The 144179-nt window shown below is 33.2% G+C and overlaps 3 protein-coding genes across 3 annotated transcripts; all 3 read left to right on the plus strand.

The window, feature by feature from the left end:
- Positions 1-27337: 27337 nt before the first annotated feature.
- Positions 27338-28869, plus strand: LOC110656492 (F-box/LRR-repeat protein 25-like). The gene is made up of 3 exons (XM_058134886.1): positions 27338-28270; positions 28452-28627; positions 28830-28869. The coding sequence occupies exons 1-2, from the start codon at positions 27362-27364 to the stop codon at positions 28623-28625; spliced, it is 1083 nt and encodes a 360-aa protein (XP_057990869.1). The 5' UTR covers positions 27338-27361; the 3' UTR covers positions 28626-28627; positions 28830-28869.
- A 28079-nt stretch (positions 28870-56948) lies between these two features.
- LOC110634690 (glycoprotein 3-alpha-L-fucosyltransferase A) lies at positions 56949-79602 on the plus strand. Its single transcript, XM_058135433.1, has 7 exons — positions 56949-57736; positions 59044-59204; positions 60910-61151; positions 77065-77169; positions 77433-77589; positions 77774-78001; positions 79070-79602. The coding sequence occupies exons 1-7, from the start codon at positions 57311-57313 to the stop codon at positions 79323-79325; spliced, it is 1575 nt and encodes a 524-aa protein (XP_057991416.1). The 5' UTR covers positions 56949-57310; the 3' UTR covers positions 79326-79602.
- Positions 79603-101206: 21604 nt separating this feature from the next.
- LOC110639356 (ferredoxin--nitrite reductase, chloroplastic) lies at positions 101207-104409 on the plus strand. The gene is made up of 4 exons (XM_058135434.1): positions 101207-101720; positions 102493-102847; positions 103095-103383; positions 103504-104409. Exons 1-4 carry the CDS (start codon positions 101342-101344, stop codon positions 104242-104244), a joined length of 1764 nt encoding a protein of 587 aa, XP_057991417.1. The 5' UTR covers positions 101207-101341; the 3' UTR covers positions 104245-104409.
- The last annotated feature ends 39770 nt before the right edge of the window (positions 104410-144179 follow it).

Genomic DNA, 144179 nt, shown 5'->3' on the forward strand with positions numbered 1-144179 from the left:
GTATTGTACATTCGAGTCATTTTCTGACTATATACTGCCATGTGAATGAAGGTTTTTTCCCTTTGAGTTTCCAACTGATTGAGGGTGAATCTAAGGTCCTTTTCATTGGTGACAACTTCTGGATTTCCCACCCTTTTTGTCAGAGTGTGGAATTTCACTGGGATAACTATTTTGGCTTTGTAAGTTAAGAAGAAAGGCGTCTCACCCATTCCTGATCTTAGTGTAGTTCGATAAGCCAATAGGATATTAAGGAGTTCATCTGGCCATTTGCTTTGCTTTATCTAATCATTTCTTCAATCCTTGTAAAATGGTTTTGTTAGTTACTTCAGTTATTCTATTGGACTGTAGATGGTAGACTGATGTGAAATAGAGATTGATTTGAAACTCCAAGCAGAAACCTTAAAATTTTTTGGACTCAAACTGGGTGCCGTTATCAGTGATTATCACATTTGGTACACTAAATCTAGCCAGGATATTAGTTTTTACAAAAGTGATGGCCTTTTTTATAGTAATCTTTGGTGTCACCTCAACTTCTGCGCACTTTGTGAAGTGGGTAATTACTACTATCACAAACTTGTGTTGTCCTGAGGCTTTTAGGAAAGGGCTAATAAAATTAATCCCCATTTGGTAAAATGGCCATGGGCTGCCAATGGTAGCTAATCTCTCTACAGTTTGGTACGGGATATGATAAAATTCCTAGCATTTTAAACATGCTTAGACTAGCTACTTGGCATCTTCGACCGTGGTTGGCCAATATAGTCCTTGTCAAAAAGCCTTTATGGTGATTGTTCTCGCATCTTCGTGGCTGCTGTAGATTCCTTCATGAATTTCCCTTAGAGTTTGAATTCACTCTTCAATGGAGATGCATTTGAGCCAAGGTTGTAAATAGGACCTCAATAAAGTTAACCATTAATAATGTCCTATCCCAATGCTTTTTTTACTATTTTACCTACTTCCATGGGATCTTGAGGGAGGATTCTCTTGGTCAGGTAATAAAAGTGTTATGGAAAGTCAATCACTATATTATTTCTCTGTATATTCTGTATTCTGTATTCTTATTTAGGATTTCTTATTTAGGATTTCTTCATAATTAGTAGAACACAATTATAGGAATCAATAGTATATATATACCCATGTACATATTAATTGAGATCAAGGAGAATCATCTCTTTCTATATGGTATCAGAGCAGGTCATCTATCTAGGGTGACTATTTGTTCTCACCACCCAGCTCAGGAGAGACCTTGGCCGCCGACCTGCCGTCCTCTCTGATCCGGTTGTCGGAATCCAAACGCGTGAGGCTCACACGCCCAACTCAGGTTCTCATCGTTTCTTCACTCATCGGTGCATGGAGGTATGTTCACTGACCGTTTCGACTTTGATCAGCATCGTTGACGTCACCTCAACCCCCTCATTCCACCACTGTATGCTGTTGCCTGATCCAGTACACCATTAAAGGAATTCTGAGGTTTGGCTCTCAGATCTTATTTCGGTATTTGCTTGATTTGTGATTTTGGGTTATTTTGCGGCTGTAAGCACTTTGGATTAGCGTTTCGGTTAGTTTTCTTTGTCTCAACAAATGGCAGACAATAAGAATGTTATTTCTGATGTGATTCTGGTGATGACTAAGATCACAGAATACAAACTTAATGGTTCGAATTACCTAGAGTGGAGTAAGACTGTTATGGTCTATTTGCGTAGCATTGATAAGGATGATCACCTTACTAAAGACCCACCTACTGATGATACACGGCAAACTTGGCTAAGGGAGGATGCTCGATTGTTTTTGCAGCTTCAGAACTCGATTCACAGTGAGGTAATTAGTTTAATTAATCACTGTGAATTTGTTAAGGAATTGATGGATTACTTAGATTTTCTATATTCTAGTAAAGGAAATATCTCCCGTATTTATGATGTTTGTAAGGCATTCTACCATGCTGAGAAAGAGAATAAGTCTCTCACGGCTTATTTTATGGATTTTAAATGGGTATATAAGGAACTTAATGTATTGTTGCCTTTGAGTTCTGATGTGAAAGTTCAGCAGGCCCAACGGGAGCAACTGGCTGTTATGAGTTTTCTTGCAGGTCTTCCTTCAGAGTATGAGACTGCTAAATCTCTTATTCTCTCTAGTTCTGAGATTTCCTCTTTATATGAAACGTTCACCCAGCTCCTTCGTATAGAAAGTACTCAATCTTCACAGCCTGCCAGTAGTGTGTTAGTAATATACCCTATAGCATATCATTTAGTATGTATCTTGTACATATTTTATTAATAAAAGGCATTTCCACTTTTCCGTTTACATAATATATTTATGTGTAATAGAAAAGGTCCATTGATATTTTATTAGAAATATTATTCTTAAGTTGTTAAGAATATGAGTGACAATATTTTTAGCACAAAGTATCATAAATAGGTTCACAATCGAGAATACTTTATAATAAGGACATGACTTATCTAGAAAGATTATATTCATATTTATTCCCAAGTTATTTATATGAGATATAAATAAGATGGAATGGTGAGTCTCATGCCATATAACAAACATGATAGGCACTTATAAATGATAAGTAGGCCGAACCAGTGACGCTTATGACAAGCACATGGAGTTTACTCTTGTCAATGTTTTGTCATAAATCATATCAGTGCATATAATCTTTAGACCTGAGATAGCACAGTTATCTTGTATATAGGTAGTTTGAGTTTGATACTGCTTTCATACTTGTACTGTGTATGGGTATATGGGCATCTGTTGGCTCCTACTAGTTACATATGGAGGTAGGTGTTGATCAAGATGGAATCTGTTCCTCTAAGTAAATAGAGATAAAATCCTATGTTCATTTAATTATTCTTGATGTTTCAAGTTCCTGGCCAGGACAGATAGATTTATTCAGAAAAGAGATTCTGATGAGAAAATCTTTTTAATCAAGAACTGGAATTAAAAGAGAACATAATATTCATAGCAAATGGAGTTTGACATAAACCATGACTCCAGCTTGAGTTGGGATTTTGTAACAGAGAGATTCTAGTGCATGGTAACATATGATTATATGTTCATTTAAGGTAAACCTTATTACTAATTGGGTGGCCATGGCATGCTATGCTAGGTGTTAAGCATGGTCAATGAGGTGCATAAAATGATTTAGAGAAATCATTTATGGTAAGAAAGAGTTCTGATGATATTAAGAGTTGATATCATGTCTCATTGCCAATTAGTGATAAGCCTAGTAAGTCACACACATACACAAGTTATCACCTATTTAAATATGATTTAATTAATTAATTAAAGAGTTTAATTGATTAATTAAATAGGTTTGGTTTGCAATTAAATTGCAAAGTCCCTAGCATGACTTGAAACAAAATCTAGATTATTGGATGTGTAGTATAAATTAAATTTATATTTAAAGTGTTTAAATATGAATTTAATTAATGAGAAATTAATTAATAGAGATTAATTAATTAATTTATATTTGATATAAATTAATTAGAAGAAGAAAAATAATTATTTTGGGTTGAGAACTCAAAATTAAGACACAGGGGCATTTTGGTCATTTCACAGTGTGACACGTGGCACCATGAGATGGTGACACATGGGATTACACATAAGCTTGCCAAATGTTTTTTAATCATGTAAGATGATTAAAATCAAGATTAAATATAGGTTTGACACTTGGCACAATGTGATTGGGTCACTTAAACCTAGAGCTAATCAAATGGTGACATGTGGCAAGGGTTTAATGTGTTAACCTAGTTATTTAAGTGTGGTTATGAAAAAAAATAAATAACCAGCAGCCACTTCTCTCCTTTGTCACGCCACTTTGAGGGTTTTCATCTATTCTTCTTCATCTCTCATCAATTCAAAGAGATTAGCCATCAATCTCTTGAATTAAGAACGCTAGAAATTGTTTCTAGTGTCCTGTTTACATCTCTAATCTCTTAAAAGGCAGAACTTTAATTTCTAATTAATAGAAAAAGCTTTAGAAGCTGTTCAAGGGCTGCCATAGGTGTTCTTGGTGTGGACAAGCTAGAGGGACAACATCTGGTGTCCTGAAGACGAATCTCAAAGGCGCAGACACGCTGCAGTGCATCAAGAGGTTAGTGTAATCGTTCTTGATTTAATCTAGGGTTCTAAAATTAATCTGATTAATTTTAAAATCTTAAATGGCAAATACAAATCCAAAAACATATTAAAAGAGTTTTAATATGTTGTTTATCATTGAAATTAAATAGATAAAAATAAATCTTGCATGATGCATGTGACCCTAGGTGAAAATTTTTGAATTCAATGGTATAAACTTGTGTTTTTCATGCTTCCGTTCCTTCATAGTGCTCTTATTAGCCATAATCCGAATGGACAACAGGGTAATAGAAGAGGAAGTAAAGGAGCAATTACAGGCAACAGAAGTAATCAGCGTAATGGGGAGGCTAGTTCTAATCAGGACTCAAGAGGAGTCATTTATTATTATTGCCATGAGTCTGGCCATATAAAATATAATTGTCCGCAACTTCAAAGGAAAAATCAGCGATCACAGATGGCAAATATGACAGCAGAGGATTCCACAGTATCTTCCTCTGAGAAAACCGTTTTGGTATCTGTAGAGGATTTTGCTCAGTTTTTCCAGTATCAGGCATCTCTAAATCCTACCAGTTCTCCTGTCACTGCGATCACTGAGTCAGGTAAATCTACTATATACCTTGTGTCTTCCTCATCCAAATGGGTTATTGATTCTGATGCGACAGATCACATGATAGGTAATTCTAGTCTTCTATCTACTTTTCAGTCTAATCTCACCTCCTCTACTGTTACTTTAGCCAATGGTTATACTTCTTGTGTCATGGGTTCTGGAACTACGAACCCGACTTCGTCAATTTCTTTGTCATCTGTTTTGTGTCTACCAAAATTCTCTTTTAATCTACTTTCTGTTAGTAAACTTACTCGTACCTTAAATTGTTATGTTTTCTCTTTTCCCGACCAGTGTTTGTTTCAGGATCTTACGATGAAGCAGATTATTTGTAGAGGACGTGAGTCAGATGGTCTCTACATTCTAGAAAATCATGTACCGTGGTCTATAATATCCTCACTTTACGTAGTCTGTATGTTCCACTGCTCCGACGGCTAATGTCTACCCCAGAAAGTCAGAATATCTGGAATTACACTTAATTGACAGTGAGGAAGCATAAAATAATGAAATATGTGATGAGAAAAAGTAAGAAAAAATAAAAGAGATGAAATGTGATTAAGTTAAGCTAGCCGAAACCCTAGTGATGGGTGACCGCACTGGAAAGTTACAGCGGGGACCGTTGATGACCCCAGGACCATGGAAAATCCTCAGAATTAAATTTCGAGACATAAATAAAGGCCTATTGAGGTATAATTAACATTAAAAATGTCAAAGAAAAATTAATAAATTAGTATAAAGAAAAACAAAAAATTAAGAAACCGACAAAAATTTGTGTTACCAAAAAATCTGAAATACAACCCGCAGAGGAGCATTTTGGTCATTTGATACCTAGAGTTGCCTTTTGACCTCAATGTCCATTAAAAATAAGTAGTATTACAGTTTGAAAATGTCATGAAAAATAAAAATGTGGTACATTGTATGAATAGTGAAAGAAATGGGGCATAAATGTAAATTATGGAACTTTAAGTAATTTAATCATTTAATCTAAGTTAATGCTCCACTAACCTCAACTTATGGGACCTATATAAACTATTTTGGACAGAACCTTGAGTCATCTTCAACCTTTAAACACTCTAGCCAATTGAATCTCCATTGAAACTCCATAGCCAAAGCTTGAACAAACCTCTATGCACCTTAATTCAAGCCATGTTTCTTCAAACTCCCTTCATTAAAAGTGGTCTTCACATCATGGGCAGTAAGTAGGCAGCAAAGAGGAGAGAAAATATCAAGGTTTAGCAAGCTTCAAAATAAGGTTAGTGCTAGTTTTCCTTACCCCTCTTAATTAAAGTTTGTATTAAGGTTGAGATGAGTTGAATTATTAAAAAATTGGAAGAATTGGATGAGTATTTAATGGAACTTGAATTTGGCAGCCGTGAAACCTAAAGAGGTTTGAATTATCTTTACATGTATTTGATGGGAAATGATATTGATTAAAGTAATTAGAGGTCCTAGCAAATTAACTTCATGTGTATGTTGAGATTGAGTAATTGAATTAGGGTTTGAAAGAATTTTTGAAGACTTGGAAAATTGAGCTTGAAATTGGCAACCTTAAAGTCCTTAGGAGAATGGAAGTTCTAAGAATTTCAATGTTGATTTATGGGTTGATGGATTAGTAAAAGTGTATAGTAAATTGTTAGTAGAAATTTTATGTAGTAGTTAATTGATTTCATGTATATGTATTGTTGATTTTGACCTTGTGAATTAGGGTTGTGTATTGAATAATAAGGACTTGTGTGACTGTTGGAAAATGACCAATTGAGATTTATTTGATGACAATTAGAAGTGCTATGTATGCAATTGTAGTTTGGGAGAAAGACGAATGACAATTAGGAGTGTAAATTTTCTGTGCAGGTTGAGTTTAATGAAAACAGCGTGTAAATTAGGCCATAACTGACTTTATGTGACCCTAATTGGTATGACGCCAATTGGAGGTAAAACTAGACTTATAATGGACCAAATTTCATGTAGAGGTCATGCCAAAATTCTGCCTAGAAAGTGACCTAAAAAGTGACCAAATCCGGATTGCCATTAGTGAACCCAGAATTTTGACTATATGAATAGTAGTTAATCAAATGACCATAACCCACTGTAGACAGGTCCAAATGACCTGAAATTTATACCGATGGAAAGCTTAGACATAGGGCTATAACTTTGGTAAAGATCACAGAACTCAGAAATGTCATTTACTAAGTCAAACTGCTTGCATAAGTTGAGGTATCAAAACTGTGTAGAACCATTGCAACCCAGAATTTGACCATATGAACAATAGTAACTCATTTGACCATAACTCACTCAAAACATGTCCAAATGACCTGAAATTTATATCAATGGAAAGATTAGGCATAGAGCTATAACTCTTATGAAGACACCAAAGCCCAGAAATGACTAGAACTAAGTCAAATTGCTTGCCCAAGTTAGGGTACTAAATCTACTAGAATTGAGTTTGACCTAAAAATGACCTAACTTTGCATTAAAAATGCAAACTGTCCAGCTTTAGTAAATTGACCATATCTTGGTCTATACAACTCAGAATGACCTGAAATCAGTGTCAAAAGTTCAATAAGACATAGAGTTACAAATTTACTTCTTTGAGCAGAATCTAAAACCAAGGAAAAACGGACATTTAGCTAGATCAATCTAGCATACCAAAACTGAAAAATTAACAATACTCTACAATAAAGCCTAGAAATAAATTGGCAATAAATGCCAACTTGTGAGAAATGTACAATGTACTATATTGGCATTATATTAAAATGCAAATTGTGTCATGTTGATACTAGAATTAACTTATCCATGATATATAAAAAGGTCAACATGTTCGTTGACCAGTGAAAGGCATAAAGATGTATAAACCCTAAGAATAAAGAATTAAATATGTAACCTTGTAATATGCCCTAGTTTGCCTAGTTGACTTTTTGGATAAGTTGGCATGCCAATAGGGTTCTGACAGCTGTATTGTAAATGGCTTCACACCACACTATATTTTATGGCCTATTATGCCACACAATAATTTTAATAGCCTATGACTCTACAGATTATGTTATGATACTCGGCTTATTGCCTTACTGACTGATTATATGGCTTCTTAGCCCTATTGTTTGCACACCGGGAGATACTTTGTGACCGATGGTGTGACAGCCCGAGGTACTAGGTACCCAGTGCTAGTTTATCCACTGTTTGCATACCGGGAGATACTTTGTGACCGATGGTGTGACGGCCCGAGGTACTAGGTACCCAGAGCTAGTATATCCGTTTATCCAGTCTAGTCAGTGTATAGGCTACACGGGCAGTCAATTAAAACATTATTCAATTCAGGCAGTTAAGTATAATGAAATTTCAGTACAATTAAATTAAGTATTGAATGAAATGAGTAAAAGAGATTAACAATAGAAACATAACAAAAATACAATTTGCAAAACCGTAGAGACTTAAAATACAATATAGTTAGAATAATTTGTATACTGAGTATATTTACTGAAAGGTTATAAACTAAGTACTTCCAAAGAGAAAAAAACTAGTATATAAGATAGTTGATACTAGGAATACCATACCAAATTAAATTGATCCCTGAATATCCGAATTATGATTTATTTCTTTCTTTATTTGTATATATTATTTCTTGTTATACTATTGCACCACTAAGCAAAAATGCTTAGCACGATAGAATTGTTTTCCTCGCGCAGGTACTTCGACTAAGATTTTGGAGTCCAGATATGCAGAAGTGTCAAAAGAGTTCAAGGTTGTCACCTCCTCAGCAATGCATGTAGATAGGGCTCACATTAAGCATATAATATATTTGTATATTTTAATTATTTCTTATGTTGTAACTCAAATTAAGAAATTGTATTGAATAAGTCTGTGATTTTATGCAATTAGTCACAAATTATGTACATTGATGAAATTGAAAATTTTGAAATAAGAGCTGAGTGTGATTATGAATGAGACTGTGATTATGATTATTGAAACCATATGGTATTTACCATATTAGTCAGACTTAATAAACAACGTTAATGCCTAAACCATTTTTGAACAAATAAAGTTTTGAAATTAACAGTGAATAGGACAGCATAAGATAGGGTGCTCTGGCACCGAATGTGCATTCTTTACTCGGCTATACTGTAGACGGGTGAGGGGTGTTACACGGTCGCTTGTTTGCTCCAGTACCTTAACACCTCTTGAAGCTCATTGTAGATTGGGCCATCCTTTTTTGTCTACCATGAAGAAGCTGTGTCCTCAGTTTCAGTCTTTATCAGTACTAGAATGTGAGTCGTGTCAGTTTGCAAAACATCATCGTTTGCCTTCTGTGTCTAGAGTCAATAAACGGGCTTCATCACCTTTTGAGTTAGTTCATTCTGATGTTTGGGGTCCTTGTTCTATTACTTCTAAAATTGGATTTTGTTATTTTGTTACTTTTGTTGATGATTACTCTCATGTTATATTTAATGAAGAATCATTCTGAGTTGTTTTCTATCTTTTCTGCCTTTTGTAATGAAATCAAAACTCAATTTAATATTTTCGTACGCATATTAAGAAGTGACAATGCCAAAGAATATTTTTCAACACAATTTCAGTCTTATATGACACAAAATGGCATTCTTCATCAGTCTTCCTGTGTTGATACCCCATCCCAAAATGGCATGACTGAAAGAAAAAATAGACATCTTCTTGAGGTAACCTGTGCTCTTCTTTTTCATATGAAAGTTCTTAAACACTTTTGAGCGGATGCAGTTTCTACGGCATATTTTTTTATCAATCGTATGCCGTCTTCTATCCTTAATGGGGATATTCCTTATACTGCTTTGTTTCCTACAAAATCTTTGTTTCCTGTTGAACCCCGTATTTTTTGTTGTACCTATTTTGTGCATGATGTTCTTCCATAGGTTACTAAATTGGATCTGAAGTCTCTCAAATGTGTCTTCCTTAGGTACTCCCTGCTCCAAAAAGGGTACCGCTATTTCTCTCCTACTCTTAATCGTTATCTTGTTTCTACAGATGTCACATTTTTTTAGTCCACTCCATTCTTTCCTTAATCATCTGTGTACGACAGTCAGGGGGAGGAGAATGATTTCTTAATATATACTATCCAACCAATGTCTAGTCCTCTCCCACAACCTGTTCCTTCTGTCTCTAGACCTACTCGACCTCCCGTTGTTTATGTTTATTCCAGGAGATTGGAGATTCCTTACTCAGATCCTCCACTAGCTACTTCGTTGGGAGATCCTGTACCTCATACTGATCATGATTCTGACCTAGACTTACCCATTGCTCTTCGTAAAGGTAAGCGTTCATGCACTTACCCTATCTCTTCTTTTGTTTCTTATAATCAATTGTCTTCTTGTTCTCGGTGTTTTGTTACTTCTTTAGACTCTATTCCTATCCCTAATACAATTGCTGAGGCACTGTCTCATCCTGGCTGGTGTGCTGCTATGAAAGAGGAAATGGAGGCTTTAAATGCTAATGGTACATGGGAACTGTTGCCTTTGCCTTCTGGTAAGAAAGCTATTGGTTGCAAATGGGTATTTACAGTAAAGGTAAATCCTGATGGTTCTGTGGCTAGGTTAAAAACACGCCTTATGGTAAAAGGATTTGCTCAGACATATGGGGTTGATTACTCTGACACTTTTTCTCCTGTAGCTAAACTTATTTCTATTTGCTTGTTTATCTCTTTAGCAGCTACATATGATTGGCCCCTGCACCAATTGGATATTAAGAATGCTTTCCTTCATGGTGATCTTCAGGAGGAGGTGTATATGGAGTAACCACCTGGGTTTGTTACTCAGGGGGAGTTAGGTAAAGTTTGTAGGCTTTATAAGTCTCTTTATGGCTTGAAACAAAGTCCTAGGGCCTGGTTTGGGAGATTCAGTGAAGCAGTACAGGAATTTGGTATGCAAAAGAATAAGTGTGATCACTCTGTATTTTATAGGCAATCTGAGGCTGGTCTAATTCTCCTGGTAGTCTATGTGGATGACATTGTCATCACTGGGAGTGACTCTGTAGGTATTTCATCTCCTAAAACCTTCCTCCAAACCCAGTTTCAGACTAAGGACTTGGGATTGTTAAAGTATTTCTTGGGTATTGAAGTTATGAGAAGTAAGAAGGGTATTTTCTTATCTCAAAGAAAATATGTCCTCGATCTATTGACAGAGACAGGAAAATTAGGTGCTAAGCCTTGCAGTGCACCAATGACTCCAAATTTACAACTGTTAGTAGGAGATAGTGAGTTGTTTGAAGATCCATAGAGATACAAGAGATTGGTAGGAAAATTGAACTACCTTACAGTCACTTGTCCTGACATTGCTTATGTCGTTAGTGTGGTAAGTTAGTTTATGTCTTCCCTAACTATTGCTCATTGGGAAGCCTTGGAACAAATCTTGTGTTATCTAAAGGGCACTCCAGGAAGAGGTTCGTTATATGGTAATCATGGGCATTTGAATGTTGAATGTTTTTCAGATGCCGACTGGGCTAGATCTAAGGTTGACAAGAGGTCAACTATTGAATATTGCATTTTTATTGAAGGAAATTTGGTGTCTTAAATAAGCAAAAAGCAGAGTGTAGTTTCTCGATCTAGTGCTGAATTGGAATACAGAGCCATGGCATAATCAGTATGTGAGGTAATGTGGATACTTCAATTACTATATGAGATAGGCTTTAAGACCTCCCTGCCTGCGAAATTGTGGTGTGATAATCAAGCTGGTCTCCATATTGCTTCTAATCTGGTGTTTCATGAGCAGACCAAATATATTAAGATTGATTGTCACTTTGTACGTGAAAAGATTCAATAACAAATCATCTCAACAGGACACATCAAAACTGAAGAGCAGTTAGGAGATATTTTCACAAAAGCTCTTAATGGAGCTAGGATTGACTACATTTGTAACAAGTTGGGCATGATTAACATCTATGCTCCAACTTGAGGGGGAGTGTTATGGAAAGTCAATCACTATATTATTTCTCTGTATATTATGTATTCTGTATTCCTATTTAGGATTTCTTATTTAGGATTTCCTCCTAATTAGAAGAACACAATTATAGGAATCAATTGTATATATATACCCATGTACAAATTAATTGAGATCAAGGAGAATCATCTCTTTCTACAAAAAGAAAGGGCTCATCCATATTTCACTAATGACAATGGGGAAGGCTTCATCATGGTGGACTGTTGGGTCTTCTATCTCTTCAAAAGGGATTGGGCAAGTTAAGTGTTGCTCGCCTGCTGCTGCAAGTTTGGCTAGGTTGTCTGCCTCACTATTATCCTCCTTAAGGACTTGAACAATCTTGATTTTCCCTCCTTTGGCTCGTGTATCAACTAATAACTGAAGCACTCGTACCTCATACTTGGCTAAATTTTGGTCTTTCACTTGGAAATTGTCTTGGCATTGATTGACCACAAGTTGTAAGTCAGAATGTATGGTTATCTGCGATGCCCTTATTTCCTTCAGAATCTGTAGTGACATTAGTAGTGCCTCATTTAGTAGTGCCTCATACTCAGCCACGTTATTGGTGGCCTTGAATGTTAGCTTGGTTGCATATTGGAGTTCTACTTTATAAGGCCTTTCAAGTATTACACCGATACCTACTCCCTCCAAACTAGCTGCACTCTACCCAAATTTTCCATTCTTGCTTCAGATTTTGTTTTGGGTAGGGAACTAGGGTGAGCTCTACTATAAAATCAGCTAGAGCTTGTGCCTTGAGCGCTGGTTTGGGGCCATAACAAACATCATATGCCCTTATATAATTTTCCCATTTTGTTACTTGCCTACTGGCTTCTAGTCGGTGCAGGATTTTTCTAAGTGAGTAATAACTTCGAACCTCTACTGTATGAGCTTCAAAGTATGGTCTGAGTTTTTTGGTAGCTGTAACTACTGCAAAAGCTAATTTCTCCAAAGCTGAGTAATTACATTCTCCCCTTTTTAGTACTTGGCTCATATAATAGATGGGATATTGCTCGCCCTATTTTTTCCTAACTAGCATTGAACTAACAGTTTCATTAGTTACAGATAAGTACAAAAACAAGGTTTCACCTGGTTTGGGGGTGTCTAGCAGGGGAGGCTAAGTGAGGAATTCCTTCAGTTCTTGGAATGTTGTTTGGCAATCTTCTCCTCTTTTGAATTATTTTTTAGCTTTGAGGGCTCTGTAAAAGGGAAGCCATCTTTTGGCCGAGCATGACATGAATCGCCCAAGTGTGGTTACTCACCCGTTTAGTCTCTATACATCCTTTATGGTTTTTAGAAGTTGCATCTCCTTGATGGCCTTGATTTTTTTTGGATTTGCTTCATTTCTCCTTTCTGACATCAGGTATCTAAGAAATTTCCTCGCTTTTATCCTGAAAGTACATTTTTTCAGGTCGAGCTTCATGCCAACTCTGTCTAAGATATTAAAGGCTTCTGTGATGTTGGTTGCATAACCTTCCAACTTCTTACTTTTGATTATCTTGTCATTAATATACACTTCAACTATTTTCCTGATCAAGTCTTTGAACATTTCAGTAACCAACCTTTGGTAGGTTACCCCTGCATTTTTTAGCCTGAAAGGCATTACTTTGTAATAGAATACACCCTCATCTGCTATGAAAGCTATTTTTTTCGAATCACTTGGCTCTATTAGTATCTGGTGGTAACAAGAAATGGCATCTATTAAGGAGCATACTACATGGCCTGCTGTTGCATCCACTAGGTGATCAATTGTTAGGAAGGGATAATGATCTTTTGGACAAGCTTTATTTAGATTGATGAAATTAACACACATCCTCCACTTGTCGTTTGCCTTTTTTTTTTAGGACAACATTTGCTACCAAGGTTGGGTATTAGACTTCTTTAATAAGCCTTACCTTTTTTAACTTGGCCACTTTATCGGTTATCACTTTCTATCTATTAAGAGTGAAACGCATTCTCTTTTATTGAATGGGTTTGATTGTTAAGTCAAGATTAAGCTTATGTGTCATGACACTTGGATCTATTCCCTTCATGTCTTCTAGTTTCTAAGCAAAAGTTGATATCTTATACTGGAGTGTCTGGATTACTGGGTCCCTACTTAGACTGGTGAGTGCTGATCCGAGCTTCACCTTCTTTCCTTTTTCCAACTCGACTTCACTAACATCATCTGCTGGCCCTACAATTATTTTCTCCTTTAGTTTTTCTAATAACTCGAATTGGAATGAGAGTTGGGATATGGTTTTGGCAGACTGTCTATAACACTCCTAAGTGGACTTTTGACTTCCTCAAACAACCACAATTCCCCCTACTCAGGGAGTTTTAGATACAATATCTCCATGTTAATAATTATGCTATGGTTATTCAAAACTAGTCTTCCCAAAATTGCATTGTAAGAGAAAGGAATATCAACCATGACAAACTCAGCATACATCTCCCTTTTGAATTATTCATTTTTTATGACCATAGTTATGTAATGTTTGTGATACCCAACATAGGCACAGATTTGTCACTTATGCCCATTAAAGGATGAGGGACTTTTGATAAGTCTTTTCTTTAAAGACTAAGTTTCTCATATGCATCTAAAATAATGAGGTTCACTGAGCTTTCGGTGTTAACTATAACACATTTCACCTTATACTGCTCATTCAAAAGGTGATAACCAAAGGGTTAGAGTATGGGTGAGCTACTTTATCATCCTCCTTACCGAAGGTTATGGGGGACTGACATAGTTCCTCCACTGCAAGTGCCATGTCCAAGCTATTTTTTGACTTTCTCTTTTTATCTTGCTTAGCAGGATTGGAACCTCCTGCTATTAAATTAATAGTGCCAATGGGTTCTTCATTATCACCCTATCTCGGTCTATGCTTCAATCTTTCCCTCCTATCTCTATCAAAATCGGATTGAGTATGGCAAGTGAAATGCCTTAGTGCGCCATCCCTGACCAACCTTTGAATCTCATCTTTTAACTGTCTACATTAATTAGTGTTGTGGCCAAAATCATTATAAAATCTACAGAATTTATTCTAGTCTCACTTGTTTAAGGTTGTAGGATTCAACTTTCTTGGGTATTTGATTGACTCCCTATTCTTCTGTATCCACATTAATAATCTAGACTAAGACTCATTCAGGGAAGTGTAATTTCTGTATTTGTCATGCCTTTTATCCCTATCATCAGTAGAATTGCTTTGTTATTTTGATATGTTATCTGAGTTGCTTTTCTTCTCCTCAGTTCTAATTTCCTTATCTAGCTTTAACAAAAGCTTTTCATCATCCAGGCGAATATACTTACGGGCCCACTCCATGAGCTGATAATAATTATGAGCTGGATTTTTAATGAGGGAATCTACGAATTTGACATTGGTGGACCCCTTTTTGATGGCTTTACAAGCAGTTTTATGATTTAGTTGCTCAACCTGGATGGCTTCTACATTAAAATGATCAATGTAACTTCTTAGTGACTTGCCCAAATTTTGCCTAACCTTCTGTAAGTCAAACAACAATTTCTTTGGTACGATGCAAGTGATGAATCTTTACTTAAATTTTGAGGCTAGATGCTGGAAGGTCGGGATTGAGTTAGGGCAGAGGTGTTGATACCACTTCTGAGCAAGTCCTATCAGGTTGATGGGAAGACCTTGCATAAGATGAAATCGTTAACATTTTATAATTGCATTATAGTTTTGAAATTTGCCAGGTGACTCCTTCGTTTAGATCTGCCATCATATTTGTCCAAGGTGGGCAATTTGAATTTTGGGGGAAAGGGTTTAGCCAAGATATCATCCATTAAAGGAGAATAGTCTCCCACACTAAAATCTTCATCAAGATCAAAATTGTTTTAAACTTTGAGTAGGGTTTTAATTTTGCCCCAGTCGATGCCTCTTTTTGTGAAATTTGCTTCAAAATCACCGACTTTTTCTTTGCCCTTTAACTATTGCAGCTATTATGGATTTGGGATGGCACTGTTTTCAGGGGCTCTTGAATTTTCTAATTGGGCATTTTAGTTTTTTAGGCCAGCGTTTTCTGCTTCTAGTTCCTTAATGCGTTGCATCAACTAGTATTCTCAGCAATAGTGGCACCGTTGATGGTACCATTACCAGTATGAGGGTCAATAGGAATTAGTGGTGGTTCCATGGGTAAAGAGTTTGAGGTTATGATGGTAACAATGAGAAAGAAGAAACAACAATCATGGAATTTATTTTTTATGAGAAAGGATTACTGAAGTAATCTTTCCCACAGACAGCGCCAATGATACTGTTTCCCTTTCTGGCAGGTTATGTATGCTGTGTCGACAAATTGGATCTGTAATGAAAACTAGATAATAGAATTAATGGGTAGAATTGAGTGATGTACATACTTGATGGCCCTTATATAGGCCTTTGATGTGGATTTCTGTTAGGATTGGGAGTCTATAATTGAGTAGAACTAAGAGTCTACTCCTCTGGTTGAGTCCACGTATGTATGGGATTTTGGGTGAGTAACTTTTTTATCCGAGTGTCTAGATATTGTCTTGCTCGAACTGTCCATTGCCTGTTCACTCGATATTCGTTACTTATCTTTTAGTATTATTTTACTTGTTGTGATATCACTTTTGTAAACTCTAAAGTACTTAAAAATTCTTTTTAAGCCCCATTTATATTAATGCTCATGCTTTAAAATGCAACCTAAAACTTTATTTTTGTCAAAATTTGTAAATTTTTCATCTGGTCCATACATTCTAACTAGATTAATCAAAACTCAATATTAATTGGTATATATTTTATTTTATCACAAATTTATAATATTATAAAACTTAAATAATGGTAAAATAAGTATAACAATATTATAAAATAAAAGTGAGAGAGAGAGAATGTTATCAGAAAAGGAAAGCTAGAAAGGCTAGAGAAATAGACAGCTTTAGCAATTTAACAGATCCAATTGTTCATCACATCTTCTCATTTCTCGACACTAAACAAACAATCCATTGTTATCAAACTTAGATGAGAGAAAAAGGAAAACTAGAAAGACCAAAGAAATAGACAAGTTGTGCAATTTATCAGACCTAATTGTTCATCACATCTTCTTATTTCTCAATACTAAACAAGTAATCCAAATTTGTGTGTTGTGAAAAAAAATGGAGAGATTTCTTTGAGTTTCTCTTCCTCATCTCAATTTTTACTATCGATTCTTTAATACAAAAGCAAATTTTCAAAATTTTCTTTCAAAGTGTTGTCCAGCCGCGGTGACAACCCCAGTTTAGGTGGCAAGTTTCACTTCTGTTATGGGCAGCATTGGACACAGAATGAAACATTAATTAAAAAGGTCATAAAGTGCATTTTGTCCTGTCGATTTCTGCATCTCCACATGGAGGCAAACACCAGCTTCCCAGAAGCATTTCTCAGTAGTAAATCAATTCAAACAGTTGATTTGAAAGTGGTTAAGCTTTACCATAATCACTTAATTTTAAAACAATTTACTAAAATAATGTTTGTTTATAAAAATGTCAACTAAAAATATGAAGATGTAAAGGTCTAGGCTTTCTCTTGAAAACCCCATTTCAAGTAGTATTTTTAAGTATCATTTAATGTGCATATAATGAGTATGTACTTTTGCTCTTGAAAGTAATTTGTCGCTTTTTGAAAATGTTAGTCAACTGGCATTTTTAAGAGCAAATAAAGTGCATAGGCTAACGTCATTCAGTCACTGGAAATTGAAGAAATATTCTCTACAACCTAACGAGAATTTAAAGAGAGGAGAGGCATGTGAAAAAAATTATTGCCCTCATTTCTTTGGTTACCCATATTCTTTCCTTCTCTCTTTGCTTAAATTAAGTTGTAATTTTTATAGTTGAATGCTTAAAAGATTTTTTTTTAATTCAATGTATTTTTTTTAACTTATTTAATTTATCTCAACGTAATTTATAGTGTTTTTTTTCTTAATTTTCCATAAATTATCAAAAAGTTATAGTTTATAATATTTTTAAATTATGAAATAAAAAAATTATATTAATCTGTTAAATAAAATTTTTTTTATTTTCTAATTTTATTGTTTAATAACTATGATAAAGTTAAATTTATGACACTAAAATTATAAAATATAATGTAGATTAATAAAATTATAAAAATAAAATGTCAACATAATAAATCATAACTATCATAATAAATATTTACATTATAAATAAATAAGTTGAAACGAATTATTTTATAATTTCATCTTCTCCTTATATTAAAGTTTAAATAGACTTTAAGTGCTTTTAGATATCTACATATAATATTTTAAAGAAAAAGATTTGTTAAGCATTCAAATGTAGAGATTGCAACCCAATTAAGCACAGAAAAAAAAAGGAGAAAATATAGACAATCGAGTAAATGAGAACAACAATTTTTCACATGCCTTTCCTTCAATTGTTCACATGCCTTTACTTCTTTTAAATTCGCATTCAGCTATTTTATGAGCAGAGTATATTTCTCTAATTTCTAAGAATTGGACAGCATCAACATGTGCTCTTGAAAATGCCAGTTCAAAAATACATTCTCGTTGTATGCATATGCACACATAGAAAAATGATAATTGAAAATGCTACTTACGATGGCATTTTTCAAAGCAAATCTAGACTGTTAAATCTTCATTTTTAATTGATATTTTTATAAATAAATATTATTTTGATAAATTATTTCAATTTCACGTTATTTTTCTAAATAATTTTTTATTTTACATTATTTAAATAATTAATCCAATAACTTTTCCATCACTTTTATTTTCCTTCCTTATCTTCTCTCCTTCATTTTCTTTCCTCTCTAACAAAGTTTCCAAACGTAGGCTTAATCTTTGAACGCGGGAGAGTGAGATAAGGAGAGAGAGTGTGTTGCATAGAGTAAAACAAAATGTGTTCCGATGATGTGAGAAAGAAGAAATCTAGAAAGAGCATAGACAGGTTGAGTAATTTACTGGATTCGCTTCTTCATCACATCTTCTCTTTTCTCGACACTATACAAGCAGTCAAAACTTGTGTGCTGTCAAAGAGATGGAGGGATTTTTGGGTTGCTCTTCCTCACCTCAATTTTGACTATCGATCCTTTAAAAGAGAAAAGGATTTTCAAAAATTCGTTCGCAAAGTCATGTCTAGCGGCCATGAAAACCCCAATTTTGGTGGCAAGTTTCGCTTCCGTAAGCCGTATTGGACCGTGGATGAAACCTTAATTAAAAAGGTCATAAGCTGCATTGTGTCCTATCAGTTTCAGCATCTTCACATGAAGGCATACATAAACTTCCCAGACGCACTTCTCAGTAGTAAATCAATTGAAATGCTTGATTTGAACTTGTTTAAAAGTTTACCTCGTTCATTTGCTTCTTTTGAAATGCTGAATTCATTGCATCTGAAAAAATTCATTTTGCCGCCATTGATCAAACTGATGAGTTGCTTGATCCTTTTGTTAATTGTCCCAATTTGAAGAACTTAAGCATAACCAATTGCAGCTTTGTTGGCCTAAAGTCTTTTAGAATATCTGGGATGCAACTACTTAGCCTTTCACTTGAGGATGGATGGAGCCGGAAATTTTGCTTGGATTTAAAGATTGAAATTTTTGCTCCAAGCGTCACTTCCTTTTGATATAAATGTAATTGCTTGGAGCCTATGGTTTTCGGTGAGGTCAATCTTCCTTCTCTTAAATATGTGGATGTTCCTGTTTCCTCTATATTTTGAAGTAACTTATAAACCTTTTACAACAATCAAAGTCTTAAAAGTATCTTTACTCTGTTTGCTTTGTATCTCTTTAAGTTTGTCTATTATCTCATTTGGATTTTGGTGGTTCATGTGCCTAGTCCTTTACTTTGGTTCCCGGTTTACTAAAAAAACAACCTTCTCCCTTAACAATTTGAAGTCCGTGAAATTGCACTTCCCCTGCAATACTAAATCATCGTCATCATCAAGAATGATCTTGTAATCATCAAATCTTGAAAGTACTCATACATCTACCTTTTTTGTTTTTTTTTTTTTTTGGAAAAGTGTATTCTATATCATGCTTCAGTTACTTCTTTGTGATTTTGTTTCTTCTACTGCATCATGATGCTATTTTTAAAGCCAAAAGCTATCCCATGGTTTTCCCTTTTACCTTATTTCATAAAGACAAAGCCAGCAATTTTTCAATTTATTTACTTGTTTATTTATTCTCTCAAGGGCATCAATAATCTAGTCTAGATTATTTGCATTCTGCAGCCTCCAAAACAAGTTATAAGAGTACAATAGCCTTTCAAGAGCAAGGTTAATTGCAGAACCTTGGCTTCTTTATTTTTTTAACCCCTATTTTGGAGATTTTGAAAACATGTATGATTGTGGAGTTAAGATAAGTACATCATTTTTTGCTTTCAATGCGCATGAACATTTGTGATTTTAGGCTGATAATTTTAAGTGAATTGTGATACAAGTGAATTTTGTTCCCAGTTGTGTTGACCATATTGTCTTATTTATGACAAAGGAAATATTTTGACATTGTTGCTGCTTGCTTTTCCTTTCCTTGTGTCTTCATCTTAACTATGATTGCTCTATGGTTGAATTATTCCACTAGAACATTTGACTCTGCTTTATGGATTATGGTTTACTCATTCACCTCACGAATAACCTAGTCTGCCTACACCATTTGCACTGCACAAAACACTGCTAGTTATAAGAGTACAATACAAAGAGTCCTTCGCTTCTTTTTCTTCCTTTACCCCTATTTTGGGCATTCTGAAAACGTACATGCTTTTAAGATTTGAAAAAAGTCCACCTTTTTTATCTTTTCAAGAAAAGTTTATGCATTATAAAGTTGGCAATCATTGCCAACATTTACTAATAACAACACAGTAAAATTACAATTACTACTAACAACACAGTAAAATTTTCTTGTTCACCGTCCTACTAGCTATTCTTTTATTGGTTATTTCTTTATATATATATTGAAGATCGGGAGGGGGAGCATTTGAATGAACAAAAAATCATTTTAAATATAATATTTACGAAAAATGGCTGAATATTTGAATAAAGGAAAAAAGTATGAGTTAATATTACAATAGGGGCTGAATATTTGAATAGATCAGAAAGCACAAATGAAATTTGTAATCTTGACCAAAAAAAAAGGGACTGCTTAATGTCCTTAACAAATAGGATAACCTTAAACCTTGCAATCTTAATTCTAAAGAAAACATACGTACACAACACTCCTTAATTTTATATGCTCTGACCATTAATAGTTATCTAAATGCATATGACCATTCCACTGAAGCTATTCCTCCGGCATATGGCCTTAATCTGTCATATGTGATTGTGTGCTTGCATTTCTTGAAAATTCTTCTAAAGTCTACCTTGGTAACTACAAGTGGAGTTCATTTAAGACTGAGAAGAGATACTACCGGCTAAGATATTGCAAATTTGATGGAATAGCCCATTGGTTGATTAGTGTCCTTCCAGCCATAAGTTGGTATTCCTTTGGCTTTGGTACGTCGGCTTTCTTGACTAGTATTTGACAGTTTTGTGTTCATAAGCTAATGCTGATTTGATATTAAATTTTACCATATTGAAATTATCTTCATGTATTAGCTTTTCTGGTTTTTAAGTAAGCTTTTTGCATATTTCTTTGGTAGTAAAGCTTGAATTTCTGTTCAATTTGTGTAAATCATAGCAAGTTGTTTCCTTAATTGGATTCAATTAGTTATGCTGGGCTGTGGTTTTTTCTAGTGTGATGTGTTTGTTGATTTGAAAATTTGTTCTTCATTCTATTTTACCATGTGCCGAAAAGGATACCTTCATTTTCCCTAGGGAAAAGAATAAGTAGAATTTTGTATCGTGGGCATCTTGCCTTCACATTTTATTAAAGAATAACTTAGTTTCTAGATGACCTTAGATCAATGAGTCTTAGCTAATATTATTCTTCTCTGTTAATGATATTATATTCTGTAGCCTATATAATTATTTTGAAGCTTATTTTGGACTGCTGTGAAAAATGTTGATTTCTTTCTGTAAAGGCTAATTTGTGATTGAATTTGGAGAAGGATTTCTTGCATGAAGATGCCTATATGTGAAAAATATTTATTTTGAACTGCTGTGATAAATATTGAATTTTCTTTTCCACTGAATCCTGGATGTGATGTGAAGCTGCTTACAAATAAAGTTCTACAACAGTTGAAGACTTGAAGCTGTCTAATGGTTACCTTTAGCCTTTTCATACAAAATGTTTAAACTGTTTTAAACGAAGTTCTATAATTGTCATTAGCCTCATCCAACTGATCTGCTACAGTAAACATTAACTGAGCAGGATGATGGTAATAGTAATGGTTATGGTTGTTCTACAAAACTCCACATATATGGTCTAGAAAACCAATGGTTGTTATTTCGTATGAAGGGGGGTTCTGTTTTAGTCTTTGAGTAGCCATTATCTGGTATGGTTTGTGGCTCTCTCCCCTTTTTGAAAATTCATATGATGACATCAACATCTTCTAATGATAGTCCCTTCCACTTTTTATATATTATAAATTTACATGTATATATATATATACACTAAATTGCAATTTATTATGTGGTGTAGTATTTTATTCACAAGTAGTTTCTTAATTATTTAGTATTTAATTAATAAAAAAAGAGTCCATTAAATATGGAAATTCCTAAGTTTATAGAATTTTAAGAGTCTTAAGCCCGGATAAAGGAGGAGAGTTGCGATAGGTGATAACCAGCGTAAAAATTTCGTCACACCTTATGATATGGATTCAAATGATATAAATTTTGGGGCGTCCTCTACTAATGAGGCGCTACATCGAAGCTCAGGTGTAGTGAGAAATATGCAAGGGTGTAGGGCATTCACCGAAAGCGACGCACCATGCCGGCGCCCGGGTGTGGTGTTAAGTGAGCAAGGGTTCCCACATCATGGACGGGTGTGGGTAAAAAAGTTAGCCCATAGGATAGATAGTAGAACAGATAGTGGAACAGAACACAAGATAGACATAGAAAACAATAGAAGATATCATAGAAGGAGACCAATTAGGAAGGAGCAGGATAGGAGGAGGATCGGGGTTGGTATTTGGAATGTTGGATTACTTACAGGAAAATTAATGGAGCTTGTGGATACCTTGGAAAGGAGAAGGGTGAATATTGCTTGCATTCAGAAGACTAAATGGGTAGGAGAGAAAAGTAAGGAAGTGGGTAATTCAGGGTACAAACTGTGGTTTACCGGAAAGGAGAGAAACAAGAATGGAGTGGGCATAATCATAGACAAGACATTGAAAGACGCAGTAATAGCTGTGAAAAGAGTAGGAGATAGAATTATATTAGTAAAGCTAGTACTAGAAGGAGAAACAATAAATATAATTAGTGCTTATGCCCCACAAATAGGACTAGACAGTGAGAGTAAACAAAAGTTTTGGGAAGATATGGATGATTTAATGCAAAGCATACCGAATGAAGAGAATGTTTTCATTGGTAAAGATTTGAATGGACATGTAGGAAGTGATAGACAAGGTTATGAGAATGTTCATGGAGGTTTTAGTTTTGGCAGTCGAAATGAAGAGGGAAAAAGCATCCTTAATTTTGCTATGACATACGACCTAATACTAGCAAATACCTACTTTATAAAAAGAGAGTCACACTTAGTGACTTTCAAAAGTGGACAACATAGAAGCCAAATCGACTTCCTCGTAACCAGGAAGACAAATAGAGCTCTATGCAAGGATTGCAAGGTCATTCCAAGAGAGGTTTTAACAAGTCAACATCGGTTGGTGGTCTTAGATGTCAAGTTTAGGAACAATTCAAGTAAAGTCATAAGAAATAGTGTAGCTCGAACAAAGTGGTGGGAGTTCAAAGGAGTAAAGCAAGTGAAGTTCAAAAATGAGCTTCTCAAGTCCGAAGTATGGAAGCTGGGTATGGAGGCCAATGATATGTGGATACAGATGGCATCAAATATTAGAGAAGTAGCTAGAAAAGTACTTGGAGAGTCCAAAGGACATGGACCACCCTCAAAAGATAGATGGTGGTGGAATGAGGAAGTACAAAAGGCAGTGAAGAGAAAAAGGGAATGGTATAAGAAATTACCTAAATGTGATAATAATGAGGCATATGAACAGTACAAGATAGTAAAGAAAGAGGCAAAAGAGGCAGTTAGTCAAGCAAGAGCACAGGCCTTTGAAAAGTTATATGAGAAACTTGGAACTAAAGAAGGGGAGAAAGATATTTATAAATTAGCAAGGAGGAGAGAAAAGAAATATCAAGATCTTAATCAAGTTAGGTGCATTAAGGATAAAGAAGGAAAAGTGTTGGTAAAAGATGAGGACATTAAAGAAAGATTGAGAAATTATTTTAATGATCTCTTTAATAATAGTCAAAATGGTAATAGCGTGAATATAGACTATAGAATAATAGAAAAGAATTTGAATTATACTAGAAGGATTAGATCTTTAAAAGTAAAGGAAGCACTTAAGAGATGAAAGTAGGTAAAAGCCTGTGGACCCGATGAAATACCAATTGAAGTGTAGAAGTGTTTGGGAGATATGGGAGTGGCATGGTTAACTAAATTATTTAATAAGATTCTAAACTCAAAGAAAATGCCTGATGAATGGAGGATGAGTATTTTAGTACCTATTTTTAAAAATAAGGGAGACATACAAAGTTGCTCAAACTATAGGGGAATTAAACTCATGAGTCATACTATGAAGTTATGGGAGAGAGTTGTGGAGCATCGACTACGTCATGATACTTCTATCTCTCCTAATCAATTTGGTTTCATGCCCGGTCGTTCAACTATGAAAGCGATCTTTCTCATTAAAAGCTTGATAGAGAAATATAGAGATGTAAAGAAAGATCTACACATGGTTTTTATTGATTTGGAGAAGGCTTATGATAGTGTTCCAAAAGATGTCTTATGGAATGTGTTAGAACAAAGGAGGGTATCTATTAGGTACATACAAGTATTAAAAGATATGTATGAAGGAGCAACTACTATTGTGCGCACAGTGGGAGGGGACACAAGAGATTTTCCGATCTCAATTGGATTACACCAAGGATCAGCCGTAAGCCCTTACCTTTTTACATTAGTTTTAGATGAATTGACGAAACATATGCAAGAGAGTATTCCTTGGTGCATGATGTTTGCGGATGATATTGTTCTGATAGATGAGACACGAGAAGGAGTCAATAGAAAGCTAGAGCTTTGGAGAAGTACTCTAGAGTCAAAGGGTTTTAAGTTAAGTAGAACGAAGATAGAATACATGCATTGCAAGTTCAGTGAAGGCCAAACTGGTGATAGGGAAGGAGTTAGTTTGAATGGAGTGGTACTGTCCCAAAGTAATCACTTTAAATATCTAGGCTCAGTCTTTCAAGTAGATGGGGGATGTGAGGAGGATGTTAGTCATAGGATTAAAGCCGGATGGTTGAAGTGGACGTGCCACGGGAGTTTTATGTGATCATAAGATTCCCAATAAGTTGAAAGGAAAATTTTACCATACAGCCATACGACCGGCTATGTTATATGGTAGTGAGTGTTGGGCACTGAAAGAGTCGTATGCGTCTAAGATAAGAGTTGCAGAGATGAGAATGTTAAGGTGGATGAGTGGTCATACTAGACTAGATAAAGTCCGTAATGAGAGTATTAGAGAAAAGGTAGAAGTGGTGCCAATTGAAGATAAGTTGATGGAAGGGAGATTGAGGTGGTTTGTTCATGTGAAGCTTAAACATACGGAGGCTCCAGTTAGACAAGTAGAGCACATTAGGTTAGAGGATAGAAAGAAAAAAAGAGGTAGACCTAAATTGATTTGGAGGAGAGTAGTACAATATGACCCAGAAGCATTACACGTTTCTAAGGATTTAATCCAAAATCGTTTAGAGTGGAAAAAGCGAATCCATATAGCCGATTCCAAATTTTTGGGATAAAGGCTTAGTTAAGTTGAGTATAGAATTTTAAGATATTAAACTTTATAAGATAATTTTTTGCCAAAAAAATTCTAAATTTATCTAATAAGAATAAGAATAATTATTATACAATTTGTGAAAAAAAAAATACCACAAATTAATAGATGATGGTCAAAAACATTTTATATACAGTATACTAATTATAATAGACTTTTAACTATTTTATTTCTAAAAGTTTTCTTCTAAAATAAATAAACGTAATTTTTTTGATAATTAATGTGAATTAGTTTTTAAATTTTTATGTTAATTTTTAACATAAAAAATATAAATCAATTTTAATTAGTTTATGATTTTTTATTTTTTTTAATTTTAAGATATTTCTATTTTATTTAAAATATAATATTTTTTAATATTAATTAAAATTTTGTCTTTTATTATTATAATATCAAATTACCATTATTATTCTTATTCTATCTCATTATTCATCCCTTTCCACTTTTATACCATAATAATAATAATAATAATAATAATAATAAACTACTGTCAATTATATGCATTTTCATTTTCATTTGTAATAATATCAGTTTAAAATATATTTAATTTGAAATTTTATTAAAAATTATAAATTTAAATATTATAATTAATATATAAATTTATCATAAAATATATTTATGAAAAATTAAATAGTAAAAAACTAATTAAAAATAACAGTACATTAAACACTTTTTTATACTATATTCATGTAATTTTGTATCAAATTATTTTGATGTAAAATTTATTTTTAAGTATCATAAAAAAAAACAAATTTATTTTTAAGTATCATAAAAAAAACTATTTTAAAGTATATCCTTTTTTTATGAGAAATTATTATTTAGTCCTTGTATTTAATAAAATTAACTACTTAGATCTTGTATTTTGAAAAATATATAATTTAGTATATGTATTTTATTTTTGTTAAATTATTTAGTTTTTCTGTCAAATTTTTCTTTATTCATGCTATTTAAATTATTATTTAGTCCTGCTATTTTAGGAAAATTAATTATTTGATCTTTATATTTCGAAAAATACTATTATTTAGTCTATTTATTTTAGTGAAACTAATTAGTTGATTCATGTATTTTGAAAAATATGTTATTAGATAAAAATAGAAATTTTATCATGTAGAGACTAAATCTAATTTTACATTTCTTTTTATATTTTCAATTGTTTAGACATCATTTTTTTATTTTTCTACTAGAAATAATTTTTTTTATTACTTATAAATTTAAGGAAATTGATTAAATTTTTTGTGTAGATAGCTTGTACTATTTTTATCAATAGATGAACACAAATAGCGAATAAAGGGGAGAAGGGTGCGCATGTAAAGGAAAAGAAATATAGAGAAAGAAAAATAAGGGGAGATAAGAGAGAAATAAGGGTGATAGGATTAGGGTAGTTTAGGTATAAAAATAATTATAGGACTAAATAATTAACGGAGTCAAATTATAAAAATTAATTAACATGTTTTTTCAAAATATAAAGATTAATTAATTAGTTTTACTAAAATATAATAATTAAATAGTAGTTTAATTATTATTAACTAACGAAAAAATTAATTGAGATAAAATAAATTAATGGAAATAAAATATATAAGTTAAATAATATATTTTTAAAATACAAGGATGAAATATTTAGTTTTATTAAAATAAAAAAAAAGTAACAGTAATTTACTTTTTTTTGTAATGATAGGAACTTCTATAGTAACCGAGCCTAAAACACTCAATTCATGAAAAGGGCTGAGCCCTTAAAATTTCTAAAAATCATTGCCCAGATGAGTTGGGCTTCGCCCAATTATAGCAGCAGCAGCAGAAGAGTCAAAAGCTGAAGAGTGATAGTAGGAGACAGACAAAATTGCAGAGTGAAAGCAGAATGTGTTCCTCCGATGTGAGAAAGAAGAAAGCTAGAAAGGGCAGAGACAGGTTGAGCAATTTACCGGACTCAATTCTTCATCACATCTTCTCTTTTGTCGACACTAAACAAGCGATCCGAACTTGTGTGCTGTCAAAGAGATGGAGACATTTTTGGGTTTCTCTTCCTCATCTCAATTTTGACTATGAATCCTTTTCTCCAAAATGGCATTTTCAAAAGTTCGTTCTCCAAGTCTTGCCTATCCGGCGTGACAACCCCAATTTTGGTGGCAAGTTTCACTTTCGTTATGGGCTTTGGTTGAGGGCTAAAACCTTAATGAAAAAGGTTATAAGCTGCGTTGTGTCCCGTAGGTTTCAGCATCTTCACTTGGAGGCAAACACAAGCTTCCCATACGCACTTCTCAATTGTAAATCTATTGAAACGCTGGATTTGAACTCATTTAGTACTTTACCACTGTCATTTGCTTCTTTTACAATGCTGAATTCATTGCATCTGGAAAATTGTTCTTTTGCCGTTTCTGATCAAACTGATGAGTTGCTTGATCCTTTTGTTAATTGTCCCAATTTGAAGAACTTAAGCCTAATCTGTTGCAACTTTGGAAGCGCAAAGTCTCTTAGAATATCTGGGTTGCAATTACTTAGCCTCTCACTTCAGAATGGACTTCAGAATGCATATTGCCCGCAGTTAAAGATTGAAATTTTTGCTCCAAAACTCAACTTCTTTATATATCATTGGATAGGGCCTATGGTTTTTGGTGAGGTCAATTTTCCTTCTCTTAATGTTGTGGATATTGCAGTTTATCGAGTTTATCCATCGTTCGACGGGGAAAATGCCAATATGAATTTGATCAATTTGTTCCGAGGATTCCATAATGTGCAATTTGTCAAACTGCATTATAATACAATTGAGGTATAGACATCTTCATAAACTACACTATTTTTATGATTTATATATATATATATAAATTGTTTACTCTGCATTTTGTGTGTAACTACAATCAAAGGCTTACAAGTATCTTTAATCTGTTTGCACTGCAACTCCTGAAGTTTGCCTATTCTCTCACCTGGATTTTGGTGTCTCATGTGCCTAGGTCCTTACTTTCGTTCCTGGTTTACTGGAAAAACAACTTTGCCCCTTTACTAATTTGAAGTCCTTAAAATTGTGCTTGCCCAACTATACTAAATCATCAAAGATGCCTTTTCATGTTATGCGCTACTTGCATGGTGACTCATCTGGTGCTGATCTTATAATCGTCAAATCTTGAAGGTACTCATATATCTACTTCTTTTATTGTATTCGATATTATGCTTCACTTACTTGTGATTTTATTTCTTCTTATTGATAATGATGCTATTTTTTAAGCCAAAAATTATCCCCTAATTTGCCCCTTCACCTCATGTCACAAAGATAAAGCTAATCATTTTTCTTTTTCTTTGTTTCTCTCATGGGCCTCAATAATCAAGCCTAGACCATTTGCATTCTGCAGCCTCCAACACTTAAAATTTTAACTTGTGATCCTCACCGTTTCATTAATCTTTAACTTTTTAAATTACTTTATGACAAAATTATTTAAAAAATATATTTTTTAATTCTTTTTATACATAAATTAATAATAATTTATGTAATTACTTTATTTAAAATATAGTACCATTATTTTATTTATAAAAACAATTTAAAACTTAATAATACATCGTTCAAATAAATTTGGTGACATTAAATTCTTGCCTAATATAATAAGATTACAAATTTGAACTATTTTAACATTTGATTCATTAATCAAATTATTATACGCATTCTATTTTTTAATTTGGCTTTAGTTAATATTTTCAATTATTGTTACTTGTAATCAAATTTTCGATGCAATTTTATTTTTATGTATATTTGACTTTTTTAGGCTGAAAAAAATATAGTTATTTCATTAAAATAGGAAAATAATCTAATGTAAAAAGGTAAATGAAAAGAAAATGAAAAAAAAAAAAATGCTAACTCCTTATAGTGAAGAGTTGAAAAATAACTCTCAATTTTTTAGGAAAAAATTATATTAACTATATAAAAAAGTGTAGATTGTGTATTTGAGTGACTTTATGTAAAGAATTTAGGTTGACTTTATATTAATTGACTATAATATAATATTAATTTTTATTTGATTATTTTAATTTAATTCATAATTTGTTTCCATTCAACTCTTTTTTTACAGAAAAAATTAATTTATTTGAATTTTATTGTGCTTAATGGGTGAAAAAAGTAAAATAAGAATTAAAAATAATAATATTTATAAATCGAGACTAATAACTCTTAAAAGAAACAATAAAAATAAAAGAGCAAATTAAAAGAGGATTTAAAGGCAATTAGATGAGAATGCTTGGTGAGAAGAAAATATTTAGTGTGTGTCAAATGGCAGAATGTATCAACTATTTATAGGTAAAAAGATAGAGAAAATTCATATCAGATTTAATTAAGATATTAAATTATGTTAATTAAAAAATTTATTCTTTAATTAAAAGAATTTTAACATTTGTTATTTAAAATATCAACGCTAAAAAACATTAGCTATAAATTTTAGCCAAATAAGTTGATAGCTGCTCTCAAACTAATAACTCTAATTTCCATAATTTTTTTTAATAGCAATAAGTTATTCTTTGTTTTTTTATAATAATAATAATAATGTAATCATTAATAATATTAAATATAATTACAATTAATGTATTTAAAAATATTATATTTTTATGAAAATAAACATGACCATTAAATATTATATTTCATAACAATATTTAATAAGAAAATATTCATTATTTATAAAAAAATATTCATTAAGATTTTTTTTTATTTGTCGACTTTTTTTTTCTTAGCTTTAACTTTGGCCCAATATAAGTTTCCTTATAAAGTAAAATTGTGCTTAAATTACAAAATATATTATTAAATACTTTGTTAAAGTGTTCACGTAATAAAATAGATTGTTAATTAAAAGAAAACACTAATTATTTACTTAAAACTCATTAAAAGGACTCCATAACTCAAAAGAAAATAATAATTAATATAATTATATATCTCAATTAAAATTATTAATTATTTAATAAATAATAATTCTCCAAATTAATTATTTAATAAATAAAGGTATTTTAATCCATTGATAAGTTTGCCCGCATTCATATATATATATATATATATATATATATATATATATATATATATATATATATATATTTTTTTTTTTTTTTTTTTTTTTTTTTTTTTTTTTTTGAGGATGCTTTAAAAAATTTTTAAGGAAATTTTGAGGTGAAAATTTAGTGTTTGGTTGATGAGAAAAAAAAAATTGAAAATTTGAATTCCTTTTTGTGTTTGGTTGAAGTAAAGGATTTTTTTTATATGCTTGTTAATAAATTTTAATTTAAATATTTATAAATTTTTTAATAATATTTTATTTATTTTATAGATTTTATAAAAATATTTTATTTATTTAATAACAATGTAAATTAAAATAATTTATCTATAAACATAATTATTAAAATTTAATTTTTAAAAATAAATTTATTTATTCAATGAGCTTAAATGGCCATTGGGTTACTGGTTAAGGGCTTAAATGTCCTTTTCTTTTTAACTCTTTAGTGGAGATTTAAGGGTGATAAGGTTTTGGAATTTTTTGAGATATTTTAAAAGTTTAATGGTTTAAGTAGCTATTTTAAAAGGTTTAAGAGCTTAATTGGCCCATTTGATTTGATCATAACTTAAATGACTATTTGCTAATTTCTCAAGGTTTAAAATGGACTTTTGCCTAGTGTTTCTCTATAGGTTTTGCTTAGTGATTCTCTATAGGTTGTTGAGAGATGGATTTGAAGATGAAGAGTTGGATTTGTATTGGGCTGGGATTTTAGTTTTCTTTTTTCTCTTTTATTTTAGTAAATAATAAATATTATTAGTGTTTAAAATATAAAATTAATATTTTATTACTAAAATATTATTATTTTAATTTTTTCCTTAAAAAAAAGAATTTGTTAAAAGGTTTTGGATTGATTTAGCTCAAATATAGAAATTTTTTTCATAAGATAAAACACAAAGAGAGAAGATTAGGTTAGCATAAGAGCCGACATAAAGTACACTTGAAGTGAGGAATTAAATGTAACACCCTTAATTTTTAAATAATTATTTTATATGTAATATTATTATTTTATTATATTAAATATTATGAAAATTTATTTAGAATTTTTCTGAATTTTAAAAATTAGGTTTAATTTTCTTAAAAAAACAAATTCATTAATTAAAAAATAATAATTTAAAGACCATGTGGCAAATTAAAAATCATATTTGGATTTCACAAATTTTTGTAAGTTTTCTAGAATTTTTTTGAAATTTTTGAGCCTTGTTTTTTATCTCAGAGCAGAGTAAAAATTCAATTTTGAGTATTCTGAATCGAATTGGCTAAATCGAACCGAGCTGAATCGAATTGGCTAAATCGAACCGAGCTGAATCGGACCGATCGAATATAATCGGCCCAACCACTTTTTCTTTCTTTCTCCCTACGCGCCTGACACCCTTTCTCTCCTTCACATTTTCTCTCTCCTCTCTCCTCCCCTCGCCGGCCAGCAACCTCTCCACCCTCCCCCACTCATCGGTGACCAGCCTGAGCCCTCCCTCGCCGCCGGCCACCTCCTAAAACACTGAAAACACATGCTAGAAGTCCCTTACATGTGCGTTCGATCGTCCAGCTTCCCGGTCAAAATCCGACCACCAATTGGACTGGGTCTTATCCCAAACCTCATCTATACTTTGAAAGCTTTTTATAAACACCAAGATCACAAATTTTTATCGAGCGATTTGTCCAATTTTAACCCTGGAAGTTTTAGCCCATTTTAATCTCTAGGCTATATTTTTCTCAAACTGGGGACACCACGGAGATTCCGAGAGTACCGGCGTGCTCCATACGACAAGAGTTTAGCGACAATATAAATTTCAAAATTTTTCGACACAAAAAATTTGATAGGTCCCACACAGTGTTTTTTCAAGCTTCAAATGAGCTTATTTAATTTTGTAATAATTTTATTCTAACCCCTGGTATTGTGGGCTTCGCGTAGGTACTTTCATTTTGTGGAAATTCAACCGTTACCCGAATATACAATTTCGGGCTGAGCAAATAGGCTGTCGAAGCTGCTTCAGAATCGGATCAAATTTATAATCTGCCCCATCTTTTTCAGATGCCCCAGACGCGTTCCAAACTTCAGAATTGGCATAGATAAACCCGAACTCTAAGTTTCTTCAATTTCATAGTATTGGGTTTAGAATAAAAATCTATAAAATATCCGTGGGTAGTTAGAAAATTATAATTCCTTTTGCATTAGCTTTATAATATTGCTTAGAAAATTATAATTCCTTTTGCATTAGCTTTTTAATATTGCTAAGGACCGCAGGGTAAAATTTTAGAATTTTTAAAGCTCGTTTGAATGATTGTTGAAGAATGTTAGTTTCAAGGACTAAAACGTAATTTTCTAAGTTTGTGAGTATTGACTGTTTTGGAGGGCTCAAGAGGAGCCATATAATATTGATGGGATGTGAATATGGGAGATGTGTTTTAGAAGTGTTATTTAGATCATTTTGCAGGTTAGGTAGGTCCTAGGTATAGGGGGAACTCTGTTGGATTTTTTACAAAACTTAAGATGTCCTTTAATTCTTCAAAGTTTTGTTTTAAGTAAATATTGATTAGTTTATAATGTAATTCTTTAGGTGAGCCGAGTCAGCCTTCTTTCTCCACCCAGTCGCCACAGTAATTTGTGAAGTACTATGAATAGATATTGATTTTACTTATAATTTTAATATTATTATGTATTCAAGGCATGTTCATGCATCACTTATAGATATATGTAAATAGTTATTTACTAGGCACGCCTTGTATTGCATTTATATTTGATGATGTTGTTGTGATTGTTGCTTTATGGCGATCTGGAGCTGTGTGTGTGAGTTGGTATGTATGAGTTGTGTATATGCATATGGATAGGACAGGTAAACGCAACTGGAGCTTAACTCGCTGGGACCCGATCCTTATTACGGAAAAGTTGGGGTAGGCATGGCTTTGAGTTGATCTCACTGGCCTCCACATTTGGATATTAAGAGAAAGTTCAGTTTTGAGTTGATCTCGCTGACAGAAATTGGAATTAAGAGAACTGTATAGGGGATTTGCTTCCATATATATATGTGTGTGAGTATGAATTGACACACAGATGTGTGAGTGTTTCAGATTGCCTTTGATGTGAGTATGGCTTGACCTGTCTGAACTGTGTGAAGGTGTTGCATTCATTCTTAGGGATGCACTAGACTTAGGTTGTTATAGAAATTATTTGTAAAAATCAATATATTACTCTATGAGTTGAACGCTCACTCTTGTTCACCCATTTTTCCAGGCTACAGGAGGACTCTTACTTATATTTAACCTGCTTCCTACCTCACAGGTCTCTTAGTTGTTCTATCTATGTTTGTGTTGTAAATTTTGAAAGTTCTAAAACTCCGCATGTGTTAGAAGATATTTTATTTGACTTGGGACTGTAATAGATTATTGTTTAAAATCTGTAACTTATTGATTTTGTATATGTGGATTTGTGGATTGAATGGGTTATGTGGATGAGGGAGCTGAGCTCCCAGTGATCATATTGAGTTGTTAATGATTGTAAAGGTGAGTTGAGCTCCCTAAATGATTTTATTTTGTGATAATAGGTCGGGTGAGCAAAAAATTCCCTGTTGGGTAGTCCAGTTTATGGTCGAATTTTGTCCGATTGATTTCTTGAAAATGGACTTGAATATGGGCTTTGAGGTTGAGCTAGAGAATAGTTAGGCTTACTAAGGGCTTTGAGGGCCTTATATCGACCCTAGTCCTTGTGTCAGTCCGGCTTAGAATTTGGATCATAACAAAGTTGATATCAGAGCCTAGGCTCTAGATTTATGGGAAATATATGTCTAAGGCCTTAAGAAGAGTCTAGCTAGGAGTCACATACGGAGTATAGGATCCATGTTCGCCCTTACACTGTCATCCTTACATCTAGTTTCTACTTCATATACCTATGTGTGATTATGAGTTTGTAGAGATGTTTAGCATGTTATTTTGGATTTTGTGGGCTAATACTACTGAATTTCATGAAAATGCGTAAAAGTAGAAAGGCTGCCACAACGCCAGAATGGGAAGTGCTGGATAAAGTATCGGCATAAGATGAAGCGCCTGCCCCAAGGAAATGGGGCAGGAGACCTAGAGCTGCTCAAGTAAAAGAGTAGCAGCCACCAGTTCAGGAATAGTCTTTTATGGCCCAGGGTCCTATGGATTCAATGGCAGCTACTTTAGCTAGTCTACAGAGGACCATTGATATGATGGCACAGTATATGGTCCACCCTCCAAAACAGTAGCAGCCCACAGTACAAAGAGTGGAACCGTATAACCAAATTGTAAATTTTAAGAAATTGGTGGCGGGTACTTATAACACTATGGATGATGTCTACCGGTTTTTGGACTCCTACAGACAGGCAATGATGGAGCTGCAATTAATTGATAGGAGATTAATAAAATGTGGGCAGCATGTATTGAGGCTCGTGCAGTGGATGTTAGATTATGTGCTTCCTCGCATTGAGGGGCTATCATGGACATAGTTTGTTAAGCTATTCATCAACATATTTGTACCAGAGAGTTTAAAGATCAAAAGCAATGGGCCTTTGAGGCCTTAAGATAGAATGGTAGATCTATAGATGAGTATGCTTCTGAATTCCTAGAGCTGAGCAAGTATGCCCTAACAGCAGTGGCTACAGAAAGTATGAAAGTGAAGAGGTTTCTGAAGGGGCTGGATAGAAAGTATGCAAATCTGGCTATGTTGTCAGATCAACCCTTTGATGTAGTAGTGGATAGGGCCAGGCAAATTGAAATTAGCTACATAGGAGATGATGGGAACAGAGCAAAGAAAAATAGGGTTGAAGGGTCATCCAGTTTCCTACAATGCACACCATGGGTGGCAGCCAAAGCCACCATAGCGAAAAGATTAAAGGGAATAAGAAAGCAAGCCACAAATATAGAACCAGAGGATTAAGTCCAGGTTATGGTTCAAGCAGTGGTCAAAGTTCTGAATCTGGTTCAGGGTCCTCCTTGGCACCATGCACACTGTTAGAATTATGACTCAAAATCCTAGTGGGATTTGGAGAGACCTTTTCCTAATTTGAGTGGGAGAAATATTCCTTAATAGGATAAAAGAATATTTTCTTTATAAAGTAGAACTCTTATTTTAGTGTTATTCCTAAATTGAGTGGGACTCCTAATCAAATTAGGATTGAGAGAATTAACACTATAAATAGGAGAATGGTGGAAAGGGTTATTCGACTTTCAGCTCATGGAGTGAGGCTGTTACCCATTGTAGAGAGGGGCCTTTTCAATTGCTGAGGATTTGGCTCTGCCCATTGATAAGGGACACTTGCCCATTGATAAGGGACACTTGCCCATTGCAGTGGAGAAAGGCTTCGGCCTAAGGTGGAGTAAGGACATAGAATTCAAGAGGAAGGGATTCTTGTCCATTGGTGAGAGGGCTCTTGCTCATATAATTAAAGAAACCCTTTGAGATGTAGTGTTGTAATAGTAAATATATTGAGTTATATCTAGAGGAGACTGAGAGGGACTAACTAATATATTTACTATAAGCGGTTATGTAGTATGGGTTCTCTTGGGTGTAATTGGGTTTATGGGTAGTATAGTTTTGAGCTTGTAATTAATGATTTATTATTGTTGATAGTGGAATATGGCATGCCCGTGGATGTAGCCCTATGTGAAGAGGGTGAACCACGTAAATATTGGTATTTTATGTATTTGTTTTATTTCTTTACAGTTTACACACTTTCGCAGTGCATAACACACACAATGTGGCAGATCACACCCGGGGCCTTATTTGATGGGCTCTGGTAGATGCTTCAAATGTGGCTAACAAGGCCACTTTGCCAGGGAATATCCCATGTTCAGTGAGCACTTGATGGGGTTACAAGGTTCTGTTGGTAATATGCCCTATAAGATACATCCTGGCACATCCAGCATGGTAGGCAGTCAGTACAATGGCCAACAGGGCCGTGGATAGGGAGGACGTGGATTTAGAGGTAGATTTGGAGGTAGGAGTCAACTTCAAGGTTTCGCAGCTCAAGGTAGGGGTCAAGCTCAGGTTTTCACCTTGAACCACCGGGATGCTCAGGCTTTAAATGCAGTTGTGGCAGGTATTCTTCCAGTTTGTTCCTTTGAGGCACGTGTTTTGATATATTCAGGTGCTACGCACTCATTTGTTTTCCCTGTTTTTGCCCTGAGGTTAGGTAGGAATCCTTCAGCTTTAAAGTGTTCTTTGTCTGTAGCTACCCCACTTAGTGACAATATAGATGTAGACATGGTTTTTTCAGGTAGCCCAGTGGTAGTGGATGGAAAGATCCTCCCGGCAGATTTGATTCCTTTACCAGTGATGGATTTTAATATGATCTTGGGGATGGATTGGCCGTCAACTCATTATGCCACTATAGATTGCAGAAATAAAAAAGGTGTATTTCTATATACCTAGAATAAAAGAATTTAGCTTCAATGGTGACAGAAATGTGGCTATTAGCACCAAGAAGATGTTGAGGCATGGATGTCAGGGATATTTAGCACTAGTAAGGGACACATCTACTGAAGGAATAAATATGGAAGATGTTCCTGTGGTCAAAGAATTCATTGATGTATTTTAAGAGGAGCTTCCAGGGTTGCCACCAGAAAGGAAAATAGAATTCTGTATAGACATTGTGCTAGGTAGTAACCCCATCTCTATGCCACCTTACAAGATGGCACCAGCAAAGTTGAAGGAACTAAAAGAGCAACCACAATAGCTTTTGGACAAGGGTTTCATCCATCTAAGTACTTCACCCTGGGGTGCTCCTATTTTATTTGTGAGGAAAAAAGATGGATTTTTGAGATTGTGCATAGACTACAGGCAGTTAAATAAGGTGACAATTAAGAATAAGTATTCACTTCCTTGGATTGATGACCAACTACAAGGAGCGAGATACTTTTCCAAAATAGACCTGTGATCAGGTTATCACCAGCTGAGAATTCGAAGTGAGGATGTGCCAAAAATAGTGTTTAGGACTAGGTATGATCATTATGAGTTCCTGGTGATGTCTTTTGGATTCACTAATGCACCAGCAGCCTTCATGGACTTAATGAACAGGTTGTTTAGGCCATTCCTAGATCGTTTTGTCATTGTATTTATAGATGACATTTTAGTGCATTCCCGCACCGAAGAAAAGCATGTTTAGCATCTCAGAATGGTGTTGTAGACTTTAAGGGAGCACCAGTTGTGTGCTAAATTTTCAAAATGTGAATTTTGGCTGGAGAACATCTCATTCTTAAGACATGAGGTTTCTAGTGAAGGTATTCAAGTGAATCCCAAGAAAATTGAGATAGTAACTGACTGGCTTAGGCCCACAATAGTAACTGAGGTGCAGAGTTTTCTAGGTCTGGTAGGCTATTACAAGCACTTTGTGCAGAATTTCCCTAGGATAGTAGCTCCCCTAACCAAGTTAACTCGAAAGAATGTTTCGTTCTTTTGGTCAGACGAATGTGAGGAAAGCTTCCAGAAGCTTAAGGAATGTTTAACTACAGCCCTTGTGTTGACGTTACCTGTAAGTAGAGAAGGATATACAGTGTACTGTAATGCTTTTAGAGTTAGGTTGGGGTGTGTTTTAATGCAGCATGAAAAAATAGTGGCCTATGCTTCTAAATAACTAAAGAGGCATGAGCAAAACTACCCCATTCATGATCTAGAGATGGCGACTATAGTGTTTGCGTTAAAGATTTGAAGGCACTATCTCTATGGTGAAGTATGTGAGGTATACACTGACCACAAAAGCCTAAAGTGTATTTTTCAGCAAAGAGACTTAAATCTAAGGCAGAGGAGATTGATGAAACTTCTGAAGGATTATGACTGCACCATTTAGTACCATCCCGGGAAGGAAAATGTAGTGGCAGATGCTTTAAGTAGAAAATCGTCAGGCAATTTAGCGCATATATCAACAGAAAGGAGGCCATTGATCTAGGAGTTGCATGAATTGATGGATAATGGACTGGTCTGGGTTATATTAGATAAAGGTGCTCTGTTAGCACATTTTAGAGTAAGGTCAGACCTGCGGGACAAAATTAGAGTTTCTTAACACAGAGACCCACAAAATGAGAATTGTAGAAAGGGTACAACAGAGAGATGATTGTGAATTCGGGTTTGGTGCAGATGGTGCCCTTATACAAGACTACAAAATACGTGCCAGATATGGACAACCTTAGAGCTAAGATCATGCTTGAAGCGCACTATACACCCTATAATGTCTACCCAGATTCCACCAAGATGTACCATGATGTGAAGGATAGGTACTGGTGGAATGGCATAAAGAGAGACATAGCAGGTTTTGTGTCCAAGTGCTTGACTTGTCAGAAGGTGAAGTTTGAGCATCAGAGGCCATCAGGAAAGTTGCAAGAGATTCCCATTCAGGAGTGGAAATGGAAATAATTACCATGGATTTAGTGACTAGGTTGCCTTGTACCACACGTGGATATGACTCAATATGGGTGATAGTGGATCGTTTGACCAAATCAGCTCATTTCTCACCTGTACGAACCTCTTACTCTATTGCCCAATATGCTAGGCTCTATATTCGTAAAATAGTCAGATTACATGGAGTTTCTTTTTGCATAATATCTGACAATGGACCCCAGTTCACTTTTCAATTTTTAAGAAAGCTACAGAAGGCACTTGGCACATAGTTAAACTTTAGTACAGCCTTCCACCCTCAAACAGATGGATAGTCTAAAAGGACAATTCAGACGCTAAAAGATATGCTTCGTATGTGTGTCCTGGACTTTGGGGGACAATGGGATAATCGGCTGCCCTTAGTAGAGTTTACCTACAATAAAAATTATCACTCCAACATTGGGATGGCACCCTATGAGGCACTGTATCACAGAAAATGTAGATTCCCCCAATGTTGGACAGAAGTGGGAGAAGCAAAAATGCATGATATAGACCTAGTGCAATACACCTTAGAGATGATTCTTAGGATCAAGGAACATTTGAAAGCTGCCTTCAGCAGACAGAAGAGCTATATAGATCCTAGGCGAAAGGATGCAGAGTATGTAGTGGGCGATTATGTATTCTTAAAGGTCTCTCCGATGAAGGGAGTTATGAGATTATGGAAGAAGGGTAAGCTCGCACCTCGATACATAAGGCCTTTTGAGATTACTGATAAAGTTGGAGCAGTGGCCTATCAATTGGAGTTACCACCAAGCCTTTCTCATGTCCACCCAGTGTTTCACATTTTCATGCTTAAGAAGTACATACCTGATCCTTCCCATGTGCTGTAACTTGATACTGTAGAATTAAATGAAGACTTGACTTTCGGGGAACGACCAGTAGCCATAGTGGACTATCAGATGAGGCAATTAAAGTCAAAGTAGATCCCTACGGTTAAGGTTTTTTGGAGGAGCTAATCGATGGAAGAGTGTACTTAGGAGTCAGAGCGGGATATGCGTAGTAAGTACCCGTATCTATTTAATATGTAATCTTGTAATTTTATTCTGCCTTATCTAAAATTCAAGGATGAATTTTCTGCAAAAGGGAAAGAATATAATACTCCTAATTTTTAAATAATTATTTTGTATGTAAATATTATTATTTTATTATATTAAATATTATGAAAATTTGTTTGGATTTTTTTTTAATTTTAAAAATCGGGTTTGATTTTGTAAAATAATAAATTTCATTAATTTTTAAAAAATGAATTTAAAGACTACGTGGCAAATTAAAAATCATATTTAGACTCTACATATTTTTTTAAGTTTTCTAGAATTTTTTGAAAATTTTTGGGCCTCATTTTTTGTCACATGGCAGAGTAAAAATTTAATTTTGGGTATTCTGAATCGAACTGACCAAATCAAACTGAGCTAAATTGGACCGATCGAATCGAATCAGCCCAACCCCTTTTTCTTTCTTCCTCCCCGCGTGCCCAACACCTTTTCTCTTCTTAAAGTTTTCTCTCTCCTCTCTCCTCTCTCGCCAGCCAGCCACCTCCCCACCCTCCCCCACTCACCTGTAACCAGCCTGAGCCCTCCCTCGCCGCCAACCACCTTCTGGAACGCCTGAAAAATGCGCTAGAAGTCCCTTACATGCACGCGTGACTATTTAGCATCTTAGCCAAAATCAGGCTAATCCAACCACCAATTAGACCGAGTCTTGTCCCAAATCTCACCTACACCTCGAGAGCTTTCCATGGACACCATGATCATAAATTTTCATAAAGCGGTTTGTCCAATTTTAGCTCGAAAAGTTTTAGCCCATTTTGATTTCTGGGCTAAATTTCTCCCAAATCGAGGACCCCATGGAGATTCTGAGAGTACCAACATTCTCCACACGATGAGAGCTTTGCGGCAATATAAATTTCAAAATTTTTGGATACCAAAAATTCGATGGGTCCCATGAATTTCATAGTGTTTTTCCGAACTTCAAATGAGCTTATTTAATTTTGTAACAATTTATTCTAAACCCTAGTGTTGTGGGCTTTGCGTAGGTACTTTCATTTCGTGAAAATTCGACCGTCTCCTGGATCTGTAATTTCGGACCGAGCAGATAGGCCGTCAAAGCCGCTTTAGAATCGGGTCAAATTTATAGTCTACTCCACCATTTTCAGAAGCCCCGGATGCGTTCCAAGCATTAGAATTGACGTAGGTAAACCCGAACTCCAAGTTTCTTTAATTTCGTAATGCCGGTTTCAGAATAAAAATCCATAAAATATCCGTGGATAACTAAAAAATTATAATTCCTTTTACATTAACTTTATAATATTGCTAAAGACCGCGGAGCAAAATTTTAGAATTTTTAGAGCTTGTTTGAATAATTGTTGAAGAATGTTAGTTTCAAGGACTAAAATGTAATTTTTCAAGTTTGTGAGTATTGACTGTTTTGGATGGCCTAGGAGGGGCCATATGATGTTGATGATATTTGGATATGGGAGATGTGTTTTAAAAATGTTATTTGGATTATTTTGCAGGTTAGGTAAGTCCTAGGTATAAGGGAAACTATGTCGGATTTTCAATAAAACTTAGGATATCCTTTGATTCTTCAAAGTTTTGTTTTAAGTAAATATTGATCAGTTTGTAATGTAATTGTTTAGGTGAGTCGGGTCAGCCTTCTTCCTCTGCCTAACTGCCGTAGTGATTTGTGAAGTACTGTGAGTAGATATTGATTTTACTTTTTAATATTATTATGTATTCAAGGCATATTCATGCATCACTTATAGATATATGTACATAGTTATTTGCTACGTACGCCTTGTATTGCATTTTTATTTGATGATGTTGTTGTGATTGTTGCTTTATGGCGATCTAAAGCTCTGTGTGTGAGTTGGTGTGTATGAGTTGTGTATATGGATATGGATGGAACATGCAGACGTGATTGGAGCTTGACTCGCTAGGACCCAATCCTTATTATGAAAAAGTCGAGGTAGGCACGGCTTTGAGTTGATCTCGCTAGCCCTCGCTTTTGAATATTAAGAGAAGGTCCGACTTTGAGTTTATCTAGCTGGCAGAGGTTGGAACTAAGAGAGCTGTATAGGGGATCCGCCCCCATATATATATATGTGTGTGTGTGAGTATGGTTTGACACATGGGTGTGTGAGTGTTCCAGATTGCTTTTGATGTGAGTATGGCTTGACCTATCTAAACTGTGTGAAGGTGTTGTATTCATTCTTAGGAATGCACTAGACTTAGGTAGTTATAAAAATTATTTGTAAAAATCAATATCTTACTCTATGAATCGAACGTTCACTCCTGTTCACCCATTTTTTCAGGCTACAGGAGGACTCTTACTTGTGTTTAACTTGCTTCCTACCTCACAGGTCTTTTAGTTGCTCTATTTGTGTTTGTGTTGTAAATTTTGAAAGTTCTAAAACTCCGCATATGTTAGAAGATATTTTATTTGACTTGGAATTGTAATATATTATTATTTGAAATCTGTAACTTATTGATTTTGTGTATGTGGATTTGTGGATTGAATGGGTTATGCGGATGAGGGAGCCGAGTTCCCAGTGATCATATTGAGTTGTTGATGATTGTAAGGGTGAGCTGAGCTCCCCAAATAATTTTATTTTGTGATCACAGATCGGGTGAGCCAAAAACTCCCCGTTGGGTAGTCCAGTTTAGGGTCGGATTTTGTTCGATTGATTTCTTAAAAATGGACTTGAATATGGGCTTTGAGGTTGTGCTAGAGAATAGTTAGGCTTACTATCGACTTTGGGGGCCATATGCCTACTCAAGTCCTAGTACCTGTCCGGCCCAGAATTTGGGTCGTGACATTAAGCATAAAGGACGAGTCTTGTAGAATTCAACTAGCAAGTATGTGAGCTGCTTCATTACAATTCCTCCTTGCAAAGGAGAAAGAGACCTTCTGAAGAGAAGAAGCTAAGAGCTTGATACTTCAACAACACCTTTTATGCTCAAAGGAATAATGCCTCTATTAAGAACATTGATCAAAATTTGCGAGTCTCCTTCACAGACAATCTTCTTGAAACCGTTAACTCTTGCAAGCAAAATTGATTCACGGCAAGCTAGAGCCTCCAAGGTTAGCAAGCCTGACATATTCTTAAACTTATGACAATTTCAACTATAAGGATGGCCTAGGTAATTCATGGCAATGGCCACACATGAGCCCTCCCATCTCCTATTGTTAACAGCTACATCAAAATTTAATTTTGATTTCATCCTTGGAAGGAGACAACCAATTTTAAGCATAATTACCATTATCTTTGTTAGGGAAAGGGATGGAATCTGATTGTATACTGTTTTGAGCTTCCATGAAGTCATCAAAATGATTAGTAGTGTCCTAGATGATTTGGTTAAAAAGAATATCCTGACGATCAAAGAAAAACCAATTTTTGCTCTTCTAATGATGCCAAAGGAGGAAAACTAAAAGAGTAGTGTAGTCTAGGTCTCCACCTTGGTGCTGAAGGTCAAATCATGGCTCATGGCTCTAGGCTCTAATCTCCACCTTGCTTAGAATAACTAAATAGCTGCTCAAAATATGAGTAAACAAGACTACCCATACGATTCTGGCCGTCGACCAAGTTGCCATTCCCATCCTAAAGGGTCAGAATACAATTATTATGCTTCCTGGTAGAAGCTTGGACTAATGTTGATTAGGCATCGTTAAAATGATATACTCTGTTAAGTTTAACAGATTTTTTGACAATATGATGCAATTAAATCACATCTAATAGGTTAGGGTATAATCATTAAAAAAAATGGGATGTAATTGTAAAAATCTTGAAAATTTAAGATTTTTTTGGCAATTTTCCATTTATTTTATTATTTAATTTTTATTACCTAAAATATTCATTAGTCACCAATAATTTTAAAAATAATTTTGAATCTTTTTGAAATTTTCCAATGAAAATATCCATCTTGGAACACTCTACGCACCCACGTGCACCCTTGAGTGCATTTGGCTTTTAAAAAAAAAGGCTAGATTGGGTCTAATTTGACCTAAACTACATGCACCTTACTCTAGATTGGCTTGAAAAAACAGGCTAGATATATGCATTGGCTCCAGGCCCAGTTTGCGCACACTAAGCTTAGGCCCAAGCACGTTATACGCCAAGCCTTGGCCCAAATGTGCACATGAGGCCCAGTCATAATACTCATTATGTGCACGCCCAAGCCTTAAGCACGCATTTGTTCCTCTGGCCAATGCGCAGCACATGCCCACTCTCGCGCCCTACCTTCGGGGGATTCGATGCCCTCCAACTTTTTCAATGAATTTTGAGTCTTTTAAACCATTTGGTGTGCTCAATTTCTAGAAACAAAGGCTCAGATATGGTAATTGGACACTCCTAACACAATGCTGCCAACTGGAACAAGGCACACAAAGACATCTTCTACTTCTAGTTTATAAGGTTCGGGCAAATTTTTCCTAAGCTTTGAATAACCATTACTTCATTTTAACTTTAAAAATTCATGCTTTATACCGTTGGAAAACTTGTTATATCTTCTTTCTGTGATGTCTAATTTACTTAAAAAAAAATTGTGTAAAAAGAGATATAATGCTTCAAAGTACGCACCCTGAATATGTTTTATATTTGCAAAATTGTGCTATTTTAATGGCAAATCATCCAAAAATCACGCAACACATTTTTTACATGCTAATATGTCATAAATACTAGAAAATTAGCAATTAAGCTCTGAAGCCAATGTTAAAAAAATAGAACATCATGGATCTTGACACATGAACATGCATAAACCCATAAAACCATTCTCAAGTCACTTGTAGATGCATAATCACATTAAAAATGAATTTTACTTGTAATTCCACAATCTAAATATACCTAGTTTGTAGAAAAATCACAAAAAATTACTCCAAGAAATTAATAGAGAGAAATAGGGCCACCAATAAATAGCTTGAACACCAAAATTCCACATGATATTGCTTTCTTGCTATATAGCCTTGATTTTCTTGAGGCAAAGTTACAAATAAAAGATAAAGGAAAAAAATCATTTTTCTCTGCGGTCTTTTACTTGTTTTCTTTTATTTTTTTATTTTTTATTTTTTTTTTCAATTTTTATTCAATCAATAGTCTTTAGGGTCTTTATCAAATAATTATACTCTAACCTCAATTATTGTATAATAAATCCATATCCATTGATATGGACCTAAACTGCATTGACCCATCATGGATGAACTCGGTTGACCCATCATAAGAAAGTTTTTTTTTTTTTTCTCTAAACCTAATTTATTATAGATTTAAGATATAATAATGTAAATTTTATGCATTTAATATATAAATCACACCATATATATTATATTTTTTTTCTATGATGAATTAGATTTATTAAAAAAATCATTTTCTATAATGAGATGGAACGTCTTTTTCTATATCCACTTATAGTAAATTCATATACCTTTTTAAGTAAAGGTTGAGGGTTAATTTATGCCTTTAGTTAATAAAAAGTTATATCCTCTAATTTTTATACATAAGATAAGACATTAGGTTTCGATTGAAATATCCAATATGAAAATTAAATAAAAGAAGATCTTGCCATATGAACATATTTTCTTTTAGTTTTGTCGCAAGATACTTACCATATTAATTTCCTTTTAAATATCTTTATTATTATCATTGTTACCACAATTTTCATGATTAGCTAATTAAAAATATTAGATATATTTTAATAATTTTATAAATTTTTTATTTAATCAATTTTAAATTTTAAATTATTTTATTTAATTATAAAAATTTAATAATTATATATCTTAAAATTAATAAAATAGTTTAAAATTATACTATAAAAATAGTTATATGGAGTTAAATATTTTGCCCTCTCTCTCATCTTTATATATTTAATAAATTTTAATTTATTTTAATATTATTTTATTTTTATTTATTTTATTTTAATTCATATTTAATAAAGACATATTTTCAATTATATATATATATATATATATATATATATATATATATATATATATATATATATTAATGCTATGTATAAAATGAATTATGGAAAAATAAATAAATTTATTTTATAGTTATGGTAAACAAAAAATTTATATTAATATTTAATTTTCATTATTTTTTATATTTTTTTATAATATAATTAATAAATAATTAATATTATTACTTTTACTAATATTAATTATGTTGTATTGCTTATTATTATTTAGAAAAATTATATATATATATATATATATATATGCCAAGTAATTTTATTAAATTCTTTTTATTTTTTATTAATTAATTATACAATTTTTTTAAATTATGATTAAATTATTAATTTTTTTAATTAAAGAATATGTCAAAACCAAAACTTTTTTTTTTCAATTAATAATAGTTTAATGGCCCAACTGTCTAACTAAATCTTATATGAACTCTCTCTCTTTCTCTGTATATATATATACACACTACTGTACATAGTATGCATATTCTGTTAGTTTATTAATATAAGAGAGTAATTTTATTATAATATTTTAAATTTAAAAGAGGTAAATTAGTTGAATTTCCATGTTGCGCACGGATAATTATAAAAATTATATGAATAATTTTTTTAAAAAAAATAATTTTATCTTATATTTTAATGAATATATATTATTAAAGCTAAATATTAATATAATTAGACATTAAAAAATATAGGCAGTTTCATTAAATATGTACTATAGTATGTTTATTAGGCACTTTATTATCTCTCCATTTACTTTGAAATGATCAAAGGTTATTTGCTTCTCAATTCTATTTTTTTCACATATTTTAAGTTTTATCTTTCATTTTATTATTTTTTTTATTTTTATTAATGCATTTGCTTTGGTATAAATGCAAATTGTACCCATTCTCCTTCTATAGCTGTATTGCAGTTCATTCCTTGGACAGAAAATTTGAGATATATTCATAGTTTTATATTGTGATACTATTTTATCAAAAAAAAAATTAATGAAAAATATTTGTAATAATTTGCAATTAGAAAATTCCATTCATACAATAATCATTTGAAATAATAATTTTTATAAAAAATATTAACTTTAATTATAAAAAAGAAAATTCTTTAAGTTCAATGTCAAAAGAAAATATAATATAAATAAAAAAATTAATCCATTCAAATGAAATACAGTTATATATATATATATATATATATATATTACTATTGTTATTAAAAATTATTATATTAAATCTAAATTTATTCTCAAAGTATTATAAATAATGTAATAAGTAAAATTTTAAAATATTAAATTTGCAAAATACTTTAAAAAAACGTAACATTAATCAATAAAAAAAACTCATAAAGATGCCTATCATTTATCTTGGTTTTTACGATATTTAACATTAATTTATTTACTCTATTTTAATTATATTAATAAAAATAAGAACAAAATTTAAAAAGTAAAAAAATCTTTAAGAATTTTATAAAAACTGCAAAATAAAATATAAATAAAATGTAAAAAAATAAAGAAATATGTAATGAATATTATAATTAATATAATTATGTTTCCAATGTTATAATTAACAATTATATAAAATATTAATAGTAATAAAATAAAAAAATAGTAATATACAACAAACATAATTAATATAATTATATTTTTAATGTCATAATTAATAATGATATAAAAAAATATTTTTCAAATTTATAAAATATATTAATTGATCCAATTAAAATATAAAAAAACAAAAAAAAAACTCAAAACTTCTAAATAAGAATGCTAAACAAAAGAAGGCCTCCTTTTTTTATTCCTTTAGCTTTAATATATGTATATATATCAATTTTAAAACAATAATTTATTGTATTTTATATATGCTTAAATGATTAATTATGAACATTAAAAATTAAAGGGTAAATTATAATTATAAATAGTTATAATATTTAGGGACAATCTTTTAAAAGTTTAGGGGTTTATTCTTAAATAATTATAATATTTAGGGATAATTTGTCAAAATATGAAGACTTTTTTTGTAAATAATAATATTTAAGAATTAATTTGTAAAAATATAATACTTATTCATAAATATTTATGATATTTAGGGATCAAATTGTAAGCATATAAAAGCTTATTTTTAAATAATTATAAATTTAAGGATCAATTTATAAAAATATAGGGATGAATTAATATATATATATATATATATATATATATATTAAATCTAAGCATTAAACTATAGGTTTCGCTATATTTTAGGATCTTAATTGTCTCATATTAAAAATATAGTAAAGAATATTTTGATATTTTTTTAAAATTAATGAAAAATTAATGGTAATTCTAATAATAAAAATTAATTTATAAGTTTATTAAAAATATCAGCAACTTAATAAGTGAGTTATAAAAATACAAAACTAAATTATAAGTTTCACTTAAATCTCAAAGCTAAATGACAGTTTACCCTAAATTAAATTATGTTTTAATTTTCATCATTGTTGTCATTCATTTGTTATTCTTTTATCATATAATTTTAAATTAAATTATTTATAAATAAATAAATAAATTATCATATGGTTTCAATAATAATAATAATAATAATAATAATAATAATAATAATAATAATAATCATATGCTAATGGAGTCCTAAAATGAGATTTTCAATACCAATCAAACATACCCATAAATCCATCATATCAAAATACAACCTTTCATCAACCATTAACAGATTTCATTATTAAGTAAATCAAGAATGGCACTTGAAAGATCCACTGGACTTAAATAGTGCATTAAAGAGTTAATATTCAGGTTTCAAATGTATACAACCTATCTTCATGGAATGAGAAAGGGGAGACTAATCAACAAATCAATATTGATGTCCCACTGCCCAAAAAATAAGGAGGGTCTAGAGTCTGTATGGCCAATTTATTAGGTAATCTATTGCAAAAGAGTCACAAAGTAGAGATATAAAGTCTAATCCTTGAGATTCAAGTTGGAATTTCTTTTTCCATCAAGATATGAGGAGTACTCTACTACAATTTTGCACTACAACAAATGTTAAAATTATCTACAAAAATTTTGTAATGATATTAATTTTGTTGTTATAAAGTTAACACATAACAACAATTTAAATAATAGTTGCTAATAGTATATAAAAAAAATATGACAGTAATTATCGTCATTATTAATTGATATCGATATTTATTTTTTTTAGTAACTATAATTTTAATTTAAAATACCTAATATAAATTTGTATTAAATCACAACTATTAGCGAATCCCAACATTGAATTAGTGAAAAAAAAATTATGTAAGCAAAAAAATCTCAAATAACCTCGATGCTGAGTAATATAATTGTCACTATATAAAAGAATCAAAATGCCAACTGTATTGATTAATATTGATAAAATATAAATAAATGTAGTAATATACAATAATTCATATATTATTGTCATAAATTATGATAGTAAATTTTATATTTTTAATAGTAAATTTTTTTTTTTGTTAAATCTAATATTTCTTATAGTGTTGGGAGTATAATACTTATCTTTTTGAACTTGGCTACAACTAACCTATATATTTGGATTTAGAGGTTTATAATCCATTATATTTAAATATTTATAATTATATAAATTATATTCCATGAAAAAATAATTAATAAATGTTGATTATTGTCTAATAAATTTGGATTGTGCTTTTATATATTGACAAGTTATTTTAGGTCACTAAATTACATCATGAACAAGTATAGATTATAACAAATTAAATTACACCATATTAAGAAGATGGATATATATATTATATATTTTTTTGTTTTAATTTATTATTGCATTCATATCAACATAAAATAAAATAAACTATTTTCATTTTTTTTTATTAATAATTAGGAAATCAATTTACATTCTTTAAGATTGAAATTTTTTTCGAACATCTTAAAGACAAATTCTTTCATATTAATTTAATATATTTAATATTTTTATAATATTACTTAACAAAATCAAAATCTAATTTAATTCCTTTGATTTTTTCTTCCACCTTATATCTATTTCTTTCCTTATAATTCATCAATTATATGATGAAGGGAGGATTTCAAATTAAGACTTCCCTCAGTCCCACCCCCAACAATATGGTGAAACCAAACCTGATTGTTGATTAAAAAAAAGAAGGCATAAGGATATATTTTACATCAATATTTATTTTATATTTATACAAATAAAAAAATTTAAATCAATTTAACTTCACTAACTTTTGAATATTATACTTTAAGGTCTGTTGAATATTATTATCGAAATAATTTATAAGAAAAATATTATTTTTTTAAAATATATTAATTAAAAATAATTTAAAATTAAATTTAATAAATTTTATTCATAAAAATATTAAAATAATAAAATAAATTTTTTCTCAAAATATTTTTTAAAAATAACAATTTTAATCCTCCGATAATAATGCAAAACCATACTTTAATTAACCTACTTCGAAGTTTCCTTGACGGGAAAAGAACCCTACTTCAAGCACAATCAATCTATAAATGATAGCTTTGAGCATCATTACGTCTATACGAATGTGGGGTAAGTGAGCAAATAATAATTCTTCCTTTAGTTTCAATTTAAGGAGTATTTGGTTTATCTATTGGGTATAGCTGATAGCTGATAGACAGTTAAACAGGTAAATTATAATGTTTGATAAGTTTAAAAAAATAGAGCTGATAGCTGATGGGCAACTGATATGATACCCATTAGCTGCAGTTTGTATCAGCTCTATTTTTAGAGCTGTTTCTCACCACATGATAACTGATTTGGTTTTATTTTTTATTTTAACCATATTATTATTTTTTATTTAACTTGAAAATTAATATTATTAATATTTTTATTTTTTTATTTATAATTTTAATATTTTAATTAATGTATTTCAATTTTGTTAAAATATTTTTTTATTAATAACATAAAATATAAAATATTTATTTATATCTAAAAACTTAAAATTAATTATAAAATTTTCTATTAACAATAATAATAATATTTTTATTATTTTATCTATATTTTTAAAATTATTTAATTATCTTAAAAAATAATTATTTTCTTATTTCAATAATAAAATAAATGATATAATATAAAAAATTAATAATTATATATTTATTTAAATAATATAATATATTAATTTAAAAATTATATATTTAATTTAATAATAAAATAAATTTATAATTTTATATTTATTTAAATAATAAAATAAATTATATGATGTATACTCTTATTAGTCATTTCACATATCAACATCAACAACTAAATATAATTTTACCAAATACTTAACATAAAATAGCTATCATCAACTATTAATTACCAGCTATCAGCTAACAGTAACAACTATCAATCAACAACTATCAGTTATATTTAACAATTAAACCAAACTGGTCCTTAATATAGGAACTGTTTGGATCTGACTATTTATCGGCAACTAGTGATTGGCCATCCAAGGCTCAGAACCAACAATTAAATTTTTAAGATTAAAAAATTAAATACTTTCTAACATTTTTTTTTTATTTTTATATTTTTAATTATATTTTGAAAATTTTCCTTTTTTTTTCTAAATTTTCTTTGCCATTCATCAATAAATCTAAAAATATGGAATCATTAATTTTAAAATAATAAAAAATAAATTTTATATTAAAAAATTTCAAAATTTGTTTTTATGAAACTAGATCTTAAAATATTAGAAATTAAAATTGAAATTAATAACTCAAAATTTTCCAAAATTGTATAAAAATAAAATTAGGAATTCTTTTGAATTTTTGGGAATGGTTTTATAATTTGTAGAGTTAAAATGAGTTTTAAATAAATTTTTTAAAAATTTAAAGAAATTTAAGGAAAATATTATTGACTTGCCAAAACGACGTATCGTTTGCCAAGAAATGATAACAGATCTCACAACATGTATTGAATGCGCGCATATTCTAGAAGGGCATACAATGTCATGTCGTTTCGATGTGCCGTATACTTTGGGTCAACACCAACTCCTCTACCTAACCGCACTAAAAAATCTTTCCAAAATCTCCACTGCTTACTTTTTTTTCTTTTTTTTTTATTACACCGGAAGGTGCTAAAATAAAACTTGCCTAATTTCATTAATAATCTCTTAATTTAATTAATTATATTAATAATATCCCTCAATTTTAATTTATATTATAAAAATTTCTTAATTTTTACTTGTATTAATTACTATTACAGATTATTAAGTTAATTTATAATTGAATTTCACTTATCTTTCTCAACTTCTATAAATGTACTATATATATCCTTTAATTTTAATTTATTTTATAAAAATTTTTAAATTTTATTTTAATATATAAATAATTTTAATATAAAATATATTAAATAATAAAATTGAATACATTATTTTACTAATTTAACAAGTAAAGACAAAAATTATATACGATATAAGAAAATAAATAAATCACTTAAAATAGTTTAAAAATAAAGTAAAATAATTATATGTTATTAATTTTTAATTAAAATAAATCAAAAAAATTAAGATAAATTAATTAGACATTAATTTGTAATCGAATTGAAAAATAATATATGTAAAATTAATATTTTTATATGACAAATTAAATAATCAATAAATGATAAGTATTTATAAAAGCATTAAATTATTTCTAAAGGTATAATTTTATTTTAAATAAATAAAAAATAATGATTTAAAATTTAAAATTGACTATAAAGTTGAGAGATGATTATTAATAAACCTATTTAAATTGAAAGACAATGAATGAAAATTAGTTATAAATTAACCTGAAATCTTGTAATAGTAAGTCAATAATTTTAATGACATTTAAATTAAAGTTTCAAAATTTTTATAATATAAATTAAAATTGAGAGATAATATTGATACAAGAGATTATTAATGAAATTAATCCATCAAACTTAAGCATATTTGGCAATAAATTTTAAAACAATATTTAGTATATTAACTATAATAAAATACTCTATCTCTTATTTATAATACTTAATGGTATAATATTTATATTAATATTTAGTAATTTATAGATATTACGATAATATTTTAATTAGAATCAATAAAATAAAATCACTATTTTTATATTTAATAGCTAATCTAATAATTATTTTTATCAAATACTTTTACTTTAATTACTATATAAATAATTAACTTTTAATAATTAATATTTAACTTCTAACAAAATAATTAATAATTAATATTTATTAAAATAACTAATACCTATCAAAATAACTAATATTATCTTACTGGCGATGGCAGGTGAGTTCTCCGCCTGTAAAAGCCTGTACATGCCTAAAGAAAGATGCACAAAGAGCAGAGGCGGAGCCTCTGAAATTTTCTTTACGTGTGTATATATATTTTTTTTAAAAAATTATTTTGTTTTAGTTATAGGCCCCTCTAAATAATTCTATTGTTTTAAATTTTTTATATTTTATCATATATTTAATAAATTTTTATAATATTGATACCCTTAAATTTTTTTAACTATATTTTTATGGTATTTTTTTAATATATAGCATTATTTTCTCAAACTATATATATAAGTAATAGTATGATTAAATATTTTTTAAATTAATGCTACATATAATATTAATCGACTGTCGGAGCTAAAAGTTTTATTTACTGATATCATTTATTTAATTAATCAAAATTATTTGTTTAATTAATCAATTATATATATATAATAAGAAAATATTCTTAATTTGTAATAATTTTAATGTACGAAAATAAATGTACTAAATAAGAAAATTATTTAAATATAATATATATATATATTATATTTAAATAACTTTTAATTATTTTTCTTATTTTAGTACATTTATTATTTTCTTTTATATATATATATATATATATTATCTAATAGAATTTAAACATAAAATATTTTATATGTATCTCAAATTTTTATGTAGTGCTTAAAATATAAAAAACACAATTTTATAAATATATTATATATTTTTTTAGAAAAAGTAAATCATTCAAAATATAAAATTGACACCAATTTTATATTTTATATTAATTTTAATGAAAATTTGTTGAAATTCATTAAAAATAATTTTATATATATTTAAAAATTTTAATAAAGCTGAGTGGATCAATTAATAACAAATTAATAGTGTGTAACTCTATCACTCTATTGGCTCTAAAAAAATTTTTGAGATACTCTTTTTTATTATTCATTAAACTCGGGCTGAAACTAATGTTTAGGTAAATTTTCTCGGATCAATTTAGAATTCAAACTTTAACCTTACAAGTAAAGTTTGCCTAAAAATCAGTTCGACATTAATAATTTAGCCATTTGTCAGTGGTAATTTATTGTTCTTGATGTAATGATAAAGTTCATTTCATAATTTATTAATAATGAAATACAATGTTTTTGATATTTTAATTTTAGAATAATTGTCTATTAAAATTAAAAATTAAGGAATATTATATGGATATTAACGTTATAATTGAAATATAACTTTCTATTAATTTAAGAATAACTATATATTAAGAATTTAGCCATGTTAGTTTGATTATCCGCCTACACAATTATTGAAAGAATTTCAAAATTTATTATTTTCTATTATTTTGATTAGAATTAAAAAGAAAAATTATTGGATGTATTTGTGTTTAGATATCCCATCTCACATAACACGTGAAACTCAATTTCTAAAATTAAGGAAAAAATTACTTTTTATTTTTATAAAAAATATTATTTTTTAGTGTTTCTGATGTGTTTTAAAATTTTCTTTTAAAAAAAACTCTTATATAAATAAAACTCTACATGTAAACCTTTTTTCTTTATAAATTGTAATTTTGAAAAATATCATTTTTTTCATGAATTTTGCCTTTTGTTTGTTTTTTGATAGACATGACTTTTGCCTTTAATACTTAAAATAATTTTCTTTTTTTAATTATTTATCTTTCTAAATAAATTTAATATTATTCTATTACTAAATTTAATTAAATTTATAAATTGATTATTATAGTAAAATTTTAAAACTTATTAATTTTCTTTTTATAATATTTATAAGATTACAAAAGGACTCTTATATAAATAACTCTCTATATAAATATTTTTCTTTATAAATTGTAATTTTGAAAAGTTACCTTTTTTTTAATGACTTTTCCCAGTCAGAAGTAAAAGATTTATTTTTCTTTTATTTATTTTTTTGAAATAAAATTAAATAATATTCTACTTTAACTTCGGCATAACAATGCAAGATATAATGTAGCTACATAAAATTAAATTAAATATTACAAATTAATTTTTTTATAATGTATGAAAAAGAAAAAAAAATATTGTCTTAATTTTTATTTTGTTGGGATTCAACTTCTTTTGGGAATAGGCATTAGAACTCATTGAAATTTACTTTTAATATTATTTAAATATTAATAGATTTAATTAATAACAAAAGAGATAAATATGTAAAAGAAATTTTGTGATTAAAAAAAAAATTCTTAATTTGTAAATATTTAATATTTATTAAAGTATAAAGATTTAATTTTTTTATCATAATTTTTTTTATGATTTACACCATCATCAATTAGTATTGATTATACAAATAATTATACTAATTTAAATAGTGAAATACATAAAACATTTTTATTATGTTATAATTATTTTTCATAGAATATTGATTTTCTCAATACTAATTACATTAATATTGAAATTTTAATTTTAATTTAAATAATTAAATTTAATATTTATATATTTATAAATAAAATTATTTGATACCCATGCAACTACACTCTTAAAAATTTAATATATATATATATATACATAAATTTACAAATGAATGTCACTGTTTGAATAATTAATTTAAAAATATATTATTTATCAGCTAATTATCATTATTTTCTACTAATTTATATAAACTAATTAATAAAAAATTTTACAATTGATAAGAAATATTGGTTAATTAGTATATCACGTGATAAAAGATATTATTAATTAATATGCAAATAAGAATATCAAGATAATGATTATTTATTTGAGTTAAGTTTATCCTTATTGATTTTTAAAATTTAAATTAAAAAAGAATATTAATATTGATTTTTTTTTGTTTTATCTATATAAACTAATTAAAAAAAATACCAATAATCGATTATTTATTAAGTTTTGCCTTTTAAAATTTAATAAAATTTATTAATATTATAAAATAAATTCATTCCTCCTTTTTTGGAAGTTGAATATTGAATATAGTGCTTATTAAAATGTCCCTATTTTCACTACTAATTTAATTGTTGTTTATATCATTATATTTTTAATTATTTATTTTTTTTCAAAATCTTAATATTTATATTTGAAACACTGTTTGTTAAATCTCATCCATTTATGTGTGTAAATATATGTATTGTACTTTAAAACATAGATGTTCTCATAAAAGATTTAGAATTTAAAATTATTTAATATATAAAAAACATAATAGCTAGCTCCTATTCATAATTTAAAAATAATATATTAATCAACTTGTTTATTTATTAATACTTAGAATAAAATTATTATTAATTAAAAATTTTATATTAATAAAATTTTATATTATTAAAATAATAAATAATTTATATAATACATTAGTAAAATGACTAGTTATATTTAAAAGACATGGAAGTAATTTATGTCATGTGAAAGTGGAGTATTATTTTGTTGATTATTTTGTTAATATATATAATTAATAAAATTAAATAAGCTTTACATATAAATTTAATATAATTATAAAATTTGTATGAATAAAATAAATTATTAATGTTAAAAGTAATTAAAATAGTACATTTATAACTATAGCTTTTTTAAGTCATTTTTCATATAATAATATTTTATATAATAAATAATGTTTTTATTTAATAGTAATTTTTATTTTATTATCAATAAATTACTAAAATAATAATTTTATGATCTCACAAAGTTTGAAAAATCTAATAATATTAAATAGACTTTTAAAATATAGCGCCGGGACCGAAGAAAAAAATACGTGGATTTGTAAGCCTGACAATAACCCAGTTGTCAACATGTCATTGGCCCTGTTGTTCTCATGACGTGGCAGCATAAGTCATGGTTGAAGACAAAGAGACGTTCTCTGGGGGCGAGCAGCTCAACCAGCTTTGTGTAATTGTGTTTAATAAATAAATAAAAATAATTAATAAAATCTAATTTTCTCCATTGACTCTCATCTGAAATATAAATTCAAGAACAGTCTTTGTACCTGAAAACACGCTCTTGAATAATATTCAACACCTTCAGAAACCCAAACCCAACCAACTTTCTCTCCTCTTTTCCAAGTTCTCTCTATAATAACCCAAAATTTGCTATTGAAACAAACAGATTGGATCACAACCCATGTAACAGCTTCGAGGTTAGAATTCATTCATAACATCACTTAATTATTTTTTCCTTCACTTTCTTTCTCTTCATCTTTCTCTTTTCTCTTCCATTTTTTTTTTCCCTGAGAAAGAGAAGTAAGATATAGCTCTAGTTGGGAAAAGAAGGGTGTTGCTTGATGGGTGTTTTGCCAAATTTAAGAGGGTCGAGAACTGCAACTCAAGAAGGATTACCTTTATCCGATGGGTTATCTTCCCCACCATCGTCATCTTTTTCAGTCTCGGTTCCTAAGAAGAAATGGTCAAACTTTTTGCCTGTTTTTGTTGTTCTTGTGGTTATAGCTGAGATCGCCTTTTTGGGCCGTCTTGACATGGCTAAAAATGCTGCTCTAGTTGAATGGGCTGATAGTTTGTTCTTTAAGTCTTCTCCATTGCACGACTCGGTTTTGGAAAGTGAGGATTTTGGACAGAAACTGGGAGATTTTCAGAAGAATGAAGGAAATTTGGGCTTAGATAGTTGCGAGGAGTGGTTAGAGAAAGAGGACGCTGTGGTTTACAAAAGGGATTTTGATAAAGATCCTATCTTGGTTATTGGTGCTGAGAAGGTTTGTTTGATTTTTAACTATTTTCCATGTTATTTTTAAGCTGTGGCGTATGTTTTGTTGTATTATTTTTCGCTGCTGCTTGTTTTTTTGGTTTGAATTTATGAGTTACCGTCACACTGATTTGTCAAGGTTTGAAAATTAAGTCCATTTCCAAATTACTACCTCCACTTCCTGGAACCTGCTCAAGTAAGATTAATACTAGCTAGATAATGGTGTTCCAGCATCTAAATTGGTTGTTTATGATGTGGGAATCAGAAGAAAAGGATGCATGTAGGTCTCTGTAATTAGTGTTAAGGTTAATTAGCTTAGTTTGGTTGATTTTTATGGCATAGGGTAGTTGGGTGGAGAAACTTGATACTTAGATGGCTGTGAGCTTAGTTCCCAGTGTTGTGTTACTCTAAAGCCCAATTTTTATATCGTGGCAATATGGACAGCCTCTCCATTTGTTCCATGGTTGAACTAATCTTGACAGAATGCATACGTGGACCTTTTTTTGGTAGAGAACATTCTTGAGTTGCTAGTTCATAGATTAGCCATCTGTAACATCTTTTTACTTTGCATGCATATAATTATAGTGTTGAGCTTGGCCCTTTTTAGCAGAAAGATCTAGCCTTGACAATAAACTTTTAAATGATGGTTATCTGGTTATTGACTATTTATCTAGAGAAAGTAATGGAGATGGAGTGAAGCAATCTATGTAGCCACCCTATTTACATGGTATTCAGGTGTTCACATTAAGCTTGTTCCCTATGGTTCTTCTTTCAACAATTTGTTCTAGTTCATACTTGCTTAACCTGAAAAGAAGAGTTTGGTGCATAATACCATTGAAAGACTGCACTTGCAGTATTTTTATGTGTCCGAATTTTTAAGTTGAGTCATCATTGGCTTATCGTCCAATGCAAAAGGGGCTGGTTTCTCTTCTCTTCCATTAATTTTACTTGGGAACACAGTTTCCACTTATCAGAGTCGAGTCTGACCATACAAGGGTCTGTTTAAATTCAAACTTCAGTTTCCCGTGGCACAATAGATATGCTTCATAATGGTAGAAATATATCAAAGATTGAAAAATCTATCAGATGAAACTGTTTAGCTCATGTGTATATTGTACAGAACTAATCTTGTACTTGTGCATAGAATTTGTACTTTCTGAGATAAATTTTAGAAGAGAGTAAATTTGTTTTTTTTGGATCCTTATGCTTTCCCTAGATTTGATGATTCATACAGCCAAATGTTTCAAAAGAGTTTGAAAATGATTTTACCTGTTGTTGATGTTTCACCATCCATCATATATATACAATTCCATGTAGGAGTGGAGGACTTGTGCTGTGGGATGCAGTTTTGGATTTGACTCCAGTAGAAAACCTGATGCTGCATTTGGTTCACCTAACCAAGGTGGAACTGTTAGTGTGCTCCGATCGATGGAATCATCTCACTACTATTCCGAGAACAATATTGCACAGGCACGACGGTGGGTAAGCACAAGCTAAAATAAATGTTTTACTTTTATTCTGAGAAAAATTTGTTTTTTGGCAAAGTATTAAAGCAAGCATCAAAATATTTTTTCCAATTGTGTTTGAAGTTTGTATATTACCATAGACTCTTTCTGTTGATTGGTGTATGGAGGTTAATCACATATGTTAAGTTTTCATTCTAATTTAGGTGTAAGGCCCTGCCTTTGATTGGCTTTAAAGTCAGTGTTTGTAGCACAAAAGATTTATGCAGATAATTCTATACAAATATCAAGCTGTTGCTTTTAGAAAATTGAAACAGAGAGTTTTATGTTAATGTATACTGTTTTAGGATTCTGAAAAAAAGATGTTGCTGAGCTATTTATACAGTAAATTTTCTTGCAACCAGCCTATGAATGCTTTTATGTTGGGCAAATCTCTGCCCATTGATTAATTTTAGAGTTTAGATTTAAAGAATAAATTTGATTGGGGTCAAGAGTTTGAATTAGAGTTAATTAGAGAGAGTAAAGAAGAGAACTTGGTGGTTGTATTGGAGTTGAAATAGTAACCCAATTTGCGGTGGCAGGCAGCTTTGTGAAGGAAGAAGGAGAAGAGAGAGATGATTGGCACGACATGTTTTGATTCAGACAGTTATAATTCCTTTATAAAAAGGAAACTAGTACTTATAGAGACTTTATTAATTAAACCTACAACAATTAGGAATAGGAATCCGAATCCCAAATTAGGAAGATTTTAAATGAATACTTAGTATGAAGAAACGTTAATCTATCATAAAATTAAAAATATTCGCTGTATTGAAACACTAAATTTCCCAAACAAATATTTTACAAGAAACATATAATTTTTACAATCAAGACTTCAATCAAATATTTTACAAGAAACATATAATTTTTACAATCAAGACTTCAATCACATATGAGATGTGTCAATTGAGACTATGTTTTCCCTAAAACTTCTTTTGTAAGGCAACCATTTGATGCCTAGGAATATGTATTTAACCATTGGTTTATTTAAATTGTCTAAAAATTACAATATAAACTAAAGTATCACACTAAAAGGACATGCTTATCTGCTTGGCATTAGTTTTTTTCTATTTGTAAAAATTATAATATAAACTAAAGCATCACACTGAAAGGATATGCTTATCTGTGTGGTATTAGGTTTTTTTCCATCTGTAAAGAACCTATGAGATTTTGGAAATGTGATGGAAATATGTTAAGAATTTGAAGTCTTTCTTTGTTTGGAATTTTTCTTCTTTCCTTGATCAAATAATTTTATATCAAAGGACATTAGAGTACATAAATCACATACGAGATGTGTCAAATGCTGCTTAAATTCAACATTAATTTTGCAATAGTGCCACTAATATTTCTTTGGATTGTGACGTTGAACATTGAGGAGATGACTTGGGATACATAAAGAATAATGATATGTAAACTACTTGTTCTCCACCAGAACTTGCCTTTCGAAATACTAGTTCTCTAGTGCAACATTTCACCACCATATTCATGCAAAGGTTGGAAAAAAAAAAGTCAATTGTCTTATTCTTAAATTGTTTTTCTTGCCATTTTTAATGAAATAGTCACATAGCAATATATATATATATATATATATATATATATATATATTTGCTTATGAAACTTATACTTCAATTTTCTTGCAAATTAGGAGGAAAACTGATGTTCTGATTTTCTTGTGAATTAGGAGGGGTTACAAAATTATAATGACAACTAGTCTTTCATCAGATGTGCCAGTTGGATATTTTTCCTGGGCTGAGTATGATATCATGGCACCAATGCAGCCAAAGACTGAAAAAGCACTTGCAGCTGCTTTCATTTCTAACTGTGGTGCACGAAACTTTCGTTTGCAAGCTCTTGAGGGACTTGAAAAGACAAAAATCAAAATAGATTCTTATGGTGGTTGCCATCGGAATCGTGATGGAAGAGGTGAGCATGCCTTTGATATTTTATTTTTATGTTTGGCATAATGCATATGCTCAAATGTTAGGTTTAATCTTTAAATTTCAATCTTAATTGGTAACTTTCCTTTGAGATTTCTTGACCTTTTGCCTTGAAGTGCTAATCTCATCACCTAGTCCTATGCTGTTGAAGATGATCATAACTTGGAGAGTGGATTTTTATTTCTAAATTTCTATTTTGGAGCAACAACTTTAATCCTAGCGAGCTTATATATGTTAGGTCAGTTTTTAGGCAAGGAAAACGATGAATCTTGGACAAATGTGCATGTGTTGGTTGTCCTTTGTGCGCAATTTGCATAGGATAAAACGGATATAGTTCCTAATTTTTGACACTTAAAGCAAACAAACAAGTATATTCATGATTCCAAGGATTAAGTCTAGTTCTGCTCGTTCTATTAGTTGTTTGGCTGAGTGATATGCATATTACTTCAGGAAGTTTTCCTCATTAGCAAATAGTCTTGGGTAACTTGAGGCATAGTTCAATGTCGTAGGTTGAAATTTAATATTCTCCACAATAAATGATGCAAGACCTTCTACTATGGATTTTAGGTCTACATAGTTTAGGAAGAAATTTAGGAAATTTAATTAAATAGTGGTATTGTTTTTATTTAGGAAGTTTGAGTTGGTTTAGTATTTCGAATTAGTGTTGTTTTAATATTTTCTTATTTTGGGATTCCTAATATATCAAATATAGTTGAATGGCAAAAAAGGATTCATATAACCAATCCCAACTAATTTAATTAGGGTTTAGTTGTTGTTTGGGATTTCTAATCCTAGTACTAGTAGGATTAGTTACTATATTATAAATAACTATGTCATCTAGGTATTTTAGTAGCGTTTATTGTTATTGATATTGACAATTGAGAACTATTATAATATTGAGAGTTTATTTCTTCTCCCTTTTGAGTATTCTTAGTTCTGTATCAATTTGGTCCTAGCTGCCTTCTAGTGTTTTTGTAGGTCAACATGTGCCAGTGTTGTCATCTCTTCCACAACAGAAAGATGTCATTGAAGCCTTGTTAGATGATCAATTTGTTACTTCCTCTCAAGGTGGTTTTTGTAGATTTCTTGTCAAGGGACATGGTCACTTTGATTCCGATACTACTCGGATTACTTAACTCAACTCAACTCAACTAAGCCTTTATCCCAAGAATTTGGGGTCGGCTATATGGATTCTCTTCCTCCATTCTAAACGATTTTGGGTTAAATCCTCAGAAATGTGTAATGCTTCTAGGTTATGTTGTATTACTCTCTTTTAAGTCAGTTTAGGTCTTCCCCTTCTTTTCTTTCTATCCCCTAACCTAATGTGCTCTACTTGTCTAACTGGAGCTTCCGTATGTCTACGCTTCACATGACCAAACTATCTCAATCCCCCTTCTCTCAACTTATCCTCAATTGACGCCACTCCTACCTTTTCTCTAATACTCTCATTACGGACTTTATCTAGTTTAGTATGACCACTCATTCACCTTAACATTCTCATCTCTGCAACTCTTATCTTAGACACATACGACTCCTTCAGTGCCCAACACTCACTACCATATAACATGGCCGGTCGTATGACTATACAGTAAAATTTTCCTTTCAACTTATTGGGAATTTTGCGATCACATAAAACTCCCGTGACACTTCTCCACTTCAACCATCCAGCTTTAATCCTATGACAAACATCCTCCTCACATTCCCTATTTACTTGAGGGATTTAGTCGAGATATTTAAAGTGATTACTTTGGGGCAGTACCACTCCATCCAAACTAACTCCTTCTCTATCACGAGTTCGGCCTTCACTGAACTTGCAATGCCTGTATTCTGTCTTCGTTCTACTTAACTTAAAACCCTTTGACTCTAGAGTACTTCTCCAAAGTTTCAGTTTTCTATTGACTTCTTCTCGCGTCTCATCTATCAGAACTATATCATCTGCAAACATCATGCCATCTATTAGAACTATATCATCTGCAAATATTATGCACCAAGAGATACTCTCTTGTATATGTTTCGTTAATTCATCTAAAACTAATGTAAAAAGGTAAGGGCTTACGGTTGAACTTTGGTGTAATCCAATTGAGATAGGAAAATCTCGTGTCTCCTCCCACTGTGCGTACAATAGTAGTCGCTCCTTTATACATATCTTTCAACACTTGTATGTACTTAATAGATACCCTCTCTTGTTCTAACACTCTCCATAAGACATATCTTGGAACACTATCATAAGCCTTCTTCAAATCGATAAAAACCATATATAGATCTTTCTTCACATCTCTATATTTCTCTATCAAGCTTCTAATGAGAAAAATCGCTTCCATAATTGAACGACCGGGCATGAAGCCAAATTGATTGGGAGAGATAGAAGTGTCACGATGTAGTCGATGTTTCACAACTCTCTCCCACAACTTCACAGTATGGCTTACGAGTTTAATTCCCCTATAGTTTGAGCAACTTTGTATGTCTCCCTTATTTTTAAAAATAGATGCTAAAATACTCCTTCTTTATTCATCATACATTTTCTTTGAGTTTAGAATTTTATTAAACAATTTAATTAACTATGCTATTCCTATATTTCTCAAATACTTTCACATTTCAATTGGTATTCCATCGGGTCCACAGGCTTTACCCACTTTCATTTTCTTAAGTGCTTCCTTTACTTTTAAAGATCTAATCCTTCTAATATAATTCACATTCTTTTCTATTGCTCTATAGTTTATATTCACGCTATTATCACTTTGACTATTGTTAAAGAGATCATCAAAATAATTTCTCCATTTTTCTGTAATTTCCTCATCTTTTACCAACACTTTGTTAGGGTTTGAGAACTCTAACAGAAAAGAATAGAAGAGTAGAGAGAAAAGAGAGAGAGAGAGAGAGAGAGAGAGAGAGAGAGAGAGAGAGAGAGTAGTTATTGTATTTCTTGTAAATTCTGGAATGAATACAAGAAAGATATAGCTGAGTTATTTATACAACAACTATCTCATAACTGCCTTAGCTGTCTTATCTTGCCAACTGTAGAACATCTCACTTGCCAACTACAGAACAGTTCACTTGCCAACTACAGAACAGCTCACTTGCCAACTACAGAAGAGCTGGCTCCCTAACAACTCATCCACATTTCGCTCCAATTCCTTACTTACCCAACTTCTAGAATATCTAATCATATTCTCTTATATTTCTTTCTATAGTACGTAACAATAATCCCTCCTGTAGCACTTTCTTGTCCCCAAGAAAGGGAGACTTCAGGAAACTGCCCTTCAATAGAGCTTCTATCTTCCCAAGTGGCATCCTCTGTTAACAGATTAAGCCACTTAATAAGTCCCTGTTCCACTCTCTAGTGTCCTCTTTCAATTATCCTGGTCTGCAAAACCTGCTCAGGAACAACTTTAATGTGGTCATCTTGCATAACAGGTAAATCAGTAGCAACCACCACACCATCCCCAACGTTCCTCTTAAGCATGGATACATGGAAAATAGGGTGAATAGTAGCTGTTGGAGGCAAGTCTAATTGATAAGCAACTTTCCCAATCTTAGCAAGAATTCTGAATGGCCCATAAAACTTAGCAGAAAGTTTAAGGGTTTGTCTAACAGATACTGAAGTCTGCCTATAAGGCTGAAGTTTCAAATACACCCAATCCCAAACAACAAATTCCCTCTCAGTTCTCCTCTTGTCAGCTTGTTGCTTCATCCTATGCTGGGCCACTTGTAAATTTTCCTTTAAGAGATTATTAAGATGCTGTCTCTCTTGTAGCAATCTCCCTACAGCCCCAACTGATGAATCAAGAGTAAAATTTTCATGAAACAGAGGTGGAGCATACCCATACATTGCATCAAATGGAGTCATCTGAATAGCACTTTGATAAGAGGAATTGTACCACCGTTCTGTCATAGGTAACCAAGAGCTCCAATTAGTAGGCCTCAAATGAACCATGCACCTCAAATAATTCTCCACACACTGATTAACTCTTTCAGTTTGTCCATTAGACTGAGGGTGATAGGCAGAACTAAAATTAAGTTTAATTCCCATACTTCGAAACAATTCTTGCCAAAATAAGTTAGTAAACACCTTATCTCTGCCAGGAACAATAACTTGAGGAGCTCCATGCAACTTAAAAATGTGATCCATGAAAAGTTTGGCTACAGAAACAGTAGAAAATGGATGTGCTAGTGAAATAAAATGGCCAAATTTAGTAAATTTGCAAACAACTACCAAAATAGTATCTTTCCCCTTTGACTTGGGCAATCTTTCAATAAAATCCATAGACAGCTACTGCCAAGCTTGAGTAGGAATTGGTAGAGGTTGTAATAACCCTGGATAAGCACAATGCTCTCCCTTGCATCTAGCACAAGTATCACAGGTACGAACCCACTGCATGACATCATTAAGCATAGCAGGCCAAAAGAAAAATTTCTTTAATTTCAAATAAGTAGCATGAACACCTGAATGGCCTCCCACTGCTGAACTATGATAAGATTCCAACAACACCTGCCTCAAATTGGTACTAGTTCCCACATACATTCTATCTTTATAATACAAAATACCATTCTTCAATTGATACCCAGAAACTGCATCTTTATCAAAAAACAACTGCTGGAGTAAGTCAGAGGCTTTCCCATCATTTTCATAACTAGCAATTAACTTTTGCATCCAAACTAGAACCATCACTGAATACATAGCATAAGAATAAGAATCCACATCAACACACCTTCTGGATAAAGCAATTGCCACCTTATTTTCAATGCCCTTTCTATGCAAAATTTTGTAATCCAAACCAAGCAACTTTGAAATACCCTTCTGTTGCAAATTGTTATGTAAACTTTGCTCCAAAAGATACTTAATGCTTTCATGATCAGTCTTAATAAAGAATTGCCCTTGCTCCAAATAATGTCTCCATTTGTTGACTGCAAAAGTAATAGCCAATAACTCTTTTTCATATACTGACATAGCCTGACTCCTAGGACCAAATGCCTTAGAAATATAGGCAATTAGATGCCCTTGCTGCTGTAAAATTGCACCCATTCCCCAATTGCTTGCATCAGTTTCCGCAATAAATGGCTTAGAAAAATTAGGAAGAGCAGGGACTGGTGCTTCAGACATCAATCTCCTCAAAGTATCAAATGCTGTTTGGGCTGCCTTGTTCCAATGAAAAGAATCTTTCTTCAATAATTCAGTAAGAGGCCTGCAGATAATGCCATAGTGCCTTACAAATTTCCTATAATACCCTGTGAGGCCTAAAAAACTTCTGAGTTCTTTAACAGACGAAGGCACAGGCCAATCAACCATGGCAGCCACCTTCTTAGGGTCTGTAGATACCCCTGCCCCTGAAATTATATGCCCCAAGTATTCAATCTCAGTTTTCCCAAAAAAACATTTAGACTGCTTTGCAAATAATTGTTGGGCTTGTAATACTTTAAAAATTTTCTCTAAATGCAGCAAATGAGACTCCATATCCTTGCTAAACACCAAAATGTCATCAAAAAATACTAACACAAACTTCCTTAAAAATGGTTGGAAGATGTGATTCATTAAGGCTTGAAATGTTGCAGGAGCATTAGTGAGCCCAAAAGGCATCACTTTGAATTCAAAATGCCCATGGTGTGTTCTAAAGGCTGTCTTAGGAATATCCTCGGGCAACATCCTAATTTGGTGATATCCAGCCCTCAAATCTATCTTAGAAAACACTTTAGTCCCATTCAATTCATCCAATAGATCTTCAATAATAGGGATGGGAAACTTATCTTTTATTGTTTGATCATTCAACCTTCTACAATCAATGCAAAATCTCCATGTGCCATCTTTTTTCTTCACCAAAAGAACTGGAGAGGAATATGGGCTAGTGCTAGGCTGAATTATTGAAGATTCTATCATATCAGCTACAAGTTTTTCTATTTCAGCCTTTTGATAATAAGGATACCTGTAGGGTCTAATATTGATGGGCTGAGCATTTGATTGTAAGGGAATAGCATGATTGTGACTCCTAAATGGAGGCAACCCCTTAGGTTCTGCAAAAACACCCTTATACTTCTGAATTAAATCATGCAGCCTCTCATTTGGAACAGAAACAGCAGTTGCAGTAGCCAAAGAATCTATTGACAGGTTGGAATTCACAACACTGAATAAAGGAGTTTGAAAATCCACCCTTCCTTTGCTCAACAAATTATCAGAATGCCACAAACCAGATTGCAAATTTTCCTCACCAATTCCCTGCAATTGAATGTGTTAGCCATCCTTTGCAATTGTAATACAAGATGTAGCAAAATAAAAAAGAACAGGATTATAATTTTTTAACCAATCAACTCCCAAAATCATGTCAAATCCACCTAACTCCAATATTTTGAAGTCAAACAGATAGTCATTATGCTGCATTTTCCATTTAAATTGTTGACATAGATGGTTACAACCCAATTTTCTTCCATCAGCAACAGTAACTGCTTTAAATGGAATCTGCACTAAGTCTAATTTCAGTTCCTGTGCTATCCTCTTGTTCATAAAACTAGTGGTATTACCACTATCAATGAGGATCACCAATTGCCTCTTTTTGTGTATCCCTAACATTCTTATAGTGTCAGCCCCATGACTACCCTCTAATGCATGAACAGATAAGGTGGAACCAGCCTCTCTCAATTCTTCTATATCAGCCCCCACATCATTCCACTCCTCATCCAATTCCTCATCTTTCCCATCCATACACAAAGCATTCAATGTCTTTGACTTACATTGATGCCCGGAAAATACTTTTCACCACATTTAAAACATGGTTTAGGTAAGTTTCTTGTTGGTTGAGTCTGATTGGTATTAGGTTTTAAGGCTACTGTGAAAATATTAGTAACTGTAGCAGTACTACCTACTGATTGTTGCTTGGTAACAAGGGGGTTGAGTTTATTTTGAGAATCAAAATTTGGTGGTCTAGGAGGGTATTGATAGGTTTGATAAGGTCTGGAATATTGAACAGAAGAATTGGAATAAGTTGTCGGACTATTAGTCATGGCTTTGAATTTGGAAGAATTAGTTGCAGATCCAGGTTTCTTGGTGTTTTCTAACAATTGTTCTTGCAATCTAGCTGTTTCCACAACTTGGGAAAGAGTGACAGGTTTCATCATCTTTACCATTAATTTGATTTCATCTTTTAAATCTCCTATAAATCCTGACAAAAAGTAAGATTCCCCCAAATTAGGTAATAGTCTTTCCATCCTTATTCTTAAATCTTCAAACTCATCTTGATACTCCCCCATTGTCCCTTGCTGTCCCAGTTTCATAAATTCCTCCACTATATCTTCTAATCCATCCTCCCCAAACCTACTACAAATTTCCTTCTCAAATTCCTCCCAAGAATGTTTCTCTCCTTTTTCCCAATTGTGAAACCAAGCATCAGTCTTATTAAGCAAGAAAAGACTTGCTAATTGCACTCTTTGATCATGAGGGACCCTATACACGTCAAAATACTTAACACATTTTCTCAACCAAGCCCTAGGTTCTTTACCTTTAAAAGTAACTAATTCAATTTTAGGCAATAATGGAGACATACCACCCATGTTAGGAATAGGTAATAATCCCCTATTATCTGCAGGAATTGATTGGATTATAGGGACTGAATGTACCACGGGATTGGCTGCACTACAGGTTTAGATTGCATTCCCCTGTTTTTGACTCTGCTTCCACTCTCATCTGAACTGCTGCCGCCCTTATTCCTTTCCACCACATGAGTGATCATCATTTGTCGCAAGTCCTCCAAAATGGCATTATTGGTTAAAGAAGTCTTGTTTAATTCCTCTTTCATCTCCTTCTTGAAATCATTCAGTTCCTCAGCATTCCTCTGAGTTACTTCCTGCAAATTTCTCATTTGCTCCTCCAATTCTGCAATCCGTACCATTTCTGGGCCAACCACAACAGACCTAGTCATGGTTGCGACCTTTAAGAAAGAATTGCCCACTAGTTTCTTGGATGCAAAGCTCTGATACCAATGTTAGGGTTTGAGAACTCTAATAGAAAAGAATAGAAGAGTAGAGAGAAAAGAGAGAGAGAGAGAGAGAGAGAGAAGAGAATAGAGAGTAGTTATTGTATTTCTTGTTAATTCTGGAATGAATACAAGAAAGATATAGCTGAGTTATTTATACAACAACTATCTCATAACTGCCTCAGCTGTCTCATCTTGCCAACTGTAGAACAGCTCACTTGCCAACTACAGAATAGCTCATTTGCCAACTACAGAACAGCTGGCTCCCTAACAACTCATCCACATTTCCCTTCAATTCCTTACTTACCCAACTTTTAGAATATCTAATCATATTCTCTTATATTTCTTTCTATAGTACGTAACACACTTTTCCTTCTTTATCCTTAATGCACCTAACTTGATTGAGATCTTGACATTTCTTCTCCTCTCCTTGCTAATCTATAAATATATTTTCCCCCTCTTTAGTTTCAAGTTTTTCATATAACTTTTCAAAGGCCTACGCTCTTACTTGACTAACTGCCTTTTTTGCCTCTTTCTTTGCTATCTTGTACTATTTATATGCCTAATTATTATTCCTTCTTTCTCTTCACTGCCTTTTGTACTTCCTCATTTCACCACCATCTCTCTTTTGAGGGTGGTCCATGTCCTCTAGACTCTCCAAGTACTTTTCTAGCTACTTCTTTAATCTTTGATGCCATTTATATCCACATATCATTGGCCTCCACATCCATCTTCCATGCTTCAGACTCGAGAAGCTTATTTTTGAACTTCACTTACTTTAATCCTTTGAACTCTTACCACTTTGTTCGAGCTACACTATTTCTTCTAACCTTACTTGAATTGTTTATAAATTTGACATCCAAGGCCACTAACCCATGTTGACTTATTAAAGCCTCTCCTGGAATGACCTTGCAGTCTTTGCATAGAGATTTGTTTTCCTGGTTAAGAGAAGTCAATTTGGTTTTTATGTTGCCCATTTTTAAACGTCACTAAATGTAACTCTCTTTTTATAAAGTAGGTATTTGTTAATATTAGGTTGTATACCATAGCAAAATCCATGATGCTTTTTCCTTTCTCATTTCGGCTGCCAAAACCAAAACCTCCATGGACATTCTTATAACCTTGCCTATCACTTTCTACATGTCCATTCAAATCTCCACCAGTGTTATCAAGGCGAAATGCGACACTAAGGCGATAGAGTACTCTATAGCCTTAGGCGATAGAGTACTCTATAGCCTTAGGCGAGAGTATATATATATATATATATATATATATATATATATATAGTTAATAAGTAAAAAAGCATATTAAAAAGAAAAAAGAAACATTATTTACACTATATCTATATCTAAAATAAGAGAAATTGAAAGTAGTGCATACTTGTATTTTCAGCTTAAGTATAAGATAAGTAAAAAGTAAAACAGTAAACTAATTAACAACAAATTAACAATGTCCATATAAATTAAACAATTAATTAATAAGAACAAAAAGTGAAATCATCAAATTAATAATAAATTAATAATACAATATAAAATAAACAACTAATTAATAACTAATGTCTAATTAACAAGACAAAAGTAAAACTAATTAATCTAACAACTAATTAACAATAATAAGAAGTAAAAAGTAAACTAATTAACAACAAATTAATAATGTCCATATAAATTACACAATTACTTACCAAGAACAAAAAGAAAATAATCAAATTAACAATAAGTTAATATCCATATAAAATAAACAACTAAATCTAATTAACAAGAAAAAAGCAAAATTAATCAAACTAAAAATAATTAACAAGAATAACAAGTAAAAGGTAAACTAATTAATAACAAATTAACAATACCCATAAATTAAACAATTAATTAACAATAATAAAAAGTAAAAAAATCAAATTAACAATAATTTAATAATACCTATATAAAATAAATAATTAACAACTAATGTCTAATTAACAAGGCAAAAAGTAAAACTAATCAAATTAACAAGAATAACAAATAAAAATTAAACTAATTACCAACAAATCAACAATACCCATGTTAATTAATTAACTAATTAAACAAGAATACAAAGTAAAATAATCAATTTAGCAATACCCATAAAATTTAAATAATTAATTAATAAGAATAAAAAATAAAATAATTAAATTAACAACAAATAAATAAATAATTAATAATAACTAATTAATAATGAGGAGAGGGGAAAAAAAAAGAAAAAATAAAAAACAGGTGGTCTACGCAGCAAGGAAAGAAGAATAAGTGGAGAGGGAAAAAGCCAAGTAGAAAAAGACGTGAGAGAGAGAGATCGGAGAGAGGAAAGAAAGAAGAAGACGTGAGAGAGAGAGAGATCGGAGAGAGGAAAGAAGAAGAAGAAGAAGAAGAAGAAGAAGAAGAAAATAAGAGAGAGAGAGAGAGAGAGAGAGAGAGAGAGGGCATACTTGTTCTGTCTTTGTCACGAGCGTGAGGTCAAGGAAGAGAGCGGCTCCTGCTGTCTTCGTGGTGCGGCTCTTTTGTTGGCATCAGGTAAGTGGTAGGTTTATTAGTTTTTTCATGTAAAAAAAAAAAAAAAACTTACCGTTGATTTGATGAGGCGTCGCCTCTCGCCTGTGTCGCTCTCGCCTCGCTGGGCTGAGGCGTTGCCTCCCCAAAGCCCAACCAGGCATTCCAGTTGAGGCGACAGAGGGGCGCCTCGCCTCGCCTGGCGCCTTGCTCGCCTGGGCTCCTTGCTCGCCTTTGATAAAACTGATCTCCACCGATGAAAACATTCTCTTCATTTGGTATGTTTTGCATTAGATTATCATATTTTCTCAAAACCTTTGTTTACTCTAACTATCTAGTCTTATTTGTGGGGCATAAGCACTAATTACATTTATTGTTTTTCTTTCTAGTACTAGCTTTACTGGTATAAGTCTATATCCTACTCTTTTCACAGTTATTACAGCATCTTTCAATGTCCTGTCTATGATTATGCCCACTCTGTTTTTGTTTCTCTCATTTCCGATAAATCACAGTTTATACCCTGAATTACTCACTTTCTTGCTTTTTTCTCCTACCTATTTAGTCTCTTGAATGCAAGCAATATTCACCATTCTCCTTTCCAAGGTATCGACAAGCTCAATTAATTTTTTTGTAAATGATCCAACTTTCCAAGTACCAACCCTGATTCTCCTCCTATTTTGTTCCTTCCTAATTGATTTCCTTTTATGATATCTTCTATTGTTCTCTATGCTTATCTTGTGTTCTGTTCCACTATTTGTTCTACTATCTGTCCTATGGACTAACTTCTTTACCTACGTCCGTTCATGATGTGGGAACCCTTACTCTTTTAACACCACACCTGGGCACTGGCATGGAGCGTCGCTTTTGGTGAACGCCCTACACCCTTGCATATTTCTCACTACACTCGGGCTCTGATGTAGCTTGTCGTAAGTAGAAGACGCTTCAACGTTTATATCATTTGAATCCATATCATGAGGTGTGACAAAACTTTTACACTGATTGTCACCTACCGCAACCCTCCTCTTTTCTCGAGCCTTGGGACTGGCTCCAAGTGTGCACTTTAGGCGTTTGAAAGATAACATTTGTTGGCTAGTGGGCCAATTGGATGTGTTTATTTCTTTGCAAGTATATTTTGACTGGTCTATATGATGATGTAATTAGCTTAACTACATAGATTCATATCAATCTAAAAGAGAATTGAGTTGTCTCGCTATTTTAATACATCATCTTCATCTTTTTTTTTTCCCCTCTCTTTTTGTTGTTGACCTCTATTTTTTCTTATTCTTTATCTCCTAGGAATCATGTGTTTTATATATAAATCATGTGTTTTATATATATATATATATATATATATATATATATATATATATATATATATATAACACATTGGGTTAGAGAACAGAAAGAAAAGAAGTGGTAGATCTAAACTGACTTGGAGGAGAGTAGTACAACATGAACTAGAAGCATTACACATTTCCGAGGATTTAACCCAAATTCGTTTAGAGTGAAAAAAGAAAATTCATATAGCCAATCTCAATAAATTTTTGGGATAAAAACTTAGTTGAGTGTATATATATATATATATATATATATATATATATATATATATATATATATATGTTGTTGGGACATCGCTTGTAGAAATGAGTCCCACATTGATAGTGTGTAAGAAAAGTAAAGAGCATGTAAGTGGATGAGTAAACAGGCAAGCATCCATACTGAATTGGGCTGTCCATCACCAAAATGGTTGAAGACATTTTTTATTTGGTTTGCCAACACCTATACTATTTGTAATTCTCATGCTCCACCAGTGTGGGATTTCATTTCCACCTTCAATATTCCAACAAGATGTGACCCCTAAAACCTTAAGCTTGAATGAATAGAAGGCAAGATGTTGACAAAACAAAGATAATTTGTTCCATCCAACATTAGAAGGCTAATTTGAAGAGAGTAATTGTCATCCTACCCTGATGTCCCATTCTAATTTTACAAATATGAAAACCTAAGTTTTTTTTTTTTTCTTTTTTTTTTGGGCATGTTTGACTATATAGAGGAAAATTGTATAGGGAGGATCATTACTTAGAAGAAAAGCATTCAATATTATTGAATAATCCCTAGTTGAAGTTGCTAAGAAAGATCTTTTTGAACAAACCACGTTAACAATACCCATGAATTGTATTTTGAGACCCTAATGAATTGAGGGCTTTGAGACCATGTTGAGATAGAAGACAAAAGATTGAATTGAATAATTCTTAGTTCTGATTATGAAAGTTAAAGGTGGCCTATTTATAGAATAATTCTAAGACAAGAATATTATAAGCTAGAAAATTAGAATGTACAAAAATATAAATGCCTATTTTACAGTCATAATTACAACCTTGATTAGGAACCCTAATTAGGAAATATACAACAAAGGAAAAAAAAAAATTCCTAAATAGGATATGAAATTTAGAATGTTAAACAAGATATGAGAAATTAACAAGAGAAGGATTTAGTGGTTCGGCTAACGAGAACCTACTCCACAGACACAAAATCTCAAGGCTTACATTTCATTAACTTGTGTGTTTAATATAATACATAAGAATCCATATTTTTAATGTAAGACACAAGATTTATATGATATCCTATCAATAAACCATAAATTACTCATTTATACAAGTATTAATCAAGCCAACAATTCCTGTTAATCAATCACATAATTTTCTTATGAATATGAGATTCTTCAATACTCCTCAAGATGTGCATGTAGCGATGTTGAAATTCACAATTTGTAAATGGTGAAGATGGATAGTTGGATAGAACCAGAATGCTCATCAGTGCTAAAATTGGATAGAAATGAAGAAATATATGAAAGGAGAAGAAAAGAGAGGTTTCTCAACAATTGTAGATGAAGTGGCTCCTTTTTCAAACATGAATGAAGACTAAGAGTGAAATTGGAACCTTTATTTTTTTTGAACCAAAGTGTAGTGGGTATTTTCGGGAAGAAGAGAAACAAAGGGAGAAGAGAAGAAAGAAAAGAGCTGGGACTTACAATCTAGGCTCTGATACTAGTTATGAAAATATCAATGACTTAAATATTTAGACCAAGGCTGTTGTTTGGAGAAACCCAGAAGAGAAGAAGAGAACCAGAAGAAGGTGTAGGCTGGGGTGAGTCGCCTGCCTCTGGTGAGTCCTCCATTGCAAGATCCAGTGAGGGAGGACACCGGAAAATGCGCCACGCGTCGGCGCTTGAATGGATGTGGCTGCACATGGTGATCAATGGCTGAGATTTTGGTGTTGGTCTTCTGGGTTTTGACTCGCTGGTAATAGGGAAAATGTTTCGGACAGGTGGCGTAGTCCACCTTCTAATGGCAAATGGTTAACAAAATAAAACAGTGCTGTTTTTCTTCAGGGACAAAAGAGCATAGGAAGAAAAGAAGAAATCACGCCTTTTTAGGCATTGATGCCAGGTGAAAATAATACAAGGAAGTGAGAGAGAGAGATTTGCGAGGAAAATTTTGTGTATTTAATTCAAGCTATTCACAGCAATATAACTACATGTTACATAAGAGTCCCAACTCTCAAGCTTTATAGGAGTTCCAACCTAACTCAAATACCAATCCTACTAAATTACAACAATCTACTAAGAAGATAATTGGATAGTTGCAACAAAGGTTGAGCCACAAGGAGTTAGAACCAAGTTAGATGGGTTATCCTGTGCAATGGCATATGACAGCTGGGCTTGTGAGCCCTTGTGAGCCTGAGCTGAATCCTATTGCACTTAAGGGTGAATATTGGAATATGGCTTGTGGGAACAAGTTTCATATCTGCAATATACAAGAAAATCAAAGGGTATGTAAGTGTTGTAAACTAAATCGAAATGGCTTAAGCTATTTTGGTGATGGGGGGCCTAGTTTAAGCCCAGTTCAGTATGTAGCCCTGCCAATTTGATGATCTACACTCTCAAGCCCATAATTCTCAACAACATCTAATCAATAAACCATAAATCAGTAATTTATACAAGCATTACTAAAGCTCATATTTTGCTGATCAATCACATGATTTCTTATAATTATGAGATTCTTTAATGGGAAGAATACTATCAACATAGCTTTTTATCCACATCATAGTGACACTCTTAGATTCCATGCCTGTGCCTTCCAAATAGGCTCTAAATAGTCTTGCACCTTCTACTTTAAATCCGTGAAATCCATTTAATAAAAGTAATGTGGTAGGTTAAAATTATGCGAACATTGACTTTGGGATCTGCTACATTAACTGAGTTGTTTCTAGCGTTTGCAGATGTATGTAAAATGTTAGAGAAGAGATAAAGGGTCTTTTTAGCTTTACTGTAAGAGTTGTTGTTGAGAAAACGCCTTGAATATGTTCATAAGGGGCCATTCAAAATTGTTTTTAAGGTAAATTTCATATGGTTTAGTCTGAAACTGAATAACTGTTAAACAATAGTTTCAAACAAATTGGAAGTTGGATACAACTTACAAGGAAAGCCTTGGGTTGCTCAGTGTAGCTCAACCTCAGTCTCAACCTGATTTGGGCTGGTTATATGAATCATTTTTCTTAACTTTGCTAGGTTTTAAGACACTTTTCAGAAAGGTCTTAAAATGCTTTCATGTTCCTTTTTACACCTCATGTCATCTTCACTTGTGTAACTTAGGTTTGCTCAATCTTCTCTGCCGTTGCATTTGCCAATGCTTGTTAAATATGGGAAAAAAAACATCCCAATTGCTTGTCCCATGAATTATAATCATTAGGTGCCACTTCCTTCTTCCAACAAATGCAATTATTGTTGATTTGATCCTTTCCTGTTTCCCCACAAATCCATCCCAACGGTGGTTTTGGGAATAAAAAATATTATTCTTGCTTAAGAATTAAAGAAAGAGGTGATGCTGGAAGCATAGTTATTAAATGCGCGCCTCAGTCTCAAGGCTCACCAAGTTCCAACCCTAATGCCTTATGCGCCTAGTGTGTGCCTTTGTTTCAGGCACAAGATTCTAGAAAGACATGTCTTCTTTATTTTCATCTTTATCAAACACTTTCATTGACAAAAATGACTACTACTTACACTCAAACCAGCAAATCTAATTCAAGATATATGTCAAAGTAAAAAAAAGGAAAAGCATCACATTTACTTGAATTATATGGATTTTTTAAATTTTTTACTTTTGCGGCCTCACTTGCTCGAGCGCGCGCCTGTGCTTTGCGCCTTGCGCCTAGGCTCTAGGACTCCTTGGCTCCTTAGTGCGCCTTGAGCCTTTAATAACTATGGCTGGAAGAGTGCTTTGGAATTTCTATTTTTTTATGGAAAATAAAACCTGTTAAGTGAATCAAAATATTGTAAAATGATTCTTTAAATTTGATCATAACACCTTATAACAGCAGTTGGTCTATATATTTGTTTAGCAGGAACTATGCATTATAACTTCTGCTTCATTAATTTCTTTTGCAGTGGACAAAGTAGAGACTCTCAAACGATATAAATTTAGCTTGGCTTTTGAGAATTCAAATGAGGAGGATTATGTTACTGAAAAATTTTTCCAATCTCTTGTTGCTGGTATGATTACAATCTCTCTATCTCTCTCCTCTGTCTCTGCCACATACCTTAGTTTATTGTGGCAATTACGCATGATTGAGAAGTCTTTGCACACCTTTATTTCTGAATTAAAGATTTGCCTGAAATTGTAGATATCTTCTCTAAACTTAAGATTAGAAATAATTTATTGGAATAAATGAAAAATAATGGAATTAAAGATGCTCGAATAAAATTGGAAACGCTAAAATTTCAGAGAGAATTGAAATTGCAATAAAATTTTGTAGGAACCATCCCTGTGGTTATTGGTGCCCCAAATATTCAAGATTTTGCTCCTGCACCTGGGTCAATTTTACACATTAAGGAGCTAGAAGATGTTGGATCAGTTGCAAAATCTATGAATTACCTTGCAGAAAATCCTGATGCATACAATCGTTCATTAAGGTATGATTCAATCAGATATAGTAAAATGATTTGATATCTTTTCAGTTGATTTTGATTCTTGTTGCTATAATTGTTTCATGCGTATTACTATCTCTTTTATATATATATATATATATTTCATGTGTATGTGCTGTGGATGTATTATTTTCGAATGGTTTCTTATGAAGAGATGTCTGTTAATCAGATGGAAGTATGAGGGACCATCTGATTCTTTCAAGGCCCTTGTTGATATGGCAGCTGTACACTCTTCATGCCGCCTTTGCATTCACTTGGCAACTATGATTCGAGAGAAAGAGGAACATAGCCCACGGTTTAAGAAACGCCCCTGCAAGTGCACCAGAGGCTCAGAGATTGTGTATCATTTATATGTAAGAGAAAGAGGAAGGTTTGAAATGGAGTCCATATTCTTGAGGTATACTCATCAGTTTCACAAAAGCTATGGATAAGAATTTTCAGATTTGATTGCATTTAGACAGTAGTTATTGAAGGCACAAAATTAAGGCACAAAGGGATCTTGGAATCTTAAAACAAGGTGTAAGTGTGCACCTCAGATAGGTAAGGTGCAAAAGAACTAAAATAAGGTTATTCTTATTAATAACATAAAATTTAGAATTCTAGCAACGATATTTTTGAAATCAAAGTAAAAACATGCATATGATATACATAAAACTTATCCATAAGAGGCAGCATGGCATAATTAACAATTTAACGTGGCAGAATTAACAATTAAAGATGGAAAATTAACAAGGTAGAAAAAGTGTTACCAAAAAAAAAGAGGAAAAGCATAAGAAAAAGGAAAATGGGGAGAGAAAGAAGGGGGGGGGGGGGGGGGGGGGTTGGGTGGTGGTGGTTGGGGCGGGGGGGAGTGTGTTTCTTTCAAGAAGGGTGGAAGCATTCAGAAAAGAGACGTGGAGTAGAAAAGATGGATAAGAAAACGATAGAAGATGGGTGATGGAGAGACAGAACGAACGTGGTTGTGTGCTGCAGAAAAACATTCCCCCTTATGTAGAAGGTTGTCTGTCTGATCTAAAGCAACATTTATTCCTTTCTTTAATTATTTTAATTTGATTTGGTGTACATGAGATCATGGTAAATATCACTTGCATTATTGGATCAACAATGGAGATATGTAGATGAAATAAAATTTAAAAAATGTAGTCTAATTAAGGTTGTCTGCTATGATTTACACTTGCATTTACATGTGTATGTGTGTCACATAGAGGCAGATGCACATTCTTCATAAATAAAGTTAAAGAATAAAGAAAACTACTCAAGTCGTTATTGCATCTGCTTCAACCTATGATTTGGTTATGGAAACCCAGTAGAGAAATCTTTCATGATTGATACATTGCCAATTTACCTTTCTTCTGTGTTCAGTTGTAATAGACGACTAGAAATGAAAATGTGATTAATGATTTGATATCTCTAGCTTCCTCTTGTTTCCGTGTTATGGAAACATTAATAACATTGTGGTGTGCAGGTCTGGGAATTTGACCCTAAATGCCCTGGAGTCTGAAGTGTTGAAGAAGTTCAAATCTATGAAACATGTACCAGTTTGGAAGCAGGAAAGACCTGAAAGCATAAGAGGAGGAGATGATTATAAAATCTACAGAATATACCCAGTAGGTATGACACAAAGGCAAGCTTTATATGCATTCAAATTCAACGGGGATGCTGATTTCCAGAATCACTTGGAAATCAACCCATGCGCAAAGTTTGAAGTGATACTTGTCTAGAGTAACGTTTGCACTCTCACGACTTCCGACTACGACCACTAGTGTTCAGCATCAGCTGCTGTAATATTTGCGGAGGGGTCGAGGTGATTCTGTGAGAATAGTGACATTCATCTTCTGCCTTTGCCCTCCATGTATCCTATGGTTTACATGGGCAATGAAATGTTATAGATGGTACGTGAAAATCGACTGTGAGTGTTGAGAATGTGTGGCTCATTGGGGTCAAGGCCCTTATTCATGATGATCATTTGAGACAATCTAAACTCCTTTCAGATCTTAATCCTCTTGATCTTAACAAAGGTCACCCTCTTGGCCAGCATATTTGATGCCTTTATATGACTTGTAGATTTCCACAATTGGCATGATTGAGAGGGATGGAAGGCGTGCGGGGGCTGTGCTGTTCCATTCCCAAACTTTCTTCAGCTTAATCTGAAGAAATCTGTGTTAGTATGCAAATAATTCACCGTTGTCAGTAGCCGGGTCGATTAGGTCAATCCAAATTTACAAGGGATAATGGGTTTTATTTATGAAAATCGGACGGGTCACTAATCCATGGTTTCAATCCCATTTTAACAATAATGGTCTCCATAGAACAGAGTTTATCATTTTTAAAAAGTAAAGAGTAATTAAAATATTACTTATTAACCAGTAATTTTTTTTGTTTTTATTAAAATGAGCTTCTCCGCCCAAAATCATATTAAGATCAAACTCTCAAACTCAAAATAGGAAAACTGTTTTCATAAAAATTTTAACTCATTTAATATTAAATTAAATTTACATAGAATAATAAAAAGACGATATTAAAAGAGATTTTATTTATGTGAAAAAACATTAAGAAAGAAAATAATATGAGAAATGGATTAATAGATTGAATAGCAAAGCTAAAAGGATACGGACGTGTCAGAGAAGCAGAGATGAAGAATTGCTCAAAGTGTGAAGTATCAAACGGAATAGCTGAGAGAGAGCATTAGGAAGTGTGAAACGAAAAACAAAAGAAAGAATCCTATTTTTATGGTTTTCACTGTGTCTGCTTTTTGTTTTAAAAATAGAAATAATAACTTTTAAAGTAGTGTTTAGTATTTTGATCAAAATTAAAATATTATTTCTCTTATTTATATTGTTCAATGATATGATATTTATATTAACTTTTAAAAATTAAGAGAGTGATTTATAAAAAATTATCATTCTTAATTTTTAGAGATTGAGAGAGCGTTTTGATTAAGATAAAATTTTATCATTATTTTAACATTCAATAACTAATCTAATATTTATTTTTATCGAGCACTTGTACTTTAATAGCTATGTAAATAACTAATCACTAATAATTAATATCTAACAGCTAATGACTAATAAAACAGTTAACGGCTACTAAAATAATTAATATTACTTAATAGACTCAAAGTAAAAAATATATATATATAAAAATAAATCCTATTTGACCGTGTTTTCAGTTTTTTTTAATGAAAAAAGAAAAATTAAAAATTAAAACCATTCAAACGCACCCTTAGATAAAATTGTTTTATTATTTTAATATTTTTATAATTAAAATTTATTAAATTTAATTTTAAATTAATAAATTTATTTGGACTAACGCAACTCAATAACTATCAGAAAATCCAAAATTAGGGGAGCTCAACTCAATCTTTATACTCATCATGCATAAACACCTTAATCTCTATTAATTAATGCAGTACATAAATACATTGGTGTCACAGCAGAGTCTTAATAATTAAATAATAGATAAAAACTGCTACTAAAAAGCTTTACAACCTATAGAGAAAAATGCAGGTTAGATAAAAAAAAATTAAACTCGCTCCTCCTGTAACCTAGGAAAAATATTTGGACATGAATGAACGTTCGACTCAGAGAGTTTAGATATTGATTATAAATGCAATTTCTATGACTATCTAAAACTAGCGTAATCCGACCATGAAATGCACATCTTACACATAAAACAAATAATTCACTCAATATTCATACGAGAAGTTATTTTGGAGCTACTCACACACGCAGTGTATCAAATCAATATATAAATATATATGAGAGCTGAATATCCAGAAAAATAATATAGTGATTGACTTTCCATAACACTCCCCCTCAAGTTGGAGCATAGATGTTAATCATACCCAACTTGTTACAAATGTAGTCAATCCTAGCTCCATTCAGAGCTTTTGTGAAAATATCTCTTAACTGTTCTCCAGTTTTGATGTGTCCTGTTGAGATGATCTGTTATTGAATCTTTTCATGAATAAAGTGACAATCAATCTCAATATATTTGGTCCGCTCATGAAACACCGGATTAAAAGCAATATGGAGAGCAGTTTGATTATCACACTACAATTTCGCAGGCAGGGAGGTCTTAAAACCTGTCTCATCTAGTAATTGAAGTATCCACATTACCTTACATACTGATTGTGCCATGGCTCTGTATTCGGATTCAGCACTAGATTGAGAAACAACACTCTGCTTCTTGCTTCTCCAAGACACCAAATTTTCTCCAACAAAAACGCAATATCCAGTAGTTGACCTCCTGTCAACCTTAGATCCAGCCCAGTCGGCATCTGAAAAACATTCAACATTCAAATGCCCATGATTACCATATAGCAAACCTCTTCCTAGAGCGCCCTTCAGATAACACAAGATTTGTTCCAAGGCTTTCCTATGAGCAACAGTTGGGGAAGACATAAACTAACTTACCACACTAACGGCATAAGCAATGTCAGGACGAGTGACTGTAAGGTAGTTCAATTTTCCTACCAATCTCCTGTATCTCTCTGGATCTTCAAACAACTCACTATCCCCTGCTAACAGTTGTAAAGTTAGAGTCATTGGTGCACTACAAGGCTTAGCACCTAATTTTCCTGTCTCTATCAATAGATCGAGGACATATTTTCTTTGAGACAAGAAAATACCCTTCTTACTTCTCATAACTTCGATACCCAAGAAATACTTTAACAATCCCAAGTCTTTGGTCTGAAATTGGGTTTGGAGGAAGGTTTTAAGAGATGAAATACCTGCAGAGTCACTCCCAATGATAACAATGTCATCCACTTAGACTACCAGGCGAATTAGACCAGCCTCAGATTGCCTGTAAAATATTGAGTGATCACACTTACTCTTTTGCATACCAAATTCCTGTATTGCTTCACTGAATCTCCCAAACCATGCTCTAGGACTTTGTTTCAAGCCATAAAGAGACTTTCGAAGCCTACAAACTTTACCCAACTCCCCCTGAGCAACAAACCCAGGTGGTTGCTCCATATACACCTCCTCCTGAAGATCACTATGAAGGAAAGCATTCTTGATATCCAATTGATGCAAGGGCCAATCATATGTAGCTGCTAAAGAGATAAACAAGCGAATAGAAGTAAGTTTAGCTACAGGAGAAAAAGTGTCAGAGTAATCAACCCCATATGTCTGAGCATATCCTTTTGCTACAAGTTGTGCTTTTAACCTAGCCACAAAACCATCAGGATTTACCTTTACTGTAAATACCCATTTGCAACCAATAGCTTTCTTACCAGTGGGCAAAGGCAACAGTTCCCATGTACCATTAGCATCTAAAGCCTCCATTTCCTCTTTCATAGCATCACACCAGCCAGGATGAGACAGTGCCTCACTAACAGTATTAGGGATAGGAACAGAGTCTAAAGAAGTAACAAAACACCGAGAACAAGAAGACAATTGATTATAAGAAAAAAAATAGAGATAGGGTAAGTACATGAACGTTTACCTTTACGAAGAGCAATGGGTAAGTCTAGATCAGAATCATGATCAGTATGAGGTACAGGATCTCCCAACGAAGTAGCTGGTGGAGGATCTGAGTCAGGAATCTCCAATCTCCTAGAATAAACATGAACAACGGGAGGTCGAGTAGGTCTAGAGACAGAAGGAACAGGCTGTGGGAGAGGACTAGATATTGGTTGGACAGTATATATTAAGAGATCATCCTCCTCCCCCTGACTCTCATGCACAGATGATTGAGGAGAAAATGGAGTGGACTAAAAAAATGTGACATCTGCAGAAACAAGATAACAATTAAGAGTAGGAGAGAAACAACGGTACCCTTTTTGGAGTCGGGAGCACCTAAGGAAGACACATTTGAGAGATTTTAGATCCAATTTAGTAACCTGTGGACGAATATTACGCACAAAACAGGTACAATAAAAAATACGGGGTTCAATAGGAAACAAAGATTTGGTAAGAAACAAAGCAGTATAAGGAATATCCCCATTAAGGACAAAAGACGGCATACGATTGATCAAAAAACATGCCGTAGAAACTGCATCCGCCCGAAAGTGTTTAGGAACTTTCATCTAAAAAAGAAGAGCACGAGTTACCTTAAAAAGATGCCGATTTTTTCTTTCAGCCACGCCATTTTTGGATGGGGTATCCATATAGGAAGACTGATGAAGAATGCCATTTTGTGTCATACAAGACTGAAATTGTGCTAAAAAGTATTCTTTGGCATTGTCACTTCTTAATATGCGCACAGAAATATTAAATTGAGTTTTGATTTCATTACAAAAGGCACAAAAGATAGCAAACAACTCAGAACAATTCTTCATTAAATATAACCAGGTAACACGAGAGTAATCATCAACAAAAGTAACAAAATAACGAAATCCAGTTTTAGAAGTAACAGAACAAGGACCCCAAACATCAGAATGAACTAACTCAAAAGGAGATGAAGCCCATTTATTAACTCTAGACAAAGAAGGCAAACGATGATATTTTGCAAACTGACACGACTCACATTCTAGTACTGATAAAAACTGAAATTGAGGACACAACTTCTTCATGGTAGACAAAGAAGGATGACCCAATCTATAATGAGCTTTAAGAGGTGTTAAGGTACTGGAGCAAATAAACGACCGCGGTACATGATTTTCTAGAATATAGAGACCACCTGACTCGCGTCCTCTACCAATAATCTGCTTTGTCGTAAGATTCTGAAACAAACACTGGTCAGGAAAAAAGGAAACATAACAATTTAAGGTACGAGTAAGTTTACTAACAGAAAGTAGATTAAAAGAGAATTTTGGTAGACACAAAACAGAAGACAAAAGAAATTGACGAAGTCGGGTTCGCAGTTCCAGAACCCATGTCAATAACCCATTTGGATGAGAAAGACACAAGGCATGTAGTGAATTTACCTGACTCAGCGATCGCAGTGACAGGGGAACTGGTAGGCTTTAGAGATGCCTGATACTGGGAAAATTATACAAAATCCTCTGCAGATACCAAAATAGTTTTCTCAGAGGAAGATACTGTAGAATTCTCTGCTGCCATATTTGCCATCTGTGATCGCTGATTTTTTCTCTAAAGTTGCGGATAATTATATTTTGTATGGCTAGGCTCATGGCAATAATAACAAATGACTCCTCTTGAGTCTTGATTAGAACTAGCCTCTCTATTACGCTGATTACTTCTGTTGCCTGTAATTCCCCCTCTACTTCCTCTTCTATTACCCTGTTGTCTATTTGGATTATGGCTAATAAGAGCACTACTGGCAGGCTGTGAAGATTGGGTACTCTCTGTATGAAGGCCCGTGTGAACGTTTCATGCAAAGAGGAAATTTCAGAACTGGAGAGAATCTGAGATTTAGCAGTCTCATACTCTGAAGAAAGGCCTGCAAGAAAACTCATAACAGCCAGTTGCTCCCGTTGGGCCTGCTGAACTTTCACATCAGGACTGAAAGGCAACAATACATTAAGTTCCTCATATACCCATTTAAAATTAATAAAATAAGCCGTGAGAGACTTATCCTCTTTCTCAGCAAGGTAGAATGCCTTACAAATATCATAAATACGGGAGATATTCCCTTTACCAGAATACAGAAAATCTAAGTAATCCATTAATTCCTTAACAAATTCACAGTGATTAATTAAACTAATTACCTCAATGTGAATCGAGTTCCGAAGCTGTAAAAACAATCGGGCATCCTCACTTAGCCAAGTTTGTCGTGTATCATTAGTGGGTGGATCTTTAGTAAGGTGATCATCCTTATCAATGCTACGCAAATAGACCCTAACAGTCTTACTCCATTCCAGGTAATTCGAACCATTAAGTTTGTGTTCCGTGATCTTAGTCATCACCGGAATCACATCAAAAATAACATTGTTATTGTTTGCCATTTGTTGAGACAAAGAAAACTAACCGAAACACTAATCCAAAGTGCTTATAGCAGCAAAATAACCCAAAATCACAAATCAAGCAAATACCGAAATAGGATCTGAAAGCCAAACCTCAGAAGTCCTTTAATGGTGTACTGGATCAGACAACAGCATACAGTGATGGAATGAGGGGGTTGAGGCGACGTCGGCGATGTTGATCGGGGTCGAAATGGTCGGTCGGTGACCAAGGTCTCTCCTGAGCTGGGTGGTGAGAACAAATAGTCACCCTAGATTGATGACCTGCTCTGATACCATGTATGTAACACCCTCCCGATAGCAACTCAAATGCAGTCTTACATTCGGTGGCCAGTGTCGATCGGACGACTAGAACGTCCGGAAAAATATTTAAACTAAAGTCAGGAACCAAAATTAACTCAAATATTAATAAGAAAAATTTAGGAAAAATTTTAGAAATAAAATACAACCAAGTTAAACGAGCCGGTGCCCAAGCGATGGGTAACCAGAGTGAAGTTGCGGTTCTCGCAACGAGGAGCCCTAGACCCGGGGAAAAATTCATAAAATAATTTTTGGGACTCCAGAGAAGGGTTATTGAGGTTCCCATGGCATTAGAATGCCAAGAAAATATTTAGAGAAATTTTTCAATCGGTACAGACAATTTTGACCCGTTAAGCCAAACGGAGGGCATTTTGGTCATTTCGCCTTCAGAGGTGATTTTTTGCCGACTTGTCCAGTTAAGTAAATAATTAATATGACATAAAATATGAAGAAATATTGCTAAAAATTAAATTGAAATGTGGTAGAAAAGAAAAGAAAAGAAAAATGAAGGAAATTAGGGATAATGACATCACATGATGTCATTTACATACCCTCCACCAATCACCATTCAATAAGTCTTTTTTTAAACAATTAAAAGAGACAAATGGACCCAAAATTCTGCTGTTTCCTTCTTCTTCTTCAGCCAAAATGTGAATCTCTCCCTCTTCTCCCTCCATTGATTTTCAAACAAAAGCTTCATTTCTCATGCTTCCTCACCATATTTCCTCAAGACCCCAATACTAAAATGAATCCTTGGACCTAGAGGAAGTGTTTGGCAGCCAAGAGAGTACAAGAAAATGAAGATTTAACTTGGGAAAATTCTGCCCTACAAGAGGTTAGTGACCAAAACCTTAAATTTCAATTCAATTTTATGTTTAAGCACTATATTGGTGATTAAATGACAAAGAAACTTGATGAAAGACATTGGTATGCCATCCCTTATTTTTGGCAGCCATGGTTAGGGTTTGATGGTGTTGAATTTAATGAAGTTAAATGGGTAATAGGGCTGCCCACAATATGTATTTGCTAAGTAGATTGATGAAATAAAGTGAAAATGCATGATTTTGAAATTGTTGAGCTAGGGTTTGGGAGTGAAACTTGGATTTAGCTTATGCAATTGTGAAAGAACATTTTAATGGTCAATTAGTGACCATTTTAGGTAAGTTGACCACAATTTGGACTGAAAAATGGCATGGCAAAGTGAATGAGAATGCTGCCTAGGGACAGCAGCAAGGTGACTGAAATTTCAGTCCACTTGGACTGCCATAGCTTGGGCTGTGTAGGTCCAATTGGTGTTTGGCCAATTGGACATGAAACTAGGCTTATAATGGCACATTTTTGCTGAAGAAACCATGCCCAAAAGACCAAAGCAAGAGGACCAAAACTTGGCCCCAATCCGGACACTCTGCAACAGCCCCTGCAGAATTGACCAAATGAACAGTAACTGTTCATTTGGCCATAACTCACTGTAGATTTGGTCAATTGACCTGAAATTTTTACAGCAACAAGTTAAGACATAGAAAAACAACTTTCATGAAGAAACCTACCCCAAATTATCACCAGAACCTAATCAAATCATTGAGCAAAGTGAAGTTTACTGTACTGAGATTTCCAGAATTTTCATTTGAGCAGCAATGTTTGGAGGACTATAACTCTCTCTAGAAAACTCGGATTTAGGCGATTCTTGAACCGATGGAAACCTAAGGCATAGTAGAACATTTCATATGAAGAAAGTTAGACCAAATTAGGAACTTAACTTGATCAAATTACTAACCAAAGTTGGATCAAAATCTGCCAGAACCCATGATAGCAGCAAGAACAGTGCACGTGAACAGTAAACTTATTTTGGCCATAACTTGAGCTACAAAACTCCAAATGGAGTGATTCAAAAAAAGAAATTCAACTAGACAAAATAAGAAACATTTTCTATGAAGGAAGTTTTGTCAAATTCCAACAGTAAATCGACCAATGAAACAGTGCAACTTCGGAGCACCAAAACCGAAAATTGGCAATTTTGCCAAAATGACCTAAGCTTTGAGAAAGTGATCAAAACCAACAAGTTTTAAATGAAAAATGTAGTATGTTTGAAGTGCCAAAGTCAATGTACATATTTTCTATGCAAAAGTCAACATTTTAGTTGACTAATGAAGTGAATAGAGACATGAAAACTTGAAATAAGCTTGGAAATGGATTTGGTAATTGATTCCAACAAGTTTTAAATGCAAAATGTGGTACATCGGGAGTGTTAAAACCAATGTACCTATTATCTATGTAAAAGTTAACATTTTTGTTGACCAATGAGGTGAATAGTGACACCAAAACTTGAAATTCAAAATTTAAAATTAGAAATGCATCTAGGGGACTTTAAATTGCAATTGGCAATTAATACTAGTAAATGTAAAACTCAAAATGTGGGATCTTGGTGTAATTAGAATTAATATATCCATTAAGTATAAAAATATCAACATTTTGATTGACTAGTATGATGAATAGTAATCAAAATGATTAGTGAATTAAGATGAAGACCTAGAACCAATTCTAAGCTTAAATGCTTAGAATTGTATGACAAATATGGACTATGCATCCTAGCCAAAATTGTTAAAAAGAAATTTAGGCCATAAATTTGAAATCCATGAAATATTCATGGATTACTTGAAACATGAAAAATAAGTCACCTAATTGATGTGAATAGATAGTTAGGGCATATATGCCCATCACAAATGGAATTCATAAAATATTAGTAACTCAACTTGAAATATAAAATTTGTAATTACATAAATAGATTCTTGAATGTATAAATGAGAAAAGAAAAATGTTTTGAATACAATGGTACATGTGAACCATTGCTTAGAATTGTGATCAATATGAATAACATAATGAATGAATAAATGAACCATATTAATGTATGAATGAGACATTAGTTCTCATTATTGTAGAGAGGAGAAATATTTTGAGTACAATGGTATATGAATACCATTATTGTGAATTGTGATCAATAGGAATGATGTAAGGAATGTATGAATATTATGATCAATGTACAAATTATGAAATTTATCGTGAAATAATAAAGACATAAAACACAACATATTAATATTTGATGATATTATATGCCCTTGTATTGCCTAGACATGTGTGTCAGATTGGATAGTTTGGCATGCCAATAGGGTATTGTTTTAGCGAAGATCGCGAAAGGCTTTATGCCTGTATTCATGGCTTTATGCCCGTATTCATGGTTTTTATGCCCGTATTCATGGCTTTTATGCCCGATTATGTGATATCATGGCTTTTTAGCCATACTGACTGCATACATGGTTGACGTTCTGCGTCCCATGGTATGACGGCCCGAGGCACCGCGGTGTCCAGTGCCAACGACCCGTTATCCAGTTTAGTCAGCCTGTCGTAGGTCACTTGGGCAGTGTAATTTATTGAAATAAATTAAGACTATTAGTAATTAAAAACATTAGAGATCAAATAAATGAGTTAATAAGACTTCAAAAGAATTAGTTACAATTATGAAATGATCCAAACCACATAAAAATTGTTAAGTAAAATGATAAGAGAGTTGCAAAAATAGGTATAACTTAACTAAATATTTTAAATGTACCTTCTATTGCCATATGAATATAAATTGAGTATTTTTATTAATTCTGTATATCGTACATTATCACTGTGAATTTCGGAATTAAACGCTTCCAAAGCGAAACAAATGAGAACAAAAGATAATTAACATTAGACACATTGTATTAAATTAAATTGATTCTTAAGCATTCAAATTATGCTCTGTTCTTTCTTTATTTGTATATATTATTTCTTGTTATATTATTGCACCACTAAGCAGAAATGCTTAGCGCGATGGAATTGCTTCCTCGCGCAGGTACTGAAGGTAAAAACTAGTAGACTGTCGACTGAGATTTTTGGAGTCCAGATCTGCAGAAGTGTCAGAAGAGTTCAAGATTGTCACCTCCTCAGCAATGCATGTAGATAGGGCTCATTTTATACATGTTATGTATATTGTTCATTCCTAGCACATTGTAAATTATTTGTATATCTTGTACAAAATAAACTCATGTAATTAACCTATGAATTATGGAAGCTATTCAAAGTAAGTATTTTAGTATGTGAATTGAATTTGAGTTATAATGAGATTATACTTGTGAATATTGAGATATTGAAAATCTAATGAGATTTCTGAGAAATCTGGATACTGTATTGAGATACATTGTGTTTGAAAATTTTTGAGACTATTAAGTTTGAGAAATTGAGTATATATTGAAATTGTCTTTGGCAGGTTCAGAAGAACTGTTAGTCCAAATTACAGCCGACACTTTGTCGGATTATCGTTAAAATTTTTAAAATTTCCAATTTAGTTAGATTTTGATAAAAGTAAAAATAGCCTAAATCTTCAATAAAGTTTTTGAATAAATAAATCAATGACTGTAATGAAATCAGATAAAATAGAGTGCTCCGGTACACTGAGTGGCATAACTTGCTCGGCTACACTGTAGTCGGGTAAGGGGTGTCACAATGTAGAAAGAGATGATTCTCCTTAATTTCAATTAATCTGTATATGGGTATATATATACAATTGATTCCTATAATTGTGTTCTACTAATTAGGAAGAAATCCTAAATAAGAAATCCTAAATAGGAATACAGAATACAGAATATACAGAAAAATAATATAGTGATTGACTTTCCATAACATACCTATTTCATAGGTAATCAGCTATGCAGAGTTCCATCCAGATGCCAAACGTTCCTTACACCATCTATCAACATCAGAAAGTGAACTGGGTCTCTTCTCTGACATGACAAAAGTTTATGTATTCTCAAGCAACCCAATCAATACAACTTATGATATCCTACTCCTTTTCTGAAAAGGGAGTTTCTTGACTTCTGCTTGAAATTTCTTACTATCTGATGTACTTTCTGACACATTGGCACTTGAACCAAGGCTCCACTACTCCTTAACCTGCCATTTTACCATAACTTGTCTTAAACATCCCTTAGTGTCCCTTTTATACCATTCCTTTTAGTCTTTTCTCACCTTGTGCCTTGTCCTTTGAAGATATTCATCCCATCAGCGTTAACTGTAACCTTTTTATGTCTTAATCCTAACTTGATTACTAACTCTATTACTTCCAGAATTTTAACTTTGTGATTGGTTCTCACCAACACATCCACCATATAGTATCACACTATAGTACTAACTTACTACTCATATTATATAATATAGGCAATTCACCATGGATGATTCTTCTTAGACCTCCTTCCTAACACAACCATCAAAACATTATCGTTCTCTACTATTCTTTATAGGGAATTGCTCTTCAAAATTTATCATCTTTTCACAATTATCATGCTCTATTATAAAATATTAATTGCACTTACCCTTTGTTGTACTGTTGTCCCACCTGACATATCATCTTTGAATTTAAAGTTTCTTGTTATTCTCCACTTGTCCTCCATACTTATAATCACTTGTCTAGTGCCCCTTATACTCTACTGTACTCTGGAAAATAAAGCACTGATAGATTCTTCTAGAACTAATTCTAGTCTTGCCAACAATCACTCCTCTAATTCTTGTACTTTCTAATAACTTATGAGTAACATCTATACCTATCTTGTCTTATCCTGTCTTTCTACTAGTGTTTTGTTATATATTATTAAACTGTCATTCATGTTTCCTTACAAAGTTACCCAGTTGATCACACTGAAAATACTTACCTAACTCTCGATTACAGACTCTAGGTCTCACTATTCTGAATTCTAACATCAAACCTTTGTGCCATTATCCCTCATTCTTTTCTCTCATCAGGCATGATTGAATCCATTAGGTTGAGTTTTATTCAACTTATTACCCATTGACTTTGCTTCTTTGTCTGATAAGATAGTTCGAGTTATCGTTACGCACCCTCTGGTTACTATCTACTTTGGTTACATATCTCACCTAACATTCCTCATACTATAAACAATCTAAAAGGTCCTTGCTCCATTGCCCCTTATTCTACCTTGGGGATAGAAAATAGACAAAGCCTATTCTAGATCCTACAACTCTGAGCTCCATATTCTAGCTCCTAACACTACATCAACTATGACCTGCTCTGAGTTTTGCACTTCTGGCTTCTATACCATGACAAATGTTCTCCCTAATGTCATCCTTTTCCAAGCTTTCTATCATTACTTTTATGTTTTCCTTATTTACCTTTCCTAGAATTATATTTTGTCTCCTCTGTATCAAGACTTTACACTTCCTAATCTTATCTTAATTTGGGCCTTTCAGTCTGTTCTTTAGCTAACTCATTTTATCTTACCCAAATATAAACTTGGACTATTTTATTCTTTAGCTCATTCTTTTTCTTGACCTAATTGCCATGTCAGAAGTTTGTACCTTTTCACTATCCCTACCAAGTCATCTACACCTCAATGTTGCTCAGAATTGGTCCTTTGATCACTCTAGCTAGTACTTCTACTAGCAATCAAGTTATGTTGCATCTGCAACCAATTATCCAAATTTTTATTTCTACACTTCCTTTATTTACTGGCATTCTGTAGTTTATCTTTGCTAACTTACTGCCCTTAACATTATTCTGTTTAGAGTATACTCTTGTTTTGAGTAATAAGAAATTGAAAAGGAACTTAGGGAATTGCAACCATGCATTCACTGTGTGATCTCTGTTCCTATTCTTTAGACTATATACTATCTCTATTCCTATTCTTTAGACTATATACTATCCCCCACTACCTCAAGGAAGGGATCTGTAGGGATTCTATTTTCCCATATCCACTCAATTAGTCAAAACTTAAAATACTGGGTACCATAACACGTCATTCAATTCATTGGCTTTTCATCTATCATGATTCAATCACTTATGGTTCCTATAATGGAACTTACACCCTCTCTAGGATACCTAAGCTAACAACTCTTTATCACACTCCATAGTCCCATTTGGGACACTATTTCATAGGTTACCATCACCAGTAGTAACCTTCTATCTCTCCTGAAAGGATAAGATCATATTCTACATCAAAATTAACTGTAAAAGTGGTACTGCATCTGCTATCTTGCCATAACCATGTCAGGCTATCTGCTCTTTTATCATACTACAAATCCCTTAAAGCGTCATTTCATAGGCTATGAACATTATTCATAGCATTTGGTTTTCTTTTAGGGAAGCATAGTCGTACTCTATGCCTTGCTGCCACACAAAGAAGTTATTATTTTTTTGCTAAACTTTAGGCAAAATGTCCATTGTAATGCCAAAACTGTTTATGACCCCTTATCGGAGACCAGATGGTCTCACTCTGCAGGTGCTACGTTTACTTTGTGACTATACTAAAATCTCTAATCTAATGGCAACTCTTAATATAACTCTAGCTCATGGTAGGGTAACTGAGTCACTGACTCTGGTTACCACCTAGCTATAATCTTTGATACTTTAGCTCAAGGGTTTAAACATCTAACTGGGAGTTCCAAACTCCTCAATAGAAATAAAACTCTATCCTAGCATAACTATACCAAAATAGAGGCTGTCTGTAAATACCCTCATCATGGAACACCACGGGGATACATGCAGCTCTACGCAATAATCCTATGTTAGTACTGTAATCCACAGCTTAAAGAACAAATAATGAAAGCATTGCATAGATTACTGTGATTCTTCCTAACAAACCATGTTTCCCAACGTCTTATCTCTCTTTAACCCACTGATACCATAAACTTGCCCTGATTGAGTTGTCTATTGATAATTGCCAATAGTGGTATCTTTGCCCCCACCTAGGGCATCTATGCTGTCATAACTCACCTTTATGTACTCATGCCTTGCACTAGATAGGCACTCTGCTTGTCCCTATTCTAACAGAAACATAATAATTCTTGGAATACATATGCCCATGGCAAACCTCAACATGTCTGCCAGCTCTAATTCACATTATCATGTACTACACGAAAACTGAGACACTAAACTGAAGCACTCTTATACTATCCAAGGAATAACGCAGAGTCTAGAAATAAGGAATTACAAAAGAAGAAAAACATAATCCTATACTTCGCCTGTGACAACTCTAGATACATACTTTCCCATGAAGCTAGAGCCTAAGTTCTGATACCAACTTTGTCACGACTCAATCCCATGGGCCAAACTGGCACTAGGATCTGGGCTGACATAAAGCCCTCGAGGCCTATAGTAAGCTCACTCTTCCCAAACCCATAACTAGGACCACCATCAAGGCCCAACATGCTAACCAAATAAAATAAAATATTATAAATTTATTTGGGCCAACCCAACTCGATAGCTATTAGAAAATCCAGAAGTAAGAGAGCCCAGCTCAACCCTGATACCCATCGTGCAGAAACACCTTAATCTCCATTAATTAATACAGTATAAAAATACATTGGTGTCACAGTAGAGTCCTAATAATTAAATAATAGATAAATGAATAAAAACTATAAAAACTGCTACTAAAAAGGACTATAACCTGTGAAGAAAAATGCAGGTTAGATCCAAAAAAAATTAAATTCCCTCCTTCTGCAACCTGGAAAAAATATTTGGACAGGAATGAGCGTTTGACTCAGAGAGTTTAGATATTGATTATAGATGCAATTTCTATGACTATATAAAATTACTGCAATCCTACCATGAAATGCACATCCAACATATAAAATAAATAATTTACCCAATATTCACACAAGAAGTTAATTTGGAGCTACTCACACACACACAGTGTATCATATCAATATATAGATATATATGGGAGCTGATCCCCTGTATAGCTCTCTTAATCCAATACTTGTCAGTGAGGTCAACTTAAGCTGGACTTTCGCTTAATAATACCGGTGTGGGGGCCAGCGAGATCAATTCAAAGCTGTGCTCACCCTGGCTTATCCATATATAAAGATCGAGTCCTAGCGATCAAGCTTTAGCTGTGACTACCCGTCCTACCCATATCTATATCCACACCATATTAACGCTAACAACACACATAACTCCAAATTATCCTTAGAATAACAATTACAAATAAATAACAATAATTAATTAATATGCAACAACCAAAATGCCCCTAATATATTAACTATTTATATGCATAATTAATTATTTATAAAATGCATGAGCATGACAGATATATAATTAATATTGAAATTACAAAAATAATCAATATGCAACTCATAGACTAATCGACTTGACTATAGCTGGTCCGACTAAAAGAAAAAGAAAGGCTAGCCGACACCGATTACCTAGAAAGACACACTGACTTCTATTAAAATTACTGATAGAATTAATTAATTAATTTAATCAAATAAGCAAGAATAATTCTTAAGATCTTACCAAAATTTTGGCAGAGTCTTCCTTATAACTGAACCTAACTTCCCTACAAGAAAAATGAACCAACAGTGATACATACGGCCTTAGGCCCACAATAATAATTATAATGCCCATCAAGGTCTATAAAAAACCTAATCTAAGTCCAAATATCCAAACTCCAGCTCGGGTCTCTAACTCTTCTACAGTCCAAAAAAATATTTTTAACATTTCAAAAATTATAAAAATATTCCTGGAGGTCCTCCACATAGTCATTGTATTAATTAAATTTATTTTACTTAATTCTACTAAGTCAGGAATATTTTACAGATTTAACTAGCTAACTTAATTAAAGCACAAACTACCCAACTTGAGTTAGGGACTACTTTTGCAAATTCTATTGCTTGGAACGCGTTCGGAATGTCTAAAAATGCTGGAAATGACTATAAACACGACCCTTTTCTTAGACAGCCCGCCAAACACTTACACCAGGTCGAAAACTCAGTTTTGAGTAGCGGTAAGCTATCACCGATTCGATTGCTTCTAAACAAAGCTCATAAATTGTTAATAATTATCATATAATTATATTTAATTTGCAGGCATCAAAAAGGTCAAAAATCTCATTAAGTGATCTGGACCGTCTAATGATCACCTTTTTCAAATAGTGTCCCATCGGAGCGGGGTCGATCCCATATCAAAGGTTTCACCGTGTTGAGTTCATCGATGGTCTTGGATCGCCGATTTGACGGTCAGATTGGCTAAATTTTTCTGTTTCTCTCTTCTCGATTCATCTGATTTCGACGACAATAAGGAGCGAGGTTGGTCGGATTTGGTAGTCTAGAGGAAGAGTAGTTGAACACTAGTGGTTTGGGTTCGATCCACCAGCGGAATCGCCGGAAAACGGTGAAAGACTGTTTGCCTTCCTCCTTGCGTGCTTTATCGGAAAAATAGCACCATCAACTACCGTTCGTAGTTCGAGGAGTATCGCTGGTGTAGTTGAGGGCCGCTGGAGGTTTGTCGGCAGTTGTCCACCACTGCGTCCTATGGGAGCACGGTGAACGGAGAGGGAGAGATGTAGGAGAAAAAGAGAGAGAGAGAGAGAGAGAGAGGTTTTTTTTTTGGGGGTTTTGTTTGCAGATTTGAAATTTCTGGGTTTTTTTTAAACTTTTAATTATCCTTTCAGTCCTTAAACTTTTTTAGGCATATGCAAATAGGTCCAAAATTCTTTTCGATTAGGTCCCAAAATATAAATTTATGTATAAATAAAAATTAAAGAAAATATAATAATAATAATAATAATAATAATAATAATAATAATAATAATAATAATAATAATAATAATAATCAAATTAATAACAATTAATCAAATCTTAGAGCCAAGTAATCATTTTAATTAAAATTGAACTATTAAATAATTTTATAAAATATGTTTAGAAATAACATTAAAAATATATAAATGAAAGTTTTAAAAAATTATAAATTAGTTAGATAATATTAAAATAATATTTAAATACTATATAAAAAAAATATATATAATTTATATTTTAAAATTCAAGTTATTACATTTTTCTAAGGCTTCTTTTGTTTTGGGGAAAATATTTTCTTAAAAAATATTTTTTATATTTTCTAACGTTTGGAACACTTAGAAAAATTGGTCTATAAAAAATATTTTCCTAATCAAAGTGAAAATTAAGTCATCTTTAAGGAAAATGAATTATAATTTTGTAAAAGAAAAAATTATTTTCTATTTTCTAAATTTTGATAATTTTATTAAAATGTAAACATTCTTATACATATATGAAAAAAATACATATCATTAATTTAACATTATAATCAAATAACAAAAAATATTTTTTAAAAAATATTTTTTATAAACAATATTTTTTATGTATAAATTATTTTTTATAAAATAAACGGGGTCTATGCTATCCTGGCAAGCTAAATAAGAGGATATTCCATAAAATCTTCCTTTTTAAATGTAAAGATAATAAATATTAAAATAGATAAATGAGAATACGATTTTGATACCTCTTCACTTATTATATATTAACTAATCGCATCATTTTGTTTAATTTATCTGCACATTTCATATTATTATTGGTTGGATTAAGAAAAACAAAATAAATTACATGTCATATTATTATTTGTTAAGATTATTTTAAAACTCTATTATACATTTAATTATTTGGTCCAACTGTCTGTGTACTTCTTGTACTTCCTCGGGGATGGCTCCATCTGGTGCACTAATAAAAGATAAAAAACAAGTATTGATATAATAATTGTTTTGTCATTAAATTAATAATTTGGTCATCGATTATTCATAATAATATAGGAAAGATAATTCTTAAATTTACCATCTACACCTTAAACTTTAATGAAAAAATTGTGAATAAAGTGATTTCAAAATAATCTTTAATTTAAAAACCCAAAAAAATTATTTATTTATATATAATATAAAATATAAAAATTAAGTTTAAATCACATATTTTTCTTTATAATAATTTCAGATGTATGAATAAAGAAAGTTTGGGAAAAGGAAAAAATTGCAATTATAAGACAAATGAAATCTCTCCGAAAAGAAAAATTATATTTTTTTCTTATAAATCTTTTTATACAAAAAAATAAAGTAATTTGTTTATTTTTTTATATTTTAATAAAAAAATAATAAGAGAAAATTATTATATTTTTTTATATTGTATCTATATTAAACAAATAAAATTATATTAAAAAATAACTATCGGGAAGAAAAGAAGGGTATAAAAAGAAAACAAAAAAATTAACATTGTTTTCTATTTTTTTTTTTTTATCTAATTTAGGCGGAAACAAAATATCTTATAATATTCTTTGAGCAATTTTCATATCAATCCTCATAATTTTTTTTTAATTTTTCTTTTTATAAATAAAAAATTAGACTTTTAATTTTTTCTTTTAATAAATAAAAAAATTATCTTTTTTTTTCTTTTTCTATTATTTTCTTCTTTCTTTTCCCTACCACAAAATAGGCCTAAAAAATTTGAAAAGTTAGAGAATTGTCTGGCCTACAACATATATTCTCTACTTGACAATCTATAAAAATAAAAAATAATTATGTATTTAATATAATATAAGAATATATATATTTTTTTATTTAACATATAGGTTTAATGGATTGAGTAATAATAAATATTATAAGTAATAATTAATGCGTTACATGATAAGAGTTAGCTATTCTTTTAATTATATGTATATAATAAATTTTAAAATTAATAAATAAAGAGATTCAAATTTAATATATCTTAATTTATTTTACTTTTAAAATATATCTTGACTATATAAATATTAACTTAACATTTTTAAGGTATTGAAATATGTGCCTTATCCAACGTTCCTAAACATTTTCTTTTAGATAAAAAATTTTTCATAAGTTTTATCACATCATTCAAAAATATATGAATGCACACCTAAATATACTTTATTTTTTTTTTCTTCCATCTATTAGATATAGCATACAAGCTTTGTTTTGTTCTCAGAATAAAATAAATCTTATCTATATATGTATTCATTTTAAATTTGAAACTATATATATAAAGGAATATCTATTTTTAAATATTAATTGTTATTCTTTTAATTAAGTAAACACATTAAATAAAGTGTAGGGAGTGGAGACGTTTCAAGTTAAAATTTTTTTTATTTACCAATTATGAAATTATTTGCTTTCATGGTGAGAAAATGAAACGATTATCTACTATGGAGCGTGGTAGTTTGATGGTTAACTTAGTGAGATGGCCTTATCTCACCCCAATTCGACTCTCTGCATTAATATGATAACTAAATATTGTCTCTACTTAAGAGTGTAATGGGAGACAGTGATAGGTTGTTCAATGATTTGTCTCATTGGCTGTCATCTCGGATTTAGTGGTAGGTCATTTCCTATGGAATTTGGTTAAATTGAAGACGTCAACTGATGATCCTGGACTTCTGACCTAAGGGGGCTGTAACCGTCATACTCAAAGAGCCCTCATTTTTTTCAGTTCAAAAACAAAATCTCATATTATGTAATTTATTAATTATTATTTAATTTATTGTAATTTCATTGAATTAAAAAAACTACAACATAACATAAAATACACTAAAAAATTATATTTTTTATTTTATAATAATGATATTAGTATTATTAGGTAGTCTTATTTAGTTTAAATTCTGGACTTCCTAAAAAGTAAATTTTTCAAGAAGTAACTTACCTTTATAAAGGTAAGTAAATTATTTTTTGAGAAGTGAAGGAATTATCTTTTTTAAGTTTGTCAAGAAGTTGAGATAAATTGTTCATCAAAGAAGATAGATTTTCAAACTTTTTTTAAAATATGAAATTCCCTAACTAAATTGCACCAACCAAACAAGGCGTTAATATTAATGTTAATATTAGGCCATAAAGAAAGTCAAGTGGGGGAGAGGAAAAGACAAACCCGGTGACCAAATGGTCTACGCCGCACATTTTCCCCCCTTCTTAGATTCTGTGGATTGTGGCTTCTGGCTTTTGGCTAATTTAGAAGGTTAAAAAGCGCCTGAAGTCCCCAGCGTACGTCCTTCTGCGGTGTTGAAAGATCATCACCGACGTATTCATTTTTTTCTTTTTAAAATATTATATTTCTCAGCTTGCTCTTATTTACATTAAAATATTAATAAATTTTATTTAAATAATATTTATATTCATCTTTAAAATTATGAAATTTTAAATTTATATTTCAATTAAAATTAATTATAATAAAATAAAATAAAAATAAAATGGTGAACATCTTCGTTATAAAATAAACACCTAAACAATTGTCCTAACTCAATTATAATAAAGATTATTTTAATAACAATTAAGGGCCTATTTGGATTAACTGTTGAATACAATCGATAATTAGTGATTGATAGTGATAAGCGATAGTGATTATATTTATATTAAGTGTTTGGTAAAATTATATTTAGTATTCTTTGTTAATATGTGAAATGACTAATAAGGGTATATATCATATAATTTATTTTATTATTTAAATAAATATAAAATTATAAATTTATTACATTATATTATTTATTTTATTATTAAATTAAATATATAATTATTAAATTAATATATTATATTATTTAAATAAATATATAATTATTAATCTTTTATATTATATCATTTATTTTATTATTGAAATAAGAAAATAATCATTTTTTTAAGATAATTAAATAATTTTAAAAATATAGATAAAATAATAAAATAATTATTATTGTTAATAGAAAAATTTATAATTAATTTTAAGTTTTTGGATATAAATAAATATTTTATATTTTATGTTATTAATCAAAAATATTTTAACAAAGTTGAAACACGTTAATTAAAATGTTAAAATTACAAATAAAAAAATAAAAATATTAATAATATTAATTTTTAAGTTAAATAAAAAAGGATAATATGGTCAAAATAAAAAATAAAATCATATCAGCTATCACCGATGATGAAAATTTCTAAAAATAGAGTGTGATGGGTATCATATCGCTTGCCCATGCCTATCATTTCTATTTTTAAGCTTGCCAAACACCATAATTTATTTGGGTGTCTATCAGCTATCAGCTACACCCAACAGGTAAACGAAACACCCCCTAAGTTGTGTAGTTAAAAAAAATTAAATGTGTATTTTGTTTTAGATAATTATTTTTAATTTTACTAACAATTGAAACACTAGTTGAATTTCGACAGAAAAAAGCAAACAACTTTAGCCTAGACTCGGTGTGTGGTGCCTAAGTTGAGGTTTACTGGTCAGTGGGTGTGGCCTGTGGTTGGCATTTTGGTACCCACATCGATTGTGAAGTATGTATGTGTGAATTATATATAAACATTGTTAAAATTATATGGTCTATTATTGTCGTTGACTCATATGTGCTCTAATTGTTCAAAAAAAAAAAACCTCCCCTTCATCAAATTTAGCCAATATCAATTGTACATGCAGTCATTCCCAAACACTAGTCCAATATAGAAAACAAAACATAAAAGCAATAAATAAATAAATAACATCAAACCAAGTCTAACAGTCACCTTCTTACTTCCCACCCAAATCAAAATCCTTTTAACAATAATACAACAAACAAATGTGCCCCTTAAGGCCTCCCAAGAGTCCCCTCCACAAAAAAAAAAACTGCAACCTCCTCTTCTTCTCCTACATAATGCCTTCTACTTCTTTCCTCAACCACCATCTCTATCTCCTTCTATTTCAATCCATTTCTTCTTGTTTTAGCCTTCTACACAACTTACATCCATCATCATGTCATCACTTTATTCTGTTCGCCTTCTTTCACCGCCATTATCTCACTCTCTTAGCTCCTCCACAAGACCCAGAACAAAGCTCTTTGCTGGTCCCACGGTGGTGCAGCCGGTGGAGGTGGAGGTTGATGTAGAGAGGCTGGAGCCAAGAGTTTATGAGAAAGATGGCTACTGGGTATTGAAGGAAAAGTTTAGACAGGGTATTAATCCTCAGGAAAAGGTGAAGATACAGAAAGAGCCTATGAAACTTTTCATGGAAAATGGGATTGAGGAGCTTTCTAAACTTTCAATGGAAGAGATTGATAAAAGTAAGGACACTAAGGATGATATTGATGTTAGGCTCAAGTGGCTTGGTCTCTTCCACAGAAGGAAGCATCATTGTAAGTTTTCACTTTTTTTACCAGATGCTTTATGATTTATTTGTTTGATTTAATGTTGACTTTTTCCTATATGATTTTCTTTTTCCTTCTTCCGTCCAGAAATTGAGATTTTGAATTCAGTACTCAGCTTTTCACAATTTGCATAATTTTAATGTAAATGTTTGCATTTCTTGTTAACTTTTATGCGGATTTGGTTTCTGATCCGAATTAGTTTGATATTAAGGCCTAGTTGTTGTTGTGTTATTTACAGATTGATAAGTAAAATGAAACCACACATTCTGTAGAATGGCAAAACTTATGAGTACTTCTATTTTATGTTCTGTAGCTGGAAAACAGAACAATGGTGATATTATTCTTATAGTTCCTGCTTCTGAGTCATGGAAAACCTTGTCATTTTCAATCTTTCATTTTTTTTGTGGCCAAAATAATTGCGTGGAACTATTCTGCAACAGCAGCCAGAGATCAATTCTTGATCTGATTGCCAAGTAATGATCATTTCACAGAAAAGTAAAACTCCTGATATCAGAATGGACACTCTTAGTCCCGGCTATTAAGCTTTTCAAATATTACTATAATTAGGCAAAATATTCTATTGATTACTGAATTGTGCACTAATTTTCATTGCAGTTATAAAACTTCAATTTGTAGCAATTTGGTTGCTGAACCTTAATTTTGTTGCAATTAGTACATTCTCTTACGTGATTTTGGCGAGATTACTTTATCTGAATGAACCAATGATAACAGGCTTACAAATTCAATGTTTTATGATCAGATGGTCGGTTTATGATGAGACTGAAGCTACCAAATGGAGTAACAACAAGTGAACAAACACGATATTTGGCTAGTGCGATAAGGAAATATGGTAAGGATGGATGTGCAGATGTTACAACCAGGCAAAACTGGCAAATACGTGGAGTGGAGCTGCTTGATGTGCCTGAAATACTCCAGGGTCTTGCTGAAGTTGGCTTGACAAGCCTGCAGAGTGGCATGGACAATGTGAGAAACCCAGTTGGAAATCCTCTTGCAGGAATTGACCCGGATGAGATTGTTGACACACGACCTTACACAAATTTGTTATCCCAATTTATCACTGGCAATTCAAATGGAAATCCTGCTGTTTCTAACTTGTAAGTTCCTTCAGCATTAGTCAGAAATATTCATGTTAAAAGACTATTCTTGATTGTTTCAAGCTATGAGGAATTCCTGAAATTATCTATAGCTTGTGGTTTGTGGTAATAGTCTATGCTTGAAGGATATGAATTTAGATGTTTAATAAGCCAGGGAAGAGAATATGCAGTTTACAGAAGCAATGAGCAAAAACATGATAAAGATTAATTGTGATCACTGTTGATAAAATTTTATGGATTTTTGCAGGCCAAGGAAATGGAATGTATGTGTCGTAGGTTCTCATGATCTATACGAACATCCTCACATAAATGATCTTGCTTACATGCCTGCAACTAAGGATGGACGTTTTGGATTCAATTTGCTGGTGGGTGGGTTCTTTAGTGCCAAGAGATGTGCTGAGGCAGTTCCTCTTGATGCCTGGGTTTCAGCAGAAGATGTGGTGCCATTGTGCAAAGCAGTACTTGAGGCCTACAGAGATCTTAGCACCAGAGGAAACAGGCAGAAGACTAGAATGATGTGGTTGATTGATGAACTTGTGAGTAAATCATTCATCTTAACAAATCATCCATTCCGGTTCTTGTTTCTGTTATAGTTTTTGATCTCGTTCTTTCATCTTTTGTTAGAGTTCATAATTGTAACTTCTGTATGAAAGCAGGGCATTGAAGGATTCAGGTCAGAGGTAGCAAAAAGAATGCCAAATCAAGAACTAGAAACAGCATCTTCTGAAGATCTGGTTCAAAAGCAATGGGAAAGGAGGGACTATTTCGGTGTGCATCCACAAAGCCAAGAAGGTTTTAGTTATGTAGGTCTGCACATTCCTGTAGGGCGTCTCCAAGCAGACGACATGGATGAACTAGCTCGTTTAGCCGATACCTATGGCTCTGGTGAACTCAGGCTCACTGTGGAGCAAAACATCATAATCCCCAACATTGAGAACTCAAAGATCGAGTCCTTACTTGAAGAGCCTCGATTGAAAGACAAGTTCTCACCAGAACCACCTCTTCTCATGAAAGGTTTAGTGGCATGTACTGGCAACCAGTTTTGTGGGCAAGCCATAATTGAGACAAAAGCTAGGGCCATGAAGGTGACTGAGGATGTGCAAAGGTTAGTGTCAGTGACTCGGCCAGTGAGAATGCACTGGACAGGTTGTCCCAACACCTGTGGGCAGGTGCAGGTAGCTGATATTGGGTTCATGGGGTGCATGACAAGAGATGAAAATGGAAAGACTTGTGAAGGGGTGGATGTGTACTTGGGAGGAAGAATAGGGAGTGACTCACATTTGGGGAAAGTTTATAAGAAGAGTGTTCCTTGCAAGGACTTGGTGCCTTTAGTTGTGGACATTTTGGTTAAGCACTTTGGAGCTGTCCCTAGAGAGAGGGAAGAGGTGGACGATTAGGTTGAAGAATCATTGGTTCATTTTTATTTCTTATTTTTTAACCCTTTCTTTTCTTGCTTTCGTTTTGTGTAATTGTGGGATGTAGGATACCAGAAGTTACTGTTTATCATGTAAAATTAGTTTGCTCAAAGTAATAAATTCTTTCTATTTGAAGAAAAAAAAAAATCTAGAAAAAATAAGGAAAATATCATAATATCATAATGTAATGCATAAATTTTTTTTCTGGAATGGAGTAAGGGTTAAATCACATATATTCATTTTTTTTTTCATTAATTAAAAAATTACATAGATAATTCAGCAGTAATTTTTAAACTAATCAACTCAATTTGAAAAAAAAAAAATTTCTTTGCTCAAGTGACACCCATACAATACAACTTGATATCATATATATATATATATATATATATAAACACAACAATCTAATTATTTTTTTAAGCTATGTTTGTTTTATGAAAAATTTTCTTGAAAAATATTTTTGGTATGGGCATTAAAAAAATGAGTTAACAGAAAAATATTTTTCTAATTAAAGAAAAAATTAAATAATTTTTAAGTAAAATGATTATTTTTTATTTTTTAAATTTGATAATCTTATTAAAATATGAAAATATTTATATATACATGATATAAATACATATCATTAGTTTAATTAGTTTATCATTGCAACAAAATAACGAAAAAATATTTTTATAAAAAATATTTTTATATACTAGTTATTTTTTGCAAAATAAATCTTAAAAATTAAATAAGTAGCACAAAATTGGCTTTTCATTATTGGCCAAAATCCTCTCAAGAATGGAGAAAATATCCTTGATATGATACTCTATGCTATTTCCATCTATGGTTTAATTTTACCTAAGGCCATTGAAATTATTGCTAATGTAATACTTCAAATTTTCAAATAATTATTTTATGTGTACACTATAATATTTTAATGTATTAAATATTATGGTAATTAATTTGAATTTTCTGGGTTTTTAAAATTGGGTTTTTATTTTTCAAGATAATTAATTTTATCGATTTTTAAAAATTAATTTAAAGGCCACGTCATAAGTTTAAAAAAATATTTGGACTTCATAAATTTTTTTGAGTTTTTTGTAATTTTTTTTAGAATTTTTGAGTCTTGTTTTGAGTTCTAAGACAGAGTAAAAATCAAATTTTTGGTCTCCTAAATTGAACCGATCGAATTGAATCGGATCGAATCAAACCGGTCTCTTTTTCTTTCGTCCTCCCCTCTCCCGTGTGCCACTCTTCCCCTAACTTCTCTCTTCTTTTCCTCTCTCTCCTCCCTTCCGCATCGTCGGCCAACCGTCCCCCGCCCTTACCCACACACCGGCGCACCTCTGGCTATCCCTCCCCACTGATGCCGCCCCTGCAGCCAGCTGGAAAACGCCCCAAAATCCTCCTCCTTCCTCACGTGACTTTTCATCTTCCCAGACCAAATCCGGCCGATCCGGCCACCAATCAGACCGAGTCCAATTTCCTTTGTGTCCTACTCTTCGAGAGCTTTTCATAGATACTTATTTTCCCAATTTTCATAGGGCGGTTTGTGCAAATCAAGCTCGAGAAGTTTTAGCTCATTTTGACTTTGGGTTAAATTTCTCTCAAATTGTGAACCCCAAGGAGATTTCAAGATTACCAGCACGTTGCACTTAGCGAGAGCTTCGCAACGACACCAATTTCAAATTTTTCCAACACTGAAAATTTGATAGATCCCACAAACTTTACAGCATTTTTTTGAGTTTTTAATGAGTCTATTTAATTAAATAAAAATTACATTCTAGCTCCTGATATTGTGAGCTTTGCATAGGTATTCTTATTTCGAGGAAATTCCACTGGCGACTAGGACTGCATTTTTGGGCTGGAAAGGCGGGTTGCCAGACTCACTTCAGAAGTGAGTCAATATTATAGTGCTTCCCACCATTTTTAGATGCTCCGGACGTGTTCCAGGTGTCAGAATTGGTATAGGTAAATTCGAACTCCAAATTGACCCTTTTACCTAATTTTGGGTATAGAATAAAAATTCATAAAATATTCGTGAGTAGCCAGCAAATTATAATTCCTTTTGCAATAGTATTATACCATTGTTAAGGACTGCAAGACATGTTTATAGAATTTTTGAAGTTAGTTTAGATGGTTTTTGTAAAATGTTAGTTTTAAGCCTTATAGCTGAATCGTCTAGTTACTTGAGAATTGTTTGGTTTGATGGGCCCAGGAGGGGCTGCATGATGTTGTTGTAATATGGGCCTAAGGCCTTTGGATTTAGAAGTATTGTTTGAGTTACTTTGTAGGTTAGGTAGGTCCTAGGTATGGGAGAAACTCTGCCAGATTTCCGACTTAAAATAGGATGTCTTGACTCTTTAAATTCGTATTTTGAGTTAATACTGATATAATTCATATATACAATTGTTTAGGTGATAAGAGTCAACCTTTCTCCTTTACCTAGCCGCCACAATGATTTCCAGTTGATCTGTGAGTAGATATTGATTTTATTTATAATTTTAATATTATTATCTATTCAAGGCATACTCATGCATTCACTTATAAATATATTTATGTAGTTAATACTAGGCACGTCTTGTGTTGTATTTTTATTTGATGAAACTATTGTGAATGTCGCCTTAAGGTAATTTGGAGTTGTGTGAGTGTGTCGGTATGCTTGTGGTGTGATTATGGATATGGGTAGGACGGGTAGTCACAGTTGAAGCTTGACTCATTGGGACCCGATCCTTATATGTGGATAAGTCAGGTTGAGTACAGCTTTGAGTTGATGTCACTGACCTTTGCATTTGGATTATTAAGAGAAAGTCTAGCTTGAGTTGATCTCGCTAGCAGGTATTGAAATTAAGAGAGCTGTATAGGGGATCAGCTCCCCTATGTATATACACATTGATGTGACACGGGTGTATGAGTGCTCTAAATTATCTTTTGTGTGAATATTATTTGAATTGTTGGAAAATATTTGTATGTTGCATTTTATACATGGGAATGCATTAGGCTTAAATAGTTACAGAAATTATATTTAAAATTAACATCTTACTTTATAAGTTGAACACTCACCCCTGTTCAACTATTTTTTCCTCAGGTGACTGGTGGATTTTTTTATGAATAACCTGCTTTCTTTCTCACAGGTTTATCAGCAGTAACTTATTTGTATTTTATTTTTCTTGATTCATATTCTAAAACTTTATATGTACCAGTAGTGTATTAACCTTTTCTGGGATTGTAATAACATAATCTTTTAGTGTTGTATACTTATTATATGAGTATGCTTGGATGCATGAGATGAGTGTTTCCTTAGATGAGGGAGCTAAGCGCCCATTTAATTATGAGGGAGCTAAGCTTCCATTTAATTATTTATCTGCTTTGAGGATTGTGAGGGTGAGCTGAGCTTTCCTAATTGTGTTATTTTGTGTTTAGAGGTCGGGTGAGTTAATGCTCCCTGTTGGATAGTCCAATTTATGGCAAAAATCTCTCCGTTTATTTTCTTAAAATTAGACTATATTTATGGGCTTTATGTTTGGGCTAGGAGTAGTTAGGCTTACTACGGGTTTCAGGGACCTTATACTATCTCAAGGTCTAGTGCTAGTCTGGCCCAAAAATCGAGTCATGACAAAGTTAATATCAGAGCTTAGGTTAAAAATTCATGGGAAGATGTGTACCTAGAATCTTCGAAAGAGTCTTTTAGGAGGTCACATGCAAAGCATAGGGTCCATAATCATCCTTACTTTGTCATCCTTGCATCTAGTTTCTGCCTTATGTGCTTATGTGTGTTTATGAATATACAGGCATGTATAGTATTTTGTTTTGGTTTTGTGGGCTAATGCTGCTAAATTTCAGGAAGAATGGGAAGAGGTAGGAGAGCCACCATGGCACCAGAGTCAGAAGTGCCGAATAAAATATCAGCACAGGATGAGGCACCAGCCCTAATAAGGCATGGTAGGAGATTCCACCTGAGCATCCACAACTTTCGGAATAGCCATTTATGGCCTAGGATCCTATAGATCGGATGGTAGGCACCCTGACAGGTCTGCGGAGGACCATAGATATGATGGACTAGTATATGGCTCACCTTCCTTAACAGTAGCAGCCCCTAATTCAGAGAGCTGAACCATATAAGCAGATAATTAACTTTAAGAAGTTAGTGCCTAGAATTTATGACACTATAGAGGATACATACCGATTTTTCGACTCTTGCAAATAAGCAAGAGTAGACCTATAGCTGACAAATAGGAGACTAATAGAATGTGTACAGCATGTATTGAGACTTGTGCCGAGGCAGTGGATGACTGATTATGTACTCCCTCGGATTGAAGGGTTATCTTGGGCATAGTTTGTAGAGCTGTTTATAAATAAATTTATGCCCAAGAGCTTTAGAGATCAGAAACAGTGGGCCTTTAAAGCTTTGAGGCAGAATGGGAGATCAGTAGATGAATGCGCCTCTGAGTTTCTGGAATTGAGTAGGTATGCTCCAACTGTCATGGCCATTGAAAATAAAAGGTGAAGAGATTTTTGAAAGGAATGGACAGGAGATATGCAAACTTGGCTATGTTATTAGACCAACCTTTTGATTTGGTGGTAGATAGGGCCTGACAAATAGAGATTAAATGTATAGGGATGATGGAGGTAGAATAAATGGTCATCTGGTATGCCTTGTATGAGTACTATAGGGGGTGGCAGTCAGAGTCACTACAATGGCAAAACTAGAGGTAATAAGAAGGTGGCCTCAGACATAGATCTAGGAGGTTCAGATCAAGTTATCGTTCTAGCAGTGGGCAGAGGTTGGGCTACAATAGTTCTGGATTTGGTTCTGGGTCCTTTTTTGCACCCTGTACACAATGTGGTAGAGAACATTTTGGATCATGCTTGATGAGTTCAGGAGGATGCTTCAAGCCAGGTCACTTTGCCAGAGACTCCCTATGTTTAGTGAGCATCAGATGGGGTCTCAGGGTTCTGTTGCTAATGCACTGCACCACTTACTCCCTGGTACTTTTAGTATGGCAAGTAGCCAGTTTAGTGGCCACCAGGGCTATGGTCAAGGGGGACGTAGTTTTGGAGGCAGATCTAGTGGAAGGAGTTAGTTCTAGGGGTCTGCATCTCATAGCAGAGGTCAGACTCGAGTTTTCACCTTGACGTACTAGGATGCTCAGGCTTCGAATACAGTGGTAGTAGGTATTCTTTTAGTCTGTTCTCTTGAGGCTCATGTTTTAATAGACCCGGGTGCTATGCACTCGCTTATTTCTCCTGTGTTTGCTCTGAGATTGGAAAGAAATACTACTTCTTTAGAGTGTCCCCTGTCTGTAGCTACCCTTCCTAGTGATAATATTGATGTGGATATGGTTTTTCCAGGCAGCCCAGTTATAGTTGATGAGAAGATTCTCCCAATAGATTTAGTTCCCTTACCGGTGATGGATTTTGATGTGATCTTGGGCATAGATTGGTTGTCAACTCATTATGCCACTTTAGATTGTAGAAATAAAAAAGTGTATTTCTATATTCTGGAGATAGAAGATTAGTTTTGATGGTGACAAAAGTGTAGCTCTGTACAACCTAGTGTGAGCCATTAGTGCCAAAAAAATGTTAAGGCGTGGATGTCAAGGTTATTTGGCAGTAGTGAGGGACACATCTGTTGAAGGTACTAATATGGAGAATGTATCTATTGTCAGGAAATTTGTGGATATATTTCTCGAGGAGCTTCCTGAATTACCATCGGATAGGAGATAGAGTTCTACATAAATATTGTGCAGGTACAAACCCCATTTCTATGCCACCCTATAGGATGGTACCAACATAGCTAAAGGAACCGGAGGAGCAACTACAAGAGCTTTTAGACAAGGGATTTATCCTCTCAACTACTTCACCTTGGGGTGCTCTCTTTTTATTTGTGAGGAAGAAAGATGATCATTGAGGTTATGTATTGATTGCAAATAGCTGAACAAAGTGACAATTAAGAATAAATATCCGCTCCCTCGAATTGATGATCTATTTGATCAGCTGCAGGTAGTTAGAAATTTCTCAAAAATAGACCTATAGTCGAGCTATCATCAGCTAAGGATCAGGAGTGAAGATGTGCCAAAAATAGCATTCAGGACAAGGTATGGTCATTATGAGTTCCTAGTGATGTCTTTTGGATTCACTAATGCACCAGTGGCCTTTATGGATTTAATGAACAGGGTGTTTAGGCTATTCTTGGATTGCTTTGTCATTGTGTTCATAGATGACATTTTGGTGTATTCTCGAACAGAGGAAGAACATGCTTGGCACCTAAGGATGGTGTTGCAGACCTTGAGGGAGCATCAGCTGTATGCTAAATTTTCAAACTATGAGTTTTGGCTGGAGAGTATTTCATTCTTGGGACATGTGGTCTCTAATGAAGGTATTCAAGTGGATCGTAAGAAAATTGAAGCAGTAACTGATTGGCTTAGGCCTACCACAGTCACTGAGGTGTGGAGTTTTCTAGGCCTAGCAGGTTATTGTAGGTGTTTTGTGCAAAATTTCTCTAGGATAGCAGCTCCTCTGATGCGATTAACTCGAAAGAATATCCCATTCTTCTGGTCAGATGAGTGTGAGGAAAGCTTCCAGAAGCTTAAGGATTGTTTAACTATAGCTCCTGGGTTGACTTTGCTTGTGAGTGAAAAAGGATATATAGTGTACTTTGATGCTTCTAGAGTTGGATTGGGATGTGTTTTGATGCAGCATGGTCAAGTGGTAGCTTATGCTTCAAGGTAGTTAAATAAGCACGAGTGGAACTAGCCCACTCATGATCTAGAAATAGCGGTTGTAGTCTTTGCACTAAAAATTTAGAAGTAGTATCTGTATGGTAAAGTGTGCTAGATATACACCGATCATAAAAGCTTAAAGTACATCTTTCAATAAAGAGATTTAAATTTAAGGTAGAGGAGATGGATGGAGCTTCTGAAGGACTATGACTATACCATCCAATACCATCTAGGGAGAGCAAATGTGGTGGCAGATGCTTTGAGCAGGAAATCTTCTGGTAGCTTGGCACATATATTAGTAGAGAGGAGACCATTAATCCAGGAGTTGCATGAGTTGATGGATCAGGGTTTAATCTTGGACATAGCTGATTCGGGTGCACTTTTGGCACATTTTAGAGTAAGGCTAGAACTGTGAGATAGGATTAGAGTTTTCTAGCACAGGGAATCATAATTAATGCAGATTATGGAAAGGGTACAACAAGGAAAAGATTTTGAATTTGGGTTTGATAGAGATGGTACCCTTATGTTAGGCTCCAGGGTGTGTGTGCTAGATGTGGATAACCTAAGAAATGAGATTATGCAGGAGCCACACTATATGCCTTATAGTGTTCAACTAAGATCTACAAAGATGTATCATGATGTAAAAGATAGGTACTGGTAGAATGGCATGAAGAGAGACATAGCAGATTTTATATCCAAGTGTTTAACTTGTCAGCAAGTAAAATTTGAGCATCAGAGGCCATCAGGGAAGTTGCAGAAGATTCCCATCCCAGAGTGGAAGTGAGAAATGATTACCATGGATTTCGTGATGGGGTTGCCTTGTACTACCTGAGGGTATGATTCTATTTAGGTGATTGTAGACCGTCTAACCAAGTCAGCTCACTTTTTGCCTGTACGGACCACCTATTCTGTTATTAGTATGCAAGGTTATATATCCATGAGATAGACAAATTGCATGGGATTTCTACTTTCATAATATCTAACAGAGGGCCTCAGTTCACTTCTCGATTCTGGAGGAAACTTCAAGAAGCGCTTGGCACACAGCTGAATTTTAGTACAGTTTTCCACCAACAGATAGATGGGCAGTCTAAAAGGACAATTCAGACATTGGAGGATATGCTTTGCATGTGTGTCCTGGATTTTAGAGGTTAATGGGATAATCAGTTACCATTAGTGGAGTTTACTTATAATAACAGCTATCATTCTAGTATTGGGATGACATCTTATGAGGCATTATATGGCAGGAAGTGTACGTCCCTTCTGTGTTGGATAAAAGTTGGAGAGGCAAAAATACATGATTTAGATTTAGTGCAGTATACTTTAGAGATGGTTTCTTTGATCAGGGAACGTTTAAAGACAGCTTTTAGCAGGCAGAAGAGTTATACAGATCCAAGGAGGAAAGATGTAGAATTTGCAGTGGGTGATTATGTCTTCTTAAAGGTTTCTCCTATGAAAGGGGTTATGAGATTTGAGAAGAAAGGCAAGTTGGCACCTCGTTTTATAGGACGTTTTAAGATCATGGACAGAGTGAGAGCAGTTGCCTACCGGTTGGAATTGCCTTTAAACCTTTCTCATGTCCACCTAGTGTTCTATATTTCCATACTCAGAAAGTATGTTCCCAATCCTTCTCATGTGCTGCAACCAGATACAATGGAGTTAAAAGAGGATCTAACCTTCGAGGAGCAGCCAATAGCTATAGTGGACTGTCAGATAAGATAGTTTCGGTCAAAGTAGATCTCTATGGTTAAAGTCTTGTGGAGAAGCCAATCTGTGGAGGAATGCAATTGGGAGTCAGAGCAGATATGTGCAACAAGTACCCGTATTTGTTTAATATGTAGTTCAGTATTATTATTCTACCGTGTGTAAAATTCGAGGATGAATTTTCTGTAAGGGCGGAATAATATAACACCATGAATTTTTAAATAATTATTTTATGTAGAAACTATAATATTTTAATTTATTAAATATTATGGTAATTAATTTGAATTTTCAGGGTTTTCAAAATCGGGTTTTTATTTTTTAGGACAATTAATATTATTGATTTTTAAAAATTAATTTAAAGACCATGTGGCAAGTTTAAAAATATATTTAGATTTTATGAATTTTTCTAAGTTTTTTATAATTTCTTCAGAATTTTTGGGCATTATTTTGGATATTAAGGCAGAGTAAAAATTAAATTTTAGATCTCCTAAATCAAACTGGTCAAATCAAAATGGATTGAATCAGACTGGTCTCTTTTTCCTTCCTCCTCCCTTCTCCTGTGCGCCACTCTTCCCCTATCTTCTCTCTTCTTTTCCTCTCTCCCCTCCCTTCCCCACCGCCAGCCAATCATCCCTCGCTCTTCCCCACACGTCGGCGCACCTCCGGTTACCCCACATTGTCGGCGCTGCCCCTCTAGCCGGCCAAAAAATGCCCCAAAATCCTCCTCCTTCCTTGAGCAAGTTTTCATCTTCTCAGACCAAATCCTGGCGATTCAACCACTAATTGAAGAGAGTCCAGTTTCCTTTGCATCCTACTCTTCGAGAGCTTTCCATAGATACCTATTTAACCAAATTTAATTGGGGTGGTTTGTGCGAATCAAACTTGGGAAGTTTTAGCCTATTTCAACTTTTGGGCTAGATTTCTCCCAAACCGTGAACCTCACAGAGATTCCAAAACCACCAGCATGCTTCACTCAGCAAGAGCTTCGCAATGACACCAATTATTTTTTCTCAGATGACAGGTGAACTTTTTTGTGAATAACCTGTTTCCTTTCTCGCAGGTTTACCAATAGCAACTTATTTGTATTTCATTTTCCTTCATTCATATTCTAGAACTCCGTATGTGCCAATAATATATTAATCTTTTCTAGGATTGTAATAACATAATCTTTTAGTGTTGCATACTTATTAAATAAGTATGCTTGGATGCATGAGATGGGTATTTCCTTGGATGAGGGAGCTGAGCTCCCATTTGATTATTTATCTGCTTTGAGGATTGTGAGGGTGAGCTGAGCTCCTCTAATTGTGTTATTTTGTGTTTACAAGTAAGGTGAGTTCATGCTCCCCGTTAGATAGTCCAATTTATGGCTGAACTCTGTTCATTTATTTTTTTTTGAAAGTGGACTATATTTATGAGTTTTATGTTTGCGCTAGGAATAGTTAGGCTTACTACGGGTTTCCAGGGCCTTATACTGACCTAAGTCCTAGTATCGGTCTCGCCTAGAAATCAGGTTGAGACAGCTAATTTCACTAAAGTCCAAAAATTATAATATATCACAATGAAATAATTAATATTTTATTTATATTTTTCTTATTTTGTGTCATATAATTTTCCCTAATGTTTAAATGAAATGCATTTTTATGTTAAAGAAAAAAAGAAAATTTAAAATTTAAAATTTAAGATTGAGTATATGCCATTAAAATTTTCCCTTAAAAAGTATTTCATTGAACAAAAAATTGTCAAAAAAATTATGTACTTTTTAAAATTTTATAATTTTGTCCTATACTATGAAAATTACCAATTAAATCATAAACTTTTTAGCTCTTACCAATTCTATCCCACTGTTAAGAATTTAACTCTTACCAATTCTACCCTACTATTAAGAAAACTATTATCTCACTAATAGAAACGCTACATAAGACACCACATAAGCATGATATAGTTGCAGTCATTATGGAAGAGGAAGACATACCTTTAAATGAAAGAGAAAAAATATATTTAATTCAATGTAAATACCTTATATTAATATATATTTGATAAGTTGCACTTAAATAGTTCTTTAACATTGACAAATGAAATAAAGATATGGGGTAAGGATATTTGAAGAGATTGAGAACATGTATTTTTGGGTAAGAATATATTATTTCAGTGTTGCCAATATGAAAAAGTATTGCATATTATTAAAGTTGGATTCTTACGTGGCACATACTTAGAATCTCTGTTAATGAAACAATAATTTTTTCAATGGTGGAGTAGAATTAGTAAGGGTTAAAAAGTTTAGCATTTAATTGATGTTTTTTTATAGTATGAGATAGAATTGTAAAAATTTGAAAAATATAATTTTTTTAATAATTATAAAAAAAAATAACTAACGCTTGATTAGCTCGATTGGCGAAAAAACCATCAATAGGGTTAGGTTAAATATTTTTGCTATTATTTATACACCAGTTTTGACATTAATCCTAGTTGTGTTCAATTCAATCTCTAAATCAACCCATGGTCGTGAACGATTGACTTTAGAATGAAGAATACTAACCAGTCTAGGATACTAGAGATTTTTTATCTATATATTTTAGAAAAAAAAAATTTTAAAATGATTTATATTTGAATGTTTCAATTATTTAGAGTATTTGGTTTTAGAGGAGCTGTAGAGGATAATGGTTTATTGGATATAGGCATGAAGGGTCATCCATTTACATGAGAAAGGGGTAGAGGCTTGGATCATTAGGGGAGGGGAGACAGACTGGATCGGGCGCTTGTTACTCCAGAGTGGATATCTTGTTTGAAAGATGCGAGATGTTAAACTTCGAAGCTACTTCTTTGGATCATTCACCTATATTTTTGGGATTGTTCAGTTGTGTGATGATGACAGTAACTGGGGAGTAACGGGTTTAGGTTTCGGACTATGTGGTTGTGTAGCTAGGGGAATAGGTTTTTGAATCAATAAGTTCAAATGCTTGCGAGAATATATAATTATAGTCAATTCTTTAAATCTTTTGTATTATAGTCTAATCTTTCAGATTTGTTGTAACTATAGGCAAAGTGTTTAATTGAATTTGCAAAAAAATTAATGGTAAATTACAACACTTAAGTTTTATTTGATTAATAAAATAGTCAATTAATTTAAATATTATTTATTTATTATATAAAATATATTTATTATGTATAATGTATTTTACATTTATTTTTAATTAAAATTTTATACTTAAAAATTATTTTATTGATTGAAATTTTTTTAATTTAATTATTTTTTAAATCAAGCTAAACATACCTTATATTTAGAAATAAAATATAAAAATAAATTCATACCAAATTTAAAAAAGGATATATTTCACACGAATTATGACATTCATTAAATAAAAAATATATATCAATCAAAGTGAATTATACATCAGACGCATCATCAATAACTCTTCATTAAATAAAATACACATATTAATATTTTAATTTAGATATTTTACTTAATTTTTGTCAATAAAATTATAGAGAGTGGGAAAGATTGATAACTATACCTAATTTTAGTCAAGTAGATAAAATGGGAATCCAATTTTGATTAATTGAAAAGAATTGCAGCTAATTTATTCAATTTAGCCTAAATTATTAAAATTGAAATAATCAGATTAAATTATAATTTTATGAAAAAATTCGACCTTTGCATTTTTAATGTACAACTAAATAATATCATAAAGGTAAGTGGCTCAATTAGACTTAATTAATTTATTTAATGAATCGAACTCGAATTTAAAATATATAATTATATTTTAAGAAAATTAAAACATATAATAATATGAATGTATAAATTATAGTCATTATAATTTAATTGATCTTACTATTTTAACTGTTAATTTAATGATTATGATTTATTGAATTTAACATTAAATAGATTTTAAATAACAGTTAGTAAAAATTATAATTTTTTAATAATTTGACTAATTAAATTTAACAAATTTAATTTGAATTTGAGCTTATAAACTTAATGAGTTAAAAATTTAAATTACAATTTTAATAAATAAATAAACTAAAATACGAATTTAATAAAACTTAAATGAATGGAGATCAAACTCAAAATTGAATGCAAATATATTTTTAATAGATTTTTGCATGTGACGCCCTCTAAAATTTTCTAATAAAAATTTAAACCGTTGATATTTATTTACTGATCTATCAAACAAAAATTTAGCGAGGCAAATGTAAAAGTTATTTTTGTTGTTGATCTAATTAAAATAAAGAATTAGTGGCTTATATATTTTAAATTTTATTTTAATTAATAAAAAATAAAATTTAAAAAGACTTAAATCGTGAGTGAATTATATTAAGGATATCTAAATTTAAATATTATGTCTGTCAATGGCCCTTTAAATTTAAGATATCTTACGTTGGACTCCCTAAATCTAAATAGATCATGTATTTTTTATATCCAATTTGACCAAATATTATTAAGACAGATTAGATTTATAAAATAATAAATATATTAGATTTAGTTTTATTTGATGAGAATGTATTTTTATAGATAATTAAAATCCGCTCATGATCAAGTTACAACCTAAGATCTATAACTATATTATGTTAACTGTTCGTATTTCGTTCATTCCATCGGTATGCTCCCAGGTACCTGTAATTGTAATCCGTTTACCAGAATCGAGGGGTCTTTCTGTGGAAACCTTCACGAACAATCGTCGTTTTTTGATGGTTTTTCCGCTTCTCACAGCTACTCTTTTCACACCTCCGATATCCGTGCCAAATCGCGTTCGCTTTCCTTATTTCTTTGATAATAGAGTTGGCTATCTTTGTGGCATCGATTGTACAAGTTCGTGAAGAGGGCTGGACGAGTGGAATGAGGGAGAGCGGCTCGATCGACAAAAAAGAAGAGTAGCCCCCCTAGAACCTGGCAAAGTAACTATCAATGAATTCCCGAGCAATTCTCAACCAACATATGCGATTCATCCCCGTAAAGATTATAACACACAGAAGACTCCTTACCTTAGGAGCGGGATGAGTGATACATCCGGTGAGCGCCGATGAAGAACGCAAGCAAAGCTGAGCTTTTCGGAGCGAACCAATCTTCTGTACCGACCCCTTTACTCTCTCTCTCTATAAAAAAAGCTTGCGGGAATAACTCTATTTTGAATAATAATATTTGAAATTTTTATATATCACATTTTTAAAGTAAAAAATTTAAGTATTTTAGATAATTATTAAATGTTTAAAATATAAGTTATAAAGAAAAATAAATTTTATATAAATTATTCATTAAAATATATTAAACTAAATAAATTTGAATCCTATTTAGACAATAATAATTGAGTTTGTTATTTGGGTTAATTTAAAATGACAATAATATTTTAAAAAATTAACGAAATTAATTTAAAATGACAAAATATAGTCAAAATTTTCTCTTGCAATGAATATAATTATATATAGGGACTCATTTATTTGAATGGACATGTATGTGTAAAATGGGCCTTCTTGGGCTCACATAATCCCAACAAATGCAAACTAAATTACCTCTAGGTCGAAGCCCATCTTTAGGCCACTACACCACCAACTTGAAGCGGTTTATTTTCTTTTTTCTTTTTTTTTTCTTTTAATGAACTTGAAGAGATTATTTTTATTTTTTTTAATGAACTTGAAGGGATTTTTAAAAAATTAATTTCACATTTGATATGTTTTTCTTAATAAAAATTTAATAAATTAAATATTTGAATTTTTTTATTCAAAATTATATTTCATATTTTCAAGGAGCATTTCTATTTGTTTTTCAATTTCACCTTTTACTTTTATTAAATACTATAATAAACATTTATACAATTTTTTAGAGGAGATAAATAGTAATATAATTAATGATTAGTATACTTTTATAAAAATAAGATTATTTAATTATTTCTTTAATTACTATAAAAAAATTTAAATACGATAAATAAAAATTAATAGATAGATAAAAATGAATGAAAGTAATAATCGTATACCTAGTATATATTATTATTTTTATATTCATCATAAGAATGATAAAGGAAGGATACTATAATTAACATATTTAATATTTTTTATAGTACCTTAAAAAAGAATGGGAGTGGAATTTTAATTAATTTTAATAACTCCATATATTAATCTATGTTTTCTTTTTTTTTTTTCTTTTAAAAATTTCTCTTTTAAGCAGAGGGATTTTTTTGTTTACTTTTAAAATATAAATAAAATTGCAAGCTAAACAAATTACAGAATAACTTCACTTTCACTTTTGTGTTCTATTTTCAATTAATGAAAATTCTTTTTGTCCCAATAAAACAATTTAACACATAACATAATTAGGCTGTTATGGATATCTGTCTCGCTGATTTTGCAACCCCGCAAGTGCACGGATCATGAACAAGTAATAGAGTAGTGAGTAAAGTATCGTCCCATGAGGAATTTAATTAGTAACCATCAAACTGCGCAGTGATTTTGACTGTTTAGGCTATCGAATAATGAGAGAATGAAAGTTGTTTATTTTAAACACTAGAATGATAAACTTAAAATGAAATAATCTATTTTGAAACAATTCTAGAATTAAGATTCCACACTTGAATCTCACTATGGATGTTATCTTGTTTATTTACTGGATTGAGAATCGTTTGCCTTGATGGAAATTAATTCTAAGGTATCCTAAGCCCTCTCTCAAGGCACCTAGGGTGTATTTTAATTAACTTAAACCTGACTTTCGTGGCGATCAAATTAATTAAAACCCTTTAAGGTCTTTGACCAATTTTTAAATTTCACAAAGGTAATAAGCCTATGTCTAGGTCAGAATCCCTAGGTTCAAAATCTTGATTTTCTAATATTAATCTTGTAACACCCTGAACCACCGAGTTATGAATAGTATCATTTTTGGTCTGTGACTAGTGCTATTCAAAGACACATTGAGGACCAAAAATAAAAGAAAAATTAATTGAGATAGACACAATAAAAATTCAAGTGAACAAAAAATCTAAGGACTCATCAGGTATTATGAAAAAGAAGGATTATGACCCGATGAGGGGCATTTTGGTCAATTCACTTCAAGAGTTGATTTTTGACCAAAATGTCAATTAAATTAAATGAAAATAATATATTGAATTATGAAGAAATTTTGAGGAAAAATTAAAGTATAAAATGAAAAGAAAAGAAAAGAAATAAAATTTAAGTTTAATTTCATTTATGACAAATTAAAAATTTATAATTAAAATAAATTAAATTTTTGGGGTAAATATATAAAGGAGACAATTACACCAAAAATTAAAAAGATAATTTTCTCTCTCTTTCTCCTCATTGTGCCACCACCCTCTCCACTCTCTCTTTCTCTTCTCTTTTCTTCACTTTCTCCATTAACACTTCTTCCCCATCTTTGATTTCCCCACTTTCCTTCCATGGGTCCTTCATCTATTTACTAGGAAATATTAAAACAAACTTTGATTGAGAGATTTAAACAAGAAGAATAAGAAATTGGAAGAGATTTGAAGTGGAAAAAATCATCAAGTGAGGTAAGCTCTCTCTTTCATGCTTGATTAACTAAGTATGCTTTGAATCAAGTTTGAGTGTGATGAATCTACATGAGAAAGCATGAATCTTGAAAGGGATTTTTGGCTAGCTTGGGTAAACTAGGGTTTTAGCCAATTTAGGGAAAATTAGGGTTTGATGTATTTTAATATAATTGATGATGAAATCAAGCTTAGTTGAAGTAGTATGCATGATTGGGGTAAGGAGATTGCATGAAATTTGCATAAGTTGAATTATGGAAGATTAGGGTTCATGGAGAAATTAGGGCTTTGGTGCTAGAGAGTGAAATTGATGTGTGTAGTATTAAATTATGATCATTTGAGGTTTCTTTAGTTTGAATTGTCATTGGGTTGATGAATGAAAGTAATGAAATGGTAGGATTGGGGAAAAGTGCAAACTAGGGATTTGAAAAATTGGGGATTTTTGTGCTATGAGTGCTATGGATGTATTAATGCTAAATTATAGTCATTTGGGGTGAGTTAAATGTGAATTGATATTGGTTAGTGGGAGTAATTGAAGAAATGAAAATTTGAACCTAGGGTAGAATTTTGCACACTGAGTTCAGTGTGTTTGACAGCCTATAAGTTGAGCTACACAACTTCAATTGGTGTGAAACTAATTGAAAATGAAACTTAAGACATAGGGCTAGAATTTTCATGAAGAGACCTAACCCAGAAACTGCCAAGAAATTGCCTAAAACTTGGCTTGAACTTGGAGATAAAATTCTAAAACTTGCAGAATTAGGCACGTGAACAGTAAATTTTGCATGGCCATAACTCTCTCTAAAAAACTCCGATTTAGGCGATTCTTTAACCAATGGAAACCTAAAACATAGTAGAACATTTCATATGAAGAACTTAAAGCCAAATATGGACTTAACCCAATCAAATTACTAAGCAAAATTGAGTCACTAAATCTGCCAAAATCTGAAAATTTGCAAATTGACCATATAAACAGCAAATTTTGCAAGGCTATAACTCTCTCTAGAAAACTCCAATTTAGGTGATTCTTGAACTGATAGAAACTTAAAACATAGTATGACATTTCGTATGAAGAACTTGAAGCCTAATTACGAACTTAACCCAACCAAATTGCTGAGCAAAGTTGAGTTGATAAATCAGCCAGAGCAATGAATAGTAACGTAAATAGTAAACTTTAAATAACCATAACTCTCTTTATAAAGCTTTGATTTAGGTGATTCTTAAACCAATGAAAACTTAAAATATATTATAACATTTCATATGAAGAACTCGGAGCCAAATTATGAATGTAACCTGATCAAATTGTTAGCCAAAGTTAAATTACCAAAGCTACCACAATCAGCCTCACGTGAATAGTAAAATTCATTTGACTATAACTTTGACTACATAACTCCAAATGAGGTGATTCAAAAAGGAAAATAAATATGAGACCTAGAGGGACAATTTGCATGGATAGCACCTCACCAAATTATGATTGAAACTAGATAAAAATTGGGTTCAAAGTTCAATGTACCAAGCTGCTAGAAAACCAAAACTTTCTAAAATTTGCAAAGCTAACTTGGGATGCAGTAGACACTCATATAATGAGTACTTGGCAGCAATTGAGATGAGTATTGAGTCATTCTATTTGTGTGTTTTAGTAGAAAAAGAAGTTGAAATAGGCAAGGAGAAGTAACGAGAAAGAAGAAATATTAAAGGTTTGTGCACAACTAACCTTTTCTTCATTTTTAAACTTGTAAATTATTTGGAATGTGTTTATTTGAATGAGTTTGCTTTGAACAAGTTACTTTGACTGAAATATGGTTTTTCTCTTGCCTTTGAGAAATTAGGGTGTTGCCATCTCTATATGGATATTATAATGCTTTGAATGTGTTCATTGGTTTATAAATGTGATTGTTGAGTGGAAAACTTTTGAAAATTGTTTTGAAACCACAGTTAGCATGACAATCCCTTTCGGAACTCCCCAGTAGTAACGGCTACTTGGGGTTGATAATGGATTTTAATTATATCTCCCATTAATAACGGTTAGTGGGGTAAGACTACATGAGTACTCATTAGCTAGCTAGCACTTCCCTCATTAATAACGGTTAGTGAGGTTGAGATTGCTTTGTCGTGGTGCACAACATAGCACTGATAGTGAAATTTTGTGTCATGGCCTAAACTGTGTGTTGATGTTGGCAATATTAATGCTTTGTGAATTATAATTTATGAAGTGTGATTTCTCATTTAAAATGTTATTTCAATAAATGGCTCTTATAGACTTAGAACTATTGTGAAGTTTTCATGCTTAAGAAAAATGTGATTTATTATGCTTTGACAAGTTTTACTTAGCTTTAGGTTTTAAAGTTATTAGTTGTGCACCATTGAGTGATATACTCAGTGATAGCTTATTTATGCTATCGTAGGTAAGGGAAAGGAGAAGGCTGCCGAGTAAGAGACTTGGAAGCAGCATTTTGGTTTTGATTATGGGTATATATCATAGGTATACCCCTGTAATTTCCTTTTGATTTATTTTGTACCTATATATATGGATGTACGGACATTGAGCAGTTTGTATTTAAAAGCATTACATTGCTATCACATTTTGAGTTTGTAACTATTTGTATTTTATTTTGAGACTTATGGAAATGTAACTTTTGTAATATTTAGTCTATCATTATTTCTAATGAATGTTTACATGGAATTTCAACTATTCCCATGCAGATTTCTGCAAAAGAATTGATAAGATCAAAAGCTATGATTTGTTTAAAATCCCTTGTAGCATAATTAATGGGTTATCGGTAAGTGTAGTTCGGTAATTCATTAGGTATGCTACGGGAACATGTCATGCCTTACAAGGGAATAGGTGTGACATGTTTTAGTGGTATCAGAGCTATGGTTTTCATACAAGTTTTGAAATTGCATATTTGAAATATTTTGATAAGTACAACTGCTCAATTGTCATTAATTGATACATATAGTGCATTACATTATGAATATGGACTAATGGAGGGAAATCTACTTGTGTTGGTTGTCAAGGGAGTAGAATTCTTTGTGATTCAATATGGAAGAGGGGGATCACACAGTAGAGCAATCAGTAGTAGCTGAGGTACAGGGAGAGGCCCCAGCTCCTCAGAATGCCAGTGGATCAGCTGCACCCATCCCGCCCATGCAGTTTCCTGCTCAGTTCGCTCAGCAGATGGCTGCACTATTTCAGCAAATGGCTGGCAATATACTAGTCCAAGCTCCTATGCAAGCACCTCCAGTGCAACCACCATCCCCAGCCAGACAATATGACAAGTTAATGAAGTATGGGGCAATAGAGTTCAAGGGTATAGTGGACCCATTGGAAGCTGAGCAATGGTTAGAACTGATGGAGAGGGTATTCAAGAAACTGCACTGCACCAATGATTTGAAGTTCGAATACTTAGTCTCTCTACTACATGGAGATGCATATGAATGGTGGAAGACCATTCCCCACAGCCTGGTAGAGCCTCCAGTTCTAACTTGGGAAGATTTTCTGAGGGTGTTTAGACAGAAGTATGTCCCTGATACCTATGTGGATATGAAGCTACAAGAGTTTTTGAGTCTGAAGCAGGGTGATAGGACTGTGGCAGAGTATGAGAGAGAGTTCTCTCGCCTGAGTCACTATGCTAAGAGTTTACTTACCACTAGTAGAGACAGATGCAAGCGCTTTAAAGCCGGATTGAGGCCTAGCTTATGAATGCAAGTGGTTGGGTTCCGACATGAGAACTTCTTAGAGTTGATCTCCCAAGCCCTAGAATTAGAAAGGATTGAGTTAGAATGGGCCGTTAGAAAGGGAACAGAAGAAAAAGACAAGAGTGGGAAGACTTTTGGTCAAGCTTCTGGTAGCAGTTCGGGTAAGAGGAAGAGCTTTGGAGGACCGAGTAACAGAGGATCTAATAAGGAAAAATTCTCAGGGCAGAGGCCACCTAGATCCGGTTAGCAAACATCTAGGGGTTCCTTTCCTATCCGTACCTCTGAAACCTATGGCAGGACTTATGGAGGAGTATGTTGTAAGGCCATAGGAGCATGTTACAACTGTGGTGGAAGTGGGCATTTTACTAGAGATTGCACTAGTGCCCGCAGGTTTGGGCCACCTACCACCACTGAGGGATCTATTTAAGGTTCTGCTTCCAGAGGACAATAGACAGTAGGTAGAGGCCGAGGCCAGGGTAGAGGTAACACTTCTGGCAGCCAGGGCACAGTGAGCCAACCAGAGCATAGTGGTGCACCAGCCAGGGTGTACACCATGTACCAGAGGGATGAAGCTGAGACATCAGATGTTGTGGCTGGTATTTTCTCCATCTTTGGTAGAAATGTATATGTGCTGTTTGACCCTAGTTCTACACATTCTTATGCTAGTGCCAGTATTGCATGCTCTGTTGCTGTTTCTTGTGTGAAATAGGATTATGATGTGCTAGTGACTAGTCCTTTAGGACAAGAGGTTAGGGTGAACAAATTGTATGAAGATTGTCCATTGACTAGTCCTTTAGGACAAGAGGTTAGGGTAAACAAATTGTATGAAGATTGTCCTTTGGTGATCCAAGGACATACATTCCTGTCAGACTTAATTGAAATGCCCTTCCGAGATTATGATATCATCTTGGGCATGGATTGGTTAGCCAGGCATCATGCCATGATCGACTGTAGACTAAAGACAGTCACTTTGGTCTTCCCGAGTATGCAGACGTAGTAATACACGAAGAGAGGCAGTTATTACCATCCAACATCATTTCAGCTGCACTTGCTAGAAAGATGATTAGAAAGGAATGTGAAGCTTATCTATCTCATGTGATAGACACCCAGGTGGGGAGTCCAAATCCTAAAGATATTCTTACAGTATGGGATTTTCCGGATGTCTTTCCGGAACAATTATCGGGATTGCCTCCAGAAAGAGAGGTGCAGTTTAAAATAGAGACTATACCTGGTGTGGAGCTAATCTCCATCACTCCTTATACGATGGCACATGCTAAGTTGAAAGAGTTGAAAGTGCAATTGCAGGAATTGCTAGATAAGGGTTTCATCCGCCCTAGCGTGTCACCTTGGGGAGCACCAGTAATGTTTGTGAAAAAGAAGGATGGTACTCTCTGTCTATGCATAGATTACAGACAGTTGAATAAGGTGACCATAAAGAACAGATATCCTCTACCACTGATTAATGATCTATTTGATCAGTTGAACGATGCAACTGTATTCTCCAAGATTGACTTGATATCGGGCTATTATCAGTTGAGGGTGCAGGAGCAGAGTATTCCTAAAACTGCCTTTAGGACTTGGTATGACCATTATGAGTTCTTAGTGATGCCATTCAAGTTGACTAATGCTCCAGCAGCTTTTATGGGCCTGATGAACACTATCTTCAGGCCATATTTGGAATAGTTTGTAGTGGTGTTCATTGATGATATTTTGGTATACTCAAAGAATGCAGAGGAGCATGACAAGCGCTTAAGGATAGTGTTGCAGACTTTAAGGGAGAAACAGTTATATGCCAAACTGTCGAAATGTGAGTTTTGGCTAAAGGAGATTACTTTCTTGGGGCATATTGTATCTTCAGAGGGTATCCAGGTGGATCCTAGCAAAGTAGAAGCCATTCTTAATTGGAAGCCACCCAAAAATGTCATGAAAGTTCAGAGTTTCCTTGGTTTAGCCGGGTATTATAGAAGGTTTGTGAAGGGATTCTCCATGCTAGCATCTCCACTGACTAAGCTACTTAGAAAGGATGTGAAATTTCAGTGGACCGATCGGTGCCAGGAAAGTTTTGATGAGTTGAAGAGGTGTTTAACTGAAGCTCCAGTCTTAACCTTGCCCACTTTGGGTAAAGAGTACACCATATACAGTGATGCTTCCCATAACGGATTGGGTTATGTGTTGATGCAAGATAGGAATGTCATTGCCTATGCTTCACACCAGCTTAAACCGCATGAGAGGAATTATCCTACACATGACTTGGTGCTGGTAGCCATTACCTTTGGCTTGAAGATCTGGAGACATTACTTGTATGTAGAGAGATGTTACATATACACAGATCATAAAAGTTTAAGTACTTGGGCATGCAGAAGGAGTTAAATTTGAGGCAGAGGAGATGGTTAAAACTGATAAAAGATTATGATTGCTTGATAGACTATCAGCCTAGAAAAGCTAATGTTGTAGCTGATGCTTTAAGTAGCAAGACTATAGCTGGTTTAGGGGTTTCTCTGTGACACCCCTTACTCGTCTACAGTATAGCCGAGCAAGATATGCCACACAGTGTGCCGGAGCACCATATCTTATTCCATAATAATTTACCCTTCTTAATTTATTTATTTATTATTCACCAAGTGCAAAATTTTACCAATTATATCATTTATTTACAAATTTGATTAATCTGAATTTTTCATAAATTTTTATAGAAAATCCGACAGAGTACCGGCTGTAAATTGGAAAAACAGTTCTTCTGAACCTATTAAAAAAACACTTCCAATATGGTTTTCAGATCCATAACTCCAATATACATACATATCAACTCAATCTCCAAATCTTAACACAATTTTCAAAATTTTTGTTCACATAACAATTCGAATCAATTTCATAAATAACTCCCCAACATTTTATTTTTTAACAAAATATACTGATAATTACAGTAACATGACATTTCATATATTTACATTATCATATGATTTTATGAGTTTGTAATTATAATAAAGAACTAGTACAAAATACAAAGTACAAAATACAACCCAAAATCCTAATATCCTACCAAGTGCACTGCAGATATGAGGTGACTCTGGACTCTGCACAAATCTGACTAATCACCCGGTCTGAGGTCTGCTGGACTCCCCAGCTATGTCTCTAGTACCTGCACGTGGCAAGAATGACGCGCTAAGCAATTCTGCCTAGTGGTGCCAATATAAAATAAAATAGCTAAAATAAAATGGATGTGCAGAATGTATGCTGACATTTTATGTAGACTAAGTTCTTGGCAATTATTTTAGTATTATTTGATTAAAATTTGGTAAGATTTATTTTGATTGCCCAAGTAACCTATACTAGTCGACTGGACAAGATAAACAGGTAAACTGGCACTGGGTACCAAGTACCTCAGGCCATCACACCATCAGTCACATTGTGTCTCTCATTGTGCAACAGAACAGCTAATAAGCTGTAATAATTATTAGGCATGAAACCCAAGTATAGTAAACTCAATCAAAATAGCCAAAGACTATTATATCACAGAATGACACGTAAGGCCATAAAACACAGAATGACATGAAGCCATATGTAGTACTGCTAAGAGAACCCTATTAGCATGCCAACCTATCCAAACCAATCATTCTAGGCATACTAGGGCATTTTACACAGTTAATGATTTAATTATTTATTTTTGTAATGTAGAGGTCACTATTCACTTGACTATTTCCACTCAAAGGTTGACTTTTTAATTTATAATATATTTGTTGAAACTAAGTTCACCAAGATATCACATTTTGGTTCACAAAAGTGTTGGCATTAGTTGCTAATTAATACTTAAAACCAATAGGAAATAAATCAAAAATTTCAATTTTAGGTGCTAGAGTTCACTGTTCCATTAGGCAATTCTACAATGAGAATTTTGCTAAATATTCTTAATCAAAGTTGTTCCTTGATATGTCTTCTTTAATTCTCTTTTTAAATCACTCCATTTGGAGTTTTCTAGCTCAAGTTATGCTAATTTCTTTAGGACTGACCGGATTGGCATCTACCTAGAATTTCTGAGCAAAAATGGTTCTGGCAGTTTTGATACCCTGACTTTGGTTAGCAATTCAGATGTTATGGTCAGAATTTAGTTTGGTGTTCTTCATGAAAGTTGTTCTAAATTGTCTAAGCTTTTCATTGATATAAATTTCAGATCAATTGGACTTTTCTACTCGAAGTTATGACCATTTGAACAAATATTGTTCATTTGGTCATTTTCCAGGGACAACATGTTGGTCACCCGGATTAGGGTAGTTTTTAGGTCAACTTAGTTTAGTTTTCTAGGCAGGGTTTCTTCACCAAAGTTATGCCATTATGTGTCTAGTTTCATTTCCAATTAGCCTTGTGCCAATTGAACCTACACAACTCCAGTTATAGCTGCCCAAATCTACTGGACTCACACCCAGTCCTGCAGGTCACCAAGGGTAACATACCTAACTTCAATTCCCATGGAACAAATCACTTCATCTCTTAATCACACATAACCAAATGGTTAGTAATTGACCATTAAAACTTTCTTTCACTAATACATGAACAAAGTCACAAATTTGTGCCCAAACCCTAACTCTACCATTTCAAATTATGCACAAACTTACACTTTATTATCCTAATCAAGAGATTAGTGTTAAGGGCAGCTATGATAACATTTTAATTCAAAGAAATCTTCAAAAACCTACCAAGTCCAAGGCTACTGAAATTTTGGGGAAGGTATACACATGATTTTTATTCAATTTTCTTATAAATTTCCACTCAATTCCACTCCCTCAACATGAATTTAAAGAGAAAGGAAGAGTTTGGTCACTAACCTTTAATGGAGTCAATTCCAAGCTTGTAAAAGCTCCTCTTTTCTACTTCTTTTTGCTGTCTTTAGCTTGCCCAAGGTGTAGGGATAATTTTTTGCAAAAGAAAAATATGGGTTTTATGGTGAAAAGCTTGAGGAAATCAAGTTGGAAATGAAAAAAAAAATAGTGGAGAGCTCTAGTTAAGGATTTTGGCCACCATGGTAGAAGAAGAAGATGAAGTAATTTTGGTCTTCTTTATCTCTTATAATGAGTTTATTTAATTTTGATTGGTGGAAGAGTTTTTAATGAGATCATGCTTATGTCATTATTTGACTTTTATTTCATTAATTTTTTTTATTTTGTTTTTCTTCCTTACTCCTTTTACTTATTTTTAATAAATTTTTCATCAATATTAATTCACATTTTATATCATAAATCTCACTTACGTAAATGGGCAAGTTGGTAAAAAATCATCTCTGAAGACAAAATGACCAAAATACCCTCTGTTTGGCTTCACGAGCTAAAATTGTGTGTACCGATTGATTAAATTTTCCTCGTGTTTTCTTAGCAATTTATTGTCGTTGAGACCCCAATAATCCTTCCCTGAAATGTCAAAAATTATTTCATGGAGTTTTCCCCGAGTCTAGGGTTACTAACGTCCTTCGCCGTCACTTCTCATTAGGGCATTCATCACTGGGCTATGGCTCATTTAACCTTAGTGCATTTCATTTCTAAAAATTTTTCTTGATTTTTCTTATCATTATTTGGTTTATTTATAACTCCTCACTCTAGTTTAATTATAATTTTAGATATTTTAGCTGTCCGGATCGATATTGGTCACCGGAACAATAGAACGTACGGACTAGCTAAAGTGAGGATGTTACATTCTCCATTGTCCATGGTGCATGAGTTAAGGGCATTGCATGCTAACCTGGAGATTAATGAACATGGGCAGATGGTAGCTACTTGGCAAGTGAAGCCAATGTTGACAGAACAAATTAAAGCAGCTACACAGAATGATGATAAGTATGTGAAGTTGATGAAAGAGGCTCGGGATGGCAAGAAATCAGAGTTGTTGGTAAATGATGAGGGCTTGTTATTATATTAAGGCAGAATGTGCATTCCTGATAATGTTGAACTAAGGCAGATCATTTTAAAGGAAGCACATGATTCACCTTTTGCTATGCACCTTGGTGGAACCAAAATGTACAAAACTATAAAAGGGCACTATTGGTGGAGGGGAATGAAGAAAGACAGTGCAGAATATGTTGCCAAATGCCTAACTTGTCAGCAAATAAAGGTAGAACATCAAGTGCCTACAGGGTTGCTATAGCCATTGCCAATTCCCGAGTGGAAATGGAAAAGAATTACTATGGATTTTGTGACAGGACTTCCACGTACACAAAAGAATCATGATGCAGTTTTTGTTATTGTTGATAGATTGACAAAGTCTGTACACTTTTTGCGAGTGAAGATGGATTACAGCCTAGAAAGATTGGCCAAAATGTACATTGATAAAGTGGTGAGGTTGCATAGAGTGCCAGTGTCTATTGTGTCTGATAAAGATACTAGGTTCACTTCTAGATTCTGGGGTAGTCTCCAAAAAGCCCTAGGAACTAGATTGAACTTCAGTACAACATTCCATTCACAGACAAACGGCCAGTTTGAAAGGATCATTCAGATTTTAGAGGACATGCTTAGGGCTCGTGTGATTGAATTTGAGGAAAGTTGGGACTCACACTTGCCTTTGATTGAATTTGCTTGCAACAATAGTTATCAGTCAAGCATTGGGATGCCTCCATATGAAGCACTTTATGGCAGAAAGTGTATGTGACACCCCTTACCCGTGTACAGTATACCCGAGTAAGTAATGCCACACGGTGTACCGGCACACTCTAATATTCCTCAATTAATTTATATCATACTTTTGCATATAATTTATGAAATACAATTTGTTTAAGCCATTTATCAAAAGTATTATTCATTTAAGGTTCCGAAAATTTTAAAGAAAATCCGGCGGAGTACCGGCTAAAGATGGAGAAAACCGTTCTTCGGAACCTGTTAGAAACACTTCCAATAAACAAATTCATTCATTCTCAACTTCAATATCATCACAAAACTCAATATCAAGGTTTCAACAATTTTTCAGTTTCAGGTTTCAACAACCTTTTCATTTCTCAACATCCATTTCTCATATACAAGCAATAAATACATTCTTAAATCTTGAATTCATAGTCATAACTTTAATTATTTACATAACCATCAAAATATATTACATTAGTTCAAATACATATGAGAAAATACAAATGCTACAAAATATCAAAATGACAAAATGACACCTAGTGCCCTACCGATGCAATCGCAGTAGTGAGGTGACACGGACAGCGAAGCGTCCGATGGACTCACCCACCGTGGTCTACTGGGCTCACGATCGGGATCTCCAGTACCTACGCTGCGTGGCAAAGCAACGCGCTAAGCAATAATGCTTAGTGGTGCAATAATATAATAGAAGAAAATAGCAAGAAAATAAATGTATAGTGAATGTGTATGATTCATTTGTTTAGTATGGTTATATATACATTAATTCAGTAACTTGGTTCATTTCATTCATTTGGTTGCCCAAGTAACCTACACTAGACGCATCGGATCGATAACGGTAACCGCACCGGGTACCTAGTACTCGGGCCGTCACACCATCGGTCACATATGTATCTCCGGCAGTGCAAATGTAAGCCTAACAAGTCAGAATAATATCGTGCACAAGGCCAAGTCTCAATACAAAGTCAGAATGGCTAAAAGCCATGAAATCACAGAATGGCATTTTTGCCATGTGCAGTACTGCTAACTGAACCCTATTGGCATGCCAAACTATCCAAACCAATCTTGTTAGGTATACTAGGGCATTTGAAACTCTTAAATTTGTCAATTTGTGAATTTCAACTTTTTTGGTGTCACTATTCATCATTGGTCAACAAAAATGTTGACTTTTGAAATAAAAATGTGTACATTGCCTTTGGCACTCCCAACATACCACATTTGGTGTTTAAAACTTGTTGGCATTAAGTGTTAATACCATTTTAAAGTGTAACCCACACAAGCAGAAAATTTCAGTTTTGGTGAGTCAACTTCACTGTTCCATTGGACACTGTTACTGTTGGAATTTGAAGAAATGTAAAACATGAAAGTTGTTCCTTATTTTGTCTAGTTGAATTTACTTTTTTGAATCACTCCATTTGGAGTTTTGTAGCTCCAGATATGGCTCAAAAACCCAAGCTGTCCGGATATGCAGTCTGCAGAAATTTACCATATCTATAGTGCATGAACAGTGACTTGAGTCACTTGGTTGAATGGGTTCTGGCCATAATTTGGGGTAGGTTCCTTCATGAAAGTTGTTTGTCTATGTCTTAACTTGTTGCTGTAAAAATTTCAGACCAATTGACCAAATCTACAGTGACTTATGGCCAAATGAACAGTTACTGTTCATTTGGTCAAATTCTGCAGAGGCAGTTTCAGGGTTCCGGATTGTGGCTGAGTTTTGACCCTTTGGCTTTGGTCTTTTGGGCATGGTTTCTTCAGCAAAAATGTGCCATTATAAGCCTAGTTTCATGTCCAATTGGCCAAACATCAATTGGACAAGCACAGCCCAAGTTATGGCAGTGCAAAGGGAATGAAATTTCAGTCCCTATGTCTGTCCATAGGGCGCTTTATACTTTCACTTTACCATCCCATTTTTCAGTTCTAATTAGGGTCAACCTACCTAAAATGGTCACTAATTGACCATTAAAAAGTCCTCTAACCATTTCCAAAGCTAAGTCACCATTTCACCTTCCCAAACCCTAATGTTCAACTAAATTTACTCATAAACCTTGTCTAACATACTTAGTTCAATCTTCATGCATTTTAATACCTTAACCATGATTTCTAACCACTCTAAGTTTGTTAAACAATCAAACTCAATCTCCCATAGGGCTGCCAAAAATTGAAAGTGCCCTTAACACATGTAATTTATTTCAATTTCTTAAAATCTCTTTGCTCAAAATGATGTTTTAACTAAAATTAAAAGAGGGAGAACAAAAGTGTAGCACTAACCTTAATTTAGCCAAGTCTCTTTCTTGCCAACTTCAAGATTATTGATTCGATATTACTTAAAAGCACTCTAGCTAGGGTAGATATTCAGTTTTTATGAAGCTAATTATGGGAAATATGGTGAGATTTTAAGGAAATTTAAGCTTAAAGTGAGTAACAATGGTGGAAGGCTTTGGGAAAGAAAGGGCTACGGCTGAAATGAGGAAGAAGCTGCTGGAATTTGTGGTTATTTAGTCTTCATTTTGTCTTTTTATTTATTAGTCAATTGATGGCTTAATTTGTGATTGGTCAAAATTTTTAAATGATGTCATTTTTGCTTTATTTTGGATTTTCTTTTTCTTTTCTTTCACTACTCATGTCAAATTTAATTTCTAGCAATGTGTCTTCATATTTTATGTTATATTAATTATTTACTCAACTGGACAAGTCGGCCCAAAATCACCTCGGAAGGCGAAATGACCAAAATGCCCTCCGTTTGGCTTAACGGGTCAAAAGTGTCTGTACCGCTTGAAAAATTTGTCTAGGTCTTTGCTTGGCATTCTAATGCCATAGGAACCTCTATAACCCTTCTTCGAGTCTCAAAAATTATTTTATAATTTTTCCCTGTCTAGGGCTCCTCGTTATAGAACGCAACTTCCTCCTGCTTACCCATCGCTTGGGCACGTTGTACTTGATTGTATTTTATTTCTAAAATTTTTACTAAGTGTTTCTTATTAATATTTGAGTTAATTATGGTTCTGACTTTAGTTTAATTATTTTTCCGAACGTTCTAGTCCATGGACACCTGGTCACCTAATGCAGTAGGATGTACTGAGTGGTTCTGGGAGGGTGTTACAACTCTTCCTCTAATTTAAATTTCGTCCTCGAAATTTACCTGATGCAAACAGTTGAGGGAACTGTTGCCTCATCGTTTCTTCACTTTCCCAAGTTGCCTCCTCGGTGTTGTGGTGCCTCCAAAGCACTTTCACCAATGGAATTTGCTTGTTCCTCAATTCTTTTACTTCCCGAGCCAGGATCCGTAGAGGTTCTTCTTCATATGTCAAATCCGATTGTATTTCAATTTCTTCTCTGGAGATGACATGTGAAGGGTCTGAGCAGTATCTTCTGAGCATGGACACGTGGAACACATTGTGGATCTTGTCCAGCTCTGGTGGTAAAGCTAGCCTATAGGCCACTGGACCCACACGTTCAATGACTTCATATGGGCCAATGAACCTAGGGCTCAACTTACCTTTTCTTCCAAACCTCAACACTTTCTTCCATGGTGACACCTTGAGGAACACTTTGTCGCCAACCACATATTCTATTTCTTTTCTCTTCAGGTCGGCATAAGATTTCTGTCTGTCTGAGGCAACCTTCAAGTTGGCTTTGATTATTTTCACTTTTTCCTCAGCCTGTTTCACCAGGTCTGGCCCTACCAGTTTGTCTTCTCCCAATTCAGTCCAGCACACTGGAGTTCTACATTTTCTCCCATACAGTGCTTCATACGGGGCCATTTGGATACTAGCTTGGTAGCTATTGTTGTATGCAAATTCTGCCAGTGGAAGATATCTATCCCAACTTCCCTCAAACTCAATGACACAACTCCTCAGCATATCCTCAAGGACCTGACAAGTATTTCACGTTATTGTTATCATTTCAATTCAATATTTGTATCAATTTCATGGGTTTCAATTGTTTACCTGGATTACTCTTTCTGATTGCCCATCCGTCTGAGGATGGAAAGCTGTGCTGAAATGGAGTTGTGTACCCAAGGACTCATGTAACTTCTTCCAGAATCTCGATGTAAACCTTGGGTCTCGGTCAGATATGATGGAAAGTGGAATTCCATGCAGTCTAACTATCTCACTGATATACAATTCTGCTAACTTCTCCAGTGAGTAGTCACCCTAATCGGCGAGAAAGTGTCGACTTTGTCAATCTATCAACTATCACCCATGCTGCATCATGTTTCTTCCGGGTGAGAGGTAGCCCACTTACAAAATCCATGGTGACCCGATCCCATTTCCATTCAGGTATGCGTATAGGCTGTAGCAAACCTGATGGAACTTGATGTTCGCCTTGACTTGCCGACATGTCAAGCATTTAGTCACATAGTCACCGATATCTCTTCATACTGTGCCACCAATATCAAGCTTCGTGTCATGATACATCTTTGTACTTCCTGGGTGCATAGCATATACACTGGTGTGTGCCTCTTTTAGAATACTGGCTTTCAATTCCCCATTATCTGGTACACACAGTCTTCCTTTGTAATACAGACACCCATCTGCTTTCACCTCATAGTCAGTTGCTTTTCCCCCTGGGATTTTGCTCATAATAGCCATTAGCTTCTCATCTGCCTTTTGCCCATCTAAAATCTGCTGTAGCAGGTTTGGCCTCACTTGCAACTCAGCCAAAATAGCTCCATCTCGAACCAAGGTTAGACGGGCATTCAATGATCTCAAAGCTGCGATGGACTTTCTGCTCAAAGCATCAGCAACTACATTTGCCTTCCCAGGATGGTAGTCAATTACACAGTCATAATCCTTCAGGAACTCAATCCATCGCCTCTGTCTAAGGTTGAGCTCCTTCTGGGTTGGCAAATATTTCAGGCTTTTGTGGTCTGTGTAAATGTAGCACTTTTCACCATACAAGTAATGCCTCCATATCTTCAGTGCGAAGATAATAGCTGCAAGCTCTAGATCATGGGTAGGGTAGTTCTGTTCATGTGGCCTTAACTACCTGGAAGCATAGGCGACCACCTTCCCCTCTTGCATCAATACACACCCTAGCCCATTATGTGAGGCATCACTATAGACCACAAAGTCTTTTCCTGACACTGGCTGTGTTAACACTGGTGCCTCTGTTAACATAGCCTTCAACTTCTCAAAATTGGTCTGACACTTGTCATTCCAGACAAATTTGACATTCTTGTGTAACAACTTGGTCATTGGAGCAGCTATTAGGGAAAATCCCTTCACAAATCTTCTGTAATACCCAGCTAGCCCCAAGAAGCTTCTGACCTCAGTTGTATTCCTGGGAGGCTTCCATTCCATCACTGCTTCTATTTTCTTGGGATCCACCCTAATCCCATCAGCTGACACTATGTGTTCAAGGAATGCAATTTCATTCAGCCAAAAGTCACACTTGGACAACTTAGCATACAGCTTCTTTTCTCTCAGGGTTTGCAGAACAATCCTCAAATGCTCATCATGTTCTTCCCTGGTCTTGGAATACACCAAAATATCGTCAATAAAGACCACTACGAACCGATCTAGGTATGGATGGAAGATACGGTTCATAAGGTCCATGAATGCCGCTGGTGCATTTGTTAAACCAAAGGGCATCACCAGGAACTCATAATGCCCATACCGGGTCCTGAATGCAGTCTTGGGCACATCTACATCCTTCACCATCAGCTGATGATACCCTGATCTAAGATCAATCTTAGAAAATACTCCTGCTCCCTTCAACTGATCAAACAGATCATCAATTCTAGGCAACGGATATTTATTCTTCACAGTCACTTTATTCAACTGCCGGTAGTCAATACAAAGTCTCAAAGTCCCATCCTTCTTTTTCACGAACAGCACTGGAGCTCCCCATGGTGACACACTGGGGCGTATGAACCCCTTATCAAGCAACTCTTGCAACTGAGTTTTCAACTCCTCAATTCTGGTGCCATCCTATAAGGAGCAATGGAAATGGGTGTCAGATCTGCAGTTGTCTCAATAGCAAATTCAACTTCCTTCTCGTGGCAAACTGTAACTCTTCAGAAATACCTGGGAAGTCTCTCACCGTGGGTATGTCACTCAGTTTGGCTTAGCTCGCCTAGTATCCACCACATGAGCTAGGTAGGCTTCACACCTTTTCTCATCATTCTTCTTGCAATCGTGGTTGAGATGACATTGGACAAGAAATCCCCTTTCCCCACAACCGTGATCTCATTACCCTCCAAGTTTTTAGAGAAATTCTCTTCAATTTGCAATCAACTATTGCTCGATGACGTGACAACCACCCATTCCCAAAATCACGCCAAACTCATGGAAAGGCAACTCAATCAGTCCGCCAAGAATTCATACCTCAATCCTTAAAGGGCAACCCTTGTACACTTTGTTCACTACCACACGTGGCCCAATGGATTAGTGACCGAATATCTTGGTCACTCTCCTACCAATATCCCCTTTCTACGGGTAGGTTGATGCAGATGTATGAATGAGTGGATCCTGGATCCACCAATGCATGCACAGTGTAGTGTAGAGGAGAACGCACTCGATGACGCCCGGGCATCTTGCTCCTCGAGCTCTCAAGGCATAATTTCGGCGGGTGGTCCGTCATCCGCCTCTCTGCTGCTCGATGCAGCCTCGAGATGGTCCCACACCAGTATTTACGGACCTTCTACCCCTTGGTGGTGCAGGAGCAGGTCTGTCTGCTTGTGTTGGAGCAGCTGTAGTTGTTCTGCGTGGACAGTTCTTCAACTGATGCTCTGTTGACCCACATCTCAAGCAGGCACCAGTTACTCTCCAACACTCCCCCTTATGCCATTTTTGACAGTGTGGACATGCAGAAGATGCCGGGGCTGGTCCCCTGAACCCCATCCCTGGAGAGCTGCCCACTGATGGTGTGGACTGACCTCTCCTAGGGGTGAGCGTGGCTGGGCCCCGAGACGACCACGGCCTGTGGCTGACCCGAACTCTGTGCAGGAGGACCCTTAAACTTCTTCCCTGATGCAGGAGTTGAACTAGACTGACCCGGTCCCCTCTTCTGCTGTCTCTCTCTTCTAGTCCACTCACTAATTCTTACTTTTTCAACCTTTATTGCCGCTTCCACTAACTTGGTAAATTCTGTGATTCCCAAGGCAGTGAGCTGGATCTTGATGTTGTCATTTAGTCCCTCTTCAAATCTCTTGCATCTTTCAGCTTCATTAGGGACTATCTCCCTTCCATAACGGCTCAATCGGACAAATTCCTTCTCATATTCAGCCACTGACAACTGTCTCTGCCTCAGGTTAATGAATTCCCTTCTTCTCTCTTCCAGGTATACAGTACCCACATATTTCTTCTTGAATTTGGAGAGAAAGAAGTCCCAAGTTCTGACTTACGCTGCACTTCATCGACACGTTGTCCCACCACTCATATGCATCGTCTTGCAGCAAAATTATGGCAGCTTCCAGGTTTTGCTCTGGAGTGCAGTGGAGTTGTTTTAGGACTCTGCCTGTTCTGTTCAACCAATTCTCGGCTGCAATAGAGTCATCTTCTCTCTTGCCATAGAAATCCACTACCCCAAATTTTCTTAACCTTTCCAGGTGTGATTTCTGCTGTGGAGCTGGTGGTGGTGGTGGTGGTGGCATTACCCCAACCATTTGTCTGAAGAAGTCGGCCATTTGTTGGAACATGGCCTGTGGAGGCTGAGTAGGCTCTGCTTGAGCTGGCGGAGCAGATTCTCTCATGCCCCCAGTCTCAGCTGCTGCAGGTGGAGCATGACTCTCCACTTCCTCCTCAACGGCTCTCTGAGATGAGGGATCCATATCCTATTCAAAATAAGAAAGATAAACAGATCTGCGTTAGTGTCACCTCGACTCTTACAAATGCAATGCATGGTATGGACTCAATCTAGGCCTGAACGCCTAAACCGTGCTCGATACCACTAAATGTGACACCCCTTACCCGTGTACAAGATACCCGAGTAAGTAATGCCACACTGGTACGGCACACTCTAATATTCCTCAATTAATTTATATCATACTTTTGCATATAATTTATGAAATACAATTTGTTTAAGCCATTTATCAAAAGTATTATTCATTTAAGGTTCCGAAAATTTTAAAGAAAATCCGCGGAGTACCGGCTAAAGATGGAGAAAACCGTTCTTCGGAACCTGTTAGAAACACTTTCAATAAACAAATTCATTCATTCTCAACTTCAATATCATCACAAAACTCAATATCAAGGTTTCAACAATTTTTCGATTTGTGTTTCAACAACCTTTTCATTTCTCAACATCCATTTCTCATATACAAGCAATAAATACATGCTTAAATCTTGCATTCATAGTCATAACTTTCATTATTTACATAACCATCAAAATATATTACATGAGTTCAAATACATATGAGAAAATACAAATCGCTACAAAATATCAAAATGACAAAATGACACCTAGTGCCCTACCGATGCAATCGCAGTAGTGAGGTGACACGGACATCGAGCAGAATCGGATGGACTCACCCGATCGTGGTCTACCGGGCTCACGATCGGGATCTCCGGTACCTACGGCGTGGCAAAGCAACGCGCTAAGCAATAATGCTTAGTGGTGCAATAATATAATAGAAGAAAATAGCAAGAAAATAAATGTATAGTGAATGTGTATGATTCATTTGTTTAGTATGGTTATATATGCATTAATTCAGTAACTTGGTTCATTTCATTCATTTGGTTGCCCAAGTAACCTACACTAGACGACTGGACTGGATAACAGGTAAACTGGCACTGGGTACCTAGTACCTCGGGCCGTCACACCATCGGTCACATATGTATCTCCGGTGTGCAGCAGGCTAACAAATGTAAATAATATCAGGGACAAGGCCAAGTCTCAATACAAAGTCGAATGGCTAAAAGCCATGAAATCACGAATGGCATTTTTGCCATGTGCGATCGCTAATCGAACCCTATTGGCATGCCAAACTATCCAAACCAATCTTGTTAGGTATACTAGGGCATTTGAAACTCTTAAATTTGTCAATTTGTGAATTTCAACTTTTTTGGTGTCACTATTCATCATTGGTCAACAAAAATGTTGACTTTTGAAATAAAAATGTGTACATTGCCTTTGGCACTCCCAACATACCACATTTGGTGTTTAAAACTTGTTGGCATTAAGTGTTAATACCATTTTAAAGTGTAACCCACACAAGCAGAAAATTTCAGTTTTGGTGAGTCAACTTCACTATTCCATTGGACACTGTTACTGTTGGAATTTGAAGAAATGTAAAACATGAAAGTTGTTCCTTATTTTGTCTAGTTGAATTTCCTTTTTTGAATCACTCCATTTGGAGTTTTGTAGCTCCAGATATGGCTCAAAAACCCAAGCTGTCCGGATATGCAGTCTGCAAAAATTTACCATATCTACAGTGCATGAACAGTGACTTGAGTCACTTGGTTGAATGGGTTATGGCCATAATTTGGGGTAGGTTCCTTCATGAAAGTTGTTTTTCTATGTCTTAACTTGTTGCTGTAAAAATTTCAGACCAATTGACCAAATCTACAGTGACTTATGGCCAAATGAACAGTTACTGTTCATTTGGTCAAATTCTGCAGAGGCAGTTTCAGGGTTCCGGATTGTGGCTGAGTTTTGACCCTTTGGCTTTGGTCTTTTGGGCATGGTTTCTTCAGCAAAAATGTGCCATTATAAGCCTAGTTTCATGTCCAATTGGCCAAACATCAATTGGACAAGCACAGCCCAAGTTATGGCAGTGCAAAGGGAATGAAATTTCAGTCCCTATGTCTGTCCATAGGGCTTTATACTTTCACTTTACCATCCCATTTTTCAGTTCTAATTAGGGTCAACCTACCTAAAATGGTCACTAATTGACCATTAAAAAGTCCTCTAACCATTTCCAAAGCTAAGTCACCATTTCACCTTCCCAAACCCTAATGTTCAACTAAATTTACTCATAAACCTTGTCTAACATACTTAGTTCAATCTTCATGCATTTTAATACCTTAACCATGATTTCTAACCACTCTAAGTTTGTTAAACAATCAAACTCAATCTCCCATAGGGCTGCCAAAAATTGAAAGTGCCCTTAACACATGTAATTTATTTCAATTTCTTAAAATCTCTTTGCTCAAAATGATGTTTTAACTAAAATTAAAAGAGGGAGAACAAAAGTGTAGCACTAACCTTAATTTAGCCAAGTCTCTTTCTTGCCAACTTCAAGATTCTTGCTTCCTTTTTACTTCCAAGCACTCTAGCTAGGGTAGATATTCAGTTTTTATGAAGCTAATTATGGGAAATATGGTGAGATTTTAAGGAAATTTAAGCTTAAAGTGAGTAACAATGGTGGAAGGCTTTGGGAAAGAAAGGGCTACGACTGAAATGAGGAAGAAGCTGCTGGAATTTGTGGTTATTTAGTCTTCATTTTGTCTTTTTATTTATTAGTCAATTGATGGCTTAATTTGTGATTGGTCAAAATTTTTAAATGATGTCATTTTTGCTTTATTTTGGATTTTCTTTTTCTTTTCTTTCACTACTCATTTCAAATTTAATTTCTAGCAATGTTTCTTCATATTTTATGTTATATTAATTATTTACTCAACTGGACAAGTCGGCCAAAAATCACCTCGGAAGGCAAAATGACCAAAATGCCCTCCGTTTGGCTTAACGGGTCAAAATTGTCTGTACCGATTGAAAAATTTTTCTAGGTATTTTCTTGGCATTCTAATGCCATAGGAACCTCAACAACCCTTCTCTGGAGTCTCAAAAATTATTTTATAATTTTTCCCCCGGGTCTAGGGCTCCTCGTTGCGAGAACCGCAACTTCCCTCCGGTTACCCATCGCTTGGGCACCGGCTCGTTGTACTTGATTGTATTTTATTTCTAAAATTTTTACTAAGTGTTTCTTATTAATATTTGAGTTAATTATGGTTCCTGACTTTAGTTTAATTATTTTTCCGAACGTTCTAGCTGTCCGGACTGACACCGGTCACCGGAACAGTAGGATGTACGGAGTGGTTACCGGGAGGGTGTTACAGTGTAAAACTCCCTTATGTTGGGATGAAGTGGGCAAGAGGAAGTTGATTGGCCCAGAATTAGTGCAGCAGATGGAAGAAAATGTTAAGATCATTAGAGACAGACTCAAAGTTGCATCGGATAGATAGAAGTCCTACATTGATCTAAAGAAAAGCGATATTCAGTACAATTGTAACACCCCTCACCCGACTACAGTGTAATCTAGCAAGACACGTCACACTCGGTGCCGGAGCACCCTAACTTATCTTACTTTATTCTTTTAATAATTTTGAATTCGTTTAATTTAATATCAATTATTTTTCGACGGAGAAACTAACAGAGTTTGTCCTATTTTATTAACGTTTGATGTGTTTCACTATTTACCTGTTTGAAATTTCAATAATATTTTAAACTAAAAATCTCATCATTTCATGCATCATCTATATATTTCAATTCCGTATTCAAATCTATACAATTTCATTCATATCTATTTCCATGCATTCCCATTCATGCTCAACTCATATATGAAAATTTTCAATCTTCATTAATTTACATGATATACAATTTAATCACATATGAATAAATCGATTTATTAATTTACATCACATACCTATTAATTAGATTTTTATAATTTACATTACAATACTATAACTAAGCATTTTATACAATATATAAATTATGACCTATATGGGCCCTATCTACATGTATTGCTGAGGAGGTGACAACCTTGAATACTTCAGACACTTTTGCAGATCAGAACTTCAAAATCTTTGTTTAATATTCATTGGGCTTTACCTTCAGTACCTGTGCGAGGAAATAAATCCATCGTGCTAAGCATTGCTGCTTAGTGGTGTAATAATATAACAAGAAAATAATATACAATAAAAAAAAAGAAATGGATCAAAATTGGGATACTCTGGAATTTAATCTAATTTCATATAATACTTCAAGTATTAACTATCATTTGTTCTAATTTATTCCTCTTCAAAAGCGCTCAATTCTTTCATAATAGTTAAATATTCTTATTCATTTATTTAATTGCTAATAATTTCAGTTGCTAATATTCTTAACTTATTTCAATAAATTTCACTACCCAAGTAACCTATGACAGGCTGACTAAACTGGATAATGGGTCATTGGCACTGGACACCGCGGTGCCTCGGGCCGTCATACCATGGGACGTGAAATGTCAACCATGTATGCTGTAACACCCTACTCCTCCGTAAGATGTAACATGATCTCGTAGTACACCTAATGAATTACCGTACTTTGCCTACCGGTAACCCATTAAATATACTACAAGAGATTTTAAATCAATTTTCGTGAAATTTAAATCATCGATTAAAATATGGTGTTATAAAAATTTTTCAAAATTTCGGCAGAGTGCGGATTGTATTTTGAGAAAACAGTTCTTTAAACCTGAAAAGGATAAAACTCCCAATATGTTTTCTCAAATACAACTCCAATAAACTTCATTTCACCTCCAATTCAAATCTCAATAATCAAATCATAAAAGAAACATTTCATTAATTACAAAACTTAAAAATTAATATTACAAAACTATACAGGTAAATGAAATCTCAAATTTATATTACAATGATTTGCATTTAATTACATACCAAAATATTTTACAAGAGTTTTTATACAACTGCTCAAATAATTTACATACATATTATTATATGCATACATCAAAACCTATGTACATGGGTATACCTGGAGCTGATCTGAATGTCTCTTCAAAGAAGCTTACTCAATTGCTCCATGCTCTTTTTACCTGCGACAGCATACAAAGCTATAGCTGAGTGAAGAACTCAGTGGTACATAACTATAATTTAAAACATAGTACAATATACCTTAACAAAATTACAGCAAATAATTTGAAAATCTGGATACTCATCAAGTTCTAAAACTCAAAATATTCATTGCCAATAATATAAATCATTTGTATAAAATGACTTTGATAACGAAATTCAATTTATCAAATCATAACTAACCATTTAAGGTAATTCCAACAATTTATTGGAAATACAGATTTATTCCAATAAAATCAATTATACATAAATCATAATTGAAATCACAATTCTTTACTATTCAAAAACCATTCTTTATCTCAAAAGCCATTCTTTATCTCAAAAACCATTCTTTATCTCACTAATTATGCAAGACTAATCCGAAAGGGCCATCTTCGGGGTGATTCTAACTCCCTATGGTCGAGGAGGTTGAATCAGATTCTAATTCCCTATGGTTGGGGAGGTCGAATCATCGTGCACAGTACACATCACAATAATGAATCTTTTGAAAGGGCCATAACATAAAATACTTAGATCTAACCTCTAATGAGAGGAGAATCTAAGCCTCTGCACGTACCATGGTAATCAAAACACAACTAACTCAATTGTCTTCTCAACAAATGAGAGAGACTGGTAATAACCTAGTCAAGCATCTATAATGAGATATAAAACAATATAACAATCCTTTTAGTGAGCATAAATCACAATACCATTCGATTCAAAATCAATTCCAATATCCAATAATTTTTATTCTCATCACAATTCAAATCATAAATTTGCATTTTTCCATGCAAATTGCCCATCACAATTCAAAACATGTTCTATCACAATTTTCCAAAATATAATTTATTCAATCCACAACAATGCTTAATACTTGTGGAAATACCATTTTACAAAGCTAAATTCATACATACTATAGCAATTTCAATAATCATTGAATTAAAT

Source organism: Hevea brasiliensis, chromosome 14 (genome assembly GCF_030052815.1).
Source record: "Hevea brasiliensis isolate MT/VB/25A 57/8 chromosome 14, ASM3005281v1, whole genome shotgun sequence".
NCBI lineage: Eukaryota > Viridiplantae > Streptophyta > Magnoliopsida > Malpighiales > Euphorbiaceae > Hevea > Hevea brasiliensis.

Coding starts and splice junctions, on each gene's coding strand:
- LOC110634690 (XM_058135433.1), top strand. CDS start 57,311: ATGGGTGTTTTGCCAAATTTAAGAGGGTCGAGAACTGCAACTCAAGAA. Junction 57,737..59,043: donor TGGTTATTGGTGCTGAGAAG/GTTTGTTTGATT, acceptor AATTCCATGTAG/GAGTGGAGGACTTGTGCTGT. Junction 77,590..77,773: donor GCATACAATCGTTCATTAAG/GTATGATTCAAT, acceptor TCTGTTAATCAG/ATGGAAGTATGAGGGACCAT.
- LOC110656492 (XM_058134886.1), top strand. CDS start 27,362: ATGTGTTCCTCCGATGTGAGAAAGAAGAAAGCTAGAAAGGGCAGAGAC. Junction 28,271..28,451: donor TGCATTATAATACAATTGAG/GTATAGACATCT, acceptor TCATGTGCCTAG/GTCCTTACTTTCGTTCCTGG.
- LOC110639356 (XM_058135434.1), top strand. CDS start 101,342: ATGTCATCACTTTATTCTGTTCGCCTTCTTTCACCGCCATTATCTCAC. Junction 102,848..103,094: donor AATCCTGCTGTTTCTAACTT/GTAAGTTCCTTC, acceptor GGATTTTTGCAG/GCCAAGGAAATGGAATGTAT. Junction 103,384..103,503: donor TGTGGTTGATTGATGAACTT/GTGAGTAAATCA, acceptor GTATGAAAGCAG/GGCATTGAAGGATTCAGGTC.